This window comes from Podarcis gaigeae (genome assembly GCF_964106915.1).
Source record: "Podarcis gaigeae genome assembly, chromosome: 13".
Classification (NCBI taxonomy): domain Eukaryota; kingdom Metazoa; phylum Chordata; class Lepidosauria; order Squamata; family Lacertidae; genus Podarcis; species Podarcis gaigeae.
The window spans coordinates 24,851,200-24,966,135 of NC_139689.1; the positions used below are offsets into that span (position 1 = coordinate 24,851,200).

The 114,936-nt window shown below is 44.8% G+C and overlaps 7 protein-coding genes and 1 long non-coding RNA gene across 22 annotated transcripts; 6 read left to right on the forward strand and 2 right to left on the reverse strand.

Moving 5' to 3' along the window:
• The first annotated feature begins 5,331 nt into the window (after window positions 1-5,331).
• LOC310829543 (scavenger receptor cysteine-rich domain-containing protein DMBT1-like) lies at window positions 5,332-28,360 on the forward strand. Its single transcript, XM_083708136.1, has 13 exons — window positions 5,332-5,603; window positions 12,485-12,835; window positions 14,141-14,446; window positions 15,677-15,991; window positions 16,295-16,600; window positions 18,579-18,893; window positions 20,726-21,031; window positions 22,479-22,793; window positions 23,749-24,063; window positions 25,485-25,814; window positions 26,387-26,710; window positions 26,802-26,931; window positions 27,435-28,360. The coding sequence occupies exons 1-13, from the start codon at window positions 5,510-5,512 to the stop codon at window positions 27,598-27,600; spliced, it is 3,573 nt and encodes a 1,190-aa protein (XP_083564262.1). The 5' UTR covers window positions 5,332-5,509; the 3' UTR covers window positions 27,601-28,360.
• On the reverse strand, window positions 26,755-43,603 carry LOC310829734. The gene is made up of 2 exons (XR_014557346.1): window positions 42,933-43,603; window positions 26,755-26,874 (listed from the first exon to the last, which is right to left on the reverse strand). It is a non-coding gene; the product is annotated as an uncharacterized lncRNA (long non-coding RNA).
• Window positions 32,796-90,461, reverse strand: LOC310829567 (uncharacterized protein). 2 transcript variants are annotated; one of them, XM_083708201.1, is made up of 10 exons: window positions 89,932-90,461; window positions 77,753-77,997; window positions 73,801-74,056; window positions 66,705-66,905; window positions 65,317-65,397; window positions 42,169-42,196; window positions 41,469-41,638; window positions 37,792-38,810; window positions 37,123-37,249; window positions 32,796-35,859 (listed from the first exon to the last, which is right to left on the reverse strand). In XM_083708201.1, exons 8-10 carry the CDS (start codon window positions 38,488-38,490, stop codon window positions 34,880-34,882), a joined length of 1,806 nt encoding a protein of 601 aa, XP_083564327.1. In that variant the 5' UTR covers window positions 38,491-38,810; window positions 41,469-41,638; window positions 42,169-42,196; window positions 65,317-65,397; window positions 66,705-66,905; window positions 73,801-74,056; window positions 77,753-77,997; window positions 89,932-90,461; the 3' UTR covers window positions 32,796-34,879. The 2 variants fall into 2 exon arrangements, with proteins under 2 accessions (XP_083564327.1, XP_083564328.1); XM_083708202.1 differs by lacking the exons at window positions 41,469-41,638; window positions 65,317-65,397; window positions 66,705-66,905; ... (1 more) ...; window positions 77,753-77,997; window positions 89,932-90,461 and having other exon boundaries at window positions 42,169-42,190.
• LOC310829561 (uncharacterized protein) lies at window positions 44,382-52,977 on the forward strand. 4 transcript variants are annotated; one of them, XM_083708188.1, is made up of 6 exons: window positions 44,382-44,803; window positions 45,295-45,394; window positions 45,587-45,724; window positions 46,228-47,160; window positions 49,572-49,698; window positions 50,429-52,977. In XM_083708188.1, exons 4-6 carry the CDS (start codon window positions 46,450-46,452, stop codon window positions 51,469-51,471), a joined length of 1,881 nt encoding a protein of 626 aa, XP_083564314.1. In that variant the 5' UTR covers window positions 44,382-44,803; window positions 45,295-45,394; window positions 45,587-45,724; window positions 46,228-46,449; the 3' UTR covers window positions 51,472-52,977. The 4 variants fall into 4 exon arrangements, with proteins under 4 accessions (XP_083564314.1, XP_083564315.1, XP_083564312.1 ...); XM_083708189.1 differs by lacking the exon at window positions 45,587-45,724; XM_083708186.1 differs by lacking the exon at window positions 45,295-45,394.
• Window positions 64,777-70,849, forward strand: LOC310829613 (serine/threonine-protein kinase SBK1-like). The gene is made up of 4 exons (XM_083708319.1): window positions 64,777-65,007; window positions 66,426-66,590; window positions 67,794-67,996; window positions 69,313-70,849. Exons 2-4 carry the CDS (start codon window positions 66,428-66,430, stop codon window positions 69,904-69,906), a joined length of 960 nt encoding a protein of 319 aa, XP_083564445.1. The 5' UTR covers window positions 64,777-65,007; window positions 66,426-66,427; the 3' UTR covers window positions 69,907-70,849.
• On the forward strand, window positions 80,829-88,260 carry ZNF628 (zinc finger protein 628). 4 transcript variants are annotated; one of them, XM_083708132.1, is made up of 3 exons: window positions 80,829-81,232; window positions 83,019-83,100; window positions 83,786-88,260. In XM_083708132.1, the coding sequence occupies exons 2-3, from the start codon at window positions 83,053-83,055 to the stop codon at window positions 87,407-87,409; spliced, it is 3,672 nt and encodes a 1,223-aa protein (XP_083564258.1). In that variant the 5' UTR covers window positions 80,829-81,232; window positions 83,019-83,052; the 3' UTR covers window positions 87,410-88,260. The 4 variants fall into 4 exon arrangements, with proteins under 4 accessions (XP_083564258.1, XP_083564259.1, XP_083564260.1 ...); XM_083708133.1 differs by having other exon boundaries at window positions 83,789-88,260; XM_083708134.1 differs by lacking the exon at window positions 83,019-83,100.
• A 706-nt stretch (window positions 90,462-91,167) lies between the features above and the next one.
• NAT14 (N-acetyltransferase 14 (putative)) lies at window positions 91,168-97,558 on the forward strand. 4 transcript variants are annotated; one of them, XM_083708394.1, is made up of 4 exons: window positions 91,168-91,592; window positions 92,461-92,525; window positions 92,814-92,916; window positions 94,840-97,558. In XM_083708394.1, the coding sequence occupies exons 1-4, from the start codon at window positions 91,383-91,385 to the stop codon at window positions 95,380-95,382; spliced, it is 921 nt and encodes a 306-aa protein (XP_083564520.1). In that variant the 5' UTR covers window positions 91,168-91,382; the 3' UTR covers window positions 95,383-97,558. The 4 variants fall into 4 exon arrangements, with proteins under 4 accessions (XP_083564520.1, XP_083564521.1, XP_083564522.1 ...); XM_083708395.1 differs by lacking the exon at window positions 92,461-92,525 and having other exon boundaries at window positions 91,346-91,592; XM_083708396.1 differs by lacking the exons at window positions 91,168-91,592; window positions 92,461-92,525 and adding an exon at window positions 91,599-91,691.
• A 434-nt stretch (window positions 97,559-97,992) lies between these two features.
• On the forward strand, window positions 97,993-111,435 carry LOC310829548 (uncharacterized protein). 5 transcript variants are annotated; one of them, XM_083708156.1, is made up of 11 exons: window positions 97,993-98,303; window positions 99,762-99,821; window positions 101,492-101,518; window positions 102,412-102,726; window positions 103,279-103,389; window positions 104,434-104,748; window positions 106,195-106,383; window positions 107,169-107,483; window positions 107,856-108,857; window positions 109,887-110,045; window positions 110,460-111,435. In XM_083708156.1, the coding sequence occupies exons 2-11, from the start codon at window positions 99,794-99,796 to the stop codon at window positions 110,861-110,863; spliced, it is 2,865 nt and encodes a 954-aa protein (XP_083564282.1). In that variant the 5' UTR covers window positions 97,993-98,303; window positions 99,762-99,793; the 3' UTR covers window positions 110,864-111,435. The 5 variants fall into 5 exon arrangements, with proteins under 5 accessions (XP_083564282.1, XP_083564284.1, XP_083564285.1 ...); XM_083708159.1 differs by lacking the exon at window positions 97,993-98,303 and adding an exon at window positions 98,442-98,630; XM_083708158.1 differs by lacking the exon at window positions 102,412-102,726 and having other exon boundaries at window positions 97,999-98,303.
• The last annotated feature ends 3,501 nt before the right edge of the window (window positions 111,436-114,936 follow it).

Consider the following 114,936-nt stretch of genomic DNA (forward strand, 5'->3'; position numbering starts at 1 on the left):
AGAAGCTAAATCCACTGCGGAATCTACACAGGGAAATTTAGTACCGGTTTGTAGGAGGCTTGATCAACATGAGGCGACCCTGTCTTTGTGGGACATGCAATGGAAGGAGAAGAATCTGAGACTTAGGCTCGTTCCAGAAAGTGAAGGGGACAGCCTTGTGGACTTTCTCACAAAAGAAATGTCAGAATTCTGGCAGGTAAACCTAGAGGAAGAAGAATTTGAGATAACAACTGCCTTCAGATTGGGTAGAAGGCAAGGCAGAAAGATCCCAAGGGACTGCCTGATAACATTGAGATCTAAAGAGGAAAGAGACAAGATATTAAATCTGCATTATCAGAAGACTCTTCAGATCGAAAACGTCTCTGTGCAAATTTACAGGGATATCCCAAAATACATTCTGGAGGTTAGAACCTACTTTAAGAACCTGGTTGACCTGCTGAAGAAGAACAACATACCTTTTAGGTGGGAATATCCACAGGGCCTGTCCTTTAACTTTAGAGGAAAGAAAGTTAAAATAAGAACAGTACAAGATAAGGAACAATTTTTGGACAAATACGAGGAAGATTTGGTGAAAGGAGTGCTAAACTCAACATCAGACACAGACTTGGGGAACCTGACATTTGGACTTAAATCACCAACGGAAGAAGAACAGCCGCAGGGTGCGACTGGAGGGAACTAACCAACAATGTCTCTGCGGTTTTTAACCTGGAATTGTAACGGACTGAACCTTCCCAGAAAAAGGCGTGAGGTTTTTCATATTTTGAGAAGAGAACAATTGGATTTGATTTGTTTACAAGAAACCCACGTGACAAGGGCACACAGAAGATTACTTATAAATAAAAGATTGAGCCAAGAATTTCTTTCATCAGACAAAGTTAAGAAAAGAGGTGTGGTGATCTATGTAAAAGAGAAATTGGCTCCAAAATTGATTTTTAAAGATGAACATGGAAGAATTTTGGGAATTGAGATACAAATTCAAGGAGAAAAAATTTCGATATTTGGAATTTATGCACCGAATGAAGGGAAGGCAGAATTTTATAAGAAACTGCATGAGACATTAATGGACTATCTGGATTACAAGGTGATTCTTTTAGGAGATATGAACGGCGGCGTCTCTACAAATATGGACAAAGCACAAAGACAGGTGATTTCCAAGGATGGGAGATTACCTAAGACTTTCTTTGAAATGACTGATAATATGGACTTGATTGATATTTGGAGAACAAGAAACCCTCTCGAAAGAGAGGGAACATTTTTTTCGGAATCACAGATGACTTGGACGAGAATAGATCAAATATGGATTACTAGTGGAATGGCTCCAAAGGTTAAAAAAGTGGAAATCTGCCCAAAGACATGCTCCGACCATAATGCGGTAAAGATGGAAATGAAAATAACAACAGCTGGTTCCTTCAGATGGAGAATGAATGACACCCTATTCAGAGACCCAGAGGTTTACCAAAAGGCCCAAAAAACTTTGAAGGATTATTTTGAGATAAATCTGAGGACAGAAGTGGAGAAAAGAGTGATCTGGGACGCAAGTAAGGCCGTGATGCGAGGTTTCCTGATACAACAGAACTCTTTAAAAAGGAGGAAACAAAATGAGAAGAAAGATAAGATTTTGGAAAAGATAAAAGAAAGTGAAAAGAAATTGAGATCGAAACCAAAGTCTCATGAGATTTTGAGAGAAATTAAACTTTATCAGAAGCAATATATGGAACTGATGAACCAGGAGATTGAATGGAAAATCAAGCAAATGAGACAAAGGACATTTGAATCGGCAGACAAATGTGGGAAACTTCTATCATGGCAATTGAAGAAGAGACAGAAACTGAATACAGTTACTAGCTTGGAGGTGGATGGAAAGAACATTTCTAGACCAAATGAGATCTGTAACTGCTTTCAGAGCTATTTCAGAAGATTATACACACAAGGGCCGGAAAACGAAGAAGAAATGGAAGAGTTCCTTAAGAAACATGGATTACAAAAAATTTCGCAACAAAGTATGTTGGTTTTGAATGAGAAAATAACTGAGCAAGAAATAGAGGGTGCCATTCAAAATATGCAATTGGGAAAATCCCCAGGACCAGATGGATTAACCTCCCGGTACTACAAAGCTTTGAAGGACTGGTTAATGCAGCCGCTTAAGGAGGTATGCAATGAAATATTAGAGGGGGAAAAGGCACCTGAATCGTGGAAAGAAGCTTTCATCACACTTATACCAAAGACTGAAGTTGATAAAAAACAAATTAAGAACTACCGCCCTATATCATTACTCAATGTGGATTACAAAATATTTGCAGACATTTTGGCAAAAAGATTGAAGAGGGTGTTATTGGAGGAGATTCATAAAGATCAGGCAGGCTTTCTCCCGGGTAGACATTTATCAACTAACGTAAGGAATATAATTGATATCATAGAAATGCTGACAGTGAACAAGAACACAAAAGCAGTTTTAATTTTTGTAGACGCAGAGAAAGCCTTTGACAACATTTCTTGGAAATTTATGAAGAAGAATCTCCATGGGATGGGGGTAGGCCAAAAGTTTGAAAATGGTATAAGTGCAATTTATTCTGAACAAAAGGCAAAGTTAATTGTAAATAATGTGGTTACTGATGGATTACCTATTGAAAAAGGGACACGGCAGGGGTGCCCAATATCCCCATTACTATTTATATCGGTCCTGGAGGTTTTATTAAATATGATTAGGGGGGACCAGCTGGTGAAAGGAGTTCAGGTCGGAGCCAGACATTATAAATTGAAGGCTTTTGCAGATGACTTAGTATTGACTTTGCAAGAGCCAGACACTAGTACAAAAAGAGTCCTAGAGCTAATTCGAATCTTTGGTCAGGTCGCAGGATTTAAGCTGAATAAACAAAAAACTAAGGTACTGGAAAAAAAAATCTAACAAATGGTGAAAGAGAGAGATTCCAAGAGGAAACTGGGTTAAAAGTGGCCAAAAAAGTAAAATACCTGGGGGTTAATATGACATCTAAGAATGTAAACCTATTCAAAGACAACTATGACAAGTGCTGGGCAGAGATAAAGAAAGATCTAGAAATATGGTCGAACCTGAAGCTTTCCTTGTTAGGTCGAATTGCAGTGATCAAAATGAATGTATTGCCTAGAATGTTATTTTTGTTTCAGACATTACAAATTGTGGATAAATTGAACTGTTTCAAGAAGTGGCAGAAAGATATATCCAAATTTGTCTGGCAGGGCAAAAAGCCCAGAATAAACTTTAAGATACTTACTGACTCTAAAGAATGAGGGGGGTTTGCCCTGCCGGACTTGAAACTGTATTATGAAGCGGCAGCTTTCTGCTGGTTGAAAGACTGGCTACTTTTTGAAAATGCAGACATTCTAGACTTGGAAGGATTTGATAATAGGTTCGGTTGGCATGCATATATTTGGTATGACAAGGTCAAAGCACACAAGGGTTTTAAAAATCATATTGTTAGGAAAGCACTGTTTAATGTCTGGATTCGGTATAAGGATTTGTTGGAAAATAAAACTCCCAGGTGGCTCTCACCAATGGAGGCTAAGGAGGTGAAGAAACTAAATATGACAACTAATTGGCCAAAATATTGGGAAATTTTAGAACAGGAAAGGGGTGAACTTAAACTACAAAGTTTTGAGAAAATAAAGTCCAAGGTACGAGATTGGCTCCATTATTTTCAAATAATGGAGGCTTATAAACAAGACAGGAAAATTGGTTTCCAGGTGGAAAAATCGAAATTAGAAACAGAATTGTTAGAACCCAATACTAAGAATTTATCAAGGATGTATAACTTGCTGCTGAAGTGGAGTACAATAGATGAGACAGTGAAATCAGCCATGATTAGATGGGCACAGGACATTGGTCATGACATTATGTTTGCTGACTGGGAGCAGTTATGGACCACAGGTATTAAATTTATGGCATGTAATGCCTTAAGAGAAAACATTATGAAAATGATTTATAGGTGGTACATGACTCCAGTCAAGCTTGCGAAGATTTATCATCTGCCCAATAATAAATGTTGGAAATGTAAAGAGACTGAAGGTACCTTCTTTCACCTTTGGTGGACCTGCCCAAAGATTAAGGCCTTCTGGGAAATGATTTATAATGAGATTAAGAAAGTACTTAGATGCACCTTTCATAAAAAACCAGAGGCCTTTCTCTTGGGTATGGTCGGCCAATTGGTGCCGAGGAAGGACAAGAACTTTTTTTTGTATGCTACTACGGCAGCAAGGATTCTTCTAGCAAAGTATTGGAAGACACAAGAGCTACCCACGCTGGAGGAGTGGCAGGCGAAAGTGATTGACATTATGGGACTGGCAGAAATGACCAGCAGAATCCACGACCAAGAGAAAGAGACTGTGGAGGAAGATTGGAAGAAGTTTAAAATATATCTTAAGAACTGCTATAAAATGTTAAGGGAACTGCTAAAATGTTAAGGGAAAGGAAGAAGTATAATTGCAGCGGAAAAATCTTTTTTTATGATTTAGGGTGAAATTGAAAAGGAGAACAAATTTAAAATTAAATTGATTAAAAGGGTTGCTGAATAATTGTAAAACAAGGATGCAAAAAGGGGAAGGTATGGGGAAGTCTGAGAAAAGAGGCTTATGAAAATGAGGTTACGAAAATATGATTGTATGTGTTTGTTTGTTTGTTTGTTTGTTGTTGTTGTTTTGTTTTTTAAAGATGGAAAAACTTAATAAAAATTTTATATAAAAAAAATGAAAGTTCTTGAGTGAATGAATGGGTGAGTAAGAAACATAGGAAGCATCTTGGTCCATTGGTCCATCCAGCTCAGTATTATCTGCAGAAGTTCTCCAGGGTTTCAGACACAGGCCTTTCCCACCCCAACCTGAAGATGCTACAGCTTGATTCTTGGATCTTCTGCATACAAAGCAAATGATCTTCCACCTCTGAGCTGTAGTCTTAATATGGTGCAATACTAACTGAATAAGGACTATTACAACTCCTCATACTCTGGATATTGCTATATATTGATGTTGGGCAATGCTGGCTGGTGTTTAAGCTTTCTTCAAAGCTGCAAGTTTCCCTCATTCCTCAAAGTATGGCATGTGTTATTTCCTAGAGGGAGAAAGGGACCCTTCAGAAACTCAGAGGCACTTGTGTTATTCCTTCACATATTCCATAAAGGATCCCTGACACTAGCAACGGGGCTTAGACTTGACTCAAACAAAGCCCCAACGATACACTCAGGATTCACTTATAAAGTCCCTTGGAGAAACACTGAAGCTTTGAGAAAAACTAGCCATTTGGGGGAACCGAAAGTTGTTTCACAATGTCAAAATGGTAAAAACAGCAGTGTCAGCCAAGTTACACTGGATTATGCTCCTCCCTCTCAGTTTCCACCAGCCCCTTCCGAGCATTTTGCCTCCCAACCTTTGCCCGTGGCATTGACCTGTGTGCGTATCTCATCAGGACAAGCTGCAGCCCAAATGTTCAGGATCTGAGCACTCCATTCAAGTGAGAAACCTAGCTGAGTCCCTAGGACCTATGGCTGCCTGCACTCTCCCCTTTTTGGGGAACTCTCTAGGAAGATGGCTGGGACAGGTGGCAATGGTCCTTATTCTCTTGGTATCTCTTTGGGGTGAGTTGAGCCTTGTCGTCTCTTTTAAGTTGCATATTAGCAAATGGGTGCCTGCAACTCTTTCTGTCACTGCTGTTGTTCCACCATCAGTGCCTACAAAATCCCACTGCTTGGCTGTTAAAGATCCCACTAGATCAGCAGTGGCTAGAAAATGGTTGCAAGGGGAATGATGACCCACTGGACTAATTCTGGTGGACCATATGGTGCCTGCTGGTTGCTGAAGCTCTTGGAAAGAAAGATGAAGTAGGTAGCTTTTTGTCTGATCCAGAAAACCTGATAGGGTGAGAAATTGGATTGTGGTCTACTTTTGGCTGGTCTGGTGTCTGATAGTTATAGGGGTTCTTGCAAAGAATGCTTGACTTGATGAATGAAACCTTTTTTTTTGTACTTAAGCACAAATCAATATTCTGGATTCAGGAGTGCTTAGTTATACCCTACAATTAATAGATCTTGAGTACCGTATATAATCTGGCTTTTTGCAATGCATTGGTAGACTGCAAAGGCTCAATCATCACAGTATATAAAAAACCAACCATGAAAATCTAAAGTCAGCCCTCTCCAGGTTTAGTCTTGATCTTATTTCAGGATAAGTGAAAAACAAACTGATGGGTTTCTGAGCATGTGCAGTGTGTTCCCACCACTAATTAACTTTCTCTCCTGTAGGATTCAGATAGAGCCTTCGTTAAGTGATGCTGCTAGAAACTGAAAACTAGGACATGTTCATTTTATCTCCAGTTGTTATAGAAAGGGAGACTGTAGATTAGTATGAGGAAAAGTAACTTGTGTGTTCCTTCTTAACTGGGGGAAGAGGGAGAGGTAGACCAAATACGCTAGCCATGTAAGTCGTTCATAAGGTGGCTACATGTCCTTACATGTCTTTTCCCCGGGCACATTATGAAAGCAGCAAAATAACCAGACTGTACAACGGTGATGGCATAAAATCAGGCCAATTCTTTATTGACAGCAGCAGTCAAGGCAAGGGTTGGCATGGCACTGGTTCCCAGGATCAGTTCATCATTCCACAAGCCCCATGTTGATGGAATGGATCTGCTGGTTTTGGATCGCTCCAAACCTGTACAATGGGAGTTTTCCAGTGTTGAACCTTGCCGTGGTGCAAGTCAAGCAAGCAAATTCTCACTGGGGGACTAGGGTGCAGATTCCAATACCGAACCCATGCTTAGGTTTGCCATGGTCAATTCTCCCCTCAGGCCCCTTATGGGGGTCCCCCATTCAATGTTGATCCTGACCAATGCCATTTCTGCCCTCATACAAACAACGTTCTTCCACCTAACAAAGAAAAACCATAATTTCACTGAGGGGAAAGTGAAAAAAACAACCCCAACCAAGTGCTAATCAGTTTGAGAGAGAAAAGTTCCTTTCTGGCCCTGTCAACAAGTGCCTCAGAATTGCTCAATGAAGGCTCTAACCTGAGGGTGGGCAGATGGGAAGCTCTCAAACTAAATGGCTGTGAGCTCCAGCGGAAGCTGCCTTATACATGCTTTTCCCTCCCCTCTTCAGCAAGGGCTCATGGGGCAGCTTTTTCCCATGAACCCATCACACAGAGAAGATACTGGGTAAAACCTTCCCCAATGGAGTATATAATGGGTGAGATTTTCTACCTCACTTACCCCACAAATGCAAAGTCTTAAATGGATTTAGCCTCTCCTCAGACCAACCATCTGTGTCTGGTCAAGCATTCTGACAAAGCGATGTTCCAGACATTGGCGAACTATGTCTCACATGGTAAAGCATCAGAAGACTTTCAGAGCCAGTGTAGTGTAGTGGTTAAGAGCAGTGGACTCGTAATCTGGTGAACCAGGTTCAATTCCCCGCTCCTCCACATGCAGCTTCTGGGTGACCTTGGGCTAGCCACACTTTTCTGAAGTCTCTCAGCCCCACTCACCTCACAGAGTGTTTGTTATGGGGGAGGAAGGGAAAGGAGATTATTAGCCGCTTTGAGACTCCTTAGGGTAGTGATAAAGCGGGATATCAAACCCAAACTCTTCTCTTCTCTTCTTCTAATGGGCTATAACAAATCTGTTGGCCAGTAGTGACATTTAGACTGGGTTTCTGGGACACTTGCTGGGATAGAAATAAGGAACACCACACAATCAGAATGGAATCAGATCAGGCCAAAACTTTATTGACTACAGATGAAAAGGTTTAGCATAGGCAATGGGTAACCATTTACTTCTGGCCAGCCTGCCGGAAATGACATCAAGGGTCAACTCAGCAGTGGGGATTCCTATGACTTACATCAAATTGTGGGATCCCCACAGGGGAGCACTGTGGCCCAAGCCCCCATTTGGACATATGGACAGAAGCAACTCCTTCCCAGATCCCTTTAACGGGGTAGCCTTGTTCAAGTGGGGGAGGCAGAAGCGACAACCTCCTCTCCATCCAAGACTAAGGTCGCCCAATGCCTAAACCACCAAAGTTGTGATGATTGCTATGAGATAGGCAAAACCCTTCAGACCAGTACAAATTTGTCTGATGGGCGAATTCCTACCCAGCCCTGAATACAGCAACCAGCATTGCCATAGCAAGGCCAAAGCTGTTAGGAAAGTATTGCTGGGTTGGTTGATCCAACGAGGAGAACCAGGTGTCGGGACTGGCACAAGGTGCCTTAAATCTCCAGGGAGCAGACCTGAGGGAAACCTAACTGCTTTGTCAGGACATCCCCCAAGGGCAGTCATATAGGGAGGACCCAGATAAGACTGGGATCATTGCCAGAGGGAGTGTTTTTAAAAAACAATACAATCTGGAGTAGCAGGGCTACCCAGGAACTATGTTGAGAAATCCAAACTTAAAGGTACAAATCCAGATCTTCCAGAGGAAGAGGTTCTCAGGGCCAGAAACAATTGTACACCTGTACCTGCTTTCTAAAAGGGAGTGGAAGGCTCCAGGGAACAGTGTTGGTGTAGAGAGGAGCAATCAACTCTTGCTGGAGCTCACCATTGCACTAAAGCTTTCAGGGTTTGCTACTAGTGTACTAATAATGTTAGCAGGGTTTCAGAGCAAGGTCTCTCATAGATCAAATCAGCCAGTGAGCTATGCTCATCTTTTTCTAGTTTTGCACTGCATGAGAAAGTGTCCTTTGTCCAGAGGTTATGAAATCTGAGGCTTGCTCAATGTTTCAGAGAACCATCTATTTCGTTTGAGAAAGAACAATGCTGATAGTGCAAAGTTTTTTGAGATGTTGCTGGATTTGTTTGTCTTTTTTTAAAAAAATAGTCATAGGAACACAAATGCAAGTTGGTAAGAATTATTTCTACTTTGGGCAGTAAGCTTATAGCTTATAAACCAATCTTGCTTACCACAAGGAAATTAGGAAATTCAATGTGCAAAGAGATTCCTAAGGAACTCAGTTTATTTCCAAACCTTTGGAATAATAAATTGGATTGTTCATTATTCTAATTTGATGTCTATCCATATGTTGCTGTCTCATTTAGAGAGCTGTCCTTTGTTCTGTTGAAGGATAACTAAGGGGCCATAGGACACTGTGGACTTGCCTTGCCACTTGCCTTGACAGAGGCCTTCTGAGGGTGGTGGGGGAAAGCTCTGTTGGTGCTTTTCTATGCATGTAGAACCAGAAATACACTTTTAGAAGTTGAATGTGCCACACGTCTTCTATATTGAGTTTTCCATTAAAAAATGCTTCCGGAAGTAAATGCTTTGGTTTTTGAACGTTTTGGAACTCGAACGGTCTTCTGGAATGGATAACGTTCGAAAACCAAGGTACCACTGCAAGCCAAGGCAGCCTGAGGGAAGCCTGCCATAACCACTGCTTGGAAGGCAAGCTGAGGAGAAGACAGAAAAATAAGAGGGAAGGTTGTTCCACCACCACACATGGAAGGTGGCTAGGCAGACAGGAATTCACCTGTGAGGGGTGAGAGCAAGTGAGCAGGTGGGTGAGCTGAGGCAGCCTCTGGGGTCCTTGCTGTGGCTGTTGCTGCCTTGGGAGCTAAGATGAAGGTAGGGTCAGAAAGTCTGAAGGGGATGCCTGGTGTCCACAACAGGAAGGGGGCTAGGCAGGCAGCAATTCTCTTGGATAAAAATACCTCTGCTGCACAGAAACTGCTTCCCAAGATGGGCCTCACCTGTCCCCCCCCCCCAGTAACACTTCAATTATATATCATCTTTTATATACACATGTGTGTTTGTTTGTTTGTTTGTGTGTGTGTGTGTGTGCAAATTGGACTTCAGAATAGAAGCAAAAGTGTGAGAGAGAGATAAGTGGAGATAAGTTGTCTGTGTGCATATGTGTGTGTGTGTGTGTGTGAGAGAGAGAGAGAGAGAGAGAGAGAGAGAGAGAGAGAGAGAGAGAGAGAAAGAGAGAAAGAGAGAAATGCAGATGTATGGATGTGTGCCTGAGGTGGGGGAATACACGTTAAGTGTGTATTTATGAAGGAGAGAAAAGAAGGGGGTATACATGCATGTTTGTCTGAGAAGGAGGAAGAGATGTGGTGTGTGTGTGTGTGTGTGTGTGTGTGTGAGAGAGAGAGAGAGAGAGAGAGAGAGAGAGAGAGAGAGAGAGCTAGAAAGTTAAGGGGAAGTAGTGTACTAAGAGAGAATTCCTTGAATACAGGAAGGAAAGTGTACCATGTTAGACTGGCACAATGTGGTCAAATGATTCATGATAGCAGGGAGCAGAGGGAAAGTGGGGTGTACCAAGGTTACAAAATCACAGTGGGAAGGGCTACTGGGTCTGTACCAAATGGTAATTTCGGGGTGGGGTCCCAAGTAGGGAAATAAGAAGAAGTGGTATACCAATTGTGAATCACCCAGTAAGGGAGGAAGGGAGAGAGATGGGGGGGGAGGGGGGGAGGTGGAGGAGGAGGAAATGTAGTGTACAAAGGATATCAGGAATGGAGTAGTGGAAAAAACAGTGGGGCAGGGGAAATCATGCTGCACTTGTTCAGAGGAGCCTCTTAAGCAAAATCACATACAAAATGTGTGTGTATTATGAGAAATTTGCACTGAAATGCTGGTGAAATTACACGACTTTTTGTTTTGTTTTTGTTGTTTTTTAAAAAAAAAATCAGTGTGAGGTGGAAAAGTGGAGGAGTCAATTTAAGATTAGAAAAATGAGAAAGAGGGAGAAACTGAAATTGACAATTTTCCTATCCCTACTGGAAAAGTAGATAATGGCATAGTGTGGACAAATGCCAAATGTTTATGTTCTGTGCTCTGGAAACGAATACTGTGACCTCTGCTGATGTCAGAGTGTAACTGTCAAAGTTCGGAGCCTTGTGCTGTTAATATGTTGCAAGCCTCTTTAGCAGCAGCTACTTGTTGACAGTTTATCAACTGGGGTGGGGGCAGAGCGAGAAACACAGGACAGTTAACTGTCAATTGGAAGAAATTGTCAGTTGATGAGGGACATGGGAAGTGAAAATAAGAGAAAACTAAGTTGGATATCTGAAGCCTGAGTATTAAGCTATTCCTCCCTGGTGCCAAAACTACTACTTCTTATTATTATTATTATTATTGAATTTCATTTATTAAAAGACTGAGAAAAGAAGAAAGCAAAAAAGCAAGTGAATGAAAAAAATATTGTTACAATACCATCCTTTAATATACAGGTGTGTATGTTCTTATTATCCTAATATACATATAATTATCAACAAATCAGTATATTCTGTGTAAACTCATTCTAAATGTCATTGTATTTATCCAAAGAAAGTCTGCGTCCATAAGCTGTCAATATATGAATTGTGCAAAAACTACACTTGGTTGGTGAAGGTCAGCTAAAGTCAGCTAAGTTAAGGGGCTGCATTCAGGCCATTTCGTTTTCCTGATGTTTACTTGCCTAATAATTTTCATGTAATGTGCAGTCTTCCACATGATATAAAAGCTGCTTCTGCAAACCCAGCGGAAGTTCTATGTGTTGGGAAATTTCTATTCCACCTTAAAGAGCAGACATGGAACTGTTACATGTCACATGTCTGTTTACATTCCAGCACTGTTTTGGTGTCGTTAGCGGAACTTCACTGTGTTATTGCTTTTGGACTCTCTCACAAGAAGACAAAGAGAGAGACGACGTGTTTCTTTGTCCTGATTTATGATTAATAAATATGTAGTTGTAGTATGCTTCCACAAGCCTCACGCCTATTCTGTGTGCGCAGTTTGCTCTGCTAATATAGTGTGCCTTGGCTTTGAAGCCTGGGTCGCTGATTTACTTCGGAGCAGAGGCTGATGGGACGGCTGGAAGGAGATGACCCAGCTGGGGCTAGCCAGCTGGCCTTGGGACCCTCTGCATGCCGGCACTATGTTCATTGCTTCCAGGGGAAAAAAATCCATTTGCAACCCTGTTAATCCCAAAAATTCATGGGATGAAAATTGGGGCCATATTCTGAGCACACAGTTCTTTCCCACCGTTTTCAGGGGTGAATTGCAGAGAAACAGAAGCACACATGTGTCACACACCACCCACTGGTGAGAATGAAATTTAGTGCAACATGGTAGAGCGATCAAAAACACATCGTTCCACAATGCAACAGGAAATGCAGTGTAAAAGGAATGTTGTAGAATGGGACAGAAGCACTAGCATTATAACCTCAGGTCTGAATGCTGAGGGACAGACAGACAGAGAAGCTCCGCTGGCTTAAAAGAAAGAGATATAAACAATAAAATAAAATCATTGCTATTCATCTAATTGCGTAGTAACACTCCTCCTGCCAGCCAACAGCTTGCAACTGCTACGACACCTTATTTATTTTGAAGCAGTGGGAAAGGTGTAACTAACTGAAGGAAAATATATTTTGGAGCACAATCTGGATCATTTGACTGGGAAATTAAAATTAAAGTACTGTAAAAGTTAAAGTCAATTTAAAATTAATGAAAATGGCTAATCCACTTTCTGAAACTTGTGTACCTAGGTGGTGGAGCTTGGAGTTCACCTCCTGAAGAACCAGCCCAAGCTGAGATCAGGTTGGTGAATGGTTCAAGTCGTTGCAGTGGGAGAGTCGAGGTGCTCCATAATGGAGAGTGGGGCACTGTTTGTGATGACAGCTGGGGCATCGAGGAAGCCAGAGTAGTATGTCGGCAACTGGGCTGTGCAGCTGCAATATCAGCCCACCGTGAAGCATATTTTGGAAGAGGAGTTGGTCGCATCTGGCTAGATGAACTCAGATGCACAGGGACTGAATCAAGCCTCAGTCAATGCTCAGCAAGGGCTTGGGGAGACAATGACTGCCATCACGGAGAAGATGCTGGCGTTCTTTGCTCAGGTAGGTCATTCAGCAAGGTAAACACATGTCCTTGATCAGATATGCATCCCTACATGTCCATGGAGGTGTGAATTTCAAAATTTGTGTTCTAGAGTCACAGCATATCATGGGGATGTTGCAGTGAAATGCAGGGTAGCAATCAAATGCAGAGTCCAATCTGGGTAAAAAAGTAGAATTTGCATTTATTGTTACAAAATCAAAATGGGGTTAATGAGTGTGATTAAAATGAAAACTGCCTGAGACCTTTCTCATCATGCAGCCATAGGGATAGGATGCATGGTCTGTATGCCCCTGAGCATAGGCACCATCTTTTGGTCTGTATGCCCCTGAACATAGGCACCATCTTTGATTTAAACCATGTATTTTGTAATCTAGACGTCTATTTTGCCTTGAATCAAGTCTGCAGCTTTATGTAAGTAAATAATAGTTTTATATTGTTACATTACAGACTTCTGTGTTCTGCTATTTTATTTATATAGGGATAAATAAAGGGGAAGCTCCAGTCTCCCAAAGGCATCCTGGATAATTTTAGAAAGCTGCACAGTTTTGTCCCAAGTTTCCATGTTAATGCTGCAAAGGGTGGTATATATATTTTTAACTCTGCTAAACCAGATGCTAATCTTACTCAAGTGAGTAAGAGGAAGAATAATAAATAAATCATATATCCTAACCTACCTTCCAAATCCATCCCAACACATGAAGCCATTGACTCCACCCCACCCCCTTAGTCATAAGGTGGTGAGGATGGTTACCTTTTTTGCCTTCAAAATGTAAATAGAGCTGGAGGAGGAAGGTGAAAGTGTGACACACTTTCCCACTTCCTCTTTCAGCTCTATGTGCTTTTCAAAGCTCAGATTAATTCTAATGAGTCTCATTTTTACCCAGACTCCTTGGACAGTGAGGTGTGCATGCATCCTCTTTCTCTCTCTAACTCTTATGGGAGGGCTCTGATATGGGGAGGGTGGAAAAAAGTGAGGGGGGGAGTCGCACCCACAGCATTCATTCAATATAACAAATTTGCCATGGACCTAGAAAGGTTGATAACCCTTGAGTTACTTCATGGAGGGGATACGCCAGTCAGGGATTATTAAAAATGGCAGATAGAAACAAAACAACAGTGTCCACTGGTGATGCTATGTCTCTAGAACTCTGGGAACACACCAAAGAAAATGGATTCCATCAACACCCCATGTTCAACATGCACAAGGAATCTGATGGGCTACTGACAAAGGTGAAATACTGAAAGGATCATTGGTTTTGCTGAGAAGGTGAATTATTATGTTTTTCCCTTTTCTCTCCAAACAGAGGTGCGACTGGCAGGTGGTTCATCTCCATGTACTGGCAGGGTCGAGTTGCTTCATAACCAAAGATGGGGAACAGTGTGTGACAATGGATGGGACTTAGCTGATGCCCATGTTGTGTGCCGGGAAGTAGGCTGTGGAGCTGCTCTAAAAGCAACTCTTGCAGCTAAATTTGGACAGGGATCTGGCCCCATCTGGATGGATCAAGTGAATTGCACAGGGGATGAAGACAGTCTAAGGAAATGTCCACCAAAAACATTGACAGAACACAGCTGTGCACATAGCAAGGATGCTGGTGTGGAGTGTGAAGGTAATAATCTATGGATTTGTACAACTAAGGAACTATGAAAATTTAAAATAATAATCACATACTCTGTCCCCGAGCCTGGAAGAATTTATATTTCAGCTACTCATTTAACCATGGGAAAGTAGTGCCTAGTCTAAAACTAGCAGCCAAATGAACCTTAACAGCATCAGGAACCCAAACTGGAGTGAGACCATAATATGGGTTGTGGTAGGAGAGCTTTAATACTCAGATGTTTGAGGCCTCTGTGCTATGAATTGCTTAGTTTGGGCCAAGTACTCTTTGGTGAAAGAACCCCAACAGAGATGTAACATGGCAAAACATGTAGCAAAATAAAGCATGGAAATATAGGCTGTAAAACCTTTAAAAATGTGCCCCTCCAAGTAAGCTCCAAAGATAACCTGCTTGAAAACTTCTTCCAAAGTTTCCTACTAATCCTATCATAGAAAAAACAAACATGTTTTTAAAGCTATGAATTGGTTTACTTACAAACCTTTCTTAGGTCACACTCATGTGCTTTTCCATACAGCAGTCAGATGGGTTGTAGAGGCAGTAAAATGTAGCTTGGTTACAAAATGGTAAAAGCTCCTAAACTATTAGCATAAGGAAATGCTAATTTTGGACTCCATTCTGGTCTGAAACAAAAGAGGCTGGTGAATTCCATGCGGCTAAGCTGGAGCAATCAGCTCATATGTCCTCACACACCAAAAAGGTAGACTGAAGGAAACAAAGACTTAATTGTCCATTTTATCCCAAGGTGAGGGGAAGTGACATAGCTAAGTCTGGCTTTAACTTCTTTGTGCATTAATTAGACTTAAGCATTTGGTTAAATGAGGCTGGTTATTCCACACTCATTACAGGCTTGCTCCTCAAATCTAAATGGCTACCAGAATAAGGGCAAAGGGTGGCTGGCCTGTCTTCATTAGCTTTTTACACTTGCTGATTCCAGGAAATTAGTTTCTAGTACACCACTTAATTCACACAGTTAATTAACAATCCAAGCACTGATTAAATGCCAACATATACTAGATCCAGGAATTTAGGGAAATACAGCACTCACAAACTCTGGCACCCACAGACTCATAACGCTGTGCATATCTGTAGGCATCCCAGAGAATCAAAATAAGATTGTGGTAGTAGCAGAGGACAGGGAATTGGTGGAAACAGTTATGCATGAAACTAACTAACTAAAAAAAAAAATTGTCCATTATTTCTCAATGTTTTCCTCATTCTCAGAACCCCCTGAGCTCAGATTAATAAATGGCCCTAATCACTGTTCTGGGAGAGTTGAGATCCTGCACGATAAACTCTGGGGGACCATATGTGATGACGATTGGGACCTTGATGACGCTGCAGTCGTGTGTAGTTATCTTGGCTGTGGAACTCCTATATCAGCCCCACGAGGTTCTCGTTTTGGAGCAGGAACTGGTCCCATTTGGCTGGATGGCGTTAACTGCACAGGGTCAGAGACTGCCATCAGCAAATGCCAAGCAAAAGACTGGGGAGTACATGATTGCACCCATACCGAAGATGCCGGTGTTGTATGCGCAGGTAAGGCACACTTTCCCCCAATCAGAAATGAAGCAAAGAGCATGGGAGGATATTATTGTTCAACTATTTTGTATTAGTGGATAATCCTCGCCAATAAGAGTCCAACAAGTCTGTACTTACTTCAAAGAATGGAATCATAGAGTGGGGAGGGGTCTTTTGTAAGTCATCTAATCCAAACCTATGCTCACTCCCCCCCCCCCCCGCCCCAAGGTGTTTCAGTGATATTATCCACCTATTCTTGCTCAAGGAATTCTCTGCAGGATTACCTTTTTGGTGTTTAAACTCTTTTTTTTGTCCCATCAGAGCTTCGCCTAGTGGACAGCACAAGTCGCTGCTCAGGGCGGGTCGAGGTGTATCACAACAAGCAGTGGGGAACAATTTGTGGTTCTGATTGGGATATGAATGATGCCCACGTCGTGTGCAGGGAACTGGACTGTGGACAGCCTGTAACAGTGTCAGGCAGCGCACGGTTTGGCCAAGGATCTGGTACTATCTGGCTAGACAGAGTTAACTGCACAGGAAAAGAAGCAGCTCTGAGTGAATGCCAAAAAAGACCCTGGGGAGAGCATACCTGTGACCACAGCAGGGATGCAAGTGTGGAGTGCTCAGGTAATTTTGTACTATGTGATGTAGTTCAAATCTGTTCTTCATTACAGTCAGGTATTCTACCAAGGTAAATTATCTAGATGAAAGCTCTGAAGGAAGTAGGTTGTGGCCTAAAAAGATGGCAGAAGTATTTGGCAATCACCCTGAAAGACAATGCAAGTATTTAAAATAGTGCCAGTTCCACCAAAGCAATTGCAAACTTCAGCTTCTTTTCACCTCCCTACCAGCCAGTGGCAAGGACTAGCTAGACTGAAACTTCCATAATTGTTTATCCTAATCTTTGTCCTAGAAGACATGTCTGACAGAACAATAGCTCATAGCAGCAAGCCATTAAAAACCATCTTGCATCTTCTAGTCTTCAGTGTCCACTGCAGAAGTTGCTTTCCAGCCACTAGCAAAATGGAAGCCTTAAAATGTAGCACTGTTTAAGTCAAGAGTGGGGAACCTTCAGCCTGTGGGCTTAATTGGGCCAAATGGTTGGTTGAACCAACCATGCTCACCTGTTCTACACCTGATTTCATATATGACATCAGGTGCCAGGTAGGTTCAGTTCAACCTGGTTCAGTTGAAATAGCGTTTTCAGATGGCACCTGCAGAGCCCTATAGAAAGTGCTCTTCATGGGGTGTCACAATTATTATTATCAATTAAATTTGTTGGTCACTTTTTCTTGCCCAAGGCAACTCAAAGCAACTTACAACCAAACAACACCAGCCCCATCCCCCATTCATTAAAGCCAAGGTGAGGAATACATTTAAAACATCCCACCCACTTCTAAGTTTGAAGCCAAAGGCCAAGAGATAGAGGAAAGTTTTTGGCCATGATGATGAGGACAACAACAACAACAATTTTGATTATTTATACACCGCCTATCTGGCTGGGTTACTCATTCACTCTGGGTAGCTTCCAACACCTATAAAAACATAATAAAATATCAAACATTAAAAGCTTCCTGACGCAGGGCTGCCTTCAGATGTCTTCTATATGTTGTGTAGTTCTTTATCTCCTTAACATCTGATGGAGGGTGCTACACATGGTGGGCGCCACTACCGAGAATGCCCTCTGCCTGATTCCCTGTAATTTCACTTATCACAGTGAGGGAACTACCAGAAAGCCCTCGGAGCTGAATATCAGTGTCCAGGCTGAACGATGTGGGTGGAGATGCTCCTTTGGGTATACAAGTCCAAAGCTGCTTAGGGCTTTAAAGGTCAGCACCAACACTTTGAATTGTGCTCAGAAACGTACTGGGAGCCAGCGTAGCTATATAATGATGGTGCTAGGAAAGCCTTCCACAAGACTTTCAGGTCTTGTGGAGCATGTTGCAAACAGCTTTGCCAAGGTCTTCACAAAGTCCAACAATCAGCTGATTGTCAGGTCTTGCAAAGGAAAGACCCTTGCAAAGCCCTCTGCAAGTCCCAGCGATTAGCTGATTGTTGGTGATTTTCCCATCTGTCAAACTTAGACAGCAGTGGATAGGGTAGACAATGAGCTGGGCAACCAACCAGATACTAATCCTTTTTGCTAACAGCTGATAAAGCACCTGCAGTGAGCAGAATGTTCCATATATTCACAACCCTTTAAGAAGTCACATGGAGAGGGGTCACGATGATGATATAACAGCTTGCCTAAGGCTACCACTTAGCTACTACACATAAGTCTGAGGAAAATCAGCCAATCTTTTCCAGTTGAGCCTAGACATCAGCTGTTTGAACCACTATTTGTCCTTTTGGAGAAAATAGGGTTTTAGATTTCCAGAAGTCAACCTGCCAGGCCAAAGACACAGTTGTAAAGGAGAGAACCTCTTGTTCACAGTCATCAAGATGACCAGACCCATGTACTGCACCTGCATTGCTTTCACAATGATCAGTTACACACTTGAGTAACCTTAGTATTACTGGATGGATTGCCACAAATGGGAACAAAGGCAAGGAAGGCTGGAGAACTGGAAAGTGGAAAAAATAACTATTCCTTTGACTGTTTCAGACCCCCATGAGATCAGACTGGTGAATGGTACAAGTCGCTGTGTTGGGAGAGTTGAGGTTCTCCACAATCAGCAGTGGGGGACAGTGTGTGATGATGGCTGGGATCTGAACAGTGCTCAAGTCGTGTGCAAGGAACTTGACTGCGGAGTAGCCTTGGGGGCTCCCCGAGGAGCTCAGTTTGGAAGAGGTGAAGGCAACATCTGGCTGGATGATGTCAAATGTAAAGGGACAGAAGCTGCACTCAGAGACTGCCGCCTCAAAGCCTGGGGAGAACATAATTGCAATCATGGAGAAGATGCTGGTGCTGTGTGCTCAGGTAATGGGAGACCACCAGGGAGTGCAATACTATGCCCTTAGAAAGTGGCTAAAAGTTGAAGGAGCTGTTTTGTCAACAGTGGGTTTCTCCAGAGCTCTACTACTGATAATAATTATCGAAGAAGAACAATCTTCAATGGATCTTTCTCCCTTTCTTCTTTCCTTCCTTCCTTTCCACATCCCTCAACACAACACCTTGCTAATTTCATCCATCCCTTCATCTATTTGTTTTTGTTTTTATGGATACATACACAATTTGTTTTCTGAGCACATGTTCCACAAAAGAAGTTCACAACATAAGTAAACAAGCTTGCTATTTCAGCACTCCAGAAACCAGCTAACTTTTTGTTCATGCTTCTTTGTTCCCTGTTTTATATTCAACAACTACACAGTTTCCACACAAGGAAGAGGAGCACTCTGTCTGAGACATAACCAAATGATACATTAAAATTAGGGATGGATAATCCTTTTTTCTCTCAGGGCCATATTCCCATGGGAGTAACTTGCCAGCGTCTGCATGCAGCAGTGGGTAGAACCAAAATGGGCCAGGTTTTACAACATTGTAGGATTGCATAACTGTCCTTCTCTCCCCTCTTCTCTTTCCCTCTGTGCCACCCCATATCTATGGGCTGAGTTAAATTAGGCCAAGAACCACAAGTTCCCCACCCCTGCAATAAATGCCTGGTCATATTTCTTTAAAAGAGAGGAGGAATAGAACCAGCTGTGGAAGGCCGGTCCAGATTAGGGTTGTCTGAGGGGTTTCAATTCTTTCCTCCATTGTGTTTTCCTTATGAAAATTCCCTCCCTATACATGGTACTTTACCCCTGTAAAACTCGCAAAGATTTATCATAAGAGTGATAATCTATGTTGGAAATGTAAAGAAAAAGAAGGTACTTTTTATCATATGTGGTGGACTTATCCCAAGGTGAAAGACTTCTGGGAAAAGATTTATAATGAATTGAAAAAAATGTTGAAATATACATTTATTAAGAAACCAGAGGCCTTTCTTCTTGGAATAATATGTTTGGAATTGCCCAAAAAAGATGTTAGATTGTTTTTGTATGCCACAACTGCTGCTAGAATTTTGTTGGCCAAAAATTGGAAATAGAACCAACAGTGGAGGAATGGCAGTTGAAGATGATGGACTTTTTGGAGCTAGCCAACCTGACTGGAAGAGTCCGCAACCAGAAGGAGGAGAAGTATTTAGTTAAATATGTTAAGATAACTTACCGGTAAATAGAATTACTTGTAAGTATTAAATCGGCCTAGGATTTAAATATGTGATGATGTAGAATATTATGGATAAAAGTTAAAATGAAAAGAAAGAAAGATATTAATTGGACCAAGTAAATTTTATGTAAAATTAGTTTTGGAAAACTGCTACAATGATTTATATGGAAACTCAGCCAGGGGGAGTCGAAGAAGTCATCTAACAATGTTAACAAAAGTGGCATTTCTACAGTTATGAAATATGTTTGTTTGTTTGTTTGTTTGTTGATGTTTTCTTTTTATGTTTGATGATATGTTCGTTTTAAATCTGGAAAATTAATTTTAAAAATTGGAAAAAAAGAAAATTCCCTCCCCACTCTCAATTTGATATTCACCTTGGGAGGATGTAAATGGCCATTTCTGAGGCAATCATCAGCATTCGTTGAGGGAAATGCTATGGGGAACAGCTTCTCCTCATGGGAAGAAAAATGACTTGATGTATTCATGCCCTTTGTGAGATGAGGCACAGCCTCCTTAGCTATTAGACATAAGATGTTCAAGAACCTTGCCAATAATGTCTTGGCTTAATGAGTGGCGTCCTTCAATGTTTTATTTCCTATCAGAACTCAGGCTGGTGAATGGCTCAAGTCGTTGCTCAGGAAGAGTGGAGATCTTCCACAATCATCAGTGGGGCACTGTGTGTGATGATCGCTGGGGCCTTAAGCAGGCTGAGGTCATCTGCAAAGAGTTGGGCTGTGGCGTTGCTTTGAAAGCTCGTACAAAAGCTGCATTTGGACGAGGAACAGGGCCCATCTGGTTGGATGATGTGAACTGTCAAGGAACAGAAACAGCCCTCAGTCAGTGCCCAGCAAGCACTTGGGGGGTCAATAACTGCAATCATGGAGAAGATGCTGGTGTTGAGTGTGCAGGTAAATTGTATTCCATGCTTAATGGTTTGGAACATACATGTTCCTATTACATAAACCTGAGTCCCTCTTGCATGAAACTTTGGAGACCTTGCACTGTAGGCCATTGTCTTCCAATCTCGGGTTGGCTGGATGCAGGACCAAGTCTTCTTCTTTGCCTAGACTATGTATAGTGGAGAAGGAATAGCAGGGGAACATGGCTCTAGCACTTTAGAGCAGGAGCAATGAGCAGCAGGGAATCTGAAATACTTTCTTTGATCTGGCGACTGAATGATAACTAAGCTTTCAAGTTTTACAGTGGTTTGTGCTGTATTTGCATAGAGGAAGACTGAAAATGAGGTAAATAAGCAAAGGGTACTTTTTTTGCTTTGAAGGAATTTGTCCTTCATGCTGCCTGTTTAAATGGTAATCCTTCCTTGCAAGATTTTTTGCATTTCTAATTTAAAGCTAAAAGTTGTTAAAACTGAACTCATTTTACAAGTTGAACCTATGTAATTAGAAGTGAGCATTGCCGAGTTCAAGGGAGCCTATAAATCAGGGATGTGATTCCAAATTTCCCCAGCTGAATTCCAGCTTAATTGCTACACCATCCACTGCCGGCTTCCTATTTTATGACCGTCTGCTGACTCTCATAAGCTGGGTATTGTGCTATGTACTGCTGATCTATCTCCCTCTTAAGTTTGAGAAATTCCCCAAAAGGCATTTGCAGGAGATAATCAGCAGGGACAGGAAAGGAGAATACTGTGTACAACATCTGTGCTTAAATAACTCCACTGGTCACCAATATGTCACCAGGCCATTTTTAAGGTCTTGCTGTTAGTATAGAAAGCCCAGAACCAACTGGGATCAGCTTACCTCTGGGAGCATCTTGCCTTGTATATCCCAGATACTTCAATCCTTAGAAGAGGTACGTACTCATAGTAGTGTCTTAAGTTCTCAAGGTTCATCTTATGTCTACTAAGAGCAGGGTCTTTAGTGTGAAGGCACCAGTCCTTTGAAATGTGCTTCCAGTGAACATCAGGTAAGTTCCTATACTTTTGGCATTTAGGAATCTACTTAAAACCCATCTGTTCACCCAAGTTCTCCTTGAGGTGTGATCAGCCATGTTGATGCATCAGTTCTGATCTACTGATGGGTAATGTGTTTTGTACTTATCTAAAATGTACTTTTATTGTTACTTAATGCTGTTTACCACCTTGATGGTTTCCCTTCCCCCAATGTGGGCGGCATAGAAATTTTGCAAATAAATAAAAAGAACTAAATGTATTTATTGGCAAACACAGTTTTGGCGAAATCTTTGTCAGAGTAATGGATAGTACTGGCCTCAGTCCAGATGAGATTAGGTATAACCCATACTAGCATGAGTAAAAATGAAACATGATCTTTCTTGGGAGTCTTCTTGAAATATCTGTGGCTTTGTGTTTCCATGTTATAACTTTTACCATTCCAGATCCAGTGGAGCTAAGACTGGTCAATGGCAGTCATCGGTGTTCTGGTAGGGTGGAAGTGTTTCATCTCAACCAATATGGAACTGTGTGCGATGACAGCTGGGACCTAAACGAAGCCGTCGTTGTATGTAGGTACCTTGATTGTGGATCAGCCATAGCTGCCCCCCGTGGAGCTCAATTTGGGCGAGGAGTCGATCCCATCTGGTTGGATGATGTCGAATGTACAGGAACAGAAGCTTCTCTCACTGCTTGCAAGGCCAAGCCTTTGGGAACCAATGACTGTAACCACGGAGAAGATGCTGGTGTTGTATGTTCAGGTAATCTGCTCTGGTGCAATAAAGGTAAAGGGACCCCTGACCATTAGGTCCAGTCGTGACCGACTCTGGGGTTGCGGTGCTCATCTCGCTTTATTGGCCGAGGGAGCCAGCGTACAGCTTCTGGGTCGTGTGGCCAACATGACTAAGCCACTTCTGGCGAACCAGAGCGGCACACGGAAACGCCATTTACCTTCCCGCCAGAGCGGTTCCTATTTATCTACTTGCACTTTTGACGTGCTTTCAAACTGCTAGGTTGGCAGGAGCAGGGACCGAGCAATGGAAGCTCACCCCGTTGCGGGGATTCAAGCCGCCAACCTTCTGATTGGCAAGTCCTAGGCCGTGTCCCTATGCTCTGGTGCAATATTCTACACAAAAAGGAGGCAGTAACAAGGCAAGCGGGTCATTCCTAGCCCCATAAATCCTCTCAAGGATTCCTGATCTTCACAGCAAACCCTGATTTGAGCCATTCCTTTAAAACACCAAACCGCTGTCCTACATCTTCCTTACAAAGTCTCCTCCTGGTGATGGTGGCTCCTTGCTTGAGACAGGGAGATTATATGACTCATCTACCATGAGCAGGACTTAATTTTTGCATGCCACCTTTTGTTTCACAAACAAGAGGTATTTGATTGCATGTTTTAATTACACATACCAGCAGCAAAGTATTAAAACAGATCTGAGCTCATAGTGGCAGCAGAGTAATGCAGTTTGTCATCTACAAAGTGAAACAGGATCAACTGACAAGTCTGTTATTTGTTACCCCTACAATCTGAAGCTGACTGCATGTTCATGATGGGGAACCATCATCAGATCCTGCTGATTTCTGCCAGCTGTTTAGGACAGCCAGGATGAAAAGGAAAAGAATTCATCCAAGTCCTGACATTGGTTTTTTTAAGAGCCACTTGGAGTTGTTCTCTGTGGAGTTAATCATTTGACCCTCCCGTTTTATTCTTAGATGATCTCAGACTAGTAAATGGCACAAATCGCTGCAGTGGGAGAATCGAGTTCCGGCCGCCCCACAGTGAACAGTGGGGAACTGTTTGTGACCGTACGTGGGATTTGCAAGATGCTGAAGTCATCTGCAGGCAACTGGGCTGTGGAAAGGCTTCAGCAGCCCCAGGCGGAGCTCATTTCGGACGTGGATCAGGATCCATCTGGTTGGATAATGTGAACTGTAAAGGCACAGAAGATGCCATCCAAGAGTGCAGCGCAAATACCCAGGGGAACAATAACTGTAATCATGACCAAGATGCGGGAGTTGTTTGTTCAGGTAACCTGCTATGGCCACCTTGTTGTTTCCAGAATGGGAGTTGGGGATGACATGCCCAGGGATGGGGTGAAGAGATGGGGAAAAAGTCTCTGTTGGATGTGATGGAGGAGCAGAGGGACTATTTGCACAAGGCACTTTGACTTCCTTCCCCACCCCCATTTGTGTTGTATTGAGGTTCTTAAAAATCTTGTCAGTGTCTCTCAAGGACACCAGTTCCTGGGGGCTGAGGTACTTTACCCTCCCCCATCTTTTTTTTAGGGGGTGGCCCCCCTCGATATTCAGAGGACCCCACATGCAATGCCAGGACACACAACATTAGGACGCCACATTACTTGGGAACATTTTTCAGCCTGAGAGGCACAATCCCTTCTGCATAGATTAGTTTCTACACACACCTCACTATTCTTCCTCTATCTAGGCAAGCAAGAACTCAAAGACATGCTGCAGTCAGGCAAAAACAGTGAGGGGTGTGGCCTGGTAGGGCTGTATTAAGACATCCTGAGGCCCTACTATAGTAATGCATAGCATAGCATTATCAAAAATGTGTGTTGGTCTAACAGAAGGGACAACAGATATTTGCATATACTGGTACATAGATGAGGATGCAAGTAAAAACTAGCAATCAAACTAAAACTTAGATCTTGCAGTAAGCCTGATGTAGTCTGCATTTGACCTGAACCAGAGATCACCTGCCACTGGTGCTGCTTGACAACTTATGGACAGATGGCCTAATGAAATTTCCATATAAATTAATAGTTGCTGCAACTGCTTTGCAGCACCTAAACCTGTGGACAGCATGGATTTATAAACACAATATAGAAAATGACAAATAACTGAGTAGCCATTAAGTATATTTTTCTTATGTCAGTATAATGTCTGTTTCAGAGCCTGTTTTATTTTTTTAACCAATTGTGTAAAAAGTGAAATTCAACACAGACACCCCTTCATGTTTGGAGGGATGAACAGAGGCCCAAAATAATAACTTACTTAGTTTGTGCATAAATCTGGCACTGTGGCCTGGGGATAATTCTGAGGCCCAGATAGATTTGGAGACTTCTGGTCTTGCAGGGTGAATGTCACAAAGAGACATGTGCTAAGATGTGGAGTGAAAGGTGCACAATTTCAGCTTGCCTATGGTCAAACAGCAGACTTGGGAGAGCAGCCATGTTTTTCCACCTCCTGCTTTGAAATTGCTTTCATTGAGCTGCTTGCTTTCCTTGTTTTTTCCTTGGTCATGAGGTTCTTTGTGTTCCCAGTTGAAGTGATGGGCCTGCATTTCCTGTGTTTTAATTTTCAGAGCTTGGCAGTTGCTGCAGATAAACTCTTATGCTCACAGTCCCCCATCCCTTATGTGGATGGGGAACCTTCCAGTCACATCCTTACACCTGCACTGATTTTTGTTCATCTTGGGTTCTCTATAGAGTCATCCACCATCAATGTGATTAACATCAGGCTAGAAGATGGCCCAAACTCCTGTTCTGGGAGAGTTGAAGTCATGCACCAGCAGCAGTGGGGAACTGTGTGTGATGATGGATGGGGCCTTCCGGATGCTAGCGTTGTGTGTAAGCAGCTGGGATGCGGCATTGCTTTGGAAGCCCTACACGGGGCACACTTTGGACGAGGCCCTGGCCCCGTCTGGCTGGATGATGTGAACTGTACAGGCACGGAAACATCCCTGAGAGACTGCCGGGGACGTTCCGTAGGAGAACATGACTGTGATCACTCGGAGGATGCTAGCGTGGTGTGCTCAGGTAACTCTTTCGGGGCATATAGCACATGTATAAATCCTTAAGTTGGAATGAATCTCCAACTTTTAAAAAACAAAATAAAAACAGCTTCAGAAAGCTGCATTTGTGAGAAAAATACTATCATTTAGTTTGTTGCACTATTTATAAAAGTATCTCCATACTGCCATATCATGAAATATCAGGGTGGTGTGCAAACGATTAAATATAAAACAGGAGGAGGAAATTCTGTAGTGACCAATGCAACATTTGTAAGCTTCTTTACATAATATCTCATATTTTGGAGAATATTATTCAAACTCTAATTAACATTCAACTTTTTCTGTTAACTGGACTGATGTTCCCTAAAGCATAATCAATAAGTTTAAATGTTTTTTCTAAAATTGTGTTTAAAAGAAGATATCACCAAAATAAGAGTTTTGCAAACTCAAAAATTTATCTGTAACTTAGACAAATTTTCAAAGTGCTGAAATGGCATTGAAGTGGGTACCAGGGAAGCCTTTCTGGGCAGACGGTTGCACAAAGTGCATCACCTCAGTAGGGAACAACTTGTGACTTCTTCCTCTTTCTTCCTGCAGGTCCTATGCAAGTGCGATTGGCTAATGGCCCCCATTCCTGTGAAGGGCGAGTGGAACTGAATCAAAATGGCACTTGGGTCTCTGTGGGTGACTCTGGATGGGGTCTTAAAGAAGCCAAGGTGATATGCCGGCAACTGGGTTGTGGTGAAGCATTGTCGGCACCGACGGGAAACCAATACGGCAACAGTGTTGGCCCAGCCTTTCTGAATGAAGTGCAATGTACTGGAGAAGAAGCATCAGTCACCGAATGCTATGCCGCCCCCACAGGCCCCCATAAGTGCATCTGCAACTCCTATGCTGGAGCAGTGTGCAAGGGACATGCAGGTACTTCTGTGATCCAGCCTATTCTTAAGGAACACTTTAAGGGGTTTAGGGGAGCAAATCTGACCATTTTTACTCTCTGCTTCTTTCACAGCCTCTTCTACAGCCGCTGCAGTGATCCTGAGTCTCTTGGCTGCTGCTGTGGTCATAGGTGCTGCTGCTGTGCTCTACCTGAGGAAAAGGAGAGGAAAATCAATTTGGGTTAACCCTTTAGCTGGAAGAGGTAAGAATGTGCCAACCAATTTTCCAGTCTAGCTCACCTGATTGCCAATCCCAGGGCTAGTTTGCACTGATGTTTTTGCAGAAAGTAACCTGTGCAGTTCCCACCTCATAACCATCTCCTGCCCTGAATAACTCACCTCTTCCAGGTTTCGTTTCACTTTCAGTGCACAAGTTATAAAATAGTGTTTCTGGATTGTATCCCAAATGCTACACGCAAGAACAAGAATTTCGCATTATATACCGGTACATTTATTTAAATTCAGTACAGTTGTACCTTGGAAGCCAAATGCCTTGGCTCCCAAACAAATTGGCTCCTGAACGATCGAAACCCGGAAGTGAGTGTTCTGGTTTTCGAATGATTTTTGGAAGCCGAATGTCTGGCTGTAGTTCCTGGGGTTCCAATAAGAAGAGAGCGCAAGGATCTGTTGCTGGAATATAATGGGATTTTGGAGTCTTGAGATCACTAGTCTGGGAGCTCAATCAATTCACTTTTTTGTTTTGTTGCAGAAGCATTTATGGAAAACATCACTGTTGGATCGGATATGGTCAATGGCATTCGAGAGATGTATACGAGGGGAAGAGAGCAGATTGCATCTGAAGGTGACTCTGATGGTGACACCATCCACCTAGTGAAAAATACTTCTGACTCAGCCACAGACGACGCCAACTGAGAGACAAAGAGCAGGCAATGGTTCAGACGCTTGTGAGAGATAAGTTTCATTCTGGAAGATTGGTTCTTCCTTCTGCCATCCCCTTGCAGAAGGACATATTCTTCCCACCACCTCTTGTGCCATCACCACAAATGTTCAGAGACTTGCTGGGATCCCTAGGAATATTCAGATATCCCAATTTCTGGGAGTAAGGGACATTAGGAAGGGATAGAAGACAACAAACTAGAAGACCTTAGAAATGTCAGTGGTGCCAAAGCTTGGGGGGGTGGGGAGGTTGTAGAAAGTTTGTTTCAAAACTTTGCCTTTCTTGTCATTAACCTTGCTGTAACCATTATAGCACATACTGATCACATAGTAAATAGTAAGACCCAGGAACTGTGCCTCCTGCTGCTATTCTAACGCGTTTGCAGGAATTGTTTCAGTACAATTTTCATATTGGAAAAGGGGTCAGATTCTGACAAATGTCTCTACAACATGAAAAGTGAGGTGATACAGTCCTTGCATGAGGACTGTACCACTTTGTTGATCATACGCCTTAATTGCCATTTCCTCCCACCATCCAAGTGCTAACCGGAACCAACCCTGCTTAGCTTCTGTGTTTTTATGGGGCAGCACAGCCTCAATTTCCTTGCTTTAAAATCTAACCCATAGTAAATTGGCCGGTTGTTCAATGAGGGAAATTGCTCAATTGCATGTGTTGTTCCAGATGAGTTAAATTTTGGATTTGCCTGTTTATTAAACATTGATACTAGACTTAAAAGTTTCTCTTGTAGCATGACCCTAAGCACACCTACTCAGAAGTAAACTGCAATCAACGCAAGTAGGATTGCAGCCTTAACAGGGAAAAGCAAAAATGGGACAATCCCAATTCCCAAGAACCCAGGATGGTTTTGAACATAATCATTCTTCCAGCTATACCAAGACAAGGAGCAACAATATTGTGCTCCTATATTGCAGTTAATGTTGACCACTGTAGACTGTGTTCAGACACTGTTTCAGCAGTGATCATCTAACCAGGAACCCAATTTAGCAGGATGTGGACATGATGCAGTAAGGTTGCCAAGCTGGCACCAAACCCCGGTGGAACCCATTACTAGAAATAGCCCAGTCATAGAAGTTTGTCCGATATCTTTCTTTAAAAATGGGGGGGGGGGGGAGAGATTCTGCTTCAACTCTTGCACAAAAAACATGATGCACATATTTTTATTTCAGAACCTGCAAACTCTATAGGACACACTTATTCATTCATAATCAGTTTGCATAATCAGTTTACATAGTCATCCCCACTCCTGGTTTAATATACCTTGTCATAAACCAGAGGGGTGCTTGTGTGTTTCTTGTTTTCTCTCCAGCTGAACTTGCTATCTCTCCCCATTGCAGATGCCACCACACAGAACCCCCAGCCTTCTTATTGGAATTCAGATTGCCTCCATATATGTATTTATATTTCAATCCAAGAAAGTAGATTAGAGGAGAAGCAGCAGAAGCAGGAAAAGTGCCTGGGTAAACAGCAATTCCCCCTTTCCCCAGTTTACTGTGCCTCTCTAGGGGTCACCTTTACTTCTCCCTTGTTTTTTTTTAACCCTTGGAGATGCTTGGGGTGGGGCAGGGTCACCAAGAGCTGCTTGACCTTGCCAACTTTTTTTGACAGAGGCATGAAGCGGCAACAAGAGGCAGAAATGCAACTGGTGCAGTGCAACAAATGTAGGGTTGTGCAAGGGAGGCTAGTGTGGCTACTCTCCCCATACATCCTAGGAATATTTATGAATCAAGTGAGTTCAAATCCACATTGGTGAATATTAGCACAGAACAGGGAGTGATTGTGGGTTAGCTGATGCAGAGCTTGCATATATAATGTAGCACACGGGTGAGGCTAACACATAATCAGAGACTTCCCATATAACACAACCTTTCTTGCTTTTTAATAACTACACAGAATTCGCTCTGGAATCATTGGTGCCGGGGGTAGATCATTCTGTATTCATAAAACCAGTGCTTTTCCCCCTAAAAAAATGTTTAGGGGTATGCTCATTTTGACTCAAGAAAATCACCATTTTATACTTCAAATTGGGAAAAATAAATACAGTAAATGGACAAAAGTAGAAAGATTCACAAAATGTTTAGGGGTAGGCGTACTCCTGCGTACCCCCAGAAAAAGCACTTCGTAATACAGTAATTAAACAGACCAAATCACTGTTTCACACATAAACATTATTAGACGAGAATGGGTGGTTTGGAGGGCAGGAGAATTTTTTCTACCTATTCTCAGATGATGATTACATTTTTAAAAAACTTAAAAAAATTATTGAAACGCTAGAGCGGTAATAGCATGCAGGAACCAGCAGGTGGCAGCCATCATTTTCAGTGCTAGATTCTCCTTAAATAAAATGGGTGCTGGGGTGAAATGCTATTTTAAGCAACCACATCTCCTTTCTATCTGTCTCAAGGCACAGCATCCTGCACAGGAAGTATTGACACCTCCCACTATCCCAGGGATTCAGTATTCTCTCAGTGCCTGCAAGGAAGGATCATAAGAAAGGGAGGAGCAGAGGGGGCCTTACTTTGGGGGTGGCCACTGACTGCTCTGGGTCCATCGACCAACTCACCCTGCCTTCAAATTATTTGCCTGACTAGCACAAAGGGCTGCAGTGGCGGGTATTCAGTAGCAACAGGGTGCTGAGGACATTTCACATCTTCCTTCTATGAAATATATGGACAATTAACCTTGCCAGTAGAGTGGTACCTCTGGTTACGAACTTAATTCCTTCCGGAGGTCCGTTCTTAACCTGAAACCATTCTTTACCTGAGGTACCACTTTAGTTAATGGGGCCTCCTGCTGCCGCTGCACAATTTCTGTTCTCATCCTGAGGAAAAGTTCTTAACCCAAAGTACTACTTCCGGGTTAGAGGAGTCTGTAACCCGAAGTGTTTGTAACCCGAGGTACCACTGTATGTCTTTTTAAGTTACCGGTAATTTACTAACTCAGGCTGGTTCTCTGCAACAGCGCCAGGTGGAAAAAGACAGCAGGGAACTTTACTTTTACACACACACACACACACACACACACACACACTGAGAGTGTTATAGACTACAGTGGTACCTCGGGTTAAGTACTTAATTCGTTCCGGAGGTCCGTTCTTAACCTGAAGCACCACTTTAGCTAATGGGGCCTCCCGCTGCCACCGCAACGCGATTTCTGTTCTTAACCTGAAGCACTATTTCTGGGTTAGCGGAGTGTGTAACCTGAAGCGTATGTAACCTGAAGCATATGTAACCCAAGGTACCACTGTACATTGTGTGCAACCATGAGTAAAGAACTTTACAGTGGGAGAGCAATTGGAAAGCGATCTTCAGCCTCTCTGCTTGGAGCTAGTGTGCTTTCAGGGTATCACAAAGGACATGCTGCATGAGATCTCCAATGTACAACAGGGGAAATGCAGGCCGAGGTAAAAGTAGAGCAATGTTGAATCTTAAAATAAAGCGAGACACAATCTTTGTATGTTAAGTAGGCTCACTTATTCAAGCACGGACAATCTGAAGGTGAGGGAATGGACTGAGAAGCATCACTTTTTTAGGAGACTGCTAAAATCTCCTACAAACCGTGTTTTATATTGAAATGCAGTCAGCTATTGAACAGGCCGCAATCTGTAGGGATTTCACAAAATTTTGAAACTTGGTGACCTGTTAGCTTAATAAAACAAAATATGGGATTGGTGCTTACTTTATGCCCAAATTGTGAGGCACTCATTTGAAGCAAGTGTTGTATTTTAATTCTGGACCAAGCCAGGAGAAGAAAAATAAATAATAACAAAGAGACAGATTCCTGGACAATTTGAATCGGTGAGCTCCAAAACTAGCAAAACTCTTTACATATGTCAACTCTATAGGCAACCCTCATAGGGTCTGGGAGCAAAGTATTGTGGTCCCGATCTTTAAGAAAGGAGAGAAAATCTAACCTGGCCAATAATCACCCAGTTTATTGGACATTATATCCAAACTCTATGTTTGTTACTTATTGGAAAAGTCAGAGAATTGAGCAGAGCTGAACAATATCATTGGGAATCAACAAGAATGCTTTTGTCAGGGGAAGTCAACCATAGAACAATGCTTTGTCTTAAACTATTTGAGACAGAAATCTGCAGGTGCCCTCAAGAAATATCTATATGCTGTCTTTGTCGATCTGACCTCAGTCTTTGATAGAATCAACAGATGTTTAAAATAATGGAGGCTGGGGATGAATAGGTGATCGTTGTCCTTAATTAAGATCCTGTACACTAGAAACACAATGCAAGATAGAGTAGGCAGAGATTACCTGGAGTGGAAGTTTGAAACCAATACAAACACTTCAACAATCCAATGATGTCTTCATTATGTGACTACTGTAGTTGATGCTGCTTCGTACTGTGGCATCGCCTGGGAACCACAACAAGGTAACGATCCTCTGTGTTTCAGGCTTCCGGTTTGCCTGCTCCTCTCAGCCATTCTGTCCCTCAGGACACAAGCAGTGTATTTATTTAAACTACTATTATTCTACTCTTCAGGCAAAAGGGGCTCCCAAAGCGGTTTGTAATAATCAAGAATAAGATGGTCCCTGGTAAAAGGTGTGGCACAAAAGGAAGAAGGATTTTGAGGGAGAGGAAAAAAGTAAACTTGAAGACTAGATCTTAGCTACAAAGGTCTTGTAAGCGTTCCTTCCGCCAAGGAGGGGCAAAGCAAGTTCCCTGCAGCTGCTCCTTTTCTGACCAATGGATGTGGCCAGGTTGGTCCCCCCTTGCTTTGTGGTTCTTCCTGGAATGATGGGGTCGCAGCCCCCCAGTGGCACATAGACCCCTGGATAATGGCAGAGGCCAGAGTGTGCTGCCCGGTCTCTAGCTCAAACTCTGTTACCTACCTTCACTGTCAAGATCACAGCTCCCATCTCCACAAATTCACTCTCAAGAATCCAACAACTCTTCTTCCTTCTCTCCAGTTTCCTGCCCTTGAGTCCAACTGCCACTCTCCAGCTTTAACTGACAACATTCCAGTCTCCTTGGCAATGGTTGCCTAGAGTAATTCATGGTCTTCTTTTCTCTCCAGGAACATCTGCCCACATGGTCTTAGTCCCCAGCTTAAGTGTGCATAGGATGCCTAGTTTAGCACACAGTCACACAATGCATTTAAAACACATTTAAAGAACATGACTGACTCCAGCTGCATAACTAAACATTGATTTATTGCTATTTCATTATTATTTACAAAGCAAATCTAAAAGCTGCCAATGGTTTATTTAAATCAGAGGATCCCAAGGTATCCAGGGTGTGCCAGGGTTATAAAAAGATTGAAGTGTTTAAACAACTCCTAACATTAATCAACGTGTACTTCACAGAATCTTAGTTCTCAGTCTCAAAAATGAAGAGCAGTGATTCCCTAGACTGTGGAAGATGTGCAATTCATACAGGACACAGAAATGCATGTAAATTTGATCACATGTGTGTGCATGTGCTTCAGTTTGGGCAGAAGTACATGTGAGATCCATAGGGGAAGAGTATGTGTGTGAGAGAGAGAGTAAGAGAGAGATGTGGGGAAGGGTACTGACAAATCAATTTCAGAATATGCAGGCCAGAGCTCCAGATCACACCTAATGCTGCTAATTTAATGAGCCTTACTATGCAGATGCATGAGCCAGGACTTTTAAGCAGAATCTCCCAGACAACACTGCTGATGTTGTTTCTGACACCTTCACTTCTGTGGCATCATGGGAAAGATGCCGTTATCATTAAGCGATGGCTGGTTGGTGGATGTATGGGTCATGGCATATAGATCTCTGGATATGAGTCATTTACCCTGGTCCTGCAATGGGATTCAGGCATGCAAATGAATTGCTATGTATGGCTCTCCTTGGATTTGCTGAAGTGTGTTTGGGTGGTGGGGGAGAGTAAGGAGCCATATCCAGTACAATGGAGCTGTGCAGTGTTCCTATTCCACAAATGCACAGCTACACAAAATGGTCACCTTTGACAATGCTGAACAACAGTTGAAGAAAACGAATCTAGGTGCTCCTATCCCCCAGCAAACCTTATGTTTCTCACTTATTTCGTATAGATAAAAGGTAGGAAACCCCTTTTATGATGCTTTTTATTTGTGGCTATCGCTGTGTAAAAAGACACATCAAGTTTAAATACTAGTCTTGAGAATTCCCAAAGATTTTCGGCCATTAACAGCAACCTCCATGTTGTTCCCTCTGCTCCTACATACTCATCCAGGGTAACTTCTACTCTGTGGCTGCAGTCCTAGACACATTTACCCAGGACTAAGGCCCATGGACCTCAACGGGATGCACTGCTGAGTAGACATGTAGAAGACTACTCTAAGGTTTAGGGACTACGCTTCATCAAAAATATAATGGACAGAATAATCTTTCCACCCCAAATAAAATATATACATACACACAATAACTGCTGCATCAGTTTGAACTAAAAATGACTATATATAACTAATAAAAGAACAAGTAACATTAATGGGAAGAGGTTCACCTGCCCCTCTCGCAAATGCTGCTCTGCATTCAACAATGGCCAAATACATACCCTTAGGAAACCCACATGAGAAACATGATGGCAACAGTCATCTACTGACTATTTGCAGCACCTGGAAAAGCAGATCTCCTGCTGCCTTTGGTCCCTCCTTCCTACAGGTCCAGCTATACAGTGAGAAACCCAGTCTGAAGAGCTTTTGTGGGCAGGCCCTTAATCTCTATATTTACAGAGATTTTGCTTAAAAAGCAGAGAAGCATGATGACACAGATCAGCCCTGAGAGGACTTCACCAGAGTCTTCCTTGCTTGAGCTCCATCCTGGGAAACGTTAGGGCAGTATGGTATATGGAGCAAATTCCCATTCGCCTTAGCTGCATGGTCAGCAATGTCCTCCGAACAAGCCTTGCAGGCAGAGCCAGCGACTTCTTTTGCACAAGAGTCCATCAGTAGCAAGGAACTGGGCTTTGAATTACGTTTCCAGTCACTGCAGAGCGAAGCAATCTTTCCAGAATGCCCTGGTGAGTCTGTCACAGTAGCCAAATCACAGGGGGCAAGGAAAAAGCAGGTTATTCACACCTTCTATTATGTCCTGAGCTAGGTTGTCCCCAAACAAAGTCAAGCTATGTCCTTGAGAGGGGCCAGGCATGGAAGAGGAATGAGACCTATCAGCAAACCCAGAAGAAACCTCAGCACTACCTCTAGCATTTGCCTTCCTTCGTAAGGTTGAAAGGAGTCAGGAGCTGGGAGAACATGCTGAGCCTGGCTCCTTCTAAGCTCTTGACACATCTTTCTTTTCTTTATCTGGAACGTCTACCTTCTCTTCAGTCTCGCTTGCTTTCAGTTTGCCCTTTGCCTGCGACTCTGTGGGTACCAGAGGCTTGCTTTTCTCGGCCGCTTTCCCCTTTGTGTGGATCCTCTGATGCGTCACCAGAGCACTCTTCTGCCGGAACCTTCTCCCGCACTCGAGGCAGCGGTATGGCCGCTCCCCGGTGTGGATCCTGCGGTGTATCAGAAGATCCGAGAACCTGGTGAACCGCCTCTCGCACTCGTCGCAGGGGAAGGGCTTCTCTCCCGTGTGGATTTTCTGGTGCCTGGTGAGGTCCGATGGGTAGCTGAATCTTCTCCCACACACGCCGCAGCAAAAGGGCTTCTCTCCAGAATGCGTTCGCTGGTGAGAGATGAGGTTGGAACGCTGGATGAACCGCTTCCCGCATTCCGCGCAGGAAAACGGCTTCTCTCCCGTGTGGATCCTCTTGTGTATCTTCAGCGTGGAGGAGGAAACAAACCTCTTCCCACATTCCAGGCAGATGTAGGGCTTCTGCCCCGTGTGGATGCGTTCGTGGACCTTGAGTGCCGATTGGTGGCTGAAGCACTGCTGGCAGTGAGAGCAGCGGTAGGGCTGCTCCCCGGAGTGGACTCTTTGGTGGCTAACCAGAGAGGCCCGCTGGGCAAAGGATGCTCCACACTCGGTGCAGATGTGTGGCTTTTCTCCCGTGTGAATCCTCTGGTGTCGGGTCAGGTGAGACAGCTGGCTGAATCTTGTTCCACACTCCATGCAGCGAAAGGGCTTTGCACCGGTGTGGATGTTCTCGTGCTTAGCCAGGTCAGATGGACGTGCAAAGCATTTGCCACAGTCAATACAGATGTGGGATTTCTCCTTCCTAGGAACCAGCCCGGAAGTAGAACGTGTCCCCTCTTCCTTGGCCCCTTGATGAAATGGACCACCAGCTCTGTTTGCATTCTTGTCACCTGTAAGATTGGGGAGGAAGGGGAGAGAAATCCTGAAGTCATCTGTTGGTTGCTCAATGCACTAATGTGACTAACATTTATAGATGAAAAACCATGTGCATTAACTATGTCATCAGCACAACTCATTCTGCTTCTGGCCAAGGCTGTGTGTATGCTGCAGTTCTGTCTGAATACAGAAGAAATGCAGAAGAGTGTGGCTGTAGGCATGTACAGAATTCAAATTTCCCAACACTCAGCTTTCTTTTGTTCTAAAGCAAGTTTCTAGTCCTTATGACTGTAAAAATATGCTTGTAGGTAGATGGACAAAGCACATTTTTCCGGCCAATGTATGTTTTAAGTAGCCAGAGAGGTGGCTGAATAAGATGCCCAGTGTCTGCAGAGCAAGGCTTTCACTTCCCTGCACAGTTCATTGCCCCCCCAAACCAGAATAAATTATTGTAATATGTTGTGATAATTTACATAATTTATACATACAACACCAATAAACTATTCATGGTATAAGCTTGCAATTAGCAAGGTACATATTTTAATTTTTTTAGTGTGCCATACCAACAACTCAGGCTTATAGCACTCTTGCAGAGTAAACAGAACAATAAAACTGGAAGAAACATAAACAGCCATCCAAACAGCATAGGCCTCCATAAAATCTTTTCCCCCTTCCCTGCAACAGAAACCTAAATAAAACCGGAGGAGGGAAAATCAACCTGCAGAACAAATAGATTCACATGATTTGTGTAAGTAAGCTAGGCTACAAGCTGAAGCAGAAGTCATACCCCAAAAAACCTTAGAGTAAGCCAAGTCCATCCACTGCATATTCTAGAGAAATGTTAGCTGAGACAACCCCATGAACTCCTAACATCAGCTGTAACCGCCTTGGTGCTTACTTTCCACTAAGCAGATGAGTGAGGCTCAAACTGCACGTGTTAATTACAGCATCACCACAGAACAGGAGTGAGAATATGCAGCCCTTCAAATGTCAACCGACTCCAGCTCCCATCAGTCCCAGCCAATGACCAGGGAGGACTGACTGCTTACAACAGCTCTGGAGTCTTTAATCTTTTTTGCTAAAACAGCTGATCCTTCAAGAATGTAGCGTTCGCCACTAAATTCTAGAATTTCAAACCACTCCTTTGAATACTTTCCAACTCATCTAAATTCCTCCTTGAACTATGGCACTCAAATTGGGAATGGAAGTTAAGCTGTAGCCTTAAGCTGTGCCGAAGAGATGTGCTGTGTTCTCAACAGCACAAGTGCAAGACATACCTAATAAGCTGGTCTTCCCATTATCCTGCTGTCGGGCCTCCTTAGCAAGATGCCTCTGTCTGGCATCAGACACAGCCCTCTGGCCTTCAGAGAGATTCGTGGCTGTCTCCCGGAACGAACCAGAGTCCTGAAACAACAAAGAAAGTTGACACTGAAGGCCCTACCTGCCCCCACCAACAAATCATCATGGTTAACTGTGGGAATATGGTTGGTTTACCTATAGGGAAAATGGGCGCACGGGTAGAAATGTACTACAGCATGACCTTTTGACAGGGCAGGCTGTGTTAAGCATGATCAGCGCGTGGACACCCCATGCTGGCCTGTGATTGGTCTACACAGCCTGCCCTGATAGTGGTGTGATTTTCCTTATATGGCATTGTCTTTTACTGTTGAGTTGATACAGTGTTCTGTGAAATAATAAAATGCTAGGCCGCAGCAGTTTGAGCATGCTCAGGGCCTGATCAGTTCTGTTCAGCTCAGTTCAGCTCAGTTGTTGCTGGCTAGGCCTATTCAATATATCATTGGTGTGAGGCTGATTTATTTCTTATGGCGAGCAGGCCCTCGTCAGTTAACAAAATGAAGCACCGTTAAGGCAAAAACCAGAAGGTGAAAGCTCTGCAGAGCAGCAGCAGACCTGACTTGACCAGCTTGCAGTTCATCTCAACCCACCTGTGGTTCACTCTGCAAACTCTCCTGCTGCCTCAGAAGGAATCCTTCAGCCAGGGCCACCGCCTGGGCACAAGTCTCGGGTCCACGTTCTCGGACCCGGTTCTGGATTTCCTTTGGCAGGACGGTCAGAAACTGCTCCAGGATCAGCAGCTCCAGGATCTGCTCCTTCGTGCGGCTCTCCGGTTCCAGCCAGCAATGGCAGAGTTCCCGTAAGCGATTGCAGGCCTCGCGAGGCCCCTCCGCCTCCTGGTAGCAGAACTGGCGGAAGCGCTGGCGCTGCGTCTCGGCAACACTGGAGCTGCCTCGCAAGGCAGCTGCTTTCACCTTCCCGTGGTCCCCTCTGTCTCTGGCATTCAGGCTGCTCAAGGCCTGTTGGGCTTCGGCGCTGAGAGTGGGCATGAGGCGGCTCATCCCTTCTCTAGACCACTGACAGGCACCCACCACACGGTCAAAGGCGGCCAAGTCATCCCACGAAGCCAAATCCGGCAGCTGTGGCGTTCCCCACCCTGAAGAGGGATATTGGACTGTTTTCAAGTACTCTTGCCACTGAGCTTCCAAGCGCTGGGGTATCCCTTCCTGGCGCGGTGTTCCCCATCGGGACAAATCCTGGGGAGTACCAGACTGGACTGGAAAAGCACCTCTTCCTGATCTCCCAGATCCTTCTCCTGGCTCGGCGCCTGCTCGGGTTTGTTCCTCCATTGCCACAAGGTGTTGCCCACAGTTTAGCTCCTCATAAGTAGGTCCACACCTGCCCCCTCGTCTTCCTAGGGTCGGTTCTCTCTCAATTCAAGTGCTCAAGCCTGGTATCCCCTTCAAAACCCCAAGTTTTTTACCTCAGACCAGGTGAAAGGATAGATCAGCACCTGGGCATATGTAACACCTCTGGCCACTTAACATCTGCCACTGTGGGGACTGGATAGACACGCTTTCTCATGCAGCCCAGCAGTCATGGCTAACTGAAAGAAACCAACTGAACCTGCAGCCAACAGGTTTCCCATTCAAGCAGCTTCGTGTTGTTCCTGAGGGAAGACAAAGGAAATTAGCCAAAACTAGATTTTGGGCATGGAAAAACAAACATACCAGCCCATTGGTAAGCAACAGAATTATAATCAGCCAAGCTTATCGAAACTAAATTGGCTCCAATTACATTAAGAAACATAAAGAATGTCATGAAAACACAACAGTGGTTGCTGGCAATTTCAGCTAAAAGACCGGAAACAGAGTTTAGATGGGTAAGCAAGGGGTAGAGCATAAACAGCAGTGTTTTTCAAATGTTTTATCTTGAGGCAACAGACTCCCCATGGATTTGTCTGCCAAGGATTCTGGAGAATGTTATTGGTTGAACTAGTCTGCTTGCCCACAGCTATGGCGAAGCCTATTGCGCTTATTGTTGCTCAGTGTGAATTCACAACCATGTGCAGAACCCTTATTCCCCTGCTCTGTGCTTTCCACAAGGAAAAGCTGCCTTTCAAGAAAGCTTGTCTGCCATCACTGATCTCAGAGAGAAACCAGTAAGCTCTCAAGAATCCCGAAGATGCCTTGCAACATTTGAAAACTGCTGAGTTTGCGCAACTTCCAGCCATTCTTCCAGCCTCTCCTGCCCACAATCCCTCAGAAACCAAATTTACATGAAGTGTTCCCCTTCAGTAACACAATACAGATCTATTTTTGCTGGGGTGGGGGTGGGGAGAGGGATTTTAAGAGCAAGTCTTTTCGTTGTTGTTGTTGAAATTCCTATATGGAAAGCTTTCTTTCATTTATTTTCTTTTAAAACCCTGTTAGCCGTATTTGGGCCTTGGAACCAATATCTAAAGTATCTGGAAAGCGCTGCACAGATTGGCCAATACTTCTGATAAAACAGAATCCTAATTGCAAATATAAGATTGCATTTGTGGGCACCTCCAGAAAAATAATTATGATACAGCATCTTGTACTTGCAGAGGTGGGCATGGGAAATATAGAGCAGGGAGGGCCCAGGATATTTCAGGGGTATTTTTCCACTAACGCTTTATTTGAAACTGCGGCCTCAGAACATGGCTGGCTGCTGCAGGGAGAAGAGAGCCTCTTCGGAAAGAAAACAGAGATGTTGTTGTGCGGGGTCCAGAGAGGGATAAGCCGAGCTCTTAATCGGCTCAGGAGTTAAACACATTCTGCAGAGAATCAGCATCCACAGAGCTTGCTTGCCCTTCCCCCACAGGCCTTGATTCGCTGGGGGTCTCTTAATCCCCCACCCCACCCCTTAAATCCTCAGATGCTAACAAAATGGAAAGACTAGCTAGAGCTCCTGCTAAAGTCTGCATTTTTCTTCAGGGTCTCTCTTTTTTCTCGTTCTCTCTCTCATCTGCTTCTCTTGTCCATCTTGACAAGAAGGTGGAGGTGAAACTATATTCAAGAACTAAAGCAAGTGGAGGGGTCGAAAATTGGTGAATAGACACACACAAACACAAGTCCTTTAGGAAAGCTACAGCTTCCTTAATTATGCTGCATGTACAAAATCCACATTGATTAATCCACACCACATCCTGATCCCATGCTCACAATCATTAACTTGGATTACAAAACCTTCATCAACCCACACTGGAGGGAAGGCAGCATTCCAGTCCTTTCGCCCCTGATTCTACCACACCCTTCTCACAAGGAACTCTGAAGTCCTGGCTCCAAGTATTCCCTAACGCACCCCACCTCACCTCCCAATCCTCTAGTTTTTCTCAGTGTGGGTATAAACCCAGAATCTCAGCCTCAATGCCTCCACCCCTCTGCCGAGACACTCTGTTGCCACATACACTAAGGTCACGCCACGGCATCCTCTTAATTAATATGAACTAAATGCTAAGACTCCTTTGCCCCCATACAAATGTAGATGGGGAATCCCCACTTTACACACAAGCCTGGATTGGAAGGGTGGTACAGAAAGCCACTCTTTAGGCACTCCTGTTATGGGTAGAATAAGGAGGCTAAAGGATGTTGAGGGGCAAGAAATCTAAAGAGAATAGTCACAGTCCCCACCACACAAAAAAGAAAGAATCCTAAGGCAGGATGTGAAGGCTCCCCACAGGTCTCTCTCAAAGTGGAACCTGGCTTGATCTTTTAAAGCTGCAAGCTTTTGAAATGAGAGGAATAGTGAGTTTAAAAATGGGAGACAGAAAGTTAGGGAACAACGTTGCTTCTGAGCTCTGGGTTCAAATCCAGACATGGAATCCCCATGTGCCCTAGGGCAATTCACAGGCTTGCCTCTTCAGCACTTTCTCTCCTCTTCCAAGAAAACTGAGCACTACTTTTTCACTTAGCTGAGGAAAACGGATGTAGGAGGGGACTCAGAGATGTAGAGGGGCCAGGAGAATCTGGGTTCAAATCCCTGCTTAGCCAGGAAACACACAGGGTAGCTTAGGGCCAGCCACTACATCTTAAACCTACCTCATGGGAATTCCTAAGGCTGCCTCTCCTGTCCTGAGTGCCTTGGAGGGAAGGCTTGGCACAAAGTCATTACCTCGGATAAAATAACGGTTTCTGTGCCATCGTTTCATCCACTATACTTTGCACAGAAATCGTTGCAAATTTGGACTGCGGCTCTCCGGCCGCTCGGATCTCACTCGGAGCCAACCCTACAAAGGCCTTTTGGGAAGAGGCGCACACCCTGCAAAAAGCTCCCTCCCCCCACTCCCGTTTTGCTTTCCCACCTGCCTTGCAGGCTCCTCCAGATGTTTCTCCCTTTCCTCCTCGGCAGCTGGATCTGCCTGCGCCCTGCTCGGACGGCTCCAGGCTCCTCGCCCTAGCCAGCGCTCTCGCTCGGCGCTTCTCCTCCGCCCAGCCCCACGGCACAAAGCCCCGCTGCGGAAGATCTGCAGCCCTGCAGAGGCAAATCCCCCCCTTATTAAAATTCAAATCCCAAGTTTTTGATCCTGGGAAGGGGAGGAGCAGGAAGGTGCCCTCGGCTAATGCATCCCCCCTCTACACCGGCCGGGTTTCCTGAGCCTCTCTAGGGCGGAGAGCGCACGCTCGGCTTAACCCTTGGCGTTGCGCAGATCTCGGCTGGCTCCGCAGCGAGAGAGAGAGGAGAATAGGAGAATAATAATTTTTTTAAAAAACGGAAGTCGTTTCCTTGCAAGGTGCGAGAATAGCTCAGTTGGATAGAGCTTGGTGCTGATAGCGCCAAGGTTGCAGCTGCATATTCCTGCATTGCAGGGGGCTGGACTAAATGATCGTCGGGGTCCAAACTCTTACAAATCTAGGAAACAGCCTCCCGCGTCAAGACTCCGCAGGGATGCGAGATTCGTGCCAGAGGCTGTTCTCACGTGAGCGACAAGCCATCAAGTGATGTGAAGCGAAAGCGTGCAAAGGGGAGCAGGTTGTTGGATGGCAACTTCTATCATCGCTTACCTTGGAAGAAGGTCACAGGTTCCCTGCCCTAAGGAAAAGATGCAAGATTGGAAAAAATAGTACCAGACATTCAACAGGAGCAACCTTTGCCCAAAGGCTCAGGATTGGAAAAGTTTTTCCAAAGGCTCAGGATTGCCCAAAGGCTCAGGATTGGAAAACCCTAACCCTACCGATCATGTAGCAGTAGACATAGCTGCAGAACATCAGTGGGGGGGGGGGGGTGCAAACTTTGTTTTCATATAACAGGCAACTTCAACGTGTGAAGTTGCACACTAGCTATGCTCAGATTGCAATCCTAGACACACACATTGGACTGGAGCATAAGTCCCATTGAACTCGGAGTTTACTTTTTGGGCTTCCACTGTCAGACACAAAAGGAAAACACCAACATCCTTGCAAACCTCCCAAATGAATATTAATTAAATACAGGTCTTGAAATAGAATATTTCTCTCTCTCCCCCCCACTCCCTTTGTTTCTTTTTTAGGTCAGGTATTGGAGGGGGAATATTGAGTTGGGAGTGAATGGGAAAGAGGGATCTTTGAAAATGACAGCAGGAGGAGGAACTAGTTTCCGTGTGGTTAATCATTATTTGTGACAGTTCAATAAGATAAAACAAAAAGTTATAAAAACCAATAAACTGGCCTTTTTAAAAAGTCTGTTACTTCTAATATTTAACACTCTCATTTTTACCAAGTGGGATTCAAATTAAGTGAGTTGTACTTGATAACTTTTCACATTGATTTCAGTAGGACCGAAGTGCAACTAATCTGGCTTGGATCCAGACTGTTGAGTTGGTCTTGACAAGATAAGAGCGCTGGTGGATCACAGCTAAGGTTGCTCTAGTCTAGCATTCTGTCTCCCAAAGGGTCCAGCCAAATGCATCTAGAAATATCCAATGCCCTGTGGCCCCGCAGCAGTTGACCGTTGGGAGACCAACTGCCTATGAGCATGAGAGATTCCACTCAACTATCATGCCTAACAGTCACTAACTGGCAAATCCTCTGTAGATTCGTCCAAACCTTTTATAAATGTGTCTATACTTGTGACTACATTTTGTGTAATTGTGAGGAAGTACTTTTGCGTGACCCCAATTCATCTCTCCGAACCCCATGTTCTGATATTATCAGAGGGGGAGAAAACAGTCTTTCAATCCATTTTCTTATTTCACCATGTAGTATTTCAGAAACCTCTATTATGCCTCTGCATCACCCCTTTTATTTTTATTTTTAAAATGAATTTTCATTGGTTTCCAGCAAAAGGAGGGGGAAAAAACCCTTCAAGCTTTAACCTCCTCTTCTTGGGAGGATATTCCCACCCTGCAATCATTTAAGTTGCCCTTTACTACATTATTCCCCCCTCCCTTTTGCCAGCTCTACAATATCCTGTTTTTAGGTTGGATGACTAGAACCGTATGTAGTATTCCAAACATGATCACATCCTAAAACAAAAAAAAATCCTTCCAGTAGCACCTTAAAGACCAACTAAGTCAGTTCTTGGTATGAGCTTTCGTGTGCATGCACACGAAAGCTCATACCAAGAACTGACTTAGTTGGTCTTTAAGGTGCTACTGGAAGGAATTTTTTTTGTTTTGACTATGGCAGACCAACACGGCTACCTATCTGTAAATGATCACATCCTGCAAGGTAGCTCACTATTCAGCAGAACCTTGTAAGGTAGGCAGCCCATTATTTGATTCCATTTTACAGATGGAAGACAGAAGCTGAGAGTAGACTTGCACAGAGGCCAGGCAGGGGCTTATTCGTGTTGTCAAAGCCATTAAGGCAAAGGGGGGAAAGGGAAACATCTTCCATAAGCCTGTGCACTTTTACTTAGGAGTAAGCCCTACTGAAAGGGACGCGGGTGGCGCTGTGGGTTAAACCACAGAGCCTAGGACTTGCCAATCAGAAGGTTGGCGGTTTGAATCCCCGCGATGGGGTGAGCTCCCGCTGATCAGTCCCAGCTCCTGCCCACCTAGGAGTTCGAAAGCATGTCAAAGTGCAAGTAGATAAATAGGTACTGCTCTGGCGGGAAGGTAAACGGCGTTTCGTGCGCTGCTGAGGTTCGCCAGAAGCGGCGTAGTCATGCTGGCCACATGACCCGGAAGCTGTATGCCGGCTCCCTCAGCCAATAAAGCGAGATGAGCGCCGCAACCCCAGAGTCCGTCACGACTGGACCTAATGGTCGGGGTCCCTTTACCTTTTTTAAGCCCTACTGAACATATACTCATAGGATTGCTTTGTAAGCGCTCCTGGTGGCATTCTCGTGGTCGGTTTATGGAGCCTGCATCATCAATTAGTCACTGTTTTGAGCACTAAGAGAAAAGAGACAATGTTGACAAAAGGGATTGTACGATCTGGTCTAAAAATGGGCACATCCACTGCCTTCTTAACTTGGTGTCTCTGAGCCTGCAGCAAGGCGTTTCTCCTAGACCAGATTATGAAGGGTTAAATAGGTTGATCTTTCTGGGTCCTAGAGCCCCTCCATATCTTTAGAGACAGGGGGAAGGAATAAGGTACGGAGCTTCCTCTCTCTCACAAACAGTCAGCTCTTGGGGTTTTTTTTCCCCCTTCCCAGCAGTAGCAAAAGCAGCAGATCGAGACAGTAGAAGCCCCCAAGACGGGCAAAGCAGCAGAGGTGAGTTGATGGGAATTCTGCATGCGGAGAATTGCAATTTGCGAGATGTCTGGAAGTTGCGGGCGTCTGCTTTATTTGACTGACAGGGAAGATATGGCTTCTGCTATAAGGCAGGGTCATTCTTTCAGTGGAGCGATGATCATCAGCTCAAAACATGGGATGCAAATCCACATGAGGGACTAGCTGATACTGATAATCCTTCAACAAACCTTGCTGGAGCTATTTTATGAAGTGCTTTGCAGTCTTTAGCTTGTTCTCTGTCACAACAGCCTTGTGAGATAGAGTATACTTGTTCCCATTTTGCAGATGAGGATAACCGAGGATGTGTTTAGTCCCTGCAATGCCCAACAGTGCTTTCTAATGCATAAAACAGCCTTCCCTAATCAGAATAGTGCAAACAGAGATTTTGTATCAAGTATTGTAGAGGATGTTCACCTGTGGGTTGTAAGTCATTAACAAATCATCATCATCATCTATTATTTATTCCCCAGCCACTCTGGGCAGCTCCCAACAGATTAAAAGCAGAATAAAACATCATATGCATGACTACCAAGAAGCAAGCCTCACTGAGTTAAGTGAGACTTATCCCAGGTTAGTGGTTATAGGATTGCACCTAAGAGATGCTCATGCATGTGTGTTAGTCCACCTTGAGACTGAGAGATGGTTTGTACTTTATTGTCTGTACAAACAATTGCGTGTGTGAATGGTCCACTTGCAATGAGTAGTGGAAGAACAGAACACTTTGCTGAGTTACAAGCAGGTCGTCACTGGTTGTCTTTGTAGCTGTGTGTTCTGCTGCCCCATTGCTCAAGTGGAGATTAGGGTACCAGATCCAGATGCAGCATCCTGAGGATCGGCTGTGAAGATAGATCTGAAAGTATGTGAACAATGGCAGAAGACGCGCAGAAGTCAAAATGAAAGGTGAGCAAGATTAAGGCCTGAGTGCCTTAAATAGCTCTTTGCCCATCTGCTTACACCAGAATAGCACAAGCAAAATTAAATAAGCAAAAATAAAATAAAATTGCACTGGTTCCAGAAACTGGTACCAGAAACCTGCATTTCTTTATGAATCCTGCTTATTTCAAATCAGTGTTTGAAATGTAGGGTCTCTCAGTAATCTATATCTTCTCTCTAAGATTATACTGACCATTCTGATTTCTCCCTCGACCATCTCCCCAGGCTCTTGCAGTGTTTAATCCCTCCTATTTCTAGTCCCTGTGTGACATTTTTGCCTCTTCCAGACACAACTGCCTTCCATTTACCTCAGAGCAACATCACTGATTTTTCAACATTCCGTTCCTAGCTCTTATTCTGTGACATCACAGCAGCTCAGCCAATGGCTAGGAGCAAGGCATGAAGTCAATGGATAGCTGTGAGCTCACTATGCGTATAAAAGTCTGGGTTCTCTCTCCCTCTCTTCACAGGTTCTTAGCGCCTTAGATGGGAATTTTGCTGTGCTTTTGATGGTAGTAGCACTGTTGATGATAAGCCCTGTTCTGTTCAGCACAGTCCTGCCAATTTTGGCATGGGAGTTGAGAAGTTGAGAGCAGCGTCAAGGCCAATGCCAAGGAGACAAAATGGCTGCAGTTGAAGGGAAGCAATAACACTACAGCTCTAACTGCCTTTGAGAGCAACCAGAGGGAAGAATGGAGGAGCCAAACCCAGGACATCCTGAACTTGGGGAAGGGGTAGGCAAGTCTCCTCGGGCTGTCCAGGCTGGGGCAATCAGTGAATTTCTGAGGTGGGCCACACCACACCATGGTAGGGTTGAGAGACAGGAGGGAATGCGCCCTCATGGAGAAGCCCAGTGGCAAGAAATCCTCAAAACGGTACAGTCCTCTCACTCAGGTTGGGCAACTTCCCAGCTGCCAGAGTTGCCACCTTGGGATGACCTGTCTACATTCGAGCGGGTGGTCGATGCCTGCCAGTGGCCACGAGGAGAGGGCATGGCCAAACTTGTGCCGAATCTCGCCGGAGAAGCACAGCAGGCCTTTAGCAGCCTAGAAACCCGAGAAAGAGGAGACTACGGGAAGGTGAAAGTTGCCATCCTGCGGGAGGACTTTGTGAACGTGGAGGCCCAGCGCCAGCACTTCCGCCAGTTCCGCTACCAGGAGACCGAGGGGCCACGGGAAGCCTGCAGCCGGTTGCGGGAGCTGTGCCATCGTTGGCTGGAGCCGGAGAGCCGGACGAAAGAGCAGATCCTGGAGCTGCTGATCCTGGAGCAGTTCTTGATGATTCTGCCAAAGGAAATCCAGATTCGAGTCCGAGAGCGCGGACCGGAGACCTGCGCCCAGGCAGTGGCCCTGGCAGAGGGTTTCCTTCTGAGGCAGCAGGAGGGGGGGAAGCGGGGACAACAGGTGAGGTCATTTATTCACGGTGGTCTTAAAGGGATGGGGGTGGGAGGACCAAATTGGAATTCTTCGGGTTGTTGAGTTTTAAGGAAGCACTGCTTCCTTAAAACTTTGACATGTGTCAATCATGTGACTACCGTGTCATAGGATTGGCAGCTGGGTGGTTTCATCTCCTGTCAAAGTTGGCCTCCAGTAGTAGGGGAGATAGTGACGGCACTGTGACCTATGGCTTGAGAGTTATGACCTCTCTTTTTTTAAAAAAAAATATATTTATTGAAGTTTCAAAAATTATACACACAAAAGACAGTAATAAAAACAAAACACAAACACAAAAAGTAACAAACTTAAAAAACAAAATACAAAACTAAAAACCATTTAAAAACAAGTAAAATTTCAATCCTTTATTTTCTTATAACTTACTTCCCCGACCTCCTCATACCTCCCCTTTCTGTATTCCAATTTCTAATTATTAATTCAACAAATCCTCTCCCTTAATTTTCGTTTAATTTTTAACCTTTCTTTTCTTTTCACTTAATCAGTACAGCTGAAAACCACTTAATTTCTAAATCCACATCATTCTAACATTCATTAATTTTGCAATATTTCCCAAGATAGTCCTTAAATTTCTTCCAATCTTCTTCCGCCGTCTCTCTTCCCTGGTCTTGGATTCTGCCGGTCATTTCTGCCAGTCCCATATAGTCTATCACCTTCATCTGCCATTCTTCCAAGGTGGGTAGTTCTTGTGTCTTCCAATACTTTGCGATGAGTATTGAGAGTTATGACCTCTCACCTGGAAGGCCTGTCCCCTAACTTGACAGCTTGCTGTGAATACCTTGCAGCAATGTTGAAAATTAGCCACTTGTGACCAAGTGAAGGTGCCTGGTGGCACCTCCACTGTCATAAGGTGTTTCCCTGTGGATCCTTGGATCTTGACTGTTTTCACACACTATCAACATATCCTGTAGAATTCTATCTGTTACATTTTATCTGCACAGCCAGAATGAATTTCAGAAACCAAAAAGTCACATTGAAAAATACAACTTTTGATCCATTTGGCCCAAGAATGGCAACCAGGCATTCTGATTTTGCATTCTATTTCGTAACTCTGGCTTAAGGAGCCATTTGGTGCCTGAGTTTCTAACACTGCCTTGCAGTGAGTAAAATGCACCCTGTACATACTTGGAGGCATATTAAAAGGCTGAGCCCTGACACTGACAACAGATGGCTGATCTAATCACAGAATATACTTCGGATAGAGGGGTCATTTTCCTGCTGCAGCAGCTGAGAGAAATGTTGCTTCCTTGTTTTTATGGCCAAAGTTTTCAAACTGTGGTCTGCATTCAAGCTGCATTCAAGTAGTCTGCAGAAAGTCTGTGGAACAGAGAACAGTATATGTACTTAGCTCTGCACTTGACTAATGTTTTTTCTAATAACGGCAATTAAGAACATTTTCACCTAGACTGGATTATCAAACAGCCTAATTAAACCCTAATTTAGGGCCCATGATTTTCATAGTTCAGTCTGGTGCGGTCTATAATTCCTCCCCCCAACAATTTACCAGTTTAAAAGGGCTCTTCTCCGTTGCCAGGCCACCATCAAGTCCAAACATAGAAGCAGGATAAATACTGGAGCTAGCCTGAGGCTTAAAGCAGACCAAACTTTACACCTAACATCACAGAATTTGTTCACACAAAAAAGCAAGTCTGTGGTTTATTTTGTCATATATATGATATGTGTGGGGTTTGATTTGTAGGACAGAGGTTTATTAAGTGGTCCATCAAGACCCTCTGCCATTTTTGAGTAGCGGGGGTGGGGAGAAGAAGATACTTGAGAACTTCTGTCTTATGGAACAATCCTGAAGCTGTAGAGAAGAGAACTTTGCAGTTTCTTAGCAACAGTCTACAACAGTTAGGGAAGTGCATCCATAGTTGCCCAGCAACCACTCACCTGCTATCTCCCAAGCCTTCAAAGGTCTTTTGTTCTGGTCTGTTGTGAGAAGGCAGCAGCCAAGAGATCCAGCAGGGGTCTCTGCAGAACTTCATGAAGAAGTTTATGAAGTTGGCTAAGGGAGAGAAAGCTGTGGCTCTGCAGATGTTGTTGGACTCCAATTCTCATCAGTTGTAGCCAGCAAGGGTCAAGGGTCAAGGATGCTGGGAGTTGCGTCCCACTTCTGATGTGGACAGTGGCCAGGGCAAGGCAGAAAAGTGATTTCTGCCTGGCTGGCTTGGAATGAGCTTCAAATGGTTGTGTCAGGCTTCACTTTTGAGTGGTTGTGAGTTTATTGCTTCTCACAATGGATAAACACTCAACACCACCACCCCATTATTTGTTTCTCTCTTGATACCACAGAGGATATCAGCCTGTGTAGGCCCAATATTCCTTCTTCACTTCCAGTGTGATTGTTGCTGTTGTTACAGGTATCGGGAATAGCCCAAGAAGGACCTGCAAATTGCTCTGAAGCTCATCGGCCTCTGGTCAACACCAGGCAAAGGCAAACCTATAAGGAAGTCAGGCAGCAGGACAATGGGAATGCCAGCTCCCCCGGTAAGGAACCACACCACTCCCTACATTATTTCCCCTCCAGTCTTCATTTCGTTAAGGGTGTTTTGGTCTGAATGTGGCCCATGATCATTAACTCCTATCAAGGTGATGGAAAGAGTGATGACAGTTCATCTGCAGATGCTCTTGCAGGAAACTGATTATGTTTGACCCATTCTGTGGTGGGAGCCACCACAGAAAAGGCCCATTCTCATCTTGCCACCCTACAGACCTTTCATGAAGGAGGCGTATGAAAAAGTGCCTCAGATGATGATCGCAGGGTCTGGGTTGATACTTACCTACCCAACACACCAGAGTATGCATCTGGATTGGCATGGAGGTGGGGGAAGCTCAGTGGGTCTTTTTGGGAAAAAATCCTGCATTTAAGGGCAAACCACTTGCTTAACATAACACAGTTGGACCCATATGTGGTGAACTGATGCTTGTAGCTAAAATGTGAGCTGGAAAGTCTCTAACTGAAATCACTCTGTGCAAGCTGTGTTGTGGTCTGTCAATCTAAGTTTGATTTAAGTCTAGTTACATGCAGGAATTTCTGAATGTTAGATTTTGTGGATGTTGGATAATTTGTCAACATTTTGCATTGTAGCATCTTGAGTACAGTACAGAATTCTTTGGAGTACATAATTTTTTGTTAGGGTTCAACACAGAGTGTGTATGTGTGTTTGTGTCTACCTAGTCACGGCATTGTATCTGGCTCTTCTTTCCCACTTGACAGGTGCCAAGTTTTTGGGAAGAGCTGGACAGTATTTCCAGTGTCCGGACTGTGGGAAAAGGTTTAGGGGAGAGGAGGAACTCCGAGCTCATGGCGGTATCCACAGGAAGGACCGAGCTCATGCCTGTGCTCAGTGTGGGAAAAGATTCACCCGCCCATCGGGCCTAGCCAAACATTTGAAAACTCATTCAGGGGAGAAACCTTACCACTGTGCCCAGTGCCCAAAAAGCTTCATTCAGATGTCGCACCTCACCAGACACCAGAGAATCCATACTGGGGAGAAACCCCACCCTTGTGCTGCATGTGGGAAGCGCTTCAACTGCCCGTCGGACTTGGCCAAGCACCAGCACATCCACACGGGTGAGAAACCCTTCCGTTGTGCCGAGTGTGGGGCAAGGTTCAACCAGTTCTCACATCTCACAAGACACCAGAGAATTCACACAGGAGAGAAGCCCCACGCCTGTACAGAGTGTGGCGAAACCTTTAGCCAGCGAGCGCATCTTATCAGCCACCAGAGAATCCACACGGGAGAGAGGCCCTACCGCTGCACCTATTGCCAAAAATGTTTTAGCCACCTCTCGGCTCTTACAGTACACAAGAGAATCCACATGGGACAAAGACCTTACGGCTGCCCTGAATGTGGGAAAAGATTCATCGCCTCATCTGCTCTAACCAGGCACCAGAGGACCCACTCAGAAGAAAGGCCCCACACCTGTGATGAGTGTGGCAGGAGGTTCAACCAGCTCTCTCATCTCCACAGGCACCGACGGACCCATTCAGGTGAGAGGCCCCACAGCTGTGCGGAGTGCGGGAAAAGATTCAACCAGCTCTCGTCTCTCACCAGACACCAGAAAATCCACACAGGGGAGAAGCCTTATCCCTGTGACGAGTGCGAGAGGAGGTTCGTTCGGCTGGCCGACCTCATTATTCACCAGAGAATCCATACGGGAGAGAAGCCATACCGCTGCACCGAATGTGGGAGGAGGTTCCGGCAGAGACAAACGCTCGTCAAGCACCAGAGACTTCATCCAATAGTGAATTCATAATCTGTTAACATTATGAAGCAAAGCAAAACCTTTCCTGCTTTGGGGTTTATATCCAAGCAATTGACAATATAAAACTGGTTTTTTTAAAAAAAAAAGAAAGAAAGATGAGGGAAGACATTTAATTCCAGCATCCCAGATTCCCCTGTTACTTTATCTACTGCCTCTCTCTATTCCTCCCAAGGAAACGGATGCAATAGTTTATAAACCCTTGTTAAAAGAGGATCTTCCGGTAGAATTTCCCTCCAGGCACAAAATAAATTAAAATTAAAAAGACAGGCATGCATGCAGACACACATGCATGCTGGAAATGGAAGCTGTTGGATTCGGAAGCTACCTTCTGCAGTGTTCCAGTGTCATGCAGACATTTGGATGAAATCAACAATATGTTATAGGCATGATGAAGATACTTTAGTGTTGGGGAGAATGGATTTCTCCTTAAAGAATTGGAAATATAGCGATCAAGGGTTGAATGATCTGAGCCAACTCTTTCAGCATAGATTTTCTGGTACTAAGATGAGCATCTTCTTTTGTTAGCACCATTTTGCCCCTCGACCATCCCCCCTGGCCTTCTTAATACTATGAGGAATGCCACGCCATCTCAATTGCTGCTCAGTTGTTGATTTCAGGCAAATCTTTCCCTCCAGCTTAGATGGAACTTCTGTTTTTATTTATGTATTCCTTTGAATGTAACAAAGGGCCTTACTGTCTAAATCAACAACCCTCGGGTGGGTCATTATCACTCCCACTTTTCCAGATGAAGGGGCTGAAATAGACAAAGCCTCATGCCCAAGACCATAGAAGGGAATTCATGGTGGATCTAGAATTTGAATCGGGACACTCCAAAAGGTGGCTGGCTCTCTGCATATATTACATTGTACCAGCTCACATTCCCTCCCTCCCTATTTTCTCACTGCACCCTTAGCAGAAGTAAACAAGAGAAGAAAACAGAGATATGGCACCTTCACAGAATTGTGATCTTTACTTGTTATGTAAATTTCTGTGGTTCCTGTTTTCCAGATGAGAAACTGTCTGAGACAGAATGGTTTGTCCAAGGTCTCCCATTGAGGCATGGCAGAGTCAGAGCTCGAGAACAGGTCATGCTTGCTTTCTCGATCCATCTTCATAGGTTTTAGCTTGGAGACATCAGAATAGAATTAAGGTCTTCTCAAGGTGTCAGTATTTTGCAGGAGGGGTTCAAGTGTGTATTAAAATTTTACTTCTTTGTGCATCTCCTGCCAAAAAAACCCCCAACAGACTGTTTGCATTTAGAAAGGTGATGGGGGAGTGCACTGAAACAAGTAGTATGAACAAATGATGAATGGGAAGGTGTATACCTGCTATGAAAGCAAATCAGGATGAATTCAGGATGAGTGCTCATTGTTGTATAACCACCCTGCAAACCAATCAAAATGAATACTGAATAAGGATTGGGCATAGTCTAACCTCCCTGTAAGCCTTGTGGAAGCAAATCATGATGAATACTCAATAAACACATCATCTGGAGGAGCCCCAGATTTATTTATTTCGTGTGTGTGCCATTACTGCAGCACTTGCATTGTGTCTTTTCTGCGGTCTTTCTCAATGAGAGCCTTTCCTCTTAAAGACAGATACTTGGAACTCTCTTGTGCTGTCAAAAGCCAAGTTTGGAGGGGGAATCACAACCAACAGGCCTTTTTCTCTTCTCAAGCAGCATGTGATTTTCAAGGAGCACCCTGGTCTGAAGAATGTACGACTCTGCCACTTGTTGAACTTGACCATGTAAGCCAGGGGTAGCCAATGTTGTGCCCCCCAGATGCTGGACACCAACTCATCCCTGGCCATGTTGGCTGCGGCTGATGGGAGCTGGAAGGCACCATGTTGGTTACCTCTGATCTAAGTACTTACATTTCAACTCTTGTTGGGTTTTGTCATTGACTGCAATGCTTGAGGAATGCTCTAAATCTGGAGGTTGAATAGGAGCCTTCAGGTGTACCAAACACATGTTCTGTCACTATTCTTCCTTGTCCTCTCTCAGCCTCCATCCTGTCCTCATATTTATCTCCAAGGCTAGAAGAGAACCTGTTTTGTGATGGTGGAGAGGGAAGCACTGTTTAAAGGAAAGCTATGGATCTCATCCATGCTTTTTGTTGACCGCCTTGGTCCTCAGATAAGGCTGTGCTTGCAAAATCCAGTCCACTGGTAGCCTTCCATGTTGTGGCTGCATCTATAAAACTTGTGGGTGAATATGGAACATGATGAGAATGGAATTTGGCCATTTGGTTGAGATAGGAAGTGGAGACTAAAGAAAGCATTGCTACAAGCTTTCTCTTAGGAGGCTAGGAGCCATGATAAGAACCCCCCCCCCCCACTTTCTAGCCTTGTGGCTTCCCATTGATTCCATGGAGACTGGTGCAATGACTACAAAAGGCAATGCAAATATAGGTTGTGCCAACCAGATCATCATTTCATAGATGCTGGAAGGGATGCCCCCCAGTACTGCCTTGATCTCACATTGCAACTCCAGCATTCCATTTTTGCAAATTCCTTTTACACACAAGCTCCAATGGAGCACTGCGAAGATCAGAAATGATCCACAGTGCAAATCCTATAAGGACAAAATATGTTTAGATTGGAGTGGGGGGGGGGAATCAAGTGTTTCAGAGGAAGGTTATTCAAGGCAGACCATGATAGGCATCCTTTGCTTGCCCTCAGCATCTGCTCTGATCCAACTTCCAGGCCAGAGGATGGGGTTTCTATTCCTGTTAAAAATTATTCCCTGGTTCTGGGAATGTGTACCCTCTTTCAGATGAGCTGATGCCTTGGTCTGAAACAGTTCTCATGCAAGTCCAAGGAAGTGGCTACCCACCTGTGTGCAAAGTTATCTATAAAAATGCTTTGGAAGCAGCTGGGAAAGGAAGAGGGGAATATCACTTTGCTGTTCTAGGGTTTGATGTGAGGGAAAGATGCAGGCCAAGCTGAAATACAGAATGGGGTAGGGTTGAATTGCCTAGCAATTATGTGAAATCTAAACAATGCATCGGGGAAAATACTGGGAACAGTTAAGTATCTTTGTTAGGGGTAACACAAAAAAATAGCTTGCTGGATTTCTATGCTATGATTTTATTAAAGTACAACTTGCCTGATGATGAGGATTCCTGTTGTGGTGGCTCTCTTCATCCCTATTTACATGCATGTGCAAAGAGAGGCAAAACTTCACACCCAACTACCCATAAAGGAAGCATTTCTCGTGTTTTTCTCTCTGTGTGTTTCCACCTCACAGCACCAAGACAGGAATGCCAACTCTGAAGGTATTGCCCACGTGCTCAGTTGTTCTTATTGGCAACATGCAAGTGCCTGCATTTGTCACAAAGAAAGTGATGTGGCAAAGAATTTAACTACCGTATTTTTCACTCTATAAGACGCACCAGACCACAAGACGCATCTAGTTTTTGGAGAGGGAAAACAAGAAAAAAAATATTCTGAATCTCAGAAGCCAGAACAGCAAGAGGGATCGCTGCGCAGTGAAAGCAGCAATCCCTCTTGCTGTTCTGGCTTCTGGGATAGCTACGCAGCCTGCATTCGCTCCATAAGACGCACACACATTTCCCCTTACTTTTTAGGAGGGAAAAAGTGAGTCTTATAGAGCAAAAAATATGGTATCTCCAAAAATAGACTAGATATGATTTCAGTACTTACCGACCAGTTTTTGCTAAATTCTGCTTTCATCGACAGGCTGCCACTATAACACCATTTTGTGTCCATTAATTTTCAGCCACCTCAGGGGGCAGGGGGCTAGGGAGGTAGAAAGTTTGAGAATCCTTATTATTATGAGAGCACAACCTGCTTCAATATAAGTTACACCGTGGTAGACACTAACTTTCTACCTTGGCTCTGATGGAGTGACACCTGTTTTCTGCCCTGCTCATGCCAGTTCTTCTTTGCTATCAATGGCAGATAGTGTTACATAAAAATGTGTCGCTTGCCACACTGAATATGCAAAGTCCATTTTATAGCTCTAAAATGTGGCTTGTCATTGAAATGAGTTGGGAGGGTGCATATTTGGAGACAGCCCTTGAAACCCCACACATTAATGATTTCCAAATGCCATATTCACTACAGGAAGAAGCTGTATCAGGGTTCTCCTTGGATCACAACTCATTTTAAATGAGGAACAGTGCTTGGTATGCTTCCTTGACATTAAAAAATGACATCTGGACATGCATAAATATAGGATCCTCCTCCCCTTAAGGTTGTGATTTGACAGCAACAATCACAGGTAACAATGGTTCTCAAAGTGAATCATTCACAGTGGGATCAGGTGTTAAATAGGGTTGTGCTATTGCCCCAACTCTATATATTATTTTCATCGCAATGATCCTATACTTTGTCAAAGGGAAACATCCCACTGGAATAGAAATCATATACTGAACAAATGGAAAGTTCTTTAATCTGAGTAGGCTGAAGACAAAGAGTAGGGTTATGCTAACTTCCATCATAGAGCTTCAGTATGCTGATGACAATGTAGTGTGTGCACACTCAGTGGATGACCTCCAAACCATCCTAAATAGCTTCACAGAAGCTTACAAAAAGCTTGGCCTATCGCTCAACATCCAAAAAAACCAAAGTGTTGCACCAACAAGCACAAACAACCCCTCTGCAGCATCACAAATCCAACTCAATGGTGTAACATTGAAAAGTGTCGATCATTTCTCCTACCTGGGCAGTTATCTTTTCACAAGGGCTGACACTGATGCTGAAATCCAGCATCGCCTGAGCTCTGTGAGTGCAGGTTTCTCCTGATTGAATAGCAGAGTGTTTGAGAACCAGGACATTCGCAGGGAAACCAAAATGCTTGTTTAGAAAGCTATTGTACTACCAACCTTACTGTGCTTCTGAGACGTGGACCACTTATAAATGCCATCTCCAACTCCTCGAAAGGTTCCATCAATGGTGTCTCCAAAAAATTCTACACATCACTTGGGAAGACAGGCAAACTAATAACAGTGTACTGGAAGAAGCAAAGATCACCAATATTGAAGCAATGATTCTGTAACATCAACTTTGTTGGACTGGTCATGTTGTGCAGATGCCTGATTATCGTCTTCCAAAGAAACTGCTCTATTCCGAACTTAAAAATGGAAAGCGTAATGCTAGTGGTCAACAAAAGAAGTTTAAAGACTCTCTCAAGCAAATCTCTAAAAATGTAGTATAAACACTGGCAATTGGGAGACACTGACCTGTGGGCACTCCAGTTGGAGAACAGCCTTTACCAAAGGTGTCGTGGGCTTTGAAGACACTCGAACTCAGGACGCAAGGGAGAAATGAGCTAAAAGGAAGGCACGCTTAGCAAACTCTCACCATGACCTTCACCAACTCCCGCCCGGAAACCTATGTCCCAACTGTGGAAGGATGTGTGGATTCAGAATTGGCCTCCACAGTCACTTACGAACTCACTGTTAAGACCGTGTTCATGGAAGGCAATCTTACTCAGCTACAAGTGGTCGCCGAAGAAGAGATTTTAAGTACTGTATCCTGTGAAAAAAGGCAACAGGAAGCTGCAATTCTGTGCTCATTGACTTGAAAGTAAAATTAATTAAATTCAGTGGGACTCACGTCTGAGGAAATATGAGCAGGACTAGGCTATAGGTGAATTTTCCTTTAAACCCCACTTTAGGAAATGGCTGTAGTTCTCTGCATTGCCAGCTTGGGGAGCCACAGAACTGGTACATAGCACTCTATACTGTATGTGTGTGAGTAATTTTCTGTTTTTCCTTTTGGTACATCTGACAGTTGCAGCAGCTGCTTAGTCCGTTTCTTAGGTGGTGCAGCAGTTGCAGACCCTCCAAACATCAAAGCTGACTTGTTGCATAGTTGGCCAAGAATGTGTGAAGCATTTTCCATTGTTGTTGTTGTTGCTGCTGCTGCTGTGGCGGCATTCAGGAGAAGTTTAGCAAACCCATTACGATTTACATTTATAACTTGCTTTTTGACCATCTTTGAAAGCACCTAAGAAGGGAGAGAGAAACTGGAAAGCAAGTATGATGTGGGCAATAGCAATAGCACTTAGGAGAGATCTGTGTGGCCAAATTCCTTTATTGTTGTGATGTCTGGTCACCACTTTTCAGCATAATAAATTTACCTCACAGGTTTCTTGTGAGGATACAAATGGGAAAGAGGGAGACCACATACACCTAAGAACCTTTTTCTAGAAATATTACTTGAGGGAAAGTTGATATGAGAATGTAGAAAAATAAAAACAGAACATTAATTCTGAATCCTAAAGTAAATTAAATATAATCATTACACAGTAAGGAAATAATTAAATTTTTCAGCTTTGGTAGGCTCAGTGTGCTTGTATAGCTAATGTATGCATATATAGTCATAGCTTCAGCCTCCTAAAAGAGCCAATAAGATTCTTCTTGCAGGCTTCCCATAGGCCTCTGTGATAACCAGATGCCTGACTAGGTAAGTTTTTAATGTTATAACCGTGTTCCTAATGACAGGTCTCTTTTGGAAGCTTGTTTCACTTTATGTTATCCATGTTTTTGTATACGTAAGCACTAAACAGTGGTTTCATTTTCAATACGGTCAAGCACCAATGATACTTTGGTGTTTTCCTAGAAATGCTACAAGCGCTCATATTCCAGTAATACAATACTGTGAGGTCAGCCAGTACTTTTAATCCCAATAGTGCAGATGAGGGGGGCCTGAGAGTCTGAGGCCTGTCAGAGGCCACACAGCAAGTTCTGGTAGACCTGAAATTCAAACTGGGAACTCATGCTCTGAATAACCATTGCTAGAAGCAGAGGCTAGAGCACATTGTGAACACAGTGGTGGTTTCAGCAAAATCATCATCATCATCATCAACAACAACAACAACAACCCACAGCCTGCCACATAAAGTCACTGGTTTATCTTGGTCTATACATGACTCTAAAACTCCAGCTCAAAATACCAGCTGAGTGTTGATCCCCTCATTACTGTGCCAGGATAATGACCAACAGAAAGCACCCTTGCCAAGGTAAACAGCGCCCAAGTCTGCAGCTGTTGCCTGGAGGTTCATTAGGCAGGAATGTGCCACCCGCCAGCTGGATGGGCTCCAGGGCAGCAAGACTGACGGTTAAGGAGGATCAGTCATGGAATGGAACAATGGGCATCATAATGGGTCCAGTTCCTGACCCATCCTGGACCCCCCCCCCCGGGATGGAAGCTGCATGAGCCATCTTTGGCTATGGCAACGGAACAATCTTGACTCTAAAGGAGCAAAAGTGTTTATAGGGAGGGGGTTGCCATGGCTGCAAGCCCCAGAGATGACTGGCCTGGATAGTTCACAGGTCGGTGACCAACCTGGGTGAGTTTATGTAACCCACATCAAAGATGGAGGAGGTGAGGCAATATTAATCAAATGGAGTGGTAAACCTCCTGATTAATTAGGCACGGTGGTATCAAGCTGGGAGGTTTCTGACAAGGCTCACACCCTAAGGTGCAGCTCAGAGCTCAAGAAAGCTTTCAATTCAGTTGGGAAGATGTCATACACTGCCCATCAAGACGCTTCATCAAATAATAAAAAAGAACCCTATTTCCCATACTTTGGGCAAGACCCAAACATACACACTGGATTGTGATGTGGTAGACCGTTGTGGGGGGTTTTTAGGTGTCTTGCTTGTTCACATGTAAAGTGGTGCAGGTGGGGAGGGGGTTGAGTCCTACTTTTCTAGAAAAAGAGGTGCTGAAAATCACCATTAACACCTGCCTCATTCTCATAGAATGGCCAGGGTACCTACCTGAGAGGTGTCAACTGAATCCCAGCAAGCTCCAGCTGAAAAAAAGCCCCCCACGTGGGAGAGAGCAGCTAAATTTCTCTCTTCCTGCATCTTACCTTTCCACTGTTGGTTGTTTCAGGCACTTTGCTCCCTTTTCCACCTCCAGTAACTGAAGAAAGGGAGAAAATGCCTGGAACAACTGACTGTGAGGTGCTAAGATGCAAGAGGGGGAAAGGTTTAGTGCATGAATGGTTGGTGCTCAGCCTGCGGGGTGTTTGTTGGACTACGGCTCCCATCATCCCTCCTGACCACTGGCCATAATGGGACGTGGAGCCCAACAACATTGAAAGCAGGCTCCCTCAACCTCAGCCCTCCAGATGTTTTGAGACTACAATTCCCAGCATCCCTGACCACTGGTCCTGCTAGCTAGGGATCATGGGAGTTGTAGGCCAAAAACATCTGGAGGACCAAGGTTGAGGAAGCCTGATTTAGAGGGCCATTGGATCCTTACCCTGGTTCAATGGATTTCTCCTCCAATCTTTACTGTAAAATCAGCAGCAGCATCAACAGCCTTGATATGTGAATGATGTAATTCATGAGTAATTTTACATACTGAAGTTGACACTGGAGGGGTAAAATTTCCAATTCCCTCTTGAATCTGCCCCCTGAAGCAACTGTTGTACTTTCCTTCCATTAGTTTCCATAACACCATTACCTAATGATATTAAGGATCCGAGGGGGAGAATGCTCTGTCGATGGCAATGAGTTTTACTTCACTTACTCCAAATTGCCTCGTGAGGGGTGGGATAATGTTATTTGAATGCTCGTAAGCCAGTACTGCTGCATATGAGGGAGCTTTTTCTGAGCAGGGCTCTGGACTTCTGCGCCCAAATCCTGCGCTGACAGCACACCTGACAAGCCCCACTAAGGAGGAGAAGTTATTTGCCTTTTTCTAGCATTATGCTCCCAGACAGGCAGTAGTGCCTGCTGAAAAAGCTGAGCTCTGCACACCAGGAGAATTTTTCCTCTGCTCCTCTCTTTGCCCCCTTCTCTCCAAGAGCACTAAAGAATTTCAGCGAGTGACTCTCTATGGAAACCCAGACCAAACAAACAGCGCGCTGCCCACCTGCCTGTGTAAGCCACCCCCCAGCCCTGCCCCAGAGGGAGTTTATTGCATTTGTACATCAGTAAGCCACCACTGGCAAAGGGCAAGCCACACGCTAGGCAAAGGCTGCCAAGGAATAAGCAAAGGTCAGGACAAAAATCTGTTCAGGGAAAATACACATATCAGCAGGCCCTTTTGCAGAAGGCTTCCTGTTGATGCACATCAGGTAAATAGATCTGGTGAGAAGGGGTACTCAATTCTAAGCTTTCAGGGTTCATCCTCAAAATTGCTCAACAGTGGCTGTGTACGCATCAAAGTGTTGATGTACACATCAGTCACACGGATCCAATTTTTCTGCATGAGCTTTTGTGCATGTTCATCTACACATGACTGCTTTCAGTTGAACACTATCTCCATGTTTCCCATCCACCACAGGAGCAAACTCCCAGGAGCCAAGGGGTCTTTTGGCCTTCCTAATAAAATAGAGTTGATGGGCATTGCCATTCAAATGGTGTGCATGCACTGTGTCTTGTGATCAATTATGCTGGGCATGGCTTACCTGACCCCTCCCAATATTTTATTCAAGTTGGCACTCCTGCCATCCACGCTAGTAGGTAGCCCTTGATGGGATATATTTGTGCAGATATATTGTATGAAAAAGCAACTGCATAGTTGCCATATAACATCACCAGCCTTATTCTTCATTATGCAAAGTAGCCTGTACTGTCTAGGTTTTTGTATGGCCTGGTATTTGATGGGCAATGGCTATTCCAAACTTCTGGAATGTGTCACACCCAGATGACTTGGGTGGAGCAGGAAAGGGACACTTTGTGCAATTTGAATTTAGCCAGGGGAAAACAGCATTGCTAAAAAGTACTTGGCTGGCAAAAACAGTTTCAGGGTATGGCACTGATGCTTCTTTAGGGCTAGCGTTGCCAGCCTCTGTGACTGCTTTCTTATTTATTTTATATACCATTTATATGCCCAAATGCCAGTAAGTGGTTTACAGCTATAAACATAATGAAAATGCACAAGAACATTAAAACATCTTGTTTGCATGTTCAGAAGAAAGAGATATTGAAATATGTTGTCCTCTAGTGGAAACTATCCTTGTCAAAGCTTCCCATGCCTTGCGGAAGTGAGAAATGTGAAGAAATTGTGTGATGTTTTTTGGTATATAATATTGGTATATATTCATATACAAAATATATAATATTTGGAATATAATATAATATAATATAATAATATGATATAATATAAGTTATAAACCACCATCTCAGAAAAAATATCAAGGAAGTATATAAAATCATAAAATACAGAATGACCAACACCGAATCAAATTACATGCAGGTCTCGCTTTCTGAATGCTTGCCATGCGAAAATTCACTTATCCGAACACAAGGCATTAGTACCCAAACCTTACCATACACACCACCAATTCAGATATCCGAACAGCTGAATCACTTACTTGTTTGTGCTCTGCTGGTCAGTGGCAGCCATTTTCAGGCTTAAACCAGGCAGGGAGGAAGTGGGGAGAGATCGGACAAATCAGCTTTCCCTTTGTCTCTCATTTGATGGTTGGCTGCAGCTGTTTCAGAAAGAAACCATGGAGGGAGTGAGGAGGGATATTGGAGAAATCACAAAATAGAAATGTTCCTATAGGAAAGAATTGAAATTGTCAGCTCGTTAAGCAAACACTTGCCTAATGAGCAATTTCCTGGGAATGCATTGTGCTTGGAAAGTGGGACTCTTGTGTCAATAATATGAAACAGAAATGGGCAGATCAGGATTCTTTTGATGATCCTTAGATGTTTCTGATTCACAAACAATTGGTGATAGCAAGCCATTTTGTCTTCCTCCTTGTGCCTCAATATTATAAAAATGTAAGAATGTATTTCTGAAGCCCCCACTGGATGATTTGTAGTATCACTCCACACCCCTGGATCTGCACAAAGCCAGGGAGGGATAAAGGAGCAAAAATGAAGGCAGGTTGTACAACACTAGTGGCCATGGCATGGGAGCAGGAAAGGATGGAAATTGAGAGGGGGGAAATGGTGGTTTGAAACAATGGCAGAGGTTTGACTAAAGTGGGAGTGGAGAAACACCCAGCACCTTTAAACAACAGGAGTTTGAATAAAGCAGGAAGAAATGGAGGGGGAAATGGCAATACTAAATGGCAGAGGCTTGAGTAGAGCAAGCAAGGGTGATACTGAGGGAAAGAGGTGGCAGTTTAAAGCAAGGTTTGAGCAAAAAGGGAGTTGTGAAAGACTCTGTTGTGTTAGTTTTTTGGTTTTAGTTTTTAAGCCTCAGTGTCTCTCCATCCCTGCTTTCTCAATCTTTTGCATTATTTAAGTACAGTGAGATTGTGGGAGGGGCCCCAAAATTAGTAAGACTGGAAAAAGAAACTCATAGAAGCCTGTAGCTTTAAGAAAATGCCAAGAAAAAGCTTAGAAACTGCCAAAAAAGCTTTTGTTATGCAAGCACCCTTTCCCATGGGAAGAGAAGAAGCTAACATTTTTTATCACAGAACATATGCAGCTATATGCGTAGGTTCAACAAAGCACAATTGATTTTGCTATAAAAATGTAACAAAATGTTTCTATATGGAGGCCATATACATGAGAGCAAAACAGCCGGTGCTTATGCTAAGCTTGTGCAAGCGCACTAACATGAAAAGTATCCAACAACTAGGATCAAGTAATGGGAAAATGTTTCTATGCATATGATTGGAGAAAATTGAAATGTTTTCTGTAAAAACTTATAAATATCACCCCCAGGCTGCAGAGTCGCGGTTGCAGCTTTTGCGGAATAACCGATTGCTTGGAAAGTAATAAATCAATGGACTCTTTATCTCCTCCCGGCTCCTAAGTTTTATTGGTCTCAGACATAGGAGATTTTAATAGCCTTTGAGGGCTTGCAACAAGATGAAAGAGACCTTGAAAGATTGGAAGGCTGTTTTAAATTTCTACCGCTTCTATTCCACAGCTCTCAAATATTCCATAGTACTATCCCATAATCATATATTTCACTCCTGTTATCATCTGTTGTCTTCAGCATGAAGTTCCAGCTTCAGTGTAGTAATTTAGAACAGATACTTTGTCAACAAGCAAACACCCATATATGTCCAACATCCATCAACTGGACTTAACATTTTCTAACTGAATAAGCTAACTGACAGGATTGCTTTTAACTAAGATTCTATTCATTCTATTCTAATCATCTTAAAGATGCAGCGACTTATATCAGCATGGGGTGGGATGCCCAAAGGGAGTTGCAGAATATGAGAGAGGAGGAGGCATGGGAATTGAGGGTGGTCTGTGCACAAGGGAGACTTGAAAAAAGGAGGAAGAGCTAGGGAAAGGGGGTGAAGGTAATTGTGTGTGTGAGAGCCTGTGTGCATGCGCACAAATGGGACTGCACAACTGTGGAAGGTGTGGAAATGAGAGCTCTCTATGTGCAAGGGAGAGTTGAGGAAAGTAAGGAGGGTTGAAAGAAAAAATAATGAATGAGGGTGCAAAAAAGGAGGGAGCAGGATGCATGTGATTGGGTTTGAAGATGAAAGCAGGGGCATGAAGGGGTCTGCAGAATAGGAAAGGAAGATGGCTTCATAAATAGGTGGAAGAGAAAAGGGTGTTTAGTACAGTGGTACCTCGGGTTAAGTACTTAATTCGTTCCGGAGGTCCATTCTTAACCTGAAACTGTTCTTAACCTGAAGCACCACTTTAGCAAATGGGGCCTCCTGCTGCTGCTGCGCCGCCGGAGCACAATTTCTGTTCTCATCCTGAAGCAAAGTTCTTAACCTGAAGCACTTTTTCTGGGTTAGCGGAGTCTGTAACCTGAAGCTTATGTAACCCAAGGTACCACTGTAGTTGCAATGGGCGGGAGGAGGAATATGCAGGGTGGTTTTTGTGCGGGGGGGGGGGGAGCACAAAAGGAAGAGGGGAGGAGGCATGGACATGGAGGTGAAAGGGGAAATGGGTACAAAGCGGGACTGCAGAATTGAAAAGTGGCTTCAGAAATGGGGTTGGGCAAGTGCAAAGCAAGGGAAGCTCTAGGGGTTTGGTGTGGGAGGAATGATGGGAGTCAGTGAGCAGAGTGAGCTGGTGCACAGCCCCTAGTAAGTTATATATTATCTCTCAGGCTTAGTGCTTGTCACCAATAATTATTATTTGGTTTGATGTGCTCTGGAATGGGTTGTAGGTTGAGGCTGGGGCAGCGACCAGCTGTCTGGCAAGTTATGAAAAGATGGATCTCTAAGGGCACAGTGGCATTTCTTCTCTGGCCTGATACACTTTGACTCATCAAAGCTTAGCCACCACCGGGTCTTTGAAGAGCGAGAAAAGAGAAGCACTTCTTTCCAGGAACATCTGGGACACATAGACATATGCGTAGCAGCAGCTGGGCAAGCGTAGGTAAAAATAACCTTGTTAAGTGGCTGCTAATCCTGCCCCATGGAACTGCCTGGACTCCAGAGCCCTGACCTTTTGGGGCAGGGAAGAGATGAGAGGGGGTGGCTTGGCCACCTTCCCTATTTGTGCGACTGGACTGAACCAGATGAGAAGTGGCTGCTATAAAAGGCTCCATGAGGATCTCCACGTGGCAGGTCCCAAACAGACAGACAGCCAGCAAGTCAGTCAACAAAACACTTTGAAAGGAAGAAGCACAAGTGCCCCAGCGCCATTGTGGCAGGTAAGTGTGTGTCTTAGAGGCCTGGCAGGTAGGTAAGCCTAAAGGTTTAGCGTGCTCTTTGCAATTCCTGTAACTGTAATTCAGGTGCAAAACTGACAGGCTAGGGAGTGCATTTGACTTTAACTGTGTAATCAGAAGCATGTTCCACTGAATTCAAGACTTACTCCTATGCATGAGATTGCAACCTAAGTATCTTTCTCTTGCTTTATACTCTGCACCAAGGGAGGAAGCCATATAGATCCACTTGCAGAAAAATGTATTTTTTATAGGCAGTGCTATTTTTCTAGAAAATGAGGTCCCGGAACTCACCATGAATGCCTCCCTTGTTCTCTTATAATGGCAACAGCAGCCACTTGAAAGGTGTGGGAACTGAATTCTGGTGAGTTCTATCTGAAGAAGAAAAAAAGCCCTGATTATAGGAATGCCTTTGTGTTGTGTGAAGCTAAAACATCCTTAAGTTATTCCCCACCCCCGCCATCCCAGTCCTCACAGTTTTGTCTAACGTAAGGGGTATTGAGATTGAAACACAGCTGCCTGTTAATCAGACTCTCTGCTCCCTAAGTGTTTCTCCAAGGTCCCAAATACGTGAGCATTGGTTGTGGTTGCTCTGTGAACAAAAGCACTCTGCACACTGTTAGAGGTGCTCCTTTCTTTACACTCTCCAAGTCAGAACTCCAGCATCATAAACCTTTTTGCAATCAGCCCTCATCTGGCACAGGACTCTGCACTGATTCTCATTTTGTGACTTGCTCCACCAGAGTTGGGCAGCATCTGGCTGTCCTTCAGAGGCAGCTGATGCAAAGCCCAATACCTGGGGTGTCTGGTTATGTAAACACTCTGGTGTCATCATTTCTGATTCCGTGCCAAAAAACAGAATCATTGCTCTCACATGGCAGTATATGCTGTTTCGGAATGACCAAGGCGTAGCAGGAGCAAGGAAGTGTGGGGAGGGAAAACATCATGTTGGGTAACAAATGACCCCACTTTCTATAGGAAGGAAGGGACCATCTGCAGTAGTGAGATAACATAATTATGGTTGCCTTGCACTGTCTGAACCTATCAAGGTGAATGGGCAATTGTGCAGTCTTTATAGTGTTGCAGGCCTTTTCCCCTGTGCTATGCAATATGGTCCAGTTTCATGAGAGTTTTGCACAGTCTGTTTCATGGAAATGGCTATTCCTAGATCTTCTGTTTATTTCGGAAGGCAAAGGAAAAATGCCTCTCCAATTATTTCTTTCTCATTGGGCCTTTTGCCTTCAATGCAGAAAGGTGACCCCGTCCCAATTCCTGCTATGCATTTTAGTCACCTGGCACCCACAAAAAAAGTGTACATGCAGGAGGGTACATTGGCAGTTGGTCAGTGGTCTTTTTGCATTCACCCCAAGGCTCTTCTGTCTTCTGTCTCTCCTCTTGAACAGCCATGAAGCTTGTCTCTGGAGACATCGCAAAACGACTTGAAGAGATGGTGTTGTTGACTTCTCAGAACCTGCCCCAGGTGGAGGTGGCTACGAGTTACACTGTCCTCCGAGAGCTTGGCAGTGGCTCCTATGGGCATGTGTTGATGGCAGTCCACCAACGCCAAGGTAGGTCAGAACCCAAGAGGATGGAGAGGCAGAGGCGGCTACAAAACAGATCACTGAACCTATGAGAGAACTTAGGTGTAAGATATGTGTGTAAATCAGTCCATGTTATTCTACCTGAAGGGGCCGAGAAGGTTCTTCTAGATTGTTGGTAAAGTGGCCGTTAGAAAGTGTCAGTTGAATAGATTTCTGGAGTGAGAATGGAGAGCCCATCTAAAGAGAGTTAACAGGATCCTTTCTGAGGAGAACAGAACTCATCCCTTCCCAGCTCTGGGAAGCTTGCATTCTACTCTGAAGAAATGTAGATCTGTCTGTCTCCTGAAAAAGAAGAAATACCCACATCTCTTTTTCTGCTAGTCTACACAGCACAAGGGAATGTATGTGCCACTTCCATTTTTGGAGAAACTAGGGGATGTTGTTATACCTGCAGAATGGTGAGCGTAGTCTCCTATAATCTTTGAATTATTCTCTCCATTATTGTTTCAAGGGTGATTTTCAAGTATTGGGATGGACCATAAGGATTATACTCTAATCCTGTACTTGCTTACATCATTGGGATTTATTTCTGGTACAGTACTGAGTAGACATATATAGGATTGCTCTGTAGATCTTTCTAAAATCAATGGAAATGAAGTCATGGTTGAATTGTCTGGTTGAAATAAGTTATACTGGATCTAAAGCAGCATCATTTAAATCGATAGCATGTTGTTGTTTTGCTGAAAAGAATTGTGTTCACTTTTGCACCACAAGAGCAAAATGTGGGACTAGCTTGTTTGATGTGGAATGTCCCTGGGGGGCACCCAAGCCATTTATATTTTCTCCTCTCTTTCAGCGGCCAAGGGTCTCTTGGCTGACTCCCAATTGCCACTGTTTGGCACATTTAGGTGGACTGAAGCACTCTGTTGCCTTAGCACAATAAATCCACTTTAAATAAGAAACAGACTTTTCCCCACTATGAAAGTGGCAGGGAAGAACATTGGAAAGTGTGGAATAAAAGAACAATTAATGGGAAGGCTGATAAGGACTCCATAAGCAAATCAAGATGAATGCAGAATAATTGCTCACCCTGCAAACAAATCAGCACAAATGCTTAATACGTAAAGATCAGACATAGTCTAACCTCCGTGTAAGCTTTGTGTCAGTAAATCAGGATGAATGTTTAATAAACTGGTCATCTGGAGGAAACCGTTATCTTCTCTCTTGCAGGAACACCCATGGCACTGAAATTTGTACACAAGAAGGCTACAGAATTGCTAGATTTCGTGAATGAATACTGCATTGCGCTGACTTTGGGGGCTCATCCCTGCATTGCCACTGCCCTTGGGATTGCTTTCCAGACCCCCAAACACTACGTCTTTGCACAGGAGTTGGCTCTGGCCAGTGACCTCTTCTCGCTCATGGTGCCACAGGTAACAAACCCACCAGGCATGGACACAGACCATTTATGCCTTCTGTAGCTGGCAGCTTCCCACCCCATTCCATGCTTTTCGAAAAGTTATGGTGGAGGAGAAAGATGTGACAGAATTGAGTTTCTTTGCTTGTATGCTCCTTTCCCCCCCTACTCCCACGTCATTTCAAATCATGGAATAGTACCAGGCTGGTTTTCACTGCCAGGACCGCCTGTAGTAATAAGATTGCCTATGAGTTGCAGCTGATTACTCTGTTGGTTAAATCTGCATATAGGTCAAAACAATATTTCTAAAGCGAGAAGCATGCTGTCTTTAGTTTTCAGCAGAAAACATCTTTTAATAAGAGGCATTCCTCCTGCATGAGGCGGGACAATGCTTTTTCGAATATGGTACTCACCATATGTAGTTTTTATAAACACTTGTAATTTTTGCATTTTTAAAAAGTCTTCTGTTTCTTTAATCAAGTGGGCTTTTTAGTCAAAGGTACAGTTGAGCTTTCTAACTACTCTCCATGCCTGATAAATTAGAAATGTATTTTAAAAGCTTCCCTGCATGCTGTCTTTTTATGTGATACCAAACGCAATACTTACAACACATGATCACAGAAACACAAGATACAGCCAGCCTTACAAGTGCATATGCACTATTTTCTTCCTCACCGGCTCCTTTTCAAGTTGCTTTCTGGAAAGCTGCCTGAGAGCAAGTGCTTAAAAAGACTAGATAGAGTGCATCCACTCATCTTGACTTAGGCAACTGAGCTGAATGGAAGTTGCTAATGCAAAGGGGATCAATCATGAACCTCGAAAGAGGACCCAAGCATATAGCTGCCTTAAAACTTCCCACAATATAATCTCTTCCTGCTTGAGCACACCAGAGAATGGGGTTGGGCAATATATAATCCAAAACCGGTTTGAAGTCCATATCATGATATTAGTTTCATAATTTTTGACCTGAAAATATATTGTGAATCATGATGTGTGTTTGTGTGCTATGCAAAAATCACGATACGGGAAAACCCATGATGCCAGCCAATGCCTCTAAATACATTTCAGACACTGTAATATATCACAATGTTGAAAACCAGGTATCCCTCAGCCCTAATCTTTATCTCTACATAGTTTCATCCTAATTTCAGACATTGTGATATATTGGTACAGTATATCACAATATTTAGCTGGTGATATATCATGATGTTGAAAACCAGTTAGTGCCTAGCCCTACCAGAGAACTGAAGAATGGAGCCTGGAGATGTTTCTACCTTCAGGGAATTTGTGTGGCTGCACACGTGACTTTCAACTCTCCCTTTCTTCCTCTAGGTTGGTGTGCCTGAGCAGCGGGTCAAGCGCTGTGCCCTGCAGCTTGCCAGTGCCCTCGAGTACATGGAAACGAAGGGGCTGGTGCACCGCGACGTCAAGCCAGAGAACGTGCTGCTGTGTGACCCGGAGTGCCGCCGCATCAAGCTGACCGACTTTGGGCTGAGCTGCCCCCGAGGCCGGGCCATTGAGGCTTTGCCAGAGAGCCTGCCATACACAGCCCCCGAGTTGAGCACACTGGGCCCCAAAGCTCGTTTGGAGGCCCAGCCCAGCCTTGACACATGGTCTCTGGGAGTGCTGCTCTTCTGCGTGCTAACCGGCTACTTCCCCTGGCTCACAGCTGTACCCGCCGACCGGTACTACCGCAGCTTTGTCTGCTGGCATCGCAGCCCCCGCTTTTCCCCACGCCCACCCCATTGGGGCCGTTTTACTCCCCAGGCATTGGAGATGCTGCGGGGACTATTGATGCCCGACGCGGCTCAGCGTAGCCCAGCCAAGGAGGTGATGAATTATATCAAAGTGCCTTGGTTGCTCCCAGAGGCCCAGAGCTGTGTTCGGCCTAGCAGAGATCTTCTTGGCACCAGCCGGCGCTGCTAATAATCTAGGCCATATGTGTGAAGCACGGAGGGGTGGCACCAATCCCAAACCTAGCCTTAGCCATTGAGGGACCAAAGACACCATGCACATCACCAAACCAAAACACCTCATTGTTCCTGAGGGCAAAGAGAAAGCACAGTCAAGCTAGGGAAACGGGGGGGGGGGGGGGGGGAGAGACTGTTATCCTCAGAAAACAGAGCAAGCTGCCAGCAGGGCAGGAAAAACTTTAGGGAATCATTCCTCACCCACATATGTGATTTTCATCTTAGGAGGGTCACTCTCCAGTCCTGATTCTGGATCAGAGATTCAAAAGACTTGATTTCAGTCCCTCCTGGGTCAATAACTGGCCACTCCATTGAATGGAAAGGAACCAAATAGACTTACATCTAAAAGGCAATGAAACCTTGGTGTCTGTCACTCACCCTGAATTAGACGAACTGGGGGTGGACTAAAATTATGTGTGACTGGATTGGGAATGAGGGGCCAACAACAATGGTCAGATTTTCGAGACTTCTGTATGGTTGTCAATCATGGTGACCACAAAGTCTGCTGATGTGACAGTGGACATTGATGAGCAGTTAACGCTGCTCTTTGTGCTCTTTCCAGCCACCATGGATGGAACCATGGATGGACTGTCTCTTGACAAGTCATATCCAATGGAGAGAGAGAGAGTGAGGCAGAAGAGATGTAAGGAGCAATTTGATCTTTGACTGACAGAGTCACCAAGGAGATGATTTGGAGGTCTAGAATTGATGTTGTTGTGGGTCTAGCAATGTTTTGCTGGAAAGCCACCCAGAGCGGCTGGGGCAACCCAGTCAGATAGGTGGCATATAATAAAGAGCATTAGTAGTAGTAGTATTGCCTGCCTATATGCTTGTTTATATGCTGCTGTAATACCCATTCAACTTGTACATTTGTAAATAAAGAGATTATATTATGAAAACATTTTATATAGTCGGTGCTCTCATTTTGCAAAGAAACACATCCTGTAATGCAGCCTGCAATGGTGACCTCCAGCTGCTTTGGACTACAAGTTCCATGAGTCTCAGCCAGCTAGGGCTAATGGGGGTTGTAGTCCAAAACACCTGATGGGCACCAGGCTGGGAAAAGCTGCTGTAATAGTTGACTCTGACTTCCAGCTGCTTGGGAACTGGGGAGTGCAGAATTAGTTAGAAACTAACAGCCAAAGATATGATGGGTACATTTGAATCAATACACGCCATTGATAGGTGTGCCCACCAGCCTGGGCAACTAGCTTCTGCATTGCTTCAGGACAGACATTTCCTAAGGCAGTCTTAATGATACCCATGCTCACCAATGCCAATCGCCAGGCAGGGCGAGCCCTTGCCAACATGGCTGCTCTTCTGAGAGCAGGCTTATGGGGGATGCGCTCTTGCTCTGCACCCCAAAGGCTTCCTGGCTTCTTGAGCCGTGTGTCGCATGAGGCTCCATAGGCTTCGAAACATGAACATCCAAAAGCAGCTGTAACCGGAAACGATTAACAAGCGGCCAATTTGGCTTGCCCCCGGCGTCCTCTCACGCACCTGCTAAATATAACCCACAGCTGACAACAGGCACAGCGGGTGGGTGGGAGAAAAATACTCTCATCGCACCCTATGCTTCCTCTTTGTTGATTCTCTAAAGGAGAGCTCACATTTGGGGTCACAAGGCTTTGAGGAAGATTGCACAGCCCTTTCAAACAATCACCCTTTACAAATACATTTTGGTTTTTTGTATATAATTTTTGTTAAATTTTCTGTTTTACAATTTAAGATACTTATTTTTACATCCTTAAGATATCAATGACTTCCCTTCTCTTTCCATGGTTCATTTTACATATCATAAATCCCTGCATATTTTACAAAAAAAACCCTATCCCGTTCAGTATTCCATTATTGCATCCATCAAAGCTTATTTACACTGCTGAATTTATCTTAATGCTGCCAGCGTTTTCAGCTGTACACAATTGTTTCCCATATATTCAATAAACGTTTTCCAATCTTCTCTAAACATATGTTCTTCTTGTTCTCGTATTCTATATGTTAAGTCTGCAAGCTCTACATATTCTGTCAACTTAAGTTGCCATTCTTTGGTTGGGACCTCACTTTACAAATAAGTGTATTTTTCTGTGTATAAGACGCTATTTTTTCCTTTGAAATAATAGGCAAAAATTGTGGGTGTCTTATGCATGGATAGCAGTGGGGGGACAGGCAATTGGTGCCAGCAGCCAGCAGGAGATTGGCAGCAGTGACTGGGTGTGTGATTGGTTGCTGTGGCAAGGCCTGCTGACGATTGGCTGCTGCTGCGGCAACAGGGCAGACTATTTGCGGCAGCGGCGAGGTGTGCGCGCAGTTGGCTGTTGTTGCTTTGTGTGTGCAGGTGGGCTTTTGGCAGTAGTCTTATATATGGGGGGTGTTATACACGGAAAAATACGGTACATTTTGGATGCTAACATCCCACAAGAACTGTTTTTTTTTTTAAAAAAGGTATACGTTCATGTAATATATATATATTCATTTGCTGAATTTAACTGGCTACTTTTGCAATTAATCAAACACTCGTAAAAACAGGCCAATATTTTGATTAATCCACATAAATACAGGTGGTACCCTATCACACCCTTGTACACATGCACTCTACATGTGGCTGCAACAGCAGTCAACAGCTGATTTTGTATCAGCATATATTTAAATGAATTGAGTGATGTGCAAATAAATATCCCAGGGTGGGGAAAGTGATGACTTTCTCTCTGCCCCATACCCATGGGCCATCCATTGCCAGTGTCACTGTGTCTCCTTCAGCTGCTCTAAAATATATTATTTGCAAACTGGGGCTGGCAGACACTGGAAAGAAGAGTGACATGAGGGAGTCATAAAACTGTCAGCCCCAGGAGTGAATTGCTGGAACTGGCAGGGCAGGGAGAGTTATGTTCAAAACATAGTAAACTAAGTAAAGCTGAGTAAAGCCGCTGGCTGGTTTTAAATGTATCCAGATAATTTTTGTTCTGCAACCAGGGTGATGGACGTGTCCCTGCCCTTGGCTCACACCAAACTCAGCTTCAGTTTAAAATGTACAGCTTTAGAGAAAGTGTCAGATCAGTGGGTTGATAGGTCTTCATTTAGGACTTATCTACACTTTTTTTTTGCCCCACTCTTTCCAGGCAAAGGTCCACGCTTAAAAGCTCAAGTCCAAGTGTCTGTCCTTCTCCTCCCCAAGCTTTCCCTGCTGAAAGCTGCTCTTTAGTGCTCAACTGGAGCAAATGTCAATTTGGGCTTTCCGCAGATTGCTATTTGATCCAACGGAGCTTTAAAAAGCAGGTTTTCATGGGGAAAGTTCCAGTGCAAAAAAGGGAGGGGGCCCTCAGACATGGAGATTTCAAGTATGGACTGAGACTAAAAAGAGTGAAGGAAATGTCAGTGTGGATAAGCACTTAGTGGGGCAGGACTTACAAGTGTCCCAACCTAAGCTGGATTGAAACACTTGCATCACCACAATTTTCTATTTTGTTTGTTTAAGGTTGTTATTTTTAAGAGAAAGACAGAGCAAATAGGTAAGGAAGACAGGCCTCCTAAACTGTTAAGTGCTGTGTAGAAAAGAAAATTTCCATTTTTTCTTACAACTTATTATCAACCTATTACCAAAATCTAAACAACTGTATTTGCATAGTTCTATTTATATCATACTGATATGTGTTATGGGCGAGGAGTCAGCTTTGCCTGCTGAACAAGCAGCCTGAAGGGGGAGAAGGCAGAGGGACTCCACCTGCAGCTGATCAGCCTTCAAGGGCACAGGGGAGAAGGTGCTGATGAGAACCAGCAGGCTTCAGCCTTCTTAAGCAGAGCTTCCAGCAGCAGTCAGAAGCTGTTAACAATTGCTTGTAGTTCCTGGTCCTACCTTGCTGCTTCTTGCTTGTCTTGATCCTTGACTCCCTGATCGTCGGATTTCCTAACCCCTGGACCGTCTCACCACATAGATTGTTGTTTGCCTGACCCTAGGACTGCACCTTACTTTGGATGATGACTCTGCCCCCAGGCAAGTACGTGTCAGAGACAATTCTGAGTGGCTGGCCTCCCACTCCACTACGTTTTGTTCAGCAATGAGACTATGATAATACACCACTTCTTGGATGCACAAGGGGCCCTCAGTGCACCTGATGAGAAAGAAAATAAAACAATAATAAATGAAATGTGAACATCAATAAAAACAGCCACGGTTACGTAAGTTATTATGCAGCAGCATAAAACAAATAATTCAGAACATAAAGCTATACCTAAAATCTTTCTGGAGACCGGGATGAAAAGGGTTAAATCAGATTGGACACCTGGGTAAGTATTATCTAACGAGAGAGCACTTGATTACTTTCAGGTAGAAGTTTATTGTGGAATCGAGGCTGCTATATCCCATGAGTGGCAATTTATTTGGTGAACAGCTTTGTAATATGTTGAATAATTCTGAAATACTTCCAGTGGAAGCAATGATTTAAATTGCAAAACAGTGCAGAGGAAAATACCAGGCCACTTCTAAAAATACCAGTGCCTTTTAAAAAGCACTTTTAACAGTCCAGGTTTTGGAAGGTTTCATTAACATGCAGAGGAGCTCTCTTGCAAAATGCTTATTTGCTCTAGTAAACGCTATCCATGACAGCTTGACAAATTTTCTAAAGTTTCATCAAGATACAGCTGTTTTGTATAATGGCAAGTGAATCGTAAGAAAGCGAATTCCTAAGGAGTGAGATCAACCTTAAAATTTCAGAGAACTGGCAAGTCTGTTTCTTTGCACATCACCTTCATGGTATAGCAAACCATAATTGCTAACACCCAGATTCACAAACACCACAACTTAGCAACGCTGCTGACGCAGGAGCTCTCCCCATCATGCCTAGAAATTTGGACAACTCTTGAGAAATATCAGCACTGAATAGCTGGAAAATCATGGCTTGCCAGGGAAAGAGACCTGCACTGTAAAATACATGGGACCACTCCATTAGCACCCTTGTAAAGGAGTGTCTGTGTTTTGGAGTCAAAAGATCACAATTTTGTTGGAGAGTACTGAATGTGCTTTGGTGTGTTAATCTTCCTGACCTTTAGACAGATCGTGGGGAGTTCTAATCCTCTGCGCCTTTAAAAGGCTCCTGAAAACTGATAGTTCAGGTGTGAAGATCGGAAGAGTGATTATCTTAATTGCAGGACTGCAGGCACCTGTTCCTAGAAGGAACTACTTCTTCAATAAACAGATTCTGATTCGTAGAAGTAACGATCTAAGCTTTCAGTGACCAATTATAAATTTTTATATTGAGGTACCAGATTTAGCTTATAAACAAAAGTTGGCAATCCTACACAGGTGCCTAGGAAGCAGTCTCATCATTCGCTGTATTTGTTGTAGAAACGAGAGGACACATGATTTGGTATGATGTTTTGTAAAGGTTGTAGGAAGAGCTGAATTCTGAAATTTATTAACTTCTCAGCTTCTGTTACTGTTCTACCTGAAACTTTCAATATTTGATGATTGATTGCATGTCACCAACATCTGACAGGTCAGTTGTCTTAACTGACAGGTCAAATATTAAATACAGCTCAGAGAAGAGGGTGATGGGAAAGATAGAAAAGGAAACAAAATATTTTGATTAACTGCTGAAGTTGCTTAGAATATGGAGGCTCCTCTGCTAAACTTCATCTTCTCCTGGACTCTGAGCCTGGTACTTAACATGACATGGCAATGTCTTGCTGCAATCAGACAAAACTATTGTGTGGAACTGACGCTGCCCATTGTATGCCTTTTGACCATCAACTGTTGGTCAAACATCAATACAGTACTAAGAAGGAACAGTGGTGATGGTGGTGGGGCTGAGGAAACCCTTGATTCAAAACTCCAACAATCTGAAATTAGTGTTTTGCTAGTTGGTCTTACCTTGGACAACAAATGTCAGTGGATGCCCTTCAGTTTCGATATAGCAATGTGCCACAGCAAAGGGAGGTCAGGTAGTGAGGAAAAGGCAGGTGAGTGAAGAACAGGAGATGTGTTCTGTTACACCCTTATTACTCAACTGCAAGCAGAGTGAGTCATCCAAAGATAGCTTCTATAGACACTGGGTAAAACAGCTAATGCTGCTGAAGACAGTTGCTGGTTGGCTTGCTGTAACACTATGACGCTGATGTCATCCTCCCTGTAATGCCTCTCCATGGTGACATCACAATGCAGTCACATGTCTAAATGGATGGCATCACAAAGTGTGAGCACATGATTGGCTTATCATGCCTGTTAACAATCATCAGCGTACAAAGTGTGTCAAAGGTTTTTGTGGATGCTCGAGTGTCCTGTGGTATTAGCAGCAATTAGACTGTGCCAGCCAATTCAGCAGCTGATGCACAGCTTTACAGAGGACATGCTAGATGTGAAGACGTCCTTTCCCTCTCACCAAAACCTCCACACATTATCACTAATTTTCCAACACAGGATTGTTCTTGGCTCGGTAGGAGCCTGAGCTCAAGTATCCCAGTGCGTCAGAGGCCCAAGAGAGTCTCCTAACAATACCTCTCTAGAATTTGCAGGATGTTGTACAGAGAACCATTACAGTCTCAGTCTCAATTTGAGGCACAGCTTATGCCCAGAATGTGCCGTGGATGTCAGGGCTTAGTCCTTCAACACAGGATTCCATAATAAAGGAAAGAGTGCCTCTCTGCATGTTCAAAAGGAACACATACAGAGGGGCACAGGGACCAAGGCTGCTTAAGCTCCCAGTTCTCTTCTCCTGCCACCCTCAGAATTTTTTAATGAAGTTGTTGCCTCACCTCTGCCACATCGTGATGTGTTTATTCTCAGCCCGTTTACAAGGACCCAACCCTTTCCTTATTTACAGAAAACTGGCTGTCCTTTCAAGAAATGGTCATCAATCAGGGGTAAATAAAGATGAAGCAGGAGGGCTGAGGGAAGGGCATCCTTGGGCTGCTCCCATGCCCCCAGATCCCTAGCAAGGACTTCTGCTAAAGTTTACCCCAGGCCCTACATTTAGCCTTTCCCCCCTGGTGCTTGGCTCAGGGTTGGGCTGCTGTGGCATTCTTCCATTTAAATTTCCTATGATGTCTCAGAGTGAGAGTACATCAGAGAGCATTGTGGGAACCTTAAACAGAAAAATAGACCCAGAAGCACCGCAGCCTACCCCTGTAGTAGAGAAATTACTAGAGTGCTTAGTACACATTCAGACTTGGGACCAGCTCCATTGTAAAATATATATAAGGATCCATGCCTCGGTTAGGTGTTTTTGCATTGTTGCAATGCTGTAAGGAAGTGCTGGATGCAGATTGTTCTGTCAATGGATGCAGATGTAATTTGCGATTTCATGGTACTTTGTGAGGTGGGGAACACTGAAATAATTATGCAGTTTCAAAAGGATCTATTTTACTGGATCTGACACAAGTGTCCCTGTGTGCCTAGCACTCCACTCTATCCCTCCTCTGACACCCCACTTTATTTCTCACCCTCCACATGACTTTTTCTCCCCACAATCTCTCACATTTCTCCGTTTCTTCAATCTCTCTAGGTTGCTCTGCTATCTATTCAGATACAATCCCACTTGCCTCCCCCTGTAGCTCTGTGGTGGATTGACTCACTATACCCAGTGCCCACAAAGCACTTCTAATTCTGCTTCTGTCACCAGTCCAGGCACTTCTTCCTATCTCTCTGATTTACATCCCTGGTCTTGTCCAGAGCAGCTGCGGCAGGAGTTGGCAGTACTAGAACACCATGCAGTAAATCATATGCAGAAACCTAGATTTGTCAAACCTTGTTCAATGTCTTTCTGTCCTTCACCACCCCTTCTCCCGTGCCAGAACTTATATAAGCTTCATACCTTCCATCTAGCCCACTTTGATGAGATGCTACCCAATTTTAGGACACGTCCTCTAGCTTTGACACTGCACAGGGCATTGAGAAGTTTTCAAATTCTCTGAAGTTTGTTGGTGGATATTCAGGTAAACTGCCTAGCTGCTGAGTTTGTTAAATTGGCACACACTGTTAAAGGCTACTCAGGGTCATTTGTCAAGTAATTCAAATAAGCCTTGTAGATCCCAAGCTTCTTGCAAAACCTCTGGTTCACTGCAAAGAAATTAATGACAGATTTTGGTACATAGCAGCTCTACATTTTGTAGTCAGTACAGTTGGGTCTTTACTGCTTCACTAAACTAGAGCTACTGTATCACTTCAACCAAACTACTAGCAGATCATTTGACAGCTTGTTATGCAATACATGCTTAGATTAGGAATTTTGGAGCGGGAGAACAGAAACATACATCCCAGTCCTATGCAGATTGGGCTCATAGTCATGCCAAACTTGCATAGAACCAAGCTGTAAAATTCAGCCGTAAGGCATAATAGTATGAGCATTAAGAAGTATTAAATATAGCAAGGTGCAAACCCACATAATTTTTTTGCTAAATGTAAAGAGACAACCACTCCTTATCACTGCTACCACTACTACAGGGTCTGTGAATGTTCTTTCTCTTTGCCAAGAGTAAGAATGATACACTCTTTTATTCTGAATATAATAATCTGGGATATTTACCACTCCCTCATCTTGACACAAGAGTTTAGAATGCCTATTTAGTACTTAAACATGCACAGAAAGAGCAAGAAAAGTTTGTTCCTTGTAAACACTGTACATCTGAGCTACCCAGGTTGCATGAATGAAAGGACAGCTATCTAATCAGAAAATGCACAGCTTGGTTTTCTTTTTCTATTAGGAGAGAGAAAGGGACACCTGACTCGCTTAGGCTGTCAACGATTGATGTTGTGACTTCCCAGCTGGCAGTTTAGGAGAGCAGCCAAAGGACTGTTGTGCAACAGCGAAAGTGTTTGTGTAATCTTTCACCAACAGTGCTTGGAATTTGCTCTCGCACCTCGATTCGTATGCTGGATCTACTCCAGCAGGCTAGCAGTTCAAGCTGGCCCCCCAAATGCCATACAGCTGCTGGGACATCTCAGCAGGTCACCCAGGTCCTTTTTGCCCTGGCCTGCGGCAGAAGGACATTATGATCGCTTTGTTAGGGTTCCCTCCTGTTGGTGTGAATGAATATAAAGTCAAAGCATCAGAAGAGACCAGGGGCCATTGAACATCATTCCCCCTACAGTAAGACAGCAATCTCTGCCCATCCACATCAAGAGGGCCAATTTATGCATTCCGTATCACAGCAGGAAACAAGCTAAGTTGCAGAAGGGCATTTACAGGGCAAAAAAACTGAAACAACACAATCCTAGCTGCTACTGTTGCTGGTATAACTATACTGACAGAGGGTAAATATGCTGTGTGGAGAAAGAGAGATGACTAACTTAGGTGCTACAGGTTGCTGGGTTTTTTCTTTTTCTTTCTGATATTGCGGTTTCTATTGTCTATGGAACTCCTTTCACTTAAGAGATATTTGTCCCCCTTCCCCATTTTCTTTGATATGGGTCTTAGAAAACTTTATTCCCAGCCTACCTTTGATTAGAAAATTTGGGGTGGTTTTTTAAATCAGTTATTATATTGTGACTTGATTGTGTTAACTGGCTGTTATGGTTTTCTTTTAATGCTGCTGTATTATCTTTGGGATTTTTAAAGCATTTTTCATTTGCATATGATTGTAATGATGAGGTTTACTTGTCATTATTATATTTTCATTTGTAATTCCCTGACATGGGAGCTTTTGACATGGTTTTGAAAAAGCATATAAGATATGTAAATAAAAGAAATATTGTATTTTAAACCAGTGCTTTACATGGTTATCAAGACACTTTGCAGATTCTGATGGAGGGAATAAAAAATTATATTTGCAAACTACCAAGAGCTGTTTTCAATGCCTTTTTGAGACATGAAAGCAAATGTAGGGTAACTTATGCACATAATAAATGAACCATGGAATAAGCCAAGGAACAGGACAAGCAAAACATTTTTTGAATAAAGTAGTTCTAGGAAGAAACAAGCTAAGCTCATGAACTGAACTGGTGCCTTTTGACAAGAAGAACAGAAATGATGCTCATTTTATGTAAAGTAGCCTACAGAGATCCATGCAGACTGTTATTACAAATAACTGTACTAGTCCTTTCTTCCCAAATGAACAGACTCTATTTCCTACCAGGTACAGCCCTCTCTAAGCAGCCAATAATCTGCAATTGCACTTTTCCTAATCATCCTTTCAACCAGAGAGGGAGTGAGCAGGATCTCCTTTAGTTGTGGCAGACTTAATGCATACAACTTAATGCTGCCCCCAGGTGGATAAAGGATAGCTGTGTCATTGATTTTCTTAAATAAGAGATAACATACCTGTCTTTTAATAAGGGGAGAAAGGATGAGAATGGAAACAGCATGACAGTGGTATGACACTTGTTCTACACAACTTCACCAAGGCAATTTTTTTTTTAACAGATCCGGACTTGAACTTGATACACTCTTGTCTTATTTGGCATCATATTTCTGGGAACGCTTTGAGGCTGAAGAGCAGGCTGTAAATATGTGTGCCATATATAGATATTACAATAAAGAGGGTTCAAATTGCTTTTTGAGAGTTCAAAGAGAAAATTATTCACGTTGCTGTTTCTCCCATTCCTCAGCTGTCAGTGAAAAGGCCTCACCTGATAAAATTCCCCTTTCTATACCCTCCACCCACAGATTCCCCAGACTGTCAGCAAGCCCCATTCAATTCAATAGGACTTACTTCTCAATTGCTACCCCCCCCCCGATACTCTGGGTAGAAGCAAGTTGATAAACAAATATTATTAATTTTCAATTATTTCATTTAATACCAGCTAAGGTAGGATGATGTCATTATAAACCGTGATGTCAGTATTCACTAAGGCCACATGGAAGCAAGAGCTGGTCAACAATTTAAATTACCTGAGCTTCCTATTCTCACTATAATACATATTTTATATATATATATAATGGTAATGGTGTTATCGGGCTCACAACAGCGAGGTCATGAAGTTTATTGTAAGGCCTCGAACGCGCTCACGATAAACGCCACTGCCACCTTTCCGGCGACACACAGAGCTTTCCCTTCCCCAAGCGCTTCCCAAAACACGTGGTGCGGGAACAACATGGCGACCGGCAGCGTCCTCCACAACAGCCTACAACTCCCGAGATGCTTTGCGTGGCCAATGGCAGCGGCGCAAAGGGGTGAGGCTGGCTGCCCTCGCGGGCGGTTAGTGTGAGCGAGTTAAAGGTTGGGTGTCTCGCAGCGCCGGCCGTTGGGAGGGTGGAGCGACAGCCCCTCCCCCCCCCCAGCCCCGCTGCACCCCTCTTATCCAGCTCCTATTGAGACGAAGTGCGCAGGGAGGAAAAAAAAAAAAGACCGGCCAGGTGAGGAAAAAAAACAGGAGGCAGAGAAAGAAAGGGAGAAAAGATGTCGCGAGGCCGAACGGCAACGAAGGGGGAGGGGCGGCAAAGCTCGGTTCCTTAAAGGGGCAGGTCCGCATTTAAAGGGGAGTGTGCCACGGAGAGGTTTCCACTGTTTTTTGTCTGCCGACATAACAGTTCCTGGTTCTGAGTGGCGGGTGGGTGGAGGAGGCACGTGGGGAGAGCGCTTTTTAATTACAGGCGCGGGGGGTTGGCCCGAAGGAATCCCCTCCCCCAGCCTACGTAACGTGGGCAATAAAGCGGAGGCCTTAAAGCACTCTGCTAATGGTCAGGAGAGCCATCTGACTCTTTGGGGCAGGTCGAGGAAGTGATGCAGGGTTAATCTCTCCAAAGGCTGGGCTCGGATATTTTGGTCCCCTATCCTTAAACTTTCGACACAAGAACACGAGCGGAATTCAAACACTTTAGCGGCTGCTTTGGGAAATTGTCCCCATTGCAGTCGTAGAGAATTGCGTGAAACAAGACAGCCTTAAATCCTCTGGAAAAACAACAACACTGAATTGTGTTCTAAATTGCGTGCGCTCTGTTTTCTATGTAGTCAGTGTTTAATTTGAAAGGTTAAAAATTAAAACTTTTTTGCCATGCGGTCCTTGGTGTGGGTTATTGCCAGTGTGGCCCTTGGACATGTATAATAACCTTGGCCACTTTTATTTTCATGTACAGATCAGGAACTGAAGCTCAGAGATTTTCATGGCATAAGGTAAAGGTAAAGGTACCCCTGCCCGTACGGGCCAGTCTTGACAGACTCTGGGGTTGTGCGCCCATCTCACTTAAGAGGCCAGGGGCCAGCGCTGTCCGGAGACACTTCCGAGTCACGTGGCCAGCGTGACAAAGCTGCATCTGGCGAGCCAGAGCTGCACACGGAAACGCCGTTTACCTTCCCGCTGGTAAGCGGTCCCTATTTATCTACTTGCACCCGGAGGTGCTTTCGAACTGCTAGGTTGGCAGGCGCTGGGACCGAGCAGCGGGAGCGCACCCGCCGCAGGGATTCGAACCGCCGACCTTTCAATCGGCAAGTCCTAGGCGCTGAGGCTTTAACCCACAGCGCCACCTGCGTCCTTTTCATGGCATACAGGCTACTTAAACTTTTCACAGCTCATTTGCTCTCCTGATCCTAGGCCAAGCATGACTTCAGGCATCCATGCTTGTTTAAAATTATTTGTCTCTCATCTTTGTCTTCTCAGCTGACCTCCTGGGTAATTGACAGAAATTAATGACAAGGGTTGATGGTGGGAAATGATCACTAACCAGTTTTAAATGCCACTGTTGTGGCTGGTCCAACTGCTGCTGTTCAAAGTTTCCATGGTGACCATCAAGGAAAATACTGCCCACCCCCCATACACACAATGTGTACACTGAAGCAGTCCGGGCCAGGTAGCACCAGATGTTTTGGACCCAGGCAAGTGAGGCATCTCCTGGGCATCTGTACAATCCGCAACTGCTGACTCTTCCTGCTAGCGGAAGATCCCTGGGGAGCAGGGGTGGGGGGGAAATGATGATGGGAAGGTGTCTGTTTTCCAGGCTGCAGTCTAGGGATTGGGAACATGTAACCCTCCAGATGTTGAACTGCATCCCCAGTTATACATGACCATTGGCTATGCTGACTTGGGCTTCTAGGAAGGCCACTGACTCACTTTCCTTGGCTCCAGAGGTTGCTATGTAATGGACTTTCATGAGTTCAACACCAAGTAGGGACCTAACCCATGTGTGTGTTTTGGGCAGGGGGGAGGGGGGAGTCAGCCTCCTAGGAAGAACATAATGTCATGGTAAAGATCATCCCATTCATCCTGAGAAGGAGCAGCTGTTCCATCGTGAGTTGTATTTTCTAACGCTAACCCTAACCCTCTCCATTCCTTTTCCCTCTTGTATCATGTCTATTAGATTGTGAGGGTAGGACAAAGGACTGCCGTTTTTAAAATACTGGTACAGTACTTAGCGAATTTTAATAATATTAATAATATTATTAATAATAAAATTACTGTCCTCAAAGGCTGCATTCTTTTAGTCAGGGCTGTTCAAACATTCACTTTCAATCATAAACCAAAATGACTTCCTGTGCCTGTGAGCATCACTGAACGACCCCTGCTTTTTAAAGGTGGCAAGTCCATTTGAGGTGATTTTTACTCTCTCATTTCCAACTAAGGGGGTATATGTAAGAAACACCCCAGTAATTCCTGGAGTTTGTAAGGTAAGTGCTAGTTTGCTCAGCTAGTTCTCCATTTGAAAGTGAAGCGGTAAAGTTTCTATGCAGATTTTACTGCCTCAGGCACAAATGGAGAGGTGCCACAGCTCAGTGGTAGAGCACATGCTTTACATGCTTATTCTCTCAGCTTCAGTCATTAAGCATCTCCTGTTTAGTGATGGAAAAACTCTGTGGCCAGTATCAAGCTAGATGGACCAATAGTATGATTCAGTATAGAAGAGCCTCTATAAATGAGGCTGGGTCTGTGACAGTTACAATAATGATGTTCTCTCTTTCTCTGTGTGTTTTTCTAGCAGGTGAACTCTGGTGCAATGGTGGGAGCTCAGCAGCTAGAAATGCAGGCAGCGGCAGTGCCAGCGGTGGCCCCAGCAGGCGGAGGCCCCAGTGGCAGCAGTGGCGACCACCAGTATGAGTGCCTGGAATGTGGCAAGGTATTCAAATGGTCATCACGGCTCATCCACCACCAGAGGACTCACACAGGCGAACGCCCTTACAAGTGCTCAGAGTGCCCCAAGGCCTTCAAGGGGTCCTCAGCCTTACTGTACCACCAGCGCGGACACACGGGGGAGCGACCTTACAAGTGTGACAAGTGCGGCAAGGCATTCAAACGGTCGTCCTTGCTTCAGATCCACCAGAGTGTGCATACCGGCCTGCGTGCCTTCAAGTGCGCTCAGTGTGGTCTGGCTTTTAAGTGGTCCTCACATTACCAGTACCATTTGCGTCAGCACACTGGCGAACGCCCCTATCCTTGCCCAGCGTGTGACAAGGCCTTCAAGAACTCTTCCAGCCTGCGGCGGCACCGCCATACACATACAGGCGAGCGCCCCTATGTCTGCCTCATCTGCAGCAAGGCCTTCACACAGTCCACCAACCTGCGGCAGCATCAGCGGGTGCATACTGGCGAGAGGCCCTACCGATGCCAAGACTGTGGTAAGGCCTTCACCCACTCTTCCAACCTGGCGCTGCACTGCCGATCGGCACACGCTGCCCGCCCCGCCCACACCTGTGTTATCTGTGGCAAGGCCTTTGCATCGGACACCTATCTGCAGCGGCACTTGGAGTCTCATGGGGACATTGCACCTCCAGCACAACTCTTCTTGGAGGAGCCAACCACCACTGTGGAGATGCTGTTTCGGTGTAGTGTCTGCCATCTCACCTTCCCCTTGCAGGAGCAGCTGCTGAGCCACCAGGAAACACACTTGGCCCCAGCAGAGCCACTGCCTCTGCCGCCGCCACCGCCGCCACTACCAGTGCAGGAGGAGGTGGCGGCTGTAGCATCCCCCACACCCTCCCTAGCTTGCTCTGTGTGCAGTAAGACTTTCAAGAGTGCCGCGGGTTTAGCACGGCACCAACAGAGCCAGCACTCATCCGATCGCACCTACACCTGCATGGTGTGTGAACGCTCCTTCCCGGCGCTGGCCAGCCTGTTGGGCCATCAGCGTTCGCATCCTCCGGCTGAACAACGGTTGGAGGAAGCAGAGGTGACATGCCCAGCACAGGCAGAGCCAGTGCCCGCAGCCACAGTGACGCCACCCCCACCCCCTGAGCGCCCCTATGTGTGCGGAGAGTGTGGGAAGTCATTCAAGGGCTCCTCTGGGCTGCGTTACCACCTCCGTGACCACACGGGCGAGCGCCCCTACGCTTGTGGCGAGTGTGGCAAAGCCTTCAAGCGCTCCTCGCTGCTGCGTATCCACCAGCGGGTGCACACAGGCCTGCGTGCCTTCACTTGCTCCACCTGCGGGATGGCATTCAAATGGGCTTCCCATTATCAGTACCATTTGCGGCAGCACACCGGCGAACGCCCCTATGCTTGCCAAGATTGCGGCAAAGCCTTCAAGAACACCTCGTGCCTCCGGCGGCACCAGCAGTTGCACACCGGTGAGCGGCCCTTTGCCTGCCAGACCTGTGGAAAGTCCTTCACGCAAACATCCAACCTCCGGCAACATCAGCGGGTACACACTGGCGAGAGGCCCTATTGTTGCCGGGACTGTGGCAAGGCCTTCACCCACTCCTCCAACCTGGCGCTGCACAGACGTACCCATTCGAGGGAGCGCCCCTTCCAGTGCCCGGTTTGCTCCAAGGCCTTTGTCATGGCCTCTTACTTGCAGCGCCACTTCCGCACCCACAACAGTGCTGAGGCGCCCAGCCGCCCAGCCACCACCTCACCTGCCACCACTCAAGAGGTGCAAATTATGCCTAACTTGCAGGCCACTCTGAATGTGGAGTTAAGTGGCAGCCCAGCCCCTCCTGTTTCGTCAAACACTCAGACTTTCCTGCTTGTGCAAACATCACAGGGCTTGCAACTCATCCCCAGCATACAGCAGCCGCCGCAGCCACCCCCACCCCAAAATTTACCCCCCAAACTTATCCTGCTGCCCAGTCCCCAGGTGCCCACTACATCCACTGCTCCCACCAGCATTACCCTGTTGCCAGCTGCTCCTACCACCCCAGGCAAATCTGCCCTGGTCCGTCAAGGTAAGGCCAAGAAACCTGCGCCGTTGGCTCCCCCACCACCATCGGTGTCTGGCAACCAGAATATCATTTTGATGCCCAGTGCCACCGGGACCAACGTGCAGCCCCTCTCTAATGTGCAGATCCAGAGGACGCCAGGGCTACAGACTAGTGGACAGAATGTTATTGTTCTCCAGAGCTTGCCAGAACAGCAACTGGGCACGGTGCAGATCCAAACTGTGCCAGCTGCTCCACCAACAGGCACCATTCAGATTCAAACCCTGCCCCAGCCCCTCCAGAGCTTTCCCACTGCCCAGCCAGGTGGCACTTTGCAAATTCAGACCGTACCTGCTTCACAGCAACCTGGCACAATCCAGATCCAGGCCTTCCCACATCCTCCACAGACTGGCATGGTGCAGATTCAAAGCCTGCCCCTTCCCCAGAATACCGTCCAGATCCAAAGTTTGCCCACCTCCCAATCAGGAGGCACCGTGCAGATCCAGAGCCTGTCTAGTTGTCCACAGACTGGCACGGTGCAGTTTCAAACTCTTCCACCTTCCCAGAAGATGAACACTGTACAATTCCAAGCTGTGCCATCCTCTGAGCAGGTAGGGACCCTACAGCTCCAAACTCTCCAGCCTTCCCAGCAAGTGGGCCCCATTCAGATCCAGACCTTGCCATCCCTGCAGCAAAGCAGCCCTCTGCAGATCCACAACTTGTCCCCCTCCAATCAGCCTTTGACCAGCGTCGAAATCCAGAGCCTCTCGCCTTCCCAACAGCTGGATGGCACCATTCAGATCCAGGAGCTGGTTTCTTCTCAGGAAGGGCAACAGCTTCAACCTTCAGAGGAGATGACCAGCGTTCAGCTTCAGACTTTGAGCCCACCACAGGAGATGAATGAGGTGGGGACTTCTCTGTCCAGCTCCCATGAGCTCTCTGAGGTGGACCTCCAACAGGGACCTGGTGTGAAGGAGGAAAGCCAGGACCTAATTGTGGTGCAGAACTCTCCGGGGGAGGAGCTTCTGGGGCCAGGCGGGGAGGTGGAGAGCCTGGAAGGGGTGCAAGACATGCACTTTGAAACTTTACAGACTGATGAGGGACTTCAGAACGTGTTGGTGCTGAGAAGTGCAGGAGGAGAGCAGACCCGGTTGTGCGTGCAGGAGGTGGACAACATCCAAACAGTGCAAGAGCTGCCTGGCCTCCAGCTGCAAGGCCCTGAGGGTAGTGCTGGGACTGGGCAGAACCTCCTGATCATCCGTAGTGCCCAGGGGGAACAGACCCTCCAAGTGCTGGAGAGTGTGCCAACACTGCAGGTGAGCAGCTCAGACAGCACCCAACCTACTGGGGACAGCAACAGCGCCTCCCAAATGGTGCAACTTCTGCCGAGCCCAGTAACTTCGCAAGGCCTGCCCTCCATTCAGATTGTGCAAACGGTACCCAACATGCAGCTTGTCCATACTTTCTGAGAACAACTGTCCCCATCCTTGCATTGGAGTACTAACTGAGACTCAGTTGTGCTCTCACTAGTGGCTGCTATAATTAACTGTGTTGCTGGACGGGATCGACCTGGGCAACTTCAAGACTCCTGGAGATGGCTATGCTTAGGTTCCTCAGGACAGTGTCATGAAATGACAGCAGAGAGCTTAGCTCACGCCCATGCCTGCAGGTCCAAAGCATACCCTTGATTCCCTCACTTCCTGCTCACATGGGGATTGCTGTTGCTGCTCGTGTCCTTGCAGTTACAATGACTCCACCACCATGTCCTTCCCCCAAACACTTTTGTCTTGTTTTGCATGTGAGAAAGGGATAGCCAGTCCAGTCCTTGATACAATCCCTAAACTACCCATTTCCCCATCCTGTCTGAAATACGTTGTTCCAACAAGAACCAAATGTATGTGCAGTCTGATGGTTGGAAGACTGTGCAGCCAGAATTCCTGGTTTTTTTCTCCACACTGGACAGAAAATATAGTTAGCAGATATCAACTGGACTGTTGGCTTCTCTCCATTTCCCTGCTGTGTTGCAATTTTGGAGCTAAGTGCTGTGGAGCAGTGTGAGCTCTTTTTATGTATTAGAAAATGGGGAAAGTTTGAGTTTTGGGGTCTTCCTTTGATACTGGGTGCTGCAGGAGGCTGTTTTATGAGCTGTCATAAACAGCATCTTTTTCCGGTTAAGCCCCTCTTATCTATTCTCCATTCCAGCCCCTCACCATGTGCAGAACCACATTTCTTCCCAAGTGTACCCCAGTTCCTGGTGCTAACAGACAAGAGGGTCATAGACTCTTGGTCTAGAAGAAAAATAAAAGACTGCTTCAAAGCATTTTTACTCCTTTCTGTGTATTGTGCAGAGGCTGGGTTCATCAATACATGTTATACTTCTTTTGTGCTTTTTAAGTCTGATTGGCATTTCAGTAGCAGATTGCACAGTCCCCAAAGGAAGTCAACTAAGAACATAGGAAGTTGCCTTATACTGAGTAAGACCATTGGTCCATCTAGCTCAGTAATGTATATATCAGGGTTTCCCAAACTTGGATCACCAGCTGTTTTTGGACTACAGTTTCCATCATCCCTGACCATCAGTCCTAGCTGTAGTTCAGAAATAGCTAGAGACCCAAGTTTGGGAAACCCTGATCTAGACTGAATGGTAACAGCTCTCTAGCATTTCAGGCAAAAATCTTTTTCAGCCCTCTCTTGAGATATTGTGGCTTTGAACCTGTGTTCTTCTCCATACAAAGCATGTGATCTACAACTGAGCTACAGCCCTGCAGCTTTAACAGGCTTGAGAGGTGCAAGATAAAAGGTTCCTGCTTAGAGGAAACTCTTTATGTTTTTCTCAAGCGGCTTCAACATTTTAAACTGAAAGGTGCTGGGACTCAAGCCTAAATGGGTACTTCAGCTTAGTTTTGAAAGTCAATGCAAATGAGGACTCTGTACAAGATTTCTGGAAAATGCAAAATGTTTGGTGAATTTCTTGGTGTAGGAGGTTCTGCAGTTTGAGGAATGATTGTGGTTGAGCTGAGAACCAAAGACCAAAGTGGGCAGAGTTGAGACTTGTGGGATTTCCTGTGGGTTTTTTTTCTTCCTCCGAGAACACTGAGATCCACCAAACTGATGGCTCAGGTGGCTGAGCCAATTATGTGCTGCACACTGTAGCCCTACACTTGAATAACTTGTACAGTGGTACCACAGGTTACAGATGCTTCAGGTTACAGACTCCGCTAACCCAGAAATAGTACCTCAGGTTAAGAACTTTGCTTCAGGATGAGAACAGAAATTGCGCGGCGGCGGCGCGGCAGCAGCAGCAGGAGGCCCCATTAGCTAAAGTGGGGCTTCAGGTTAAGAACAGTTTCAGGTTAAGAACGGACCTCCAGAACGAATTAAGTTTTTAACCCGAGGTATAACTGTAAAGAAAAAGCTGTCCACAAAAGCTAAACAAGTGAAACCTGGCCATGCTCTTTCTATTTATGGTTTGTTAGCAATCTTCCCTCTCAGTGTCTTACTCTATAAATTATATGATGCATTGCATTTTAGTACTTGAGAACTGAGCATCTTGGGAGAGCCACTGGTTCCCCACCTCCAGCAGAGAACATGGGGAAGGCACTTTTACAGGACAAAAATCTGAAAAGATGAAGAACCAACCTTCAGGGTCAGTGTGGGACAACACTCAGGTTCCACAGGGGATTTCCCCCCCACTGTGTTAATCATGTTCTTAAATACAGTGGTACCTTGGTTCTCAAACTTAATCCATTCCAGAAGTCCGTTCCAAAACCAAAGCGTTCTAATACCAAGGTGTGCTTTCCCATAGAAAGTAATGCAAAATGGATTAATCTGTTCCAGACTTTTAAAAACAACCCCTAAAACAGCAATTTAACATGAATTTTACTATCTAATGAGACCATTGATCCATAAAATGAAAGCAATAATCAATGTATTGTAGTATAAAATAGAGAGTATTGTTGATGTTAAAATTAAAATTACATTTTTTTCTTACCTGCACTGATGATAGTCATTGTTTGGATGGGGGGCTTTTATCCATTTCTGCAGTCGTACAATCAATCAGTAGCTGAACTGAGTTCCATACAGTCAGAAAAACAAATTAACCGAAAAAGCCTCAAAAACAAAAACACAAAATAAATAGCAAAAACAAAAGTCCCAAACTTAATCTGTTCTGGAAGTTCGTTCGACTTCCAAAATGTTCCAAAACCAAGGCACAGCTGATTGGTGCAGGCACCCCAGAAACAATAGCCGACAACCGCATTGGATGTTCGGCTTCCAAAAAACGTTTGGAAACTGGAACACTTACTTCCTGGTTTTTGGTGTTTGCGAGCCAAGGCGTTTGAGAACCAAGGTACCACTGTACTGCATGGCAGGAGGTGAATGGCTCACAGATATGCTTAAGGTGAAGACAGACATAATTGTAATGCTGCCTTAGCCATTTCACACATTGAATTTTTTGCCAATGTGAACTGCTGGTTTTAATGCTTGTTTCAAGGAGCTGTTAAAAGGACCTATGCCCCATGTGAATTTGGCAGTCAGCCACCTTGTGATGATGTTAAAAAGTTTTTAAAAAAATAACACCCCCATTTTGCAATGATGAACAAAATGGTTTACAAATGGTTTACTGAGTCAGTGCCAATGTTATTGTTTTTAAATGACAGCTTCTAAACCACTCAGAACTGTTATGCTTCTTCAGACCAATATCCATTTCCTTTTGACATCGGCCAGCAGCCAGCTAGATGCAAAAAGGAAGCTCACAGGCAGAACAGAATGGCTACAAATCAAATTGGTGCACCTTCTTATCTCCAACAACGATGCTTAATTTCTTAATATTTACATTGAGAAAGCAACATGTCAAAGGTTACTCGGGAATTCAATGCTTACAATATAATGAAATAAATCCCTTTATTTTTGCTGTCTTAACCATGAGCCCCAAACTCAATCCAAACAAACTGGGCAACTCTTAAAAAAGTTGAAAAACAAAACCCTTATGGAAAGACACATACACTTCCGTGTGGCTTCCAACTTCATGTCAACAGCATAAAATGGGTACGTAAGGAAAATGCTACATTAACAGCCACCAGCTGTTTACATTATGGGAAGCAGGTTGTGTGTTTTTTAACAGTTCCATAGCAGACTGGCAGCAATAGGGGAAGGCTTTTCCAGATTTCCCTCTACTAGCTAGCTACAGCTATACCCGTTGAACCCCCGCCTGTCACTTCACCATGAAAAAAGAAAAAGAAAATTAGAAAGTCAGATATTTCCCTAAGTCCTAAGCCATTCAAACTGAACCCCCCCCCCCCCTCTGCTGCCCGCTCTCTCCCATAAAAGGCAAAACGGGTTTGGGACTCGCAGCGCTTGAAGGCCCCGTTTCGCCCCCTTAGCAACAGTTGCCAAGAACTGCGTAAGGAGCGAAAGGCGCCGAAGAAGCCATGAGCGCCACGCATGCGCTCATGGAGTGAGGAGCTGGAGCTGCGAAGCTGGGGAGGGTTGACTAAGAAGAGCCTCTTGGGGCGAAGCTCTTTTCCCCTCTCCTTTCCCCCCCTCCCTCCTGAAAAAGCGGGCGGGGTGGGGAGCGAGAAAGATGTAGGAGGCCTCGGAGAATTCCACGCTCCTTTTATGCATCTGCAAAGGCAGCCGCTTCCTACAGGCTGGGTGAGTCCATTCCGCGCCTAGGGGGGGAGTGGAGAAGGTTTGCGGGCGTTTCTATTTCTGCGGAGGGGTGTGGCCGCAAGGGCTAGAGTGCCGTGCCCGGTCAGTTTACGACGGTGGTGCTGGCGTTTTATTGCGGATCTGCCTTTTCTCCCGGGAGGAGCAGAAGGGGCAGGCCGAGAAATGTGGGCGTCGCGTTATTTATGTCCGTTATGTGCATAAATTAACGGTGGTGCTCCATTACAAGGGAGCCTACCTTGCAAATAGAGTAGGGGGCGCAGGGAGCTAGCCGGGAATCAGAGGCTGCTGGTAAAATGGCTCCCACGACCTTTAATTAAATGGGGGGGGGGGCGTGCAAGTGTTATTTCATAAAGTATACACGGCCTCGGTCTCGTTCCTTTTCAAAATGACCTCAGGAGGCATGTGGTCCCTGTTTAAGCAGATGGGAAACTAAGGCCAAAAGACTGCCAGTGAACCTGCTGCTGAACAAGAATATATTCTTCCCAGCTATACCGGTTATAGTTGCCTTTTTAAGAGTTGCCAGCTTCTTTTCTTACCAGGGCTCCTGTGCATTTAAATTGGAGAACGATTGTCAGGCATTTAACACTTTAAAATGGAAAGGGTGTCTGTTGAGAAGAGATGAGTTCTGATTTTTGTGTGTGTGTGTAAATGTACAAGAGCCATGCCACAAGCAAAATAGTTTCCAACTCTTGCTGGCATTGTAGGAAGTTGCTGCTTCTGTGTTTGTTAGATTGATCCCCGCCCCCAAAATACCTATTCTCCTTTAGGAAGGGATTGGAGTAGGAGTCTTTCTCCTCATCCCCCGAAATTATTATTATTGCTGTATTTGTATCCCGCCTTTCCTACACAGAGCTCAAGGTGGTGTGCTTGGTTATCTACCCACTCTTCATGTAATATTCACAACAACCCTGTGGGGTGAGCTGAGAGACAGTGACTGGCCCAAAGGCACCCAGCAAACATAGCTGAGTGGGGACTTGAACTTTGGCCTGTCAGGTCCTGGTCCAGCACTAACCACTACACCACACTGCCTCTGGTTTCTGTGCTGCTTCAACATAAAAATGCTCCCCATTTGCTCAAGAGTGTCCCCAGCCATGGTAGAAGGTTGGGCTCCGACAAATGGCCCATGCTAGTCCACTTTACTTGTCCGTCCCAGCCTCTCATCAAGGACAAATCAGACAATAACTGGACTTTCCCTCTTTGAAGGTGCCATCTACTGGCTGCCAGCATGCCTACCCTGGAACCTGAGCAACTGACCATCAGAGAAATGAGAGAGGAGGAGACACCAATTGTCTTGGAGCTTCTGAAGGTGAGATGGGCTTCTGAGAGAGGTGGTGGAGAGCCCAGGCTATATAAGCACACTCTTTCCTTCCTTTCTAAAGACTTATGGAATGTGTCATTTAATAGGAACCTTCCCCTAGAGATGGGGAAGGCAGTTTGGTGTTCTCCGGATGTTGTGGACTACAACTCCCTTCATCCTTTACCACTGGCAATGCTGATGGGCTGGTGAGAGTTGTAATCCACCAAACTGGAGGACATTGCATTGTCTACTTCGGCGTCAGCAAACCTTTTCAGCAGGGGGCCGGTCCACTGTCCCTCAGACCTTGTGGGGGACTGGACTATATTTTTGGGGGAATGAACGAATTCCTATGCCCCACAAATAACCCAGAGATGCATTTTAAATAAAAGGACATATTCTACTCATGTAAAAACACGCTGATTCCCGGACCATCCACGGGCTGGATTTAGAAGGCGATTGGGCCAGATCCGGCCCCTAGGCCTCAGTTTGCCTACCCATGGTCTACTTAATATTTTAGAACAGTTGCGCGTTGCAAGGGAACTATGTGTGTGTGTGTTCTAGGAAGCTGTTTCAGTTCGTTTAGGGCAATACTTCCGAAACTTGGGCCACCAGCTGTTTTGGGACTACAATTCCCATTATCCCTGACCACTGTTCCTGCTAGCTAGGGATCATGGGAGTTGTAGTCCAACAACAGCCAGAGAGCAAAGTTTGGGAAACACTGACTGGGGTAACTAAGAAGCCTAATCAGTCTCCCAAGTAGGAAGCCTTCTAGAACAGCATCTTCTGCAAAGCACAGAGCTCCTCAACAGACAACTTGGAATAGGCAGGGATCTTTGAAAACCACTGAACTGGAATTACTGGTTCTGCATGCAACTTTATTTCCTGATTGTGATGCTAGCTCTTCTGTTTTCCTGCATTCCTTTCACACTGCAGTACCTGTTGCTAAGGTGTTTTTTTTTACTGATATTTCACGCTAAATTTCATTGACAGCAGTGAGTGTGGTGTGACACAACAACGAAGGTTACTGAACACTGCCACTCCTCCTCCACCCTTTCCGCACATGCATGCTTCTGTTCTCCCATGATTCACCCATGAAAACAGTAGGAAAGATCTTTATGCTGGCATACCGCCTCAAATTTTGTCACTTTACACCTACAGTTTTCTGGCTTATTGGGGTTGCAAACAGATTTTTTTATGAAAGCAATTAACATGGAAATGAGCACTAAACTTCACCGTATTCTGCTAGATTTCCAGAAGCAGTTTTTACATAATGTAAAAGCACAAATATAATGCAGAAATTAGAGAAACAGAATAAACTGCTGTGTGAATGCAGCCCACTCTTCCTGCCACCTCCACTCTGATTTTTTTTGGGGGGGGGGGTTTAACTGAGCATATTAAACCTAGAGAGAGAGAGAAAATTGAGGAGATATTTGCAGCATGAAAAATTAAAGGGAACTTGGCAAGAAGAGGAGCTGCATTTGATGATACTTACCTCTAAGGGTTGGGCAATAAGCAATTGTGTTACTGTGTTATTTATCCCACAGTTAAACCCTAGAAAGAAAATTCCCTCCACACTTAAAGACTGGGAAGAAAATTTCCTAAGGGAAAGAAAGCGTGGTTCAGCCCACTGGCTCTGTCTCAATTCCGATGCTCTTTTTCGAGGTTCCTTGTTTCCCACTAGGACTTGCATTATAGAAAAGCTGGGGTAGAACAACTTTCGTATCTGCAGGACAGTTCTATTTTCAGTGTGGCTCTTGCCTCTCCAGCCTTTTCTTAGCTCTGTGCAAATTGCTACAGACGTCATAGAATTCCCCTCGTACGTTTTCAGGTAAAGTGAGGGTTAAGCATTTGTTTAGAGATACGCAACACATCCCAGGTCCCTCATAGCTGTATATGGTCCTTTACTTCATATCCCTTTCTATTTTCCACCAGGATGGATTCAAGGATACAGAGAACCGCCTGATCCTCTATGTGCTGACGCGGCCTCTGGCTTTGTTGCTGATGGCGGTGGTGAGCAGCGGCCTGCGTTTCTTCCTGAACTCGTTTGTGGTGGCTCTCGTGCTGCCGGTCCTGCTCACCGTGGTGGCTCTGAAGCTTCTGCTGTGGCGCTCGCCAGACTTGAGGCACCTGCATGCCTACTACAGCACAGGGCAGCGCGGGCTATGGGTGGCTGTATACGACGAGGACGACGTGTGCGGCTGCGTGGCTCTGGAGCCCTGCGGCGGGGAACCACGCACGGCGGAGCTCAAGCGCCTAGCTGTGAACCGGTGGTACCGGCGCTCTGGTGTGGGCCGCTCCCTCCTCAGCTTCCTGGAGGCTCATGCTCGCGCCCAGGGCTTCAAATTCTTAGTGGCCCAGGTCTCGGTAGTCACCAAGGCAGCGATTGGGCTCTTTGAGAGCACTGGCTACAACATGAGTGGTGGGCGGCGGTGGCTGGGCTACACCATACAGCAGGAGTTCAGCAAGGAGCTCTAGTTGGTCTGCCTGCCAGTTAGCCACTAGGGAGGGACCCTCCCTAGTCTTGAGGAATCCCTGCCAGCCCCCTAAATGTGGGGAAAGCACCGAGCGCCAGAAGCAAGACTGCAGGGAACAAGTCATCTCTTAAGCCCCCAAAGAGGGCAGTTCCTCTCAACAAAAGTGGCTTTCTCTGCCTGGAAAATCAGACACTGTAGCCATGAACACAGAGCTAAGCAGGGGAAAGGGTTGTCCATTAAGAGCCTTCTCCCCGGTCTGCCACATCACTCAGGCTCCCTGTCATTTAGAGTTTTCTACCAAAGCCACCCCAGATTATCTATCTATGGTTTTGAAGAGTGGAAATAACCAATAGTTAGTTGTTGTCCCCCACCCCATGCCTTGCCTCTGGTCAGACACTACACCAAACACGTTCAAATCTTACACCAGGGTAAACCTCAAATTCTAGGACTTGCATAAATACTGCATATCAAGCAAACTTGGATTTCTATACAGCGCAGTTGGCATGAATGGCATTTTACAGAATATGAGAGGCCAGGGCTCTATGCCAAGGAGCTTTATTTATTTATTTGCTATGTTTTATTTAATAATAATGATAATTTTATTATTTATACCCCATCCATCTGGCTGGGTTGCTGTATAGCCTTGCCATATTCTACTGTCTTTTTGTGCATTTGGAACTTCATGGGGAGGAATGCATTTTGCGTGTGGGTGGGTGGGTGGTGGTGCATATTTTAGGAATATGCACAGTGTGTGTGGACAACTTTTCTGCTTGCTCCAAATCTCCCCCTCCCTCCCAAGCTGCTTTTCCTTAAAAAAGAGCTGCTGGGTTCTGTTACACTCATTTCCATGCAACATGCAGTTTGACTTTCAAGATGGCAAATGGCACTTTGTTCTCTGTTGGATTTGTACAGCTGTCAAACTAGGTAGATTCGAGGATGGTCTATTCAGAGCTTTATAGGTCAAGGCTGATCCTGTCAACTGTGTCTCTATACGCACATGGGTGGATTTTTTTAATAGTATCATTGCAGCTGACAGGGACTTTGCCTCTATGGAGCCTTTCAGCTTCCTCCTGAGTCCCGGGACTTGGGGTCTGAAGAGAGAGAACCTCTTCCATGTGGCTTCTGGATCCCAGTTCCTCCAGAGGCTGAAGCAATTGATAAAACTGTGGATTGGCTGTGGGGTGGGTGGGAATCACATTTCCAGCTCCCAAGTCAAGTCAGCCTGGGCTTGCAGCATCTCTGTGTGTGCACCCCACTCCCCAAAAGGGCACAGCAGACTCTTATGATAAGGCGATTAAGTGAAATGTATGATATCACCGTAGATAAATATGTCTTGCTAACGGCCTGTGATTATGAGTGGGAAGAAGTGCCTGGACCCAGGGGTTCATAATACAGAAATACACCCTGCAGCCCTCTGGAATGAATCCGTGTTGGTGGGGACTGGGTTACCTGGTACTGGGTGTAGAGGAGATATTTTGCTTTCATTATAAGTGCTCTCAATATGAGCCATTTCCTTTTCCCCACAGGAGCGATCCCTAAAGGAGGAACAGGGAGCAATGGCTCATTTCTTTTTAACAGGATGATGAGGATTTCAGCTGGAAATCACCTTCCTTGGAAAAGTTGGGCCATTGGATGAGGGGAAAAATCTCCACTACCCCCCACCCCACCCCAACCTCACAAATAAAAAGCTTGCCTACCCTGGTGTGTCTAGGGGAAATGTATTTTCCCAAAGTGGATGAAAACTGTGAAATGGGCTTGAAGTGTGAGGGTGATAAAACATGTCCACAAAGATTAGATCTTTATATGTGGAGAATCCAGAGGGGAAAACTTGTGATACAGAGAGTTGTTACACCAAAGGTCAAATGGCATATGTGTGGGATATGTGCAGGAGCGGGCTTCCCCAGGTTTATGCGATTTAAAACGGGGGTAGATGTTCCTCCATTTAAGAAATGAATGGTGGGTAGGGAGAGGGAGGAATCCAAATGGGTGGTGATTTGGAGAGGGTTTCAGAACACTGGAAAGGAATGACTTTTTGTATGTGTGTATAAATAAATATTTAGATGGTTTTGATTAAATAGTTTTAATGACTTGGGCAGTTCAGTTACACTTTGTGTGTAAACCTCATTGGCAGACGAAGGTTAAGATTAGAAATTAATTAAATACACATTTTAAAACAATCTGAATGGCATGGAAATTTGCTGTACTGCTTATCTGATGCAGGCTGAAATTTCTGAAGAGTCCAGGGCAACTCCACATCCGACATATTACACTAGTGTCGCCTTGCAGCCCTTTGAAAAAATAATGTTGGTGCCTGGCACCCTTAGATGGAAGGGACAGTCTTTGATCAGGAATCTACTGCAATAAATTTCAAACTGTGTAGGACATAAGCTGTGAATACTTAGCAGTGTGGGGAAAGGTTCGCTACACATTCTCAAAAGCACTAGTTGATCGCTTCACATGTTCTAGGGCTGACTTTGTAAAACATAAGTCCCAGGGACCAGACTAGGCTGAATAAACTGTGTTGTAAATGTGGTTTGTGTGCACACAATTACCCCAACAAAAGATCCTAGCAACTATGCACTTAACTATATTTTGCTGGTCATCTCCCCAAAGTAGCCTGCCGCTGCTCTAAATTAGTCTGGAATGTTTAGCTGTGCAGTGCTGGGTTGCTATGGTTACCAGTTACTGTGCTAGAAACCATGGAACCAACCCAGTAACAGAAATTCTTGTTGGAGCAATGGGTGCATCCCATAAACTAGGAATAGCCACCACTGGGTCCCCTAGGCTCGCTCAAAGCTGCAGGGCCTGGGTTCGTGTTTCTGGTGGTACCTCCATTGTGATTTCCCCCAGACACAACCTGATCTTGACTGTTTCTGTTCTTCTTTTCCTAAATACAAGAAGACCAGCTGCTTCTCTGGGATGGTGGGTGTGACTCATATTTCCTGTGACATGCTTTCCCTGTGGATAGATTTGGCTATTGCTTTGCTGCTGTGCTTCCAACCGGCATCAGTCTACATTTCATCCCTGTGTGGGTGTGAAGATAAGGAAGCTCGGAATATCGTGAAGTGCAGGAACTTCCACAGATCTGTGGGCCTGAAGCAAGGGCCACAGGACCACAACCCTGTCAGAATGGTTTCCATGCTCTCTCATTTGTACTCTTCCCTTCTTCCAAGGAGCGTGTGGCAGCTGACTTGTTGTCTCCCCATGTTTATCCCACGTTGAATGAACAAGTCAACCACTGTTATCTTGGTGGGTAAGATGCCATTTTATAGATAGCAAACAGAGGCAGAGTACTTGCACCAAACCCAGCTCTAATACTTGTGAAATGAGGGTAGGGACAAACAACACGTTACACAGCAGCTTTGCAAAATGATATTCCAACACTTCTTCCTTTGAAACATAACCGCCAATTCATTTGAAAAAGGCAATGGGAGGGGAAGGGATATTCACCCAAGCTCTGTTCTTCAGTGAAAATGGTGGACCTCTCCCCAGCTGCTGTTTGCCCCCTGAGAAGGGGGAACTGGTCGGGGAAATAGCTGAGGGGAGGGCTTAAGAGTGTGTGTGTGTGTGTGTGTGTGTGTGTGTGTGTGTGTCGCTGAATAAAAACAGTTGTGGAACTCATTGGGAAGCAATGGTTGGATTTAATTCAGCAGCATATTAAAGGAAAGGGGCAGTGAGGCCAGAGGTGGAAATGAAGCCACAGGGTGTGGGAGATGTGTCGAGATAGAAAATTAAGATAAATGGGGACAGTGGGAAAGGGTAGAAAAAGCATTTGTGTAAGTTTACTACCTTTTCTCCAGCACATGACAGAAGTTCCAGCAGTGGAAGTTGGGACAGAGGCCTCATGGAAAAACCTTCACTTGTGGGATACTGCTAAAGGTGCAGAAGAGGTGCCTGCCTCTTCTACACAAGGTGCAGGGGGGCACAAAGTAAGGGATGTGAGATGAAATAGGACTGAGGAAAATGTGCAAGGGATGGCTAGCGAGGTGCGGCTCTGGAAAATGTTTTCACTCTTTCTCCCCACCTCTGCACACAAGTGGACTGGAAATGCAAAAGAAATACTGCATTGAATGAAACTAGGCCTTTACGTCTTTGAGAGCTTATACCTCTTGTAGCCAGAACACACCATTTCAGAAGTGCTACTACCAATATTGTTCCTTTGAAAATCCTTGCACAAATGTGGCTCTCCCAGGATTGTTGAAACGCCTCCTATCGGTCTCCCCCACTCTGGCTCTTTCCTCTTCCCAGGCTGCAGATTGTAGGCTACATGACCCAGAGCAAGCAGGGGTGTTTCCCACTCTTTTCTGCCTGGCTGACTCACTGCCTGGGTCCTCTGCCGGCAATAAAAAAAGCCTCTGATTTACAGAGTTTTCTTTGCAGCTGACCAGGACGCAGAGCCGGCCACTAAGACAATGCAACAACGCCTCTTGTTTCTTCTAGGTGAGTGTTGCCCTCTGCACAGCCAACCCCAATTCCTGGATGCAACTCTGAATTATATTTTGAACAGCTGATCCTGCCAAGGAGCAGGGGGCTAAGAGTTTCCACCAGCAACATCAGAATTGTGGGGTGTGTTTATTGGGGACTAGGATGTTTGAGTAGGGAATGAGTTCTACTTGAGAAGCATTGAAAAGAAGCCTACTCAGGTCAGTACAATAGTGTCTGCAACACTGCAGCATAAATGGCATCTTTGCTTTCACAAAGCAGCTCTGCTTGCCTCCCCCCCCCCACCACCTACTTGCACATTGGGAAATCTTTTCTCCATCTAAAATACATGTTGTACATTCATTTGCAATAGTCTGATCTGTATTGGTTTCTGAAACAAGGGACTGTTAGTAAACTGACCGTACAAGTTTACTTTTTTAAAAAGCCTGAAGAACGATGACTCTCATAATGGATCTGGTTGCACTTATATAGAAAAGCTGCAACTCAAGCCTGTTCTGAAACTTTTATTGTCCCCATTTACTGTGAATAGAGGGATGGAAGAGAAGCAGTGTACTGATATGTTGTGTCCATTTACTGAAATCAAGGTATTACCCCCATAGTTTGAAATCTGCAGAACATGTTTTTTAAAAAGACATTCCCTGTATCTCCCTGAAAGACACGACAGGGACAAGTTCCAGAAAGCAGAGAGGTAGTTTGACCATATTTAGTATAGATGTTGTTAATGGCATTTTATATTTTGTGAAAAGTTCCACATTGGGCAAAATAGTCCTGCATCGCAGGGAGTTGGAATAGATGACCTTCATGATCCCTCAGGCAGGCAGGCAGGCAGGCAGTTCAGACCCCTGGCAAGAGGGGTCTGTCTTTATTCTGGCTTGTGGCCCCTAACAGATTATCCCACCCCTTGACAGAAGAAAGACTCCCCACCACTGATCCATAACTGTGTGAATAACATCCAAAATCCTTCCCTATAGCCTATGTAAGTTAAGAGTACAAAAGGCTGATAAAAGAGTAGTAGGAGTTAAGCTGGTGTAATGCTCTAGGTATTTTAAAGAGTATTGATGAACAGCTGCTTGTGATTGACAGGAGCATTCCAAGGCGGTTGGAGTCTGTTGGAATCAGAGTCCATTGGAGAAGGCCATTGGGCTACCATATTTATTTGCCACCAGTAGCTGCCTCTATCCGCTCCCTCTGGAGGAAGGAAGGAGCCTGGGACCAGGACTCATAAACACCTCAGCACATCCCTAATATTGAGAGCCAATCTTGTCTTTTTAAAAAAAAACAGGAGTTAAATAAAGAGTGGAATAGTATCAGTAGTGGTTAGGAGACTCAGGAAAGAAAAGTTAGTGAGATTAGGGTGAGGACAGGGATGGAAGATGCAGAAATAGTCTTTTCAGTTGTGGATAGCCTCAGAGTTTGCTCTTATTTTATAGGAAGAAGTCCCAGGTGGTACTGGTTAATACACACCTTTTTATTTGTTTAACCCTCCAAATTTTATTTTCTGGCTCTGGCTCTCCCATGGGCATGGAAATGTCTACCTAGATCCATCTCTGCCAGGGCTTGGCAGCCTGTTGTGATCTTGAGAACACAGCCCAGAATGTTTACACCGGTAGAACTAACCTTCCACTTGAGCTTAATCTCATTTGAAACCTCTTGCCTTGTTTTTGCAGTTGCCTTCCTGAGACTTCATGCCACAGGTAAAATGGAAAGGAATCTCTGTCTCTTTCCCCTTTGCTTCCTCCAGTGACCTCCAGGTTGGGAAGATAGGAAGCTTAGCTGCCTTACACCGAGTCAGATAATTGCTCAGTCTAGCTTAGTATATTGCCTAACACTGACTGGCAGCTGCTTTCCGGGGCTTCAAGGAGGAGTCTCTCCCAGAACTATTTGGAAATGTCAGGGATTGATCCTGGGACCTTCTGCATACAACACAGATTTCCTACCACTGAGCTACAGCCTTTCTCCACAGCCTGAGATGCTATCATCATTCCTTCTATTTTCAATGTTCAGGCCGGAGTGCTTGTGCTGTGCAGGCTAAACAACACCATCCATGCACTAGATGAATATTTCAGAAGGCTTGTAGAAGTAAAAAGCACACCCTCAAAACCCTTAGAAAACAATAATCTAGAAAACTGATGGGAAGGGGAACTGAATGGAATACGCAGGTAGAGGGCATGGCTGACTGACTGGCATTGTGAACAGGAGAACTCCACACTGCAGCATTTTGTTGCTGGTCCCATGTGTCCTGCATAATTAGATGTAGAATAGGCTGACAATTCATTACATGCTGTGCTCCCCATCATTTTCCAAGGGGGAAACTTCTGTTGTTTTTCATTAGTGTGCAAATGAGAATAGCATGTTTACAAACAGTATTGATTTGATCTTGCTATAGTTCTGGCCTTGGGGGAGATGGCCTTAAGAGCCAAGGGCATTGTTTAGGAAATCTGCACAAAGGTGAAATCTGACTTGATGATCAGATCAAGAGATGTCAGGATGGGCATGTGGGATATCAAAATTCAGAACTGCCTACTTAAGTGGGAGAAAGAGAAAAGACAGGTCTCTCCTTGACTTTGATTATTTCTCCTCCTGGCAGGTTCCTTTCCAGTACGTCTGTCTGGAGGCCCAAGCCTCTGTGCAGGACGGGTGGAACTGTTCCACCAGGGTGAATGGGGGACAGTGTGTGATGACAGTTGGGATTTGCAGGACGCAGCTGTGGTGTGTCGAGAGCTAGACTGTGGGGCCGCCCTTTCAGCACCCCATGGGGCCTGGTTTGGTGAAGGACCTGGACCCATCTGGCTGAATGAGGTGCGCTGCATGGGCACTGAGGAATACCTGCACTCCTGCCCCCATATTGGGTTTCGCAAGCATGTCTGCACCCATGAGGAGGATGCCAGTGCCATATGCTCAGGTAGGACTCTTGTGATTCAGAAATTTCATCAGATGAACTCTGATGAAAGCTGACTTTCCCACAGAGTTGATTGCTTCAAGCAAACGGGTTGTTGTCACACAGACACATCTTTGTACAGTCCGATTTAAAGCATCCAACAAGAGAAGGATGTTTAAAGATAAATTCAGCACTTGAATTATTGGAAGACATGTTTGTATAAAATTACATTTGGCTAAACTTGTGGGAGTCGGGGTGAGGCTTGCAAATTCATTAAATGGCCCCTGCCTTTCCTCTGTATAATTCACACTGCTCTGCTGAGTTAAAAATGCCTACCTGTGAACTCCCTTTAACTGAAAGCTCTGCAGTCTCACCTTTTGACAGTATGGGGAAATGCATCCAGCCAACTCTTTAAAATTAAGGCTGCTTGTTGCGATTGGGTCCAAGCATAGAGCTGGATGCAAGTTTAGGTGTTTAATAACTATTGTTCTATCCCTGAAGAAAAGGGACCTAAGTGTTTTGTAGCATACTGGACCAACGAGCACGTTCATTTCTCTCTCTCATCTCCCTTGGCAGCTCAGCGCTTTGCTCCTCTTACCGCCTTCCCCCCTCAACCGGCATTCAGATGGGGCAACATCAAAGCAGTAACGACAGCAAGACCACTCATATCTTCTGCACCTGCTGAAGGTGAGTGTGCAGGCATCCCTGAAGAGCACCACTTTCATCGTTTAGCTGAACAATAGCCATCTCTAAAGTAGGGTTAAAAGAGATTGTGGGGATGGGTTCTGGGGACCCATTTATTAAATCTTTTGCCATATATTTGCATGGTGGCCGCACTCCTGTTGCAACGCACCTTGGATCAGGTTGCAACCCACTAGTGGGTCCAGTCCCACCAGTTGAAAACCAGTGATCTAAGAAGATCAAGCTTGCTTCCTTTTTCTAGCCCAGCTTTAACTTAGCCTGAGAGCTTCTTCTGCTACATTTTTATGAATTTGTTAAGGCACAGGAGCTGTTTGATTCGGGCACAGGAGCAAAGTGGCAACCATACAATTTGTTTTATTATTGTGCCAAGTAATCATGGAGAAAAGGGAGAGAGAAAGCATAGTATGAAAGAAGGAAAAGTCTATTTCTATACTGAACAAAAAGCTATTATTTAGCTCACAGGTGGAGAACCTTTTTCAGTCCATGGACCACATTTGCTCATGGGGAACCTTCCAGGGGCCATATACCAGTAATGAGTGGGATCAGGCGCAAAACTGGGCGCTTAGCATTGTACTGGGTGCTTAGCATTGTACATTCCAGACATGAAAACTAAGAAAGTCCGGGGCCCCCCTCACATCTCCATCCAGGTCAATTCAAGATATTATACTTAGGGAAAAAGCAATCAAGGGTGTAAAGCAGAACCAGAGAAGGGTAGGTCATAGCCTAGGAAAAGTTCTAGGGGCCCAAGGTGTCCCTTTCCTGCTTTAGTTGCACAATAGTTCTGGGCTTTCATCTAGAAATAAAATGGACAGTGGCATTCAGATCGTGGCTTGGGCTGGAGACAGTTCAGTTTCACTTGCCTTAAGGTTAGTGGGGTTCAGCATTTGCTTTAGTGCCCAATCAGAAATTTGAACTCATTCTCCTTGAAAAATCAGATAGGCTGTAAGATGGGAGAACCCCATGCCCCACTTTTGGGTTCTCCAGGTGCTATAGCTTGTCTTAATCTCCTCTCCCCCTTTCCCCCTCCAGGGACCCCTGCTCTACGTCTCGTGGGTGGCAGAAGCCGCTGTTCCGGCCGACTGGAGGTGTTTCATGAAGGGGAATGGGGCACAGTATGTGATGACATGTGGGACCTTCTGGATGTTGCTGTGGTCTGCCGGGAGCTGGACTGTGGGGAGGCGCTGGCAGCACCAGGCGGTGCCTTCTTTGGTGAGGGGAGCAGTGTCATCTGGTTAGATGATGTACAGTGCCAAGGAGAAGAGTCAATGTTGTCGGAGTGCCATACCAGCCTTTGGGGGACAACCAACTGCCGACACAGTGAAGATGCTGGGGCTGTGTGTTCTGGTGAGAGAACTGTAGCATTATTTACACTTAATCATTCAGACTTCTGAGGAAATTCTGAGAATTCTAGTTTTGTGAGGATTCCAGAGGCTAGGAATCTCAATCATCCATCCCTTAGCATCCAACCCAATAGCAATTTCCAGGATCAGTTGGATGAAGCCATGAGTTATAAAGCTGATGAAAGATATGAGTTATAAAGCTGGTGTAGATATACCATTGGTATACAGTGGTACCTCCAGCTACAAACTTAATTCATTCCAGAGGTCCGTTCTTAAGCCGAAACCACTCGTAACATTTGGCACGCTTTCACTAATGGCACCTCCCCCTGCTGCTGTGCTGCCGGTGTGCAACTTCCACTCGCATCCCGGGGCAAAGTTCGCAACTGGGAGCATCTACTTCCAGGTTAGCGGGGCTGGTAACCCGAAGCATTCGCAAGGAGGACGGTATGCAACACGAGGTTCCACCGTACTCTGGCCATGGAAAGGTAGCATTGGTCTTACTGTGAAAATTACTTCTCATTTGGTGTGTGCATGTCTCCAAGTGAGATGTGTTTCTCCTGTTGCTCATTAAGGCAGGAAACCATGTTGAATGCTCTCTCTTCCTGTTGAAGCCTCAGTTCCATGGCTGAGCTAAATTCTCTCTCTCTCTCTCTCTCTCTCTCTCTCTCTTTCTCTCTCACACACACACACGTGTATGTATAAACAACAGAAGAGATTGTAGAAGAGTATGGGCTCTGGCAAAACTGGATGTCAGGACTACAAGTTAACTAGCAATATAAGAAACAGTGTGAAATAACCACTATTAGGATGTTACCTGTACAACAACTTTCACAGTAAGACCAATGCTACCTTTTCCTTTAAGTACTGGATATCTCACAGTGAGGTGTACTAAAGCTAATGATATACTGGATGGGAAATTAAGTGTCTTCTGCCATGGCTATTACATTCTTGTCTCAAGCTGCTCGTACTTCTTAGACACTTTTTGTTATCTTGACCACAAGCTGTTAGTAAGTGGTCAGAGACTATAGTCCTATATTCCTGGTATGTGCTGATCCCAGAGTGTTCTTCCACACTCAGGTCATGCTTGCACTATGGGCACTTGACTGAGTGCTGCTTCTTATAATTCTGAGATTAGGAATCTCAGCCTTGGTCATGTGTCTTCTCTTCAGCCAGTTTTGTTTTGCAGTATTGGAATACCAGACTTCAACAGGAATACTGAGGCTTCAACAGGAAGACAGAGTTGAGAAATTCCTCTGAAGCAAATGGTTTTCTGCCTTCCCAAGCAACAGGAGCAACCCAACCCACTCAAAGACATCCAGCACCCAAGGGAGAAGCTAATGATTATACCAGTATTAATTCTGCTCTAAATTATTGTGTAGGGCTATGGTTGCACTGAAGCTTCCTTTGTATGTGCTGTGTCTGTGTCACATGGTGTATCATCTCCTCACAGGTGAGATGCCCCTGGCCATGGTGGAAGAGCATGTGGCCATGCTCACAAGGACCTTGGCACCCCAGAGGCGCCGGTATGTAGCCCCTAAAAGAATTCCCCGTCCTACTCAGCCTACAGGGAACCAAGAAGCAACTGTAGCTAATGAAGCATTACAAATAGAGAAGAGCCAAAAGGAAGCAGTGCCAGATGGTGAGTAGCAAAGAGAGGTAGGTGTTTATGTCCATCACTGACTCCCAGGCAATTTGCACAGGTGCTGTTTCTTGTTTGGAATGGGGGTGCCAATATAATTAACAACTATGAAAACACAATCTAAGTGACCTTAGATATTACATGGCAATGTATTTTGCAGCTTTGCTTCAACAAACCCCTAAAAAAGGGAGCAGAGATTGAGTCACTGGTTGAACTTCAAATGAAGAATTATGAAACAAAATTCAATTGTGACATCTCAGTGCTCAAGGAAGTTATCACATTATATAGCATGTTTTACTTGTTTTATGGCCCCCTTGAAAACATGAGTGAAGGTCAAGTTGAAACATACCTGCTCCCCCACCTGCTGCTACCTAAGCAAACAGGTACAACTCCACTTTCATTTGAGTAAATGACAAAATTTGGGGAAATGCAATCATGGATCTTCCACATGGCATCTAGTTTTGTCTTCAACTGCTTTCAGGGGACATGGGCTGCATAGTCATGGTATCCGGATTCCTTGCAATGATACTGTGTTTAGATTTTTATTTATTTGTGCTTGTTGTAATTTGTTTTAGTGTTTATACTGTGGCTGTAAGTTGCTTTGGGTCACTTTTGTGAGAAAGCGATATCATCATTATAAAAATAGAGGCCTTTGGGATTCAATAGCATGAACTGAGAACCTCAAAGGGAAGGACCGTGGTTTACAAGTGAGAGATCTGTGATGCAAGGACTTTTAACTCCTCTTATCCTATAAACATTTCCCCTTCATATGCTTTTAAACTCAGGCCAGTGGCAGGTGCGGCTGCAAGGAGGCCCTGGATCCTGTGCTGGACGGGTAGAGGTTCTGTATCAAGATTACTGGGGCACAGTATGCGATGATGGCTGGGATCTGGTGGACGCAGCAGTGGTGTGCCGTGAGTTGGGCTGTGGGGCCCCTCTTCTCAGCCCTGGTAATGCAAGATATGGGCCAGGATCTGGACCTATCTGGTTGGATGATGTCAACTGCACTGGGGCAGAGTTCACTCTACAGAATTGCCGCTCCCAGCCGTGGGGGACACATAACTGCAATCATCATGAAGATGCTTCAGTCATCTGCACAGGTAGGGAACAACTCAATTTACCAGCTGATTCCCAGTCATGTTCAGTGAGTCCATTTGCCTGGTTCATAAACATTATAAGATATGCCAAATTTAGGAGAGAGAACCCTGAACTTGTGAATAAGCCAATAATAGAAAATTCAATGTCCTTGGGGGGAAAGCAGTAACAATATCAAATGGGCTAAACCCAGTTTCATTCTGGAGACTCCAGTAAACACCTTATGGCAGCTTAATTGCTGTGGCTTTCCATCTGGGGAATCTATTTAGGTGAGGGTGCTGAGAATTCTCCCTGCACTGCTATAATTCCCCACCAAGAAGAAATGACTGTTAAAGTAATTTTAGTCTGTGATGTAGGAACACCTTCTGTATTTTCAGACAGGTGGAAGCGTCTGTCATTGCCAAACTCATCAAGCAATTCAAAGATAGCTGCACCTGTTACAACCATGAATCCAGGGCAAAGAATCTTGGATGTGGCTGAAACCAGCACAACTACTCAGGAGTTTTCAGCCAGCTGGGAGCTAGAGTTCCCCGAAGCACCAATCCTAAGCACACAAACTGTGGAGCTCGAACTGGAAAAGGAGCAAAAGCAAGCAAGCCCCTTCAACAGAATTGAAACAACCACTAATACAGAAGCCCTGCTGCACATCCAAGAGATGGAATCAAGCAACACTCCAAAGATAGAACCATCCTCACAGGAAAGGGGACAAGAGCCCATTTATGCCTCAGTTGAATCTCTGCCAACCTCAGCCACACTGGATCTGGTATCTGAAAGAGAAACAGAGACAATAAGCCTGTGGAATATAGATAAAGCAACACTTAATCTAGAAATCCTGCAGCATGTTCAGGGGACAGAGTCTACCAGCACTCCCAATACAAGGCCACAAACACATGCATTGGGACAAACCCCCACCCCCTCCACAGCTGAGTTTCAGCCAACCTTAGCCATGCAGGAACTGGAATCTGAGGAAGAAACAGCAACAACAAGCCCAACAGGAACAGGACTGCCCATAGTTGCACCAGGCCTGACACTTGCAACAGAGGTAGTGCAGTCTAAGAACTGGGACATTGCATTTAAAGCGCCCTCAGTACAGAAGGTAGAACTTACCAATCCCACAGCTACAGATCAGCCTACCACTTCCACATCAGTTCAGGAACCTGAAAGAGTGAATGTAATTGATAATGTAGTAAAGGAACTGTTTCTGTTCTCAAATGTCTTGAAGGCTGCAAGAGAGATGGAATTGTCGGCAGCCACACAGAATGCACCATCTGTAAACCACATGGAATCCATAAACCATAAATCTTCACATTCTGAAGAGAACACAGATCAGAAGCAACAAGAGGAATCAAACACATATTCCCATACCATCGGGCCCACAGGTGAGTAGCTGCCTCAGTGTCAGCTCCAGGATTTTGAGGGGCCTCAGGTAAAGTATCTTCATTTGGGCCCCTCTAGTCAAATAGTGTGGGCAGTGGTTGTTCCTCATCATTCTCACCACCAGAGGGAGAGAGCAGGAAGGTAAACTGGAGGATGAGCAGAAGCTGCCCAAAGGTTCACCTGCCTGTCTTTTCCCTCTGAAGCAAAATCTCAAAGAAGAGGAGATTGACAAGAAAGTCAGTTGGTAGATGGGTGGCTGGCAGCAGATCCACCTCTTTTCCCTCCTTTGCCTTCAACCTGTCAGCCTGACAAAGGCTGCATACACACAGTACATTTAATGCACACACATTCTCCTCCAAGAATATTGGGAACTGTAGCTTTGTAAGGGTAAATTACAATTCTTGGGATTCGAAAGGAGGGGGGGGGGAGATGATAGCATATTTTAAATGTGTGGTGTGTGTGCAACCCAAGGGAAAAGGCAGGTGAATTGCCTGGAAGAGTAGGAGGAACATAAAATGTGGTTAGTTCTGCAATGGTTAATTGTTCACTTACTCTGTATTTTCTCCCCTCCCAAGAGAGGAAAGGTGAGCAGGCTGCTGCTGCTATGTAGCATTTCCCCCTCTGCACCCCTCCTCGCAGTGACAGCAACTGTAGAGACTCTGTTAGCTGTCTGTGGTGGGCTCCTGCCTAAGCATGGATGCTGGTAGACACCCAACCACATGAACTTCTTATATTATGCCTGAACTGCTTATTAGGCAGGAACATACCTTCCCCTTAAGCTCTCTCAGTTGGTGCGGGTTAAAGGTGAGCCCCAGCTGTCTGTGAATGAAGAATGCCTTGAATAATATCCTCCAGAAACCTATGCAATTGCCAGACTTTCTTGGCAGGCAAGTTGATGGAGAACGGGCCTGAGATAGCCTCAGCTACCCTCCTAAGATCAAACATACCCTGCTCTTTTTTTGGGGGGGGGGGGTTATTTAACTCTGCTGCTCATTTAATGTTACCACATTCTCCCTCTCCATTTGCACCAGAGCCTACCATTGCTCCCAAAAGTGTCTTGACCACTTTGGCTGAAACAGATATTCATGATACGACTGTTCTACTCCAAAGTACAGTGTCACATACAGTTTCTATGGATGGGCTGCTTGAGGATAGTATGGTGAGCTCAGGAAACACAGAAAGAAGAGCTGGTAAGTATCAGAGACAAAGCTTCACTGCTGAGGCTAGGAAAAGGGTCTTACTTTGAAGGCCTCTTCCCAAACCGCAGAGCATCGTTAACAATTTCCACACATTCTATAGCTGTTAAAAGTTCAGAATTGGGTCTCACTTACCTCACTGGCCATGTTTAAGTCCAGTAGTCAGGGATGGCACTTCCTCCTGGACAAAGTCAGTTTTCATAGAAAAATTTCCTCCTTTTATATACCGTACCTTTGGCTATGCTTATTGATCATAGTCACAAGCTATGGCCATTGTGTTTTTGTAGTTTAGTTGACCACATAACATGCAAACACACCACCTTGGGGATACTCCTTACTGGCTACTGGGGTGATGGTGTCAAGGCACAATACAGTCATTGGTTATTTTCTGTCTCTCTGAATACATAGGTACCACCTCCACACCAGGCTTGATTGAAGCACCAGGTCCAAACACCACTTTGCCTGAATCTGTCACCCACACTGCTACAGTTAGTGAGTCACCCTCGGACTTCCCTTTTAGGCAGGACTCAAGGGGAAAGGATCAAGGCTGTTGCTGTTCACCACCTGGCCTGGAAAACTTGGTCCATGCAATGACAGGTCTCCGTGGGGAACTAGGCTCCCTCTCTACTACCATTCAACATCAGGGCTCTCAACTAGAGGCTCTTGCCCGCAGTCTGGCTGAGCTGGCAGCTTCTGTGAACCATCTGGTGGGGGTGCTGCCTACCTTACTGCAGCCAGCAGCTGCCCAGTCCTCCTCAGCTCAAAATACGCAGGATGAAGGCCAAATGCATAACCAGCTGCCCTTAAAATGAAAATAGGACTTTCTATAAGGAAAGGAAGTTGCCTCTCAAGCCAACTAAAGTCAAACTTCTGCTATGAGGTGAGCCCACCTCCCATGAAATCCCATTAAATATGCCATAAGCAGAGGTCACACATGCTACAAAAAGGTACTGTAGGAGACCTCCACCCCAATGGTTATGGGGTTTTGCTTGACCTATTTATAAGCAGTTAACTAGAAAAATGTGCTGAGAATGGTAAAATTGGGAAACATTGCACAGTTCACAGGAGGCTGCATGGTCTGAAATCCAGAAGTCAAATGGATTTGTAGATTTTTTTTTGGAAAATGAACATGATATAGCAATTTCAAAGGTAAAAATGCAGAACCGATTATGATTGGGTACTAGATTCACTGGGTACTAGATTGCGCTAAGAAAAATGTTCAAATAAGTGTTTGTATAATTGCTTACATTGATGTGTGGTGGCCTGATCAGTATTATCTTCTAAAATATTTTGGATTTTAGCATAAGCCTTCATGAATACTCCATTCGTTTGTTTGTGTAGGCTGGTCATTGAACCTTTCTATGTAATAAACTGTTGAATTTTGTGTGATCATTCCTGTGCAAAATGGGAGGAACGAGTAGAGAAGGCTGGAAAGGGCAGGAGCCAAGCACTAGGTGTATTCTTTTTGGTAATACTGTATATCCACTGTCTCAGAAGTAAATTCCTGAAATGACCACGAGATGTCATCACAATGTCATACAGACACAACCCAAGAACCATAACTGAAATCCCTTCCATACTTGAAAATCCTCTTCCCCCAGTCAATTTGATCAGTTAAACCTACTCCTAATGAAACTACTACAATAGTCTAAGAAGTCACTTAGAGGGATGATTTTAGGAGAGAAGCTGACACCTTCACTAATGTCTGAATCTGTTAGACAAAACTCTGCAATAATAAACAATTAAATTATAACCATTATGCTTACTTTGGTAAAAATAAAATAAAAAGATGTGTCCAATACATTAGAATTAGGAGTTTTGCTGGTGATGTCAATAAGGATGATAAATGGTATCGTTATCATAAATAAACAAAATTTCACACTTGCCACATGCCACGGTGTTTGTATGGCCTCTGGGTCAGGGACCTAATCTTACCCCGCCCCCTTATGCTACTTAATAATGGAGAAAATATTCAGAATTTAAATTTTAACAGAGAAGGGTGACCAAGATGATCAAGGGTCTGGAAGCCAAGCCTTATGAGGAACAGTTGAAGGAGCTGGGTATGTTTAGCCTGGAACAGAGGAGACTTAGAAGAGATATGACAGCCATCTTCAAATATCTAAAGGGCTGTCACATGGAAGATGGAGCAAGCTTGTTTTCTCCTGCTCTGGAGGGTAGGACACAAACCAATGGCTTCAAGTTACAAGAAAGGCGATTCCAACTAAACATCAGGAAGAACTTTCTGACAGTAAGAGCAGTGAAACAGGCTCCCTTGGGAGCTGGTGGACTCAGCTTCATTGGAGGTTTTTAAGCAGAGACTGGATGACCATCTGTCATCATGGATACTTTAGTTGAGATTTCTGCATTTCAGGGGGTTGAACTAGATTACCCTTGGGGTCCCTTCAAAATTTACTGTTCTATGCTTCTATGATTGTAACAGATTAAAATAAGCTTCCTTCATTCAGGGGCAATATAGTACCGATTTATAGAAGCTGGAGACTTTTCCAGGTGACATTTAGCTCACTGCTGTTGAAGGTCTGCTAGACATTTTGTCTGTTCTAACAAAGGAGGGTGGTATCTTCTTGGAGGCGTTGCTTCTGCCGCTTGCTCCAATAAGCAGGCCTTATGCAAATTAGCTGTAGAATCTTAGTCCCTATGAGTTGGAGGAAAACTGTCTTTTCCTAGTTCCAGCCTTCACAGTGGTCTGAGACCATTTTGGCACCATTGTCTTTTTGTGGCGCATAGGTGCCAATTGTAGGCAAAAAAATGGTGCTTGTCCACACTTCCACTTGTCCTAAGGCTGCACAGCATGGGCACTTTTGCCTTTGTTCCACAACTTTCCCCCAGAAAACCCACTCTTTAGTACTAAAGCAGAGCAAATTGGTGTTTGCTCCAACTCAGTGGTAAAGATTGGGCTTTCCTGGGGGGAAGTGGTGGGACAAGTGCAAGTCTGGATGAGCCCTGAATCTACTGCCCACAGTAGTTGCTTCACAGCAAAGTCAGATAGCAAGACAGTTTATTCATTCTCCAAGGCTTTAAAGGTGTTGGTGTCAATGTATTCCATCTGTGTATTCTATGTATTCCATTTTTTCAATGTCATTCACACAGTGTTCTTATCCAAGTGTATCCTGATCTGCAGATAGGTTCACATTACCCAACTGTGGACATACTGAAGCATTGTGCAGGCAAGGTTTTGCTTTTTATATGTGTGGTGTAAAAAAACGACACCCCCTACTTCTGTTGTGGGTTGCTGGTAGGTCTGGGCATGTCACACACACGTTTAATTTTTGCTTTCTTGCTATTCTGTGAAAGTCTGGTATATTGGAAAACTTGCATCTCATTTACAGTGGTACCTCGGGTTAAGTACTTAATTCGTTCCAGAGGTCCATTCTTAACCTGAAACTGTTCTTAACCTGAAGCACCACTTTAGCTAATGGGGCCTCCTGCTGCTGCCACGCCACCGGAGCACAATTTCTGTTCTCATCCTGAAGCAAAGTTCTTAACCTGAAGCACTTTTTCTGGGTTAGCGGAGTCTGTAACCTGAAGCTTATGTAACCCGAGGTAAAGGTAAAGGTAAAGGTAAAGGGACCCCTGACCATTGGGTCCAGTCGTGGCCGACTCTGGGGTTGCAGCACTCATCTCGCTTTATTGGCCGAGGGAGCCGAGGGAGCTGGCGTACAGCTTCTGAGTCATGTGGCCAGCATGACTAAGCTACTTCTGGCGAACCAGAGCAGCGCATGGAAACGCCGTTTACCTTCCCGCTGGAGCGGTACCTATTTATCTACTTGCACTTTGACATGCTTTCAAACTGCTAGGTTGGCAGGAGCAGGGTCCGAGCAACGGGAGCTCACCCCGTCATGGGGATTCGAACCACCAACCTTCTGATCGGCAAGTCCTAGGCTCTGTGGTTTAACCCACAGTGCAAACGAGGTATGTATAAAACATATAAATCCCCCCCAACTGGTACACAAATACTTGCTTGAATGCCCCACAAAAGTTGAGATTCTTGCATTGCAAGGTGTTGGGACTCGATGACCCTCAGGCTCCCTAGCTGAGAGGTAGCAATTGGAGTTAAGAATGAAGTTTGCTCTTGGAGACTAGACAAGCCATATGATTTTTGCTCTAACCATGGTAACAGGATATGAACATCAGAGGGATGACATCACAATGTAGGCAAGAATGCTAATGGCATCACAATAGCATAGGTGACATCAGAGTATGCTACCGTTACAACCCCAAGGTTGCACTTTGCTACTAAGTCAGTCCTTTCAAGTTGTCACAAAAAACCAGGCTGGATCTCGATCAGGGTGGCCCAACTTTTGACACCAGGTGGGCCACAAAAGTACTTCAACAAGGAACCTATGGGCCACACACTGCTTTGTTGTGGGCCTGTGAGTGGGGAGGGGTAGGGAAGCAAGGCACACACCCAGCTCTTGTTCTGCCTCCCCCAAGCTGGCTATGCTATGCGAGGTACCAGGCTTTGGGAAGGAGGTGTGAGGCTTTTGCAGGGTCCTAGAGCCCTAGCATCTCCTTCCTAAAGCTGAGAAAGTGCTAACTAGGCTTTGGGAAGGTTTCGATATTCTGGTTGGTTAAGGTATTGCCAGGCAGAGGGCCTTCTTGGTAGTGGTGCCCGTCCTGTGGAAAGCCCTCCCATTAGATGTCAAGGAAATAAACAACTATCTGACTTTTAGAAGACATCTGAAGGCAGCCCTGTTTAGGGAAATTTTAAGGGAAGTTTTTAATGTTTGATGTTTTATTGCTTTTTGTTGTTGTTGTTGGGAGCCGCCCAGAGTGACTGGAAAAACCCAGCCAGATCGGTGGGGTATAAATAATAATAATATATTATTATTATTATTATTATTATTATTATTATTATTATTATTAT

Coding starts and splice junctions, on each gene's coding strand:
- LOC310829613 (XM_083708319.1), top strand. CDS start 66,428: ATGAAGCTTGTCTCTGGAGACATCGCAAAACGACTTGAAGAGATGGTG. Junction 66,591..67,793: donor GGCAGTCCACCAACGCCAAG/GTAGGTCAGAAC, acceptor TCTCTCTTGCAG/GAACACCCATGGCACTGAAA. Junction 67,997..69,312: donor TCTCGCTCATGGTGCCACAG/GTAACAAACCCA, acceptor TTCTTCCTCTAG/GTTGGTGTGCCTGAGCAGCG.
- NAT14 (XM_083708394.1), top strand. CDS start 91,383: ATGCGCTCATGGAGTGAGGAGCTGGAGCTGCGAAGCTGGGGAGGGTTG. Junction 91,593..92,460: donor AGCCGCTTCCTACAGGCTGG/GTGAGTCCATTC, acceptor TTTCCTACACAG/AGCTCAAGGTGGTGTGCTTG. Junction 92,526..92,813: donor ATTCACAACAACCCTGTGGG/GTGAGCTGAGAG, acceptor CCCTCTTTGAAG/GTGCCATCTACTGGCTGCCA.
- ZNF628 (XM_083708132.1), top strand. CDS start 83,053: ATGGTAAAGATCATCCCATTCATCCTGAGAAGGAGCAGCTGTTCCATC. Junction 83,101..83,785: donor GAAGGAGCAGCTGTTCCATC/GTGAGTTGTATT, acceptor GTGTTTTTCTAG/CAGGTGAACTCTGGTGCAAT.
- LOC310829567 (XM_083708201.1), bottom strand. CDS start 38,490: ATGGAGGAACAAACCCGAGCAGGCGCCGAGCCAGGAGAAGGATCTGGG. Junction 37,250..37,791: donor GTTTGCAGAGTGAACCACAG/GTGGGTTGAGAT, acceptor TTGTTGTTTCAG/GACTCTGGTTCGTTCCGGGA. Junction 35,860..37,122: donor TGGGAAGACCAGCTTATTAG/GTATGTCTTGCA, acceptor CCAATCTTACAG/GTGACAAGAATGCAAACAGA.
- LOC310829561 (XM_083708188.1), top strand. CDS start 46,450: ATGGAGGAGCCAAACCCAGGACATCCTGAACTTGGGGAAGGGGTAGGC. Junction 47,161..49,571: donor GGGGGAAGCGGGGACAACAG/GTGAGGTCATTT, acceptor CTGTTGTTACAG/GTATCGGGAATAGCCCAAGA. Junction 49,699..50,428: donor TGGGAATGCCAGCTCCCCCG/GTAAGGAACCAC, acceptor CCCACTTGACAG/GTGCCAAGTTTTTGGGAAGA.
- LOC310829543 (XM_083708136.1), top strand. CDS start 5,510: ATGGCTGCCTGCACTCTCCCCTTTTTGGGGAACTCTCTAGGAAGATGG. Junction 25,815..26,386: donor TGCTAGCGTGGTGTGCTCAG/GTAACTCTTTCG, acceptor TTCTTCCTGCAG/GTCCTATGCAAGTGCGATTG. Junction 26,711..26,801: donor AGTGTGCAAGGGACATGCAG/GTACTTCTGTGA, acceptor CTTCTTTCACAG/CCTCTTCTACAGCCGCTGCA.
- LOC310829548 (XM_083708155.1), top strand. CDS start 101,419: ATGTTTACACCGGTAGAACTAACCTTCCACTTGAGCTTAATCTCATTT. Junction 103,390..104,433: donor ATCTTCTGCACCTGCTGAAG/GTGAGTGTGCAG, acceptor TTCCCCCTCCAG/GGACCCCTGCTCTACGTCTC. Junction 106,384..107,168: donor AAAGGAAGCAGTGCCAGATG/GTGAGTAGCAAA, acceptor TTTTAAACTCAG/GCCAGTGGCAGGTGCGGCTG.